This window comes from Gorilla gorilla, chromosome 11 (assembly GCF_029281585.2).
Source record: "Gorilla gorilla gorilla isolate KB3781 chromosome 11, NHGRI_mGorGor1-v2.1_pri, whole genome shotgun sequence".
Taxonomy (NCBI): domain Eukaryota; kingdom Metazoa; phylum Chordata; class Mammalia; order Primates; family Hominidae; genus Gorilla; species Gorilla gorilla.
The window spans coordinates 63,054,466-63,198,644 of NC_073235.2; the positions used below are offsets into that span (position 1 = coordinate 63,054,466).

The window sequence follows — 144,179 nt, forward strand, 5'->3', positions numbered from 1 at the left end:
ATTCTAAGTTACCCAGTCTAAGGTATTTTTGTTATAGAAGCACAAATGGACTAAGACAATGGCTTTATCTCATTTATATATGTTAATATACAGCTATGTTTGTTCTCAGTTCTCTTTTGTGATTTCTGCCATTACTGCTTTATTTTCTATTTTGCTAAATAATATATATTTTATTGTATGTGTGTTTTCTTATAGTTCAGAAGATTTATAATGTGCTTTTTGGCCTCTTATTGCTTATTTTATAACTTTAAATGATATATTTAAGCTTACATATTTTGATTTATCAACTATTGAGAGTACCTATTGACTCTACTATGAATAAGAAAATTTATCTTCATTTCCACACACTTCTCATTCAACTTCTAATTTTAATTATTTTAATTCTTCTTTTTTATAATTTACATGATTATATACATTTCTTTTTTATGAGAATTGCCACCTTAAAATTTATTTCATAGTTGTGGCTGATTATTTTTAAAGCTTAGTGGTTTTTTTCTTTTTTCTTTTCTTTTTTTTTTTTTTTTAACAGTTTTAGATTCACAGCAAAATTGACAGGAAGGTACAGAGACATTCCATGTATCCTGTGTCCCCACACATGCATCATCTCCCCCATTATCAATTTCCCCCCCAGAGTGGTGGTACATTTGTTACAATTGATGGGCCCACATTGACACTTCATTACAGCCAAAGTCCATAGTTTACATTACGGTTCACTTTTGGTATTACATGTTCTATAGGTTTGGACAAAATTATAATGACATATATCACCATTATAGTATCATACAAAGTATTTTTTCTGCCCTAAACATCCTCTGTGCTCTTGCTGTTTAGTCCTTCTTTATCTCTTAACCCCTCGCAACCACTGATCTTTTTACTCTTTCCATAATTTTGCCTTTTCCAGGATGTCATATAATTGGAATCATAACAGTATGTAGCCTTTTCAGATTGGCTTCTTTCACTTAGTATTATGTAGTTTAATGTTTTCTCCATGTCTTTTCATGGCTTAATAGCTTATTTCTTTTAAGTACTGAATAATATTTCATTGTCTGAATGTACTATAGTTTATTAATTCACCTACTGAAGGACATCTTGATTGCTTCCAAGTTTTTGCAGTTATCAATAAAGCTGCTAATAAACATTCATATGCAGTTTTTTGTATGGAAGGAAGTTTTCAGATCTTTTGGTTAAATACCAAGGAGTGCAACTACGAGATCATATGGCAAAAGTATGTTTAGTTTTGTAAGGAACCACTAAACTGACTTCCAAAGTGGCTGTACCATTTTGTATTTTTACCAGCAATGAGAGTTCCAGATCCTGCAACTTGTTGCTTCACATCTTCACCAGTGTTTGGGATTGTCAGTGTTCCGGATTTTGGCAGTTCTAATAGATGTATAGAGGTACCTCATTTGTTTGTTTGAGACAGTCTTGCTCTGTCGCCCAGGCTGGAGTGGAGTGGTGTGATCTCAGTTCACCACAACCTCTGCCTCCCGGGTTCGAGTGATTCTCCTGCCTCAGCCTCCCCAGTAGCTGGGATTATAAGTGTGCGCCACCAAGCCCAGCTAATTTTTTTTTTTGTATTTTCAGTAGAGACAGGGTTTTTCCATGTTGGCCAGGCTGGTCTTGAACTCCTGACCTCAGATATTCTGCCCGCCTCAGCCTCCCAGAGTGGTGGGATTATAGGCCTGAGCCACTGTGCCAGGCCCTCAGTGTTGTTTAAATTTGCATTTCCCTGATGACACATGATGTGGAGGATCTTTTCATATGCTTATTTGCCATCTGTAAACCTCCATTGATGAGGTGTGTGTTAAGGTCTTCGGCCTATTTTTAAATGAGGTGTTTGGTTTCTTCTTATTGAGTTTTAACAGATCTTTGTATGTTTTAGATAACAGTCTTTGCCAGATACATCTTTTGCAAATATTTTCTCCTAGTGTGTGGCTTGTCTTTTCCTTCTCTTGAATTTGATTTCCTTTTAAGAGTCAGATGTACTGAGGTTTAATTTACATACAGCAAAATTTATCCTTTTTGGGTATACCGTTCTATGAGTTTTGACAAGGGTATACAGTAGTATCAACACTACCACAATCAATACATAGTAGAATAATTCCATGACTGCAAAAATGCTTTCTGTAGGCCTTTGTAATAATCTCCTACTCCACCCTCGGCCTCTGACAACCACTGATCCTAATTGCCATTCTTTAAAAAAAAAAGTCATTATAAATGGAGTAAAGACTACATACTATAGTCTTTATTGTGTGCTTTCTTTCATTTAGCATAATGGTTTTATGATTTATCAACACTGTTCCAAGTTTCAGTAGTTTTTTTCTGTTCTGAATGTAGATTTCATTTTATGAATATATCACAATTTGTTTATTCCCAGGTCAATAGACATCTGAATTATTTATAGTTTGTAGGGCTTATGAATAAAACTCCTTTGAACACTTTAATACAGATGTTCGGGTGGATATGTTTTCATTTTTTTTTGATAAATACCTAGTAGTGGATTGCTTATTGTATGTTTAACCTCATAGGAAACTGTCAAACTCTTTTTCAAAGCAGCTATAATACATATACATTTTCAACAGAAATAATATAAAAGATGCAGTTGCTTTGCTTTGTCAACACTTGGTATTATCAACTTTTAACATTTTAGCCACTCTAATTGGTACATTATAGTCTATTATTGAGGCTCTAATTTCAATTTCCCTAATAATAATAATTAACATATTATTATGTTTGTTTGCCATTTGAACCTTTTATTTGGCAAAGTATCTGTTCAAACTTCCTACTTATTTTTTTTTAATTGGGCTGTTTTCTTACTGCATTTTGAGAGTGCTATATATTTTCTGAGTAGCAGTTTATCATTTTTAAATTTTGTTGTTTTGTGTCCTAAGAAATTTTGCTAGCTCAGTGTTACAAAAATTTTATTTAGATCAAAGATTCATTTCAAGCTAATTTTTTTTTTTTTTTTGATACGGAGTCTTGCTCTGTCACCCAGGCTGGAGTGCAGTGGCGCGATCTCCGCTCACTGCAAGCTCTGCCTCTTGGGTTCACGCCATTCTCCTGCCTCAGTCTCCCGAGTAGCTGGGACTACAGGCACCCGCCACCGTGCCCAGCTAATTTTTTGTATTTTTAGTAGAGGTGGGGTTTCACTGTGTTAGCCAGGATGTTCTCGATCTGCTGACCTCATAATCTGCCTGCCTCGGCCTCCCAAAGTGCTGGGATTAAAGGCGTGAGCCACTATGCCTGGCCACATCAATCTTTTTTCTTTTATGGTTTGTGCCTTTGAGTGCTAAGAAATACTTGTTAGCCTAATGTTCCGAAGATTTTGTCTTTCTTCTAGAAGTTTTAGAGTTTCAAGTTTTACATTTGGGTCTATGATTCATTTTGAATATATATTTTTTTACTTTTTGTTTTTTAATTAAAAATTTTTCTATTTAGAGACAGGGTCTCACTCTTGCTCAGGCTGGCATGCAGTAGTGTGATCATTAGCTCACTGCAGCCTCAAACTCCTGGGTTGAAGCAATTTTCCTGCCTTAGCTTCCTGAGTAGCTGGGACTACAGGAGCAAGCCACCATGCCTGGCTTTTTAAAAATCCTTTTTGGAGATGAGGGTCTCACTATATTGCCCAGGTTGGTCTCAAACTCCTGTGCTCAAATGAACCTCCCACCTCAGCCTCCCAAAGTGCTGGAATTACAGGCATAAGCCACTGTACTCAGTCTCATTTTGATTTTTTAAAAATACATAATTGGAGGTTTGAGTCAAGGATCAATTTTTTTTTAACATATAAATGCTTAATTGTTCCAGTCCCATTTATGGAAAAGACCATCCTTTCTTTATTGAATTACCTGTGTACTTTATCAATACCAAATAGACCAATACATGAGTCTATTTCTGGGCTTCTGTTTTGTATCTTTTTCTATCTTTTTGCCAAGACCACACTTCCTGCATTATGATAGCTTTATAAATCTTGAAATCAGATAGTGTAAGTCCCTCAACTTTTTCTTTTTCAAAATCATTTTGGCAATTCTGGGACTTGATTTTTCATATAAATTTTAGACTCAACTTGTCAATTTTTATAAAAATAACTTCCGGAATTTTCATTTGGAATTACATTGAATCTACAGAGGAATTTTGGGAGAATTGACATCTTCTGATTCATGAACATGGTATGTCTTACCATTTTTCTGCTCTTTGATTTATTTCATCAAGATTTTATAGTTTTTAGCTTTTTGCTGATTATGGAAGATTATATAGACTTGAAGTAAAAACATTTGTTTCTTCCTTTCCAATCTGTATGCTTTATATTTCTTCCCCCTGCTTTATTGCTCTGGCTAGAATCCTCAACACCATATTCTGCAGTAGTGATGAAAATGGACTTCCTTGATTCATTCCTGATCTTTGGGAAAAACATCCAGACTTTCATCACTAAGTATGATACTTGTAGACTTCACTGAGATATATATATATATATATATATATATATATATATATATTTTTTAAATTAAACAAGTTTCTGGGTACATGTGATAACTTAATACATTTTATAATTTGTAAAGATCAAATCAGTGTACTTGGGATATCCATCACCACGTACTCTCTTTTTATAATGGTAGAAGTATCCAAATTCTTCTAGCTATTGACTGAATTGATTTTAAAATAATATTAATTGACCATGTCCTTTTTTATGAAACATGATCCCATCTCTACCCATCAACTTCTAGATTTTTTTAAGTAACATTTTTATATTGCTTTGGTTTATAATGTTTACATTTTATTTTGTAATTCATTCTTGTTTAATCTTAATTCTACATTTGAGTCAATTTAAAGATCATTGCCAGTACTTTAGCCACATTTTCTCCACTCGTCTCTTGGCCAGTGAAGTTCTTCTTCAAAGTTATTTCAGAGGATGTGGGTAAACTATATTCCTAAATTTTTGCATGTTTAAAAATAGCGATTCTTATATTTGAATGTTTAGCTGGATTTTTCCCTATAATCTTGTATGCATTTCTCCATTATTTTCTAGAGTTGAGTACTGCTGTGGAGAAATCCAAAGCAAAGCTAGCTTATTTTTTAATCCTTTAGTTGACATTCTTATTCTTAGGCCTGGGTTCTCACAAGATTATCTTTTTGATCATTTAAGTTTAAATAGTTAACTTAGAATAGTGCCTAGGATTTAATTATCACACAGTAAATATTAGCTATGCACCTTGACTTTATTTTCTTTTAAAAATTTTAAATTATAAGTGCATAATAGTTGTACATATTTATGGGGTACATGTGATATTTTGATAGAAGCATACAATGTGTAATGATATCAGGATAATTGGGCTATTCATAGCCTCAAGCATTTATTATTTCTGTTAGTAACATCCTAATTCAATTCTCTTAGTTATTTTGAAGTATACAATAAATTATTGTTCACTATAGTCACCCTACTGGAGGCTGAGAAGGGGAGTGGGGGGGGGGGGGTATAAGGAAGGATGGTTAATAGGTACAAAACATAGATAGAAGAAACACTTCAACTTTTTGTTGTATAAAGAGTCTTGTTTTAAGTTCTCTTATTTAATAAAGAACTTCTTGTTTCATGGTAAAGAAAAAACATTGTGCATGTGTATGCATGTGTTCCTCATTTGTTTTCTGTCAGCTCTTTTTCTTGAAGTATTGTGTAGATTCTAAGCTGATCCTGTTTGTGAAAACTACTGATTTCTAAATGAGGGAAATTCTTCCTGGACTGGCTATTTTAAGCTAAATGTGGGAGAAGAGCCAGGGGACTGAGCTAAGGTAGCAGTAGTTTGAGAAATCTTAGTCTTCCGATCCTCTCTCCTTAGCACACTGGCTTATGAACTTGGACTGTCTCTGGGATGGTGTGATTTCTCCCCAGCTTACAGTGAAGTCTTGTACCATATAGGACATGTAGTGTGTGTGTGTGTGTGTGTGTGCACGCATGCGTGTGTGATTTAGATTTCCATTTCCTCCATATTCTTGACTCTCTAAGCACTGTTAAGTCTCCTTTTTCCTGTTTATTTACTGTTTTCTTTTTCACCTGCTCACTTTGCATGTCTTTCCATAGTGTAATTGCTTTTCTTTGTTTGCTTTTTTCCTTTTCATTGGCTGCAGAATTCCATTTCTTATTACCATTCATCTTCGAATGAAAACGATCTGCTCATAACTAGCTATGACCTCAAGAATTTGGAGGAAAGGAACCTAGAGGGTGAGCTGAGGTATCAGACAGTTTCAACTCAGAGGATTAAGTTGAAATAACAGAAGTTTGAGAAATCTTAGAGTTTATGGAAACTCTGAAAGTCTCAGAATGTCTCTTCCCCATGTTTTCAGTGTTCTCTTGTACCCTCCTTGGGTGAGCAAATGGCTTGCATTTTAATAATGGTTTTTGCATGTGATGTTTCCTTTCTTTATTTCTTCCTTTGTTTTTTAAAAATTCATTCATATTTCTCTTTGAAGAGGCACTATAACTTAGTGGTTATGAACACAAACTTTGGAGGCACTTTGTCTAGGTATGAATTTAGGTTCTGTCATTCACAAGCTGTGGCCTTGGGCAAGTCACTTAACCCCTCAATGCCTCAGTTTCCTCACCAGCAACATGGGGATGGTGATAATAATAGTACCTACCTCCTAAGGATATCAGGATCAAGTGAGTTAAAATGTGTAAGGAATTTTGAATAGTCCTGGCAAAGAGCAAACACTAGATGTTTCTAAAAATAAAGCCGTCTATGATCACCTGCTATAAAATCTGATTGCTTCTTTTTATCTCTTTTCCATGAAATCACACTGGCAGACTTCTTGTACAAATGTCATGCCGTGTCGTTTCTCATCCAGCACCACATCCCCTGTGGCTAGCAGGTTGAAGCAGGCTTCCTGAATATTTCTGAGCAAACTCTATGAATTTGCTGTTCCAACTGAAGGATCACTGATTGAGCTCTTCAGAACCATATGCTGATTTTGGGGAACTTGTTGTACTGCATACAATCTGTCATGTGGTGTCTCTCCTCCCAACCTCTTTCAATTCGGTTCAGAATCTTCTGTATTTGGCAGCCGTTTTTCATAGTTTTTGGTTTGGGTTTGGGATTGGGATTATTTTCCAGTTTCATTGCAGGTGAAGTTTTTGTCTGTTTTTATCATTCTGCTTATTGTTTAGGTTGGTTTCAGGGAGGGGAGTAGATCTTTACTAAGTCAAGTGGAACTAGAAGTTGAGTCAATTTGACTCAAGTCAATTTTATTAAATCAGATTTTAAATTGCTATTCAGAAAGTATAAAACCAGCATTTATTTTCTATAAATTAATCACTTGTTCTTTACAACTCAGAGACATGTTTCATTCTGTCTCTACATTTTAAAACAGTAACTGAAACTCTTTTATTAAAAAATACATTCATCTAGTTACAAATCAAATACAGTCAGTCCTCTGTATTGGTGGATTCTGCATCTTCTGTGGAGTCAACCAACCATGGGTGAAAAATATTAGGAAAAAAACAGATGGTTGCATATGTACTAAACATGTACAGAGTTTTTTCTTGGCATTCTCTCAACATACAGTATACCACTATTTACACGGCATTTACATTTTACTAAGTATTGTAAGTTATCTAGAGATTTATTTAGAGATGATTTAGAGTATACACGAGGATGTGCATAGGTTATGGGCAAATACTATGCCATTTGATATCATGGACTTAAGTGTCTATGGATTTTGGTAGCCAAGGAGGGTCCTGGAACCAGTTCTCCATGAATACTAAGGGGCGACTAAGACAGAAAAGCCTAAACAGCTCTCTGCCCTTCCCCTGTTTTCCGTTTCTTCAGTCCCGCTTCTCAAGAGCAATTATTTTTCACCTGTTTCTCTTTCGAGTTCTGGCAGCTAGCTTGATATATTTAAATCACCAAAAATATATATAAACATCTTTTTTATGTCGTTTAATTTTGTAACACATCAAAAAACAACAAATTGGCGTGTTGGGACATGCTCCTTGTGTACTGTCATGATTCCCTTGATAGAGTTGCACTATCTGAATTTTGTATGCAACTTCATTAACCTAGTCTCAACAAGGACTCTTCATGGTTTGCTGTTAGATTTTTCTATTTACCATCACAGAACCAATTCACTGAATCTCAGGTAAATGGGGGCAGTTTTTCCTGAAGACTGCCAGAGTAGTCTGCAAAAGCTTTGTTTCTGTTGTCATTCCCCTTATGTTTAAGTTAGACATTGCTTCCCTGCCCAGATTTGCTCAGTGTTTTCTTGAAAACACTTTAATTCAATCTTAGATTTTTTTTTAACCAAGTCCTTTAATTAGTCATTTGGTAGCTTTTCATAATACAGGTTCAAGATGTTTTACCCACAATTTCAAAATTAAAGAGTTTTGTTTTTTGGTAACTCATTTGGTGGCAAAACCTGGCCTGAACTGATTTGAGGGAATATTTATCCCCGTAAGTGTCTAATTATGAGCTACTGACCCACATCCCATTGGAACTATTACATAATTTAATATGCATACATGCTCTATTGCCTTTCTAAAATCTGAAGAGTTCTGAAACATTTCTGGCCCTGAAAACTTTGAATTCAGGGATTGTTGATCTGTATCGTGAGAGTAGAATGTTACTAGTACTGTAATTAGATAGGTGAACCCTGTTCTCTAAATACTATCTTAAGCCAACTGTGCTGTTTGTATTTGTGTCCACTACTGTCCAGTCATAAATAATTCTAGTTATTTAAAAAGATAATTTAAGACCTTGGCTAAATGTTTTCTTGAGAATAAAAAGGCAAAGGACATTGCACTTTTATAGAAGTAGTAATGGCAAGAAGAGCTACCACTCCGGGGCTGGAAGAACAAAGGGAAGAGTTTGGAATTATTAGAACCCAGCAAAATGGAGACTCTGAAGGGCTGGGATTGAGCTTCCGAGGAGGTGGCTCTGCCTGGCTGGAGCTGGTGTGTCTGAGGTGGTACAATGAGGTTGTTGGGGCCCTGCCGACAGGAAGAAAACAGTCCTTCTTCCTCCTCTAGCCTGCCAGTCTTGCTCTAGTGCCCTCCATTAACACAGGCTATCAAAGAGCTGGTTGCCAAAGGAGGAATAGTTGACAGATTTTTAGTGCCAGGATTCCAAGGCAGAGTATAGAAGGATGGGTGTAGAGCTGAGAGGCAATAGCTAAAAAAATGGGCACAGACCAGGCCGGGTGCAGTTGCTCATGCCTGTAATCCTAGCACTTTGGGAGGCCGAGGCTGGCAGATCACTTATGGTCAGGAGTTCGAGACCAGCCTGGCCAACACAGTAAAGCCTGTCTCTACTAAAAAATACAAAAATCATCTGGGTGTGGTGGCAGGCACCTGTAATTCCAGCTACTTGGGAGGCTGAGGCACGAAAATCACTTGAACCTGGGAGGCAGGGGTTGCGGTGAGCTGAGATCACGCCACTGTACTCCAGCCTGGGTGACAGAGTCAGACTTGGTCTCAAAAGAAAGAAAAGGGCACAGTCCAAATTTTAGGCTATTCAGTATCCATATACATCTGTCTAAACATGTGAATTTTCTGACAGCAGCAATAACAAATATATCCAAGTATCCCTCATATAAAAGGTGTTTTCATTCTCTCTACAAAAGGGGACATAAAAATTCACTATAGTCAAATTAAATCATATCTTAACATATTTAATATTTAATATGGGTGACAATCATGGTATGTACCTCTTGGTGATATTAGTTACTCCTTAAATTCATTTCCATTCCTTTACAAATATTTTATAATTTAATGACTAAATTATAAATTTAATCACTACCAATATATTTTTCACAATAATTAGGGAAAAAGAGAGGGAAAGAAAAAAATTTGTTTATATATATTATATATATAAATTTTGTTAATATATGCAAATATATATTTATATTAATATATAAATATGAAGTATATAAATATATATTTATATTAATATTATGTAAATATAAAGTATATAAATATAAAGTATATACATATATTTTTGTATACATATAAATATAAAATATATATTTATATTAACATAACAATTATATAATTTATAATATAAAACACTATATTGCCTATAATACATATCATAGAAGATAAAAATATAACCTATATAATAATATAACATCAGGCAGTATATCATATTGTATTTATATAACAAGGAGGAAAATATGCATTGTTGTTGTAGTCCTAGTTTTATAAGGGTGTAGTGATATTTATAACTTCTTTCTTCTACTAAACATCTTGTGTTTTCATTGCCCCCAGCCAGCATTTCAACTGGTCTAAACCCTTTACCTGGTGGGGTGATGCAAATTTTCATTATTAAAGTGTATTTTTTGTGGTCATGCCTTCCTTCACTTGTTATACTTTTCCAATAACTTTTGCTATTGTAATGGAAGTACTAAGAGGCACCTGAAAGAATACTCTGGGTTCCATGTATATTTTGCTTTCTGCTTTCATTTTATAGCCACAACTTTGTGTTGGTACTCAGGATCAATTGCTCCAGTCAATAGTGTGGCCCCGTTCTTTGGCTTCTGATATGGTGGCACAAGGAGCTCAAAATGACCAGGTAACATTTCCAACTTCCAATTCAGTGGCATCATTGCTGTGTCTTTTGGGTGGAAGTATTCCTCTAAGACCTCCAAACCTGCAAAGTTCAAAATTGGGGGGAACAGGCATCAAATAATCTGAGTGGGTACGATATTGAAAGAAGTTAATTCTACTTCTTACCCTTTGATGATTTCTGGACCCATCTATTCTGGCTTGTGAGAAATGACACCATACTGGTCACTGATTCATGGCTTATGGTAGCCTGTAAGGGAGAAACCAAACATTTCACGATATTGTCTCATAACTGGTATTGTAACAGAATCTTCAGTAAGTCATTCACTGTTCTATCAGACTGGTCATTTCTGAGCATTACATTGCATCAGAAACACAAAATTAGGTTTATTAGGTTGTTGCAGCAAGAGAGAATGCACATATTGGGGAACCAAGGGATGTCTCACAATGGGTGAATTAGAGAAGGCATTTATGGGGTTTAGGGAGCTGGAGTTAGTCACAGGATGATGTATCAGTCCGTTCTTATACTGCTAATAAAGACATACCTGAGATTGGGTAATTTATAAAGGAAGGAGGCTTAATTGACTCACAGTTCCACACGGCTGGGGAGGCCTCGTGATCATTGCTGAAGGTAAATGAGCAAAGTCATGTCTTACATGATGGCAGGAAAAAGAGCTTGTGTAGGGAAACTCCCCTTTATATAATCATCAGATCTCTTAAGACTTACTCACTTTCACTAGAATAGCACGGGAAAGACCAGCCTCCATGATCAATTACTTCCCACCCAGTTCCTCGCACAACATGTGGGAATTATGGGAGTTAAAATTCAAGATGAGATGTGGGTGGGGACACAGCCAAATCATATCAAATGGTCTTGTCAGGGATTAGTCAGAATCTATAGACCAGACAAGTTGCTGGCACAGTCACTGGTCTTGTCTCTAACATATGAGTTCAGGCAGAGTTGCCATTTGATCAGTTGGTCAGTGGTCTGTCCTTGGAACACATAAGTCTAAATGAGCTGTGTTAACAGTATGAATTTATATTGCTTGTCTTGCATGTCACAGTTTAGGACAGTTAATCTGTTTTGTGAGTCCTAGTACAGTTTTACAAATTGTGATCTTTGCCTCTATTCTCAGATACCCCTTCACAGCTACCAACAGGGTATATTTTTCTACTTAATCAGAATCCCTTTCTGATGGACCATTCAGGATGTGATCAATCCAGATCTCTACCACTCTTTGAGGGGTCATAACTGGGTGTTGAGTTTTCAATGGTAGTTGTTTTTATCTCTTTAATCATCAGGACTTCTTGTTCTCTTTGTTGGATGATAACTTGTTGAATTATGTGGCATGACAGCAGCTGTGTAGTAACAAGACTCTGGAGATCACACAGTTGGCTTCGGCAACCCAGACAGATACTAAGACAAGGATTATTAAACTTTGCAAGGTACTTCAAAATACTAGGTAAACTTCCAAATCTGGGCCATGAAGACATGTCTCATAATCTATTTGGATCTTCCTCAATCAAGTGGCTTTTCCCATTAATTTGGATATGGATTACTCCAACAGTATCTGAATAATTAGTCCCATATCTAGTTACTGTCATGGATAAGGATCTTAAGAGTACTGTGATTGAAGGCTAGGAGTGCTTATGAACAATTAAGAACCTTAAACCAGCAAAGAGGGAAGGAAATAACCAAGAAGTAAAACTCCCGATATATACAAAGAAGTGAGAGTAAGCAAAGGTTTTTGGCATCTGGGGTTCTTGTTGTAACAGTCTTGGGTGAAGCCAGTCTACTTCAAGAACCATTGGATCTATTGAGCCATAAAATTGAAGAGGCAGAGCAGCTTGCACTGTAGACTGGACTTGCTGCAGAACCTTCTCTTACTGAGTATGCTAAAATTTACAGCCTTATAAGTTATTTGATCAGAGAAGCACACACAAATGTGATATATATTTTCCCCAAATCCAGAGAGGCCCAGAGGTTTGGCATTGAGAAAGAAAAGTTTAAAAAATCAACATAGTATTTAGTTTTCTTGAATCTTAATACTTTCAGAGAGAGATAAGAGCTAGACTCCAAAGATATACTAGGATGCTTAAGTCTGTTGTCTTTCAGTTCTATTATAATAGCATGCTAAACAAATGGAAAAACATCTCATGCTCATAGATAAGAAGAATCAATATCATTAAAATGGCTATCTTGCCCAAAGCAATTTACAGATTCAATGCTATTTCTATCAAACTACCGAGGACATTTTTCACAGAACTAGAAAAAGTTATTTTAAAATTTATATGGAACCAAAAAAGAGCCTGAGTAGCCAAGGCATTCCTAAGCAAAAAGAACAAAGCTGGAGGAATCACATTACCCAACTTGAAACTATACAACAAGGCTACAGTGAACAAAACAGCGTGGTGCTGGTACAAAAACAGACACATAGACCAATGGAACAGAACAGAGAGCCCATAAATAAGGCTGCACATCTATGACCATCTGATCTTTGACAAAGCTGACAAAAACAAGCAATGGGGAAAAGACTCCCTATTCAATAAATGGTGCTGGGATAACTCTGTTACCATATGCAGAAGATTGAAGCTGGACCCCCTCCTTACGCCATATACAAAAATCAAAATTAATGACATAAATGTAAAACCCAAAACTATAAAAATGCTGGAAGACAACCTATGCAACACCATCCTGGACATAGGAACAGTCAAAGATCTCTTGACAAATCACAACAAAAGCAAAAATTGACAAATGGGATGTAATGACATTTAAGAGCTTTTGCACAGCAAAATAAACTCTCGTCAGAGTAAACAGACAACTTACAGATTGGGAGAAAATATTTGCAAACTATGTATCTGACAAAGGTCAAATATCCAGCATCTATAAGGAACTTAAACAAATTTACAAGAGAAAAACAGCCCCATTAAAATGTGGGCAAAGGACATGAACAGACACATCTCAAAAGAAGACACACATGTGGCCAACAAGCATATGAAAAACTCAATATCACTGATCTTTAGAGAAATGCAAATCAAAACCACAGTGATATGCCATCTCACACCAGTCAGAATGGCTATGATTAAATTGTCAAAAGATAACAGATGCTGGTGAGGTTGCAGAGAAAAGGGAACCCTTATACACTGTTGGTGGGGGTATAGATTAGTTCAACCATTGTGGAAAGCAGTATGGCAATTCCTCAAAGAGCTAAAGGCAGAACTACCATTAGACCCAGCAATTCCATTACTGGGTATATACCCAGAGGAATATAAAGCATTCTACCATAAAGACGTATGTACGTGAATGTTCATTGCAGCACAGTTCACAAAGACATGGAATCACCCTAAATGCCCGTCAATTACAGACTAGATAAAGGAGATGTGGTACATGTACACCATGGAATACTATGTAGCCAAAAAGAGAACAAGATCAGGTCTTTTTTGGGAACGTGGATAGAGCTGAAGGCTGTCAACCTTAGCAAACTAATGAACAGAAAACCAAATACAGTATGTTCTCACTTGTAAGTGAGAGCTTGATGAAGAGAACTTATGAACAAAAAGATGGAAACAATAGACACTGGGGTCTACTTAACGTGGGAGGGCAAGAGGAGGGAGAGCAGCAGAAAATATAACTATTGGGTAATGATTTTCATCCTGGGTGATGTAATAACATGTACCACAAACCCCCATGACATGTGTTTATGTAACAAACCTTCACATGTACCCCCAAACCTAAAAAATTAAAAAAATTGTTTTCAGCACATTAAAACTGTACAAAGCCCTTTGAATGCATTATCTCATTTAATCCTGACCACATTTTATTGAAGTTAACTGCGCAGAATTTTCAGGTTTATCTTTAGGAATCCTTGACTGCCTCTGGAGACACAGATCCACAATTTACAAAATCAAGCTGATGGTCAATGAGAACATCAAAATTTCCTCAAGGCTGGCCTGAGACTACTTATATCAGAATTGCCTCCAGAGCTTAGGGAAAACTTCGACTCCTGGGTTTCATGCCAAAACTTCCAAATTGGTATTTCTGAGGGTAGGGTCCAGGAATCTTCAACTCATTAATCTTCCCACCTTTCAAGGTGATTCTTATGCACCTTGAAATTGGAGGGCCACTGTTCTACCTATATTCATTAATTTCAGATTTCTATTAGATACATTAACTTTTATTAAGAGACAAGTTCTCACTCTGTCCCCCAGGCTGGAGTGCAGTGGCATGATCATAGCTCCCTGCATCCTGGAACCCCTGAGTTCAAGGGATCCTCCCACCTCAGGCTCCCAAGTACTGAGACTACAGGCAAATACCATGCTGGGCTAATTTTTAAAATATTTTCTGTAGAAATGGGATCTCATTATGTTGACCAGGCTGGTCTCAAACACCAGGTCTTGGGTGATTCTCCTGCCTTGGCTTCCCAAAGATTTGGGATTACAGGTATGAGCCACTGCACCCAACCAGATATGTTAATTTTTTAAGAAGAAATTTACTAAATAATCTAATGTGGTGCCTAAGGCACTCTACGATATTAAGTTCATAATAAAGTATTTGGCCTGTTGCACTTATTAATAGCATCTTAATAAAACATCTATACGAGTAAATATTTAAGATACTATGTGATAGTCCTGATATGTGAGGCTTAGGTTCCTAAAAACACCATGGACACTTTGGGAGGCCGAGGCGGGTGGATCATTTGAGGTCAGGAGTTCGAGACCAGCCTGACCAACATGGTGAAATCCTGTCTCTACTAAAAATACAAAAATTAGCTGGGCGTGGTGGCGTATGCCTGTAGTCCCTGCTACTCGGGAGGCTGAGACAGGAGAATCGCTTGAACCCGGGAGGCAGAAGTTTCAGTGAGCTGAGATCATGCCATGGCACTCCAGTCTGGGTGACAGAGCTAGACTCCGTCTCCCCCCCCCCCCCCCCAAAAAAAAACTCCGCCACGGAAGGAGAATTCACAGGCAAGAAATTTTAGAATTTACGGGAATAGAGAGGTTGAGGGATTAAAATCCTAAGTAAAGCTATTCTTTTATATATTTATTTGTGTGAACACAAAATTAAAATATTAAAGATACCTGTCTAAACGGACTATCATTGGGCCTTTTGCATGCCTTATATTAGTGTATTATTCCAGATTGTCTGTTGTAAGCGGCAGAAAGCCCAATCAAACTAACTTAAAAACATCTTTTCCCCTTGGCCCATATAACCGGAAAGGCAAGTTGGTAGTCTCGGCAGGATACAGGTGCACTTGGAGACCCCCAGGAATTTGTGTCTCTCCCATATGCCCTATATTGTCCACATTTGAGACAGGTTTCACCCAGTGGTGCAAAAAGATGACCATCACTAAGTCCAGGACTAGAGCACACCGGTTTGACATTTCCTGGGAAAAATCCTTCTCTTTGTTAATTCCATTGAAAATCTCATGGCTGATCATCAGAGTTCTATGCACATTGATCAGAGTGATGCAGAACTTTTAATGTTCAGGCTGAAAGTGAAGTCAGCCTCACTAGAATTTGCTCTGAGAGCGGGGAAGGATGAATTCTTAAAGGAAAACCAGGAGGCTCTTTTTAGAAGAGAAGTATGGACCATGCAAGGTGAATACCACAGCTACAGTGGGTGAACGGAGAGGCATGCAGTTGGTTTTCATTTATTCTCTTTAAGATTTTTTTATTTTTTGAGACGGAGTCTTGCTCTGTTGCCCAGGCTGGAGTGCAGTGGTGCTATCTCAGTTCACTGCAACCTCCGCCTCCCGGGTTCAAGCAATTCTTGTCTCTCAGCCTCCCAAGTAACTGGGACTACAGGCGCCCGCCATCACACCAGGCTAATTTTTTGTAGTTTTAGTAGAGACGGGGTTTCACCGCGTTAGCTAGGATGGTCTCGATCTCCTGACCTCGTGATCCGCCTGCCTCAGCCTTCCAAAGTGCTGGGATTACAGGCGTGAGCCACCGCGCCCGGCCCTCTTTAAGATCTTTTAAGTAAATCTTTAGAATATTCCTTCTTTAGAGTTTCAATGGGATGTTTTTGGATTGCTGCAGACAACCTTCACAAAAGAGGCTTCTGTAGCCCCCCTACCCCCTGCATCGACCTCATTCCTTTTTAATTTTTTTTTTTTTTTTTTTTTTTTTTTGAGACGGAGTTTCACTCTTGTTGCACAGGCTGGAGTGCAATAGCGCAATCTCGGCTCACTGCAACTTCCACCTTCCAGGTTCAAGTGATTTTCTTGCCTCAGCATCCCGAGTAGCTGGGGTTACAGACATGCGTCACCACGCCTGCCTAATTTTTGTATTTTTAGTAGAGGTGAGTTTTCACCATGTTGGCCAGGCTGGTCTTGAACTCCTGATCTCAAGTGATGTGCCCACCTCAGCTTCCCAAAGTGCTGGGATTACAGGCGTGAGCCACCACGCCCGGCCTATCTTTCTAATTTTTAACTCAGTTTTGATTTTCTTCTTTCTGGGCCCAATAATGAATAACTAGAACTCTTGGGATGTAAAACCTTTGTTTAGCTTTTTTTAAAACCTTGTTGGCATAGCCAACTAAGCATATCTCATACCTGGCCATAGTACAGAGGATTATATAGATTTAGTCATGAGGAATGTGTCATCAGGTTTAAGTCTGGAGTCAGACTTGCCTGAGTTCAAATCCTGATTTTATCATTTGCTAGCTGTGACCTGGGGCACATTTTAAACCTTTCTATGACTCAGTATCTTTGTCTACAGAGTCAGTCCAATAGTGCCCTCCCAACACGTTGCTATGAGGATGGATTAAATGATCGGATCTATGTAGTACATTGTAAAGGCTCAATGAGCATTGACAAGAGTCTTTATGCCAAAGCTTGTGAAGTCTGCTGGTTACCTTTTTACTAGTATCTCATGCCTGTCTTCCTTACAAACATAAGTGTGTAGCTTTAAGCTTGGGATTTACTATCTCTCGACATTCTTTTCTTCTTTGCAAAAATCTTCATTACAAAACTCTCTACTCCAGTTCCACCACATACTTTACCTTCCTCTCCTATTTCCATTTCTCATGTTCCCCTCTTCTCATTACTGCCAAGAGGACTGACTCAGCACTGTCTTATATGGAACTGAAATTCTTGAAGTTGCTAAAAAAGCAGCGTAAAAGAAATTCTCATGAACAAAATTTTGGTGAGGTCAACTCAAGATGGGAGAATTTGTTCTATTATATATTTAGTTCTTATGTTTCACAAACAGATCTTGACTGCTTTACATGTGTGTCGATAAGACAGTTTGAAAGATTCGTTGGGAGATAGAAAGCTAAATGATGCATTGCGTGTGCCCTTAAGGAGAGGAAAATTTTGAATCTGTTTTCCATTTTTATGCACTTGACTTTAAGATGAATTAAAACTGTTATAAAATGATCTGATTTTGAAAATCTTTTAAAAGTAATTTGTTGTTACTTTCTCTGCATCTAATGAATCCACTGAAGAAGATGTAAAGGATGAAGATCACAATTTTAACTGATAATTATTGTGTGCTTACTGTATGTCAAGTCCTGTTCTAAGTGCTTTATTAACACTAAATCATTTAAACTTTACTTATCATTCCCATGTTGCAGATGAAGAAATCGAGTCTCAGCTTAAGTCTCATGTCTAAGGTCGTGCAATTTATACATCTGGATTTTTTGAAATGCACAGGTATTTGCTTGTTAGGCATATACTTAAACGAAAATCAGAAAATGTAGTAAATAATGATGTGGGGTTATGATAGCTCTTTGACTTTATGAATCATTAGAGTCATCCTAAAAGATTCTTCAGTTTGAAAATTCAGTTACTTTTTATCATCTCATAATGTATTTCTATTTTGCTTCTGTCTATCCTCTTATTCATTTGTTTATTTGCTGACTTATTCAATAAATATTTAAGTGTCTACTCTGTTGCAAATCACATAAGACTCAGGTAAATAAAAGACTCGTAGTTTCTCCAGAAGAGCATGTTTCAATCTAGGAGTGGTCACCTTTGGGAATTGAAAGTCATCCTCTATTAAATATTTTTTTTAAATTCCATTTTTGGGTGCTATTGACAGGGAAATCTTGGGTAAGTTAAGAAGGAGCCAAAATTTTCACTAGCGATATACTAGCAAAGTTTTCTGGGGAGAAGAAAATGTCCTTTTTTGGAGCTTTTGCTTCTTTCTCCCCACACTTTGCCCACATGCTTTAGCTATAATTTCCTGTCAAACTAACTGATGTACTAATAAATAATGAAAAGGCTGATGCTGTTAGCCATTTCAGAATTACAAAAGCTTCTTTTTCTCAATACTATTGCCAATATTTATTTCTTAGGATTGTATACTACATTCAGAAAAACAAATATCCAAAAATGTAGATCTACTTGATAATGTAAACTGTCTTATTTTTATCAATACTGTTGTATTCCTGGTTTTGACTGTTTCCATCTCACTGCTGATGGAATTCCTAGTAAAACAAAAGAAAAAGCCTTATGTCCTTAATATAATAGTAGAGGGAGCATTTCATAATTCTTTAGAAAGGCCCACAGACCTAAAAGTGAGGATGCTTTCTAATGAGGAATCTGCATCACCTGGCTGAAGATCTGGTGAACTAAAGAGTTTGGGATCTAGATAGAAGTGAAAAATGTGAACTCCAGAAAAGAAAGACTCTTAAATTCTCATGATAGAACATCAGATTTTCAACTACTGCAAGACAAATTTTTACTTATTACTGGTTTCTGGAAGCTATGTTAAATTAGTTTGTGTTCTAAAATTTGAAAAGAATAGTCTGATAAAATTTCAAGATTACAAAATCCTCCCCAATGATATATTAAAATATGTATTTGATGTAAAATATAAATCTTTAAAATATATATTTGATTTTTTTCCCCATAGGTAAAACACAAAAACCTAAGATGGAGAAAGGTATAATATATTCAACCTCAGTTTCATGCTTCCATCTTCTTCTTTGACTGGAGGCCAGAGATTCTGAACATACTTTTTGGTTATTTCATAAGACTCACAAACCTAGTTGCAGGTGATGAAAAACTTACACTGTTTGGCATAAGCCACTCAACTGCCTTGGGAGAGTTGGAAATTTTCCCTTTCCCAAAGCAGCAGAGCTAGTCGTTGAGAAGGAAATGAAGCACTGCTGCATATAATGTGTAAATTCTACTTCTTAGGCTTAAAAAGAATGCTTACCAATTGAAAACAGAGGCCACGTGGGGTATGACCAATGACCTTGTTCACATAAAGGTGTCAGAACTAGCAAGATTTTTCTGGCTTTTCCCCCTCTCTATATGTTCATGGAGGTATGTGTGGTCAGTGATTTGGGCATCTTCAGAATTCAGGTTTCTGAGTTTCCATAGACAACCTAGTAGAGAAAATTTTGGTTCTTGATCCAGGTGTTGTTGACTTTTAGTCTAAGATATTTATGTCTCAAATAAGTAGAGCATTTTAAAGATTTCTTCAAGGTTTTGAGAACAGGAAAGACAGAGTGCTTTTTAGCATTGAAAGATATCTTTAATTTTCTCATTTCCTGTGTCTGGTGTATTCACCTTCAATATTTCTTTCCTATCAACAAATTTCTAAACAGCTCTCCAATAGCATTCCATTTGAAATGAAATTGATTTTGTCTTGATGTAGCTAACATTAGGAGCTAAGTGCATATTTCCTGTTTAATCATTTCAACTTCATTTCCTAAAAAATGAACATACTGAGTATTTAACCTATTTGGTGGTAGGAAAATAAAAGTGCAGTCTTGTTGGCCCAGAGCCTAAAAACACCCAATAAGAGCTTTAAAGGCAGCAGTGTAGGAAGCAGTTAAGTATGTAATTAGAAACAAATCTAGAATCCTAAGATTTTCATTGGATAAAAACTCAGAATTTCTGGGAGTCAATCTTAAAAGGCACCTAATCCAATCACACATCTGGAGTTTAAGTCCCATCACACCCTTGCCAAGCAGTCACCCTAATATATAATGTCTTATCATGGCAGGGACGGGGAACTTAGCACACCCCAAAACAGCTCTTCCAATCATAAGGAAGGTTTTCATTATGTGGACTCAGCATCTATGTCATGGTAATTTTTACTCATTGGCTCTGGAGAAATCAATGGGGGGCACACAAAACAACATCAACATTCTATTCCACAGCTCATTAAAATTTTAGACAGTCTGACACCTCCAATTCTGTCAACAGTACCTGCATTTCAGCTCTGTACTGCACAGACTCTGATTTGTTTATGAGAGTTTGCTACTATGACACCTGATCTCAAGCCCTTGTTCAAGTTGTAGCCCGAGCAGGGCAGAGTAAATCATGACTTTCATCAGTCTTATTCACAGCAGTGAGATTCTATTAAAGTCTCAACAACAACAAAACAACCTGATTCAAAAAGTGCCAAGACATTTATCCAAAGAAGATATACAAATGGCTAAAAAGCCATGAAAAAATGCTCAAAATCATTGGGGAAATGCAAATCAAAACTATAATGAGAAACCATCTCATACCCATTAGGATGGCTACTATCAGAAAACCCCCCAGAAAAATACCAAGTGTTGAAGATGTGGAATGATTGGAACCCCTTTGCACTGCTGATGGGAATGCAAAATGGAATAGTCACTGTGGAAACAATACAGTAGTTCCTCAAAAAATCAAATAGAATTACCATATGATTCAGCATTTCTATTTTGGGGTATATACTCAAAAGAATTAAAAGCAGGATTTCAAAGATATTTGTACATCTATATTCATAATAGCTAAAATATGGAACCAGCCCAGGTGCTCGATAAATGAGTGGATAAGCAAAATGTGTATTTATATCTGAAATATCATTCAGCTTCAAAAAGGAAAAAAATTCAATATTTGCTATAACACGGATGAATCTTGAGGACATTACGCTTAGTGAAATAAGCCAGTCACAAAAAATATACTTTATGATTTCATTTCTATGAGATACTTATAGTAGTCAAAATCAGAGGTACAGAAAGTAAAATGATGGTTATCAGAGGCTAGGGGGAGTAGAAATGGGGGTTCTTTAATGGATATAGAGTTTAACTTTTTCAAAATGAAGAGAACTCCAGAGATGGAGGATGGTAATGTAACACAATGTGAATGTACTTAGTGCTACTGAAGTGTATGCTTAAAAGTGGTTAAGATGGTAAATTTTGTTATGTGCATTTTACCACAATAAAAAATTGAGCAAAACAGTCTTGTGTCATAGACTACTAACTCTGTCCCACAACTGAAATCTATTGAATGTATTATCAATCTTTTTTATCCTATCTAGTAGATACTATAGCCATCAGCCCTCTTCTACACACATCACTAATTAGAAGCAACATTTCTTTTTATCTGGGCCAGGGACTACTCAACTGCTTTAATGTATATGAACTCTCTTAAGCTACTGTGGAGTAGATATTACTATTGTTTCTGTTTACCAGTGTGAAAATGGAGGCACTTAATGAGAGATAAAGTTACCTTGCTGAAGTTTATACAGGTCATTAGTGGAAGAACTAGAGAATGAACTAAAGCTGTCTAGTTCTATGTACCAGACATGTTATGCTTAGTTGGTTTTTCTGGATCCAGATGAAAGACTGGTCACATATTTCTATTAGAAACCGATTTATATTTGTTCATCACTCTGATCCAAATCTTTATGGATCCTGAGCTGGCATTCACTCTCACTCTAGGTTTCATGCTATTAGCAATTATGATCTTGTTTTCTAAATCTCATCCAAGACATTGATAAATGTGTAAAACTGACAGGGCCAAACTAAAAAACACCCTCTGGTGCATTATAAGAAGCCTCCCTCCAGGCTGACATCTTTGCATTAGTCAACTACTTTGGGTAGTAGTTGGGTAGTATGAAACCATGTGTGTGGCTTTATAATTATACTATTTTTCTAGCTGAAGGTTTCTCAACTTTAATGTCACAACACACTGGTGTTTTGCAATTGACTGTGAGGTATTTCATAACTAGTTTCTTTAAAAAATAGAACAGACTAAAGATTACCACCAAGTTAGAGCCATTCTCATTCACTTCCATTTTATCAAACTTTTTTGCATGTGGTATACAGGGTTAGGTGTTATAGCTGGCATGGGAATAATAGTGGGTATGTCCCTGGGAGAGTGAAATAAAAAAAATCAACTATCAAAAGTGTAGTGGTAGAAAAAAATGATAAATGCTGCCCTGGCTCACATTTTTTTTCCATCTTGGTTATAAGAATTTAATAAGAAACTTTGTCAAATTCAATTTTAGTATTTCCTCTATTTTCATGGCCATGACCTCGTATCAGGTTCCTAACTTCTCTTTTATAGAGTATCAGAATGGATTTTTCACCTACTTTTTATTGTGAAAAACTTCAAACATATAGAAAAACTGAAATATAGCAAACATCTATATGCCCACCTAGATTCCACATTTTACCAAACTTCTTTTATCTGTATGTATATGTATGTACATATTTTGTTTCCTGGACCATTCGAAAATAGGTTGCAAGTACGACAATTTTTCTGGGGCCAGTAATTTGCCTTTGATCCATTCCCTGCTCTTCACCCTACACTGTGAAGGTACCTCTGGGAGCCATTTACTGCAAACTGCATTTCCCAGACTCCCTTGCAACTGGGTTTTGTAGGTTTTGGCCAATGTAAAGCATGGGCTGGAGATTGGATGAGAAGAGAAGACAGGGTGTTTCTACCACTCTCTGTGTTTTGGGAAATGACTTCGTTTACTTCTGTCAGCCCCTTTTTCCACAATCCAGGCTTCCACTGGGGAGTCCTGGCTAGTTCCCACTGGACAGCCTTGGCTCCTGGACTCTGGTAATACAACCTCCTTCCATTGTCTCTCTTCAATCCCAGGGTGGTAGTGGTTTCCTGCTTTAGCTAATCTCTGGGTTGCCTTTTTGTCCCTTTAGCCCTTTCACTTCTGACACTTTTTAGGCCAGTTCCCTGTATTGAATCCCATCTTTTGAACACCCTTTTGTGTGTGTGTGTGAGTTCTGTTTTCCTGATTCTGATTAACACAGTCTTTAAATTCTTCCCATTTCTCCTAAAAATAAGAACATTCTTTTATTAACCTCGATACCATTATCACTTAAGAAAATTAAGAATACCTCCCTAATACCATATAACACTCCAGCCCATATTAACATTTCTCAACTTGCTCCCCAAATGCAGTTTATAGTGACTGTTTCAAACTAAATCCAAAGTTTATTCATTGCATTTGATTGTTAAGTCTTTTCAGTCTCTTAATCTAGAACAATTTCACTAATTCCTTCGCCTGCCCCCTGACCCATGCCCCACCATGATATTGACTTCTTAAAGAGACTAGATCAGTGGTCTTCTAGAACATCCCTGAATTTTTCTGACTTTTCTTCTTGGTGCTATGGGACTTGTTCCTAACTCTAGTTTCTATAACCCAGAAGTTAGGTTATACAGGCTTGATTAAAGTCAAGATAAATATTTTTGGCAAGAATACTTAATAGATGCTGCTGTTGATTTCATATTGCATCACACTAGGAAATATACCACATCAGGATGTCCAGCTTCCAGTGATAATACATTTGATCATTTAGATAAGGCCATGGCTACTAGATGTCCCTGAATATAAATACATTTTTTACTTTTGCATTTTGTTTTTGGCATTCTTATAGCCCTGTATGATAACTAATTGAATGTTAGTATTTGTTACATATAGTTTAGTTATCTTTACAGTTTCTATAGAATACTACCTTGGGGATTGTACATGTTCTGTAAATATTTAGGAAATGAATGACCTGCCATGAATTTTATAGCAGCATGATTGCTTGCTCATATATCCTAGTTCCGTTTTCACTCATCTCTTTTTTTGTTCATCTCCTTTACTCTTAGTTTTTACATCCACTAAAGAATGAATGAAATATAAATGGATTGGCACTAAAATCAACTTGCTTTCTGTCCATTCAAATCAGCCAACTCAACATGTCTGAAAACTCATCAACCTTCCTACCAAACTTGCTCTTCTCCCTGCATTGCTTAACTCAGTGTGTCACTCAGTAGCACCAGCCACCCACTAGACTGGAGGTTCATCTCTGATCCCTGACTGTCAATCACACCACTCATTCAGTTATTTCCCAAGCTATGTCCATTCTGCCTCCCTGTACGTCAAATCACTCAAATCTTATTACCATTACTCAAGGTTAGTTTTTCACTAATTTTCAGGTAGACTACTACAAAGACTCACTTTCTCACTTCCAGATGACCTCCCTCAAATCTCTCCTCCCTGGTTCATACTGATGCGCAGATTTCCTCATCTCAACCTCCTACTTAAACTCTTGTCAATCAACCTCCATTGTTAGCAGGATTCAAGGCTCGCTCTATCAAGGGCTGCTTGCTCTTCAGTCTTGCATCTTGATGCTGTGCCTTCTGCACCCACTACACGAGCCCCCATGTGTTACAGTCACAACAGACTGTACTCTCACATTTACACACTGTGCCCCTGCTGCTGCTCCTTGCTGTGGCACTCCACATTGTATTCCCCTGGTTATCCTTTACTCATGCCTCAAGTCTTAGCTGAACAGGCATCTCTATGTGAATCCTTCCCTGATTCTCTCAGTGTATCCTTGCATCCAAGCACCTAGCACAGTGCTGACACAAGTAGGTGACCAATACATGTCTACCCACCCCACTGAAGGGGGTATCCAGCCATACTTCTCTCTGCAACCCTGAAAAGGCTTTCCCTGGTTCTTCCTTCCATCTGAATCAAACCCGAGCCCCGTTAGTCTCTCTTAGCAAAAATTTCCTCTATTGCCTAGACTTATGGCTAGATATAAATAAGATATCAAAAATATAAAAATGTAGGAAAAAAGGAAAGAGTCAAGGCTGGAGGCAGAGTTTCCCAGAGCAGCAGCAGGGCCACTCTGTAGGTCTGTAGAGAAAGCCTGGGGACAAGAAGTCTAGTGAGGTACAGCTAACATCAGGCTGGATTATGTTATTGCCAGGAGTAAAGGGCCAACTCCAAATCAGAATGTGGGAATCACAGCAGGGCCAAAGCGTGAAAGTCACAGCCAGAAGAATTCCGTGGTGCCCCTTCTTTCCATCTCATCACTGCGGTTGTGCAGACCAATGATGAATCTAGAAGTTCATGGTTTGCACCAGCCCTGTGAAATCACAAAACAGGGCTGATAATAGTTTCAGAAGAAAGACCAGGGATTGGTCCTAAATTGCAGTATTTTAAATAACCATTTCTTTTTCCTCAATGAATCCCCCTATGTTTTTCTACCTCTTTTGGAGAATAGCAAATGATAAACAGGGACCTAGGAAGGAATAAAAATAAACCAATGATGAATTTTAACAAGGCCAATTCAAAAGAATGCAAATACTACTGCATGAATCTGAATAGAAGGAGGAAAAATGTTCAAAGAAAAATGATTATACAAAGAATGATAAAAATAGGAGGTTGATGTATGGAAAAATGTAACACATGAAAAATAAGAAACCAGTTTCTAACTTCCTCATTTGCTTAGTGTTTGGTAACCATGTCATTCTTCCTAGAATCCTCCCAGTCCCTTAGCGTGGCCTGCAAAGCCTGGGATCTGGCCTCTGCCTAGATTTCCGGCTGCATCTCACAGCTCTCTTCTTCTGTGCACTAGGTCCAACCACATGACTGTCCTTCTGTTTTTCAAATACACCAAGCTCCTTCTTGCCCCAGGGCCTTTGCAGATATTTCCCCCTCTTCCTGGAACAGTCCCCCCACCACCCCTGCTGCACTGTTGATCCTTGTGCCAGCCTCCCCAGCCATGCTTCCCCCACAACCCTTAACAGGTTCTCCTTGATCCCTCCTTCCGTCTGAATTAGCTCTGTCATTTTTTTTTTTTTTTTTGAGACAGAGTTTCACTCTTGTTGCCCAGGCTGGAGTGCAATGGCGCAATCTCGGCTCACTGTAACCTCCGCCTCCCAGGTTCAAGCAATTCTCCTGTCTTAGTCTACCGAGTAGCTGGGATTACAGGCATGCACCACCACGCCCGGCTAATTTTGTATTTTTAGTAGAGACCAGGTTTCTCCATGTTGATGCTGGTCTCAGACTCCTGACCTCAGGTGATCCACCCGCCTTGGCCTCCCAAAGTGCTGGGATTATAGGCGTGAGCCACCACGCCTGGCCGTGAAATTTTTCTTTATTGTGCTAATCAGAATTTACAATCATGTATTCATCTGGGTGGTTATTTGTTTAAGGATTGGAGGTTTCATAAATGCAGGGAACATGCCTGTCTTGTTTTCTTCTAGACAGTAGGAACTCAATAGACAAGTTTTGATTGAGTGAAGACTGAAAAGGAGGATGAAGCAATGGACTGCCGTGTTCATCTTTGCAGCAGAGACTGTTTATACCTCAGTCTCCCTCAGCATTATCTCTTCTTCATTAGTACTATAATAGAGCCTCAATATTGACCTGAATATATGCCTCCCCAGAAAAAGGCTACATTTTCTCAGACTCCCTTGCAGCAGAGTATAGCTGTATGACTAAGTTCTGGTTAATGGGATGTAAGTGGAAATATTTGCAACTAATCAAAAAGGTATTTCAAGGGGAGGAGTTGTATGCTGGTCTTTGACTATTCATCCTTCCTATGTGCTGGGTTAAAGGTATGATGGTTGGAATTTAAGCAGCCAAATTGGATATGATATGGCAATCAAAGAGTTACATTGTGCAAAGTAGAAGGACACTGGATCCCTGATGATTTTGGGAAGCAGAGCTGCCACACTAGGTCAAGATCTGGAACCACTACAGCTCTACGTAATCCTAAATGGCAAGCACAGATAAGGTGCTGTGAGACAGGCACAAGGCATGGGGCTTAAGGACATCTGAGCCCAGTCTTGAGAACATGGAAGATAAATGGGGAAAGACACTTCAGGGAATGCAAACCCCATTAATAAATATACTAAGTAATGAAGTAGCATAGTGTATTTAGGTAATGACAATTAAATTCTTAGTATTATTGATACACAAAAGGTAGAGCAAAAGCAGGTTACAAATAACACATAGACAATTGAGATTGTGGCAGGGATTGCTTCTTATCAAAACATCTATTCTCCCCTTCCTCCTCTACTGTGATAAGTCATCACTCATATTCTCTAAACATTTCTGTTTCTCCCCCTTTTGATAAATGGTAGAATTATACTTCCTGACCCCTTGCAGTTAGATGTAGCCAGGTGACTTGCTTTGGCTAATACACTGAACTTTAAAGAATAGAGTAGGAATTATCATGTTCTTTGGCCGCGTTCCTGATCATGGTTCTGGGTTTCAGAGTGAAGACACGCAGAGCCAAGCCCTAACTAATCCAGGATGGTCATGTAACAAAAGAGGAAAATAAGACTTTGTTGTGGTTAAGCCTCTGAGACTTGAGGGTTTTTTGTTACTGCAGCATAATCTAGTTTATTCAGATAGATGGGACCCTGGTTTTATTCAGGGTGGCCATGCACCCAGATGAGATATTTTTCAGACTCCCTTGCAGCTAGGTATTGTCAGGTAACTAAGTGCTAGCTTTAAGACATAAGCTAAAGTGTTGTCTGAAACTCCTGGGATATCTGCATAAAGAGAAGTTACTTAATTGGAGATGTACTGTTTTACCCTTTTACTTCTTTCTGTCATCTGAAATTCAGGTAATTATGGTTCACTCAAAGAACTGTCTTGGACCATGAGGCAATACAGTCTCTTATAAAACTGAACATGCAACTATTAATACCATACAACCTAGAAACTACTTGTGATGGTTAATATTGAGTGTCAACTTGATTGAATTGAAGTATGCAAAGTATTGTTCCTGGGTGCGTCTGTGAGGGTGTTGCCAAAGGAAATTAACATTTGAGTCAGTAGAATGGGAGGGGCAGATCAACCCTTGATCTGGTGGCCACCATCTAATCAGCTGCCAGCATGGCTAGAATAAAGCAGGCAGAAGTTGGAAGAACATGACTGACTGAGTCTCCTGGCCTTCATCTTTCTCCCATGCTGGATGCTTCCCGTCCTCAAACATCAGACTCCAAGTTCTTCAGCTTTTGGACTCTTGGACCTACACTAGTGATTTGCCATGGGCTCTTAGGCCTTTGGCCACAGGCTGAAGGCTGCACTGCTGGCTTCCCTACTTTTGAGGTTTTGGAACTCAGACTGACTTCCTTGTTCCTCACCTTGCAGATGGCCTATTGTGGGACTTTACCTTGTGATCGTGTGAGTCAATACTCCTTAATAAACTCCTCTTCATATATACGTCTATCCTATTAGTTCTGTCCCTCTAGAGAACCCTGACTAATACAGTACTCTTGGGCATTTTATCCTAGAAGAATGAAAACTTATATTCACCCAAACATCTGTACCCAAATGTTCATAATAGTTTAATTCATAAGTCAAAAACTGTAAACAACCTAGAAGTCCTTCAACAGGCAAATGGCTAAACAAATTATGGTACATCATACCGTGGAATACTACTCAGGAATAAAAAGGAGCAAAATCTTGGTGCATTATAAACACAATAACATGGAAGAATCTCTACAGAATCATACTGAGTGATAAAATCCAAAATATTACATGCTGTATAATGCCATTTATGTAACATTATTAAATTGGAAAAATTATGGAATAGATTAGTGGCTGCAACTTGTGTTGATAAAAAGGGTAATTTGTATTGATAAAAATATTCTGCATCTTGACTGTATCATTGTCAATATCTTACTTGTGACATTGTACTAAACTTTTGCAAGATGTTACCATTGGGGAAAACTGGGTAAAGTGTCTCTGGAATTGCTCTGTATTATTTCCTACAATTGCATGTGAATGTACAATTATATACAACAAATGAATGAAAAAAGCCATAAAGTTATAAAAGGGAAAAAAAATCACAAAAATCTGAGATATACCATAGACCAATTGAACAAAAGCTTCCTGGAGCTTGGATCTAAGGGCATTGGTATTTTTAATTAAGGTTTCCCAAGTGAATCTAATTTTCAGCTAGACTCGAACTCAAAAGACAGCTGCTAAAAAATGATGCTACACACTGCTCCAGGGCTTATTACAAGGCCTCGAAAGAGCCTTATCCTCAGCTCCAAGTCAGGCGACATATGCATGATACCGTAGAGGAGAGGAGAAAATGAAAGTAGGACTGCAGTGTTCATCGTCATAGCTTATCCCCACTGCCCAACCAAAAGGTGGACATTGTTGGTGTTTCCTACCCAAATTTTGCCAAGCTAAGTGGGTAGTCAGGACTTTAATATGAGTGTAGAAATCAGAATGTTTTAGGGAGAGCCCAGCTGGATATTGGGCTTAGGCAGAGGACTTGTTGGTTTATCCGTCCTTTGCGTGAGCAGGACAAAAGAGGATGAGAAAGGGATAGCATGGAAAAGAGAGAAGGTGAAATGGAGAAACCCATGTGTCCACCGTTTGTCTTGAATTTCCTCTGTGCCAAGGAATATCACTGTGTCATCTGGCTAGAGTCTTCAGGCTATTGCTCTACCCACAAGAGAGGACCCCTGGTTGTGGGAATCTTAATAGTAAGAGGTATGAAATACTGGTCATGAGAACTGAGGAGGGTCAGCTGGGAGTGGCTCCTCATAGCAGAACTAAGAGCCTTCTGAAGAGTTCACAGCGTACCCTACAAAGAAGTCAGAGGATTTTGAGGTCAGTTCAGCATTGGTCAAAAAAGGAATGAAAGCCAGCAGAGAGCAGACCACAAGAGCAACTAGTTATGCAAGATGCCGCTATCCCTTGTCAATTCCTTCTTCCTGCCTCAGCACAGCAGAATAGCAGGTGCAATGGTTCTCAATCCTGGCTGCATGTTAGCATCACCTGAAGTTTTTAAAAGTACTGCTACCCAGACTGCACTCCTAGACACTAGGATTTAATTGATCACATCCAGTACTCCCAATTCCATTCATGCCAACTGCCTCAAATACCACCTCCCTCTGGATGACTCACCATCTTCTGAGATTGAGACTGACATCCTCAGCCTCCTACCCAACATGTTCATGAGAATGACTCAAAGGCACCTCAAACTCATGCCATTATCTTCCTAAACAGTTTCTTTCCAAAGTTCCCTCTCTCAAGTAGTGGCTTCTTAATCTACTTGCCTGTGCAAGCCTAGATCCTTGAAGTTATTCTTGAAATTTCCCTCTTCCTTATTATTTGTCAATGTCTCTTGATTTTACTTCTTTCCATCATCAAAACCAACAGCCTAAGCTACCATTATCCCTTATCTCTTCTACTGCAATAACCTGCTAAAAGGCCTTCCATGTTAATTTTAATACTCATCTTCAGTTAATTTTTTACATTGCTCCTGAAATAACTGACTTTTGAAATAAAAATATGATTCCATCATCCCCACCTTCCCACTATCTCCAGTTGAAAATATTTGAGTGCTTTTCCACGGCACTTGGGTTTAAGAGCCAAATTACAGACATCCCATACAGGCTTACTGGGCCTGACACCTGCTCATCTCTTATTTTTCAGTCACTCCACTTTCTGTACCAGCTACTCTGTTCTTCTTTCTGATATTCTTAATGAGCAAAGTTCCCTCTAACCACAGGCCTTTTGCATGTGCTGTCCTCTATGTTTGAAATTCTCTCTGTTGGGCCTACTTCCTCACCCCTTTACTTTCAGATCTCAGATTGGGCCTCACTTCCTTCAGGAAGCCTTCTCTAATATGTCCGAACTAGGGAGCAACTTATACTAGTCATGGTTTTAAACTTACCTATTACCATGTGCTAAGGACTATGCTAAGGGCACATGCATCATTTCATTTAATCCATACAACCACCTAATGATGTTAGTACTATTGTCAATTACATTTTACAAATGAGGAAACTGAAAGAATGAAAGTAGCTTGTCTTTGGCCACAAAACTGATAATGACCTCAGGTCTGTCTGGTTCTAAAACCCATGTTACATGCGCTGCATTATACCACTCTCCAAAGACATGGTGCAGGGCATCTCCCTTATGGAGCCCCTTTCCCATCTGATATACCAGTCACCCATTAAAGGTAGACCAGAACTCAAGGCCTGCCCTCTAGACCAAGCCACCATCCACTAGCTTCTGTGGCTTCTCTGTGCTGGGTACAAACATATGACAGCACAGGCAGAGGCAAGCTGGAGAGATGACAAAGTAAATTCATGACAGTATAAGGAAAACATGATAAATGAAAGTCATGCAGTGGGAGGATGGGAGGATCACTGAGAGGCTTGTAGGGCTTATTTTGCATGTGTACAAGGAATGAGTGACTAGTGATAGCAACAATAGGGCTTTCTCAGAGATGGAAGAGCCATTTTACTAAAGGAGAAAGTAAACATTACTTAGGACAAATCTCATATCATACTTTAGTGTTTACAAAGGAGACAGAGGGAGACAGGCCAGGAAAGAACAGATTTCCCAGGGGAGGAAATTGCAATGAGAATAAGTAATCTGGATCAAGTCAGAGCATGTTTGAACAAAAAGAATACCCAAGGACAGAGGAAACTCTAAGGATAAGATAGGATTTTATTCAGCAGGAACCCCTACTAACTTTATTTTAGACTGTTTTTAAAATGGTGAGTAGTCAAATGCAAGGGAAGAAGCTCTATGAACTAACACCATTTCCTATAGGTTTTGATGCTTGAAAGTTTCCCCCAAGTTCAGAATACGTATTTTAAAATTTAGAACGGCTTTAACATCTAACAATAGGAAAATGTTTAAGTAAATCACAGCCCATGCCATGAGATGGAATAATATGCACCCCTTAAAATGATGCAGATGACAAAATGCAATGACTCAGGATAACATTTGTTATGTTAAAAGTCTGGCTCTCTTCCTGGCCCCCTTCCTTACACTATATACAAAAATTAATTCAAGATGGATTAAAGAATTAAATGTAAAACCCCAAACTATAAAAACCTTGGACATAGGAAAAGGGAAAGATTTCATGACAGAGATGCCAAAAGCAATTTCAGCAATAGCAAAAATTGTCAAATGGGATCTCTTTAAACTGAAGAGCTTCTGCACAGCAAAAGAAACTATCAACAGAGTAAACAGACAACCTATAGAATGGGGGAAAACATTGCAGACTATTCATCTGACAAAGGCCTAATATCCAGCATCTCTAAGGAACTTAAATTTACAAGAAAACAAACTCATTAAAAAGTGGGCAAAAGACATGACATACTTTTCAAAAGAAGACGTGTGGCCAATAAGCATACCAAAAAAAGCCCAACATCACTGATCATTAGAGAAATGCAAATTGAAACCACAATGAGATAACATCTCACACCAGTCAGAATGGCTATTATTAAGTCACAAAATAACAGATGCTGGTGAGGTTACGGAGAAAAAGGAATGTTTTTACACTGTTGGTGGGAGTGTGAATTAGTTCAACCATTGTGGAAAAACAGTGTGGTGATTCCTCTAAGACCTAAAAACAGAAATACCATTCAACCCAGCAATCTCATTACTGAGTACATATCCAAAGGCATATAAATCATTCTGTCACAAAGACACAGATATGTTTAGTGCAGCACTATTCACATTAGCAAAGTTATGGAATAAATCTACATGTCCATCAGTGGCAGACTGGATAAAGAAAATGTGGTACGTATACACCATGGAGTACTGTGCAGTCATAAAAAAGAATGAGATCATGTCCTTTACAGGGACATGGATGGAGCTGGAGGCTATTAATCTTAGCACACTAATGCAGGAACAGAAAACCAAATACCACATGTTCTCACTTATAAGTAGGAGCTAAATTATGATGAGACATGGACGCATGTGGGGGAATAACACACAGTGGGGAGGGTCGGGGAGAGGAGGCACAAGATCAGGAAAAACAATTAATGGCTACTAGGCTCAATACCTGGGTGATGAAATAATCTGTACAACAAATCCCCATGACCCAAATTTACCTTTATAACAAACCTGCACATGTACTGCTGAACTTAAAAAAAAAAAAAGCAAAATACAAAATATACAAAATACATGGGATTACAACAACATCAAAATATTTTCTTTTTATATCTTAATTTTTAAACTTCAATAAGTGTGTATTTTAGGAATTGGAATAAAACACAAATGTTATTTATAATGTTGTAGCCCTCTTTCATGTCTTATATTCGTTTTTTCTCCATGTGTGCACAGAAGGTATTTTCAACACCTCCATTAGGTCTGTGGCCACTCGTTTTTTTCCTGGGCTATAAACACTGCTGTTAGTTCCTTGGGCTTCCTGCTCTCATGGATGACTTTACGAGGGTTTTAATTTTGCTTTTCTGAGTAGTGGCTTTTTTTCTGAGATACACATATTAACTTCAAGAAAGTCTCCTAGGATACCCTGACTACTAGCTGGGCATTCTCTAATATTGAGCACATACTGTCTTCTGTAGAGATTATATTCATTTTCTATTAGTAAACAATAAATTATCACAACTTGGTGGCATAAAATGACATCCATTTATTAGCTCACAATTTCTGTGGGTCAGGAGTCCTAGTAACTAGGTCCTCTGCTCAGGAGTCCCCCAAGGCTGAAATTCAAGTGTTGGCCAGAGCTTTGATCTCATCTGAGGCTCAGGATTCTTTCCCAGCTCAAGGATTTTTGCCAGAATTCAGTCCTTTGTGGTTGTAGGACTGAGGTCGCCATTTCTTGTTGTCTTTTGGCTGGAAGTGCTCCTTGCTTCCCTAGGGGCTTCCCTTAGGTCCTAGCCATGTAGTCCTCTCACAGCCTGGCAGCTTTCTTCTTCAAGGATAGTGGAGACTATCCACTGTTGCTTTGAGTCTCTTTTTGGTGCTCACCTAATTAGGTCAGGCCCACCCAAGGAAACCTCTTTTTGAGTACGGTTGATTGAATAGGGTCATGATTTGCATCTGCAAAATCGCTTCATCTTTGCCACATAACAGCCTACTGATGAGAGTGATATCCCATCATATTCACATATGATGTGGTCCTGCCCACACTCAAGGGGAGGCGATTACAAATAGAGTGTATATATCAGGGGTTGCAAACCTTGGGGACTATCTTAGAATTTTGCCAACCACAAGGTTACAGGCTATAAATTAAGGGTGTTGAAATATTGGGTTAGAATTTAGCTAAAGTATACTTTAATTAGATTAAAATTTATATTTAAAAATACACATTTTTAACTATATTATATACCAGTTTTGCCAGAGTTTGTTGCCATCTTTATTTACTTGAAGTTTCCCAAGAATGCAAGGTAAGATGTTAAATTAAAAAAAGTACTGTTTGCAATTGTTATCTCTGAGAATCTGGATTTTCTTGGTACTATAAAACCAATGAATGAATGAAATAATCAAAACCAACCAACCAAACACAGTTTGGAAATAAATGGGGTGCTGAGGAGAATAAAAGAATGCTTATTGTTTTTTACATTGGGGAGATGACATTTCAGATTTTCTTTCAAACAAAAACGTTGCACTGTTGAAAAGTATAAAATTGTTTGCAGAAATAACCATTGAAGGGGATGGGAGAGTATGATATGTATTGAGACAGGAGGAGTGAGGCAATGAAAGGATGTGCCTGATATTCCCTGGATCTGTCCAGGGTTAAGCTGCTCTCTGAACACATCATGCCACAAGAAGCTGCTCTTCTGGGAAAGAATTTTAAAATCTGTCCTGCTGTCCTACCTCATAGCCACGTAGCAGTCAATTATTTCCAACTCAGCTGGGATTGTAACAATACTTGCCGGAACTTTTATGGCACTTACCTAGCACTTACCATATATCAGGTATTGTTCAAATCTCTTTATGCATAGTAACTCATTTAGTCCTTACAATAGCTCTCTCTGTAAGGTATGCATACTATTGCTCTCCCCATTTTACAGGTGAGGATGCTGAGACACAAAGAGGCCATACAACCTGCTCAAGATTGTATCAGTGGGAGGCAGAGCCCAGGTTTGGATTTGGGCTGCCTGCCCTCAGAGGCTGTGTCCTTCTCCAGTTAGCTGTCTGCCTTGCAGGGAGGTGTTTAAAGGCATTATCTTGAGGTCAGTGAACACCATCAGGGACAACCCTACCATTCCCTCTCCCTCTAAGTGAGTTCCTTATCTACATAGTCCTCCCATCAGCATCTAAGCTCCTTCAAATAGAATTAACTATATTTTGATTATCTTTGTTTGCTGCAAGCCAAGAATGTTTCCTTGCTCCACTAATAATTTTTTTTACATTAAGAAACATTTCCAAAATGAAATGGCCAACATAAAGCCAAAGATTGGGGGCCTCCAAATGTCTGGTTTAATTGTGGGAGTACCTGGGAGGAGAGTGGCTGAGGTGATCTGATCGGCGGGCTGTTAGACACAGTCTGCACCTCATGGTCCCCCTGGAACAGCCTACAGGACCGAGGTCCTGGAGCCACGTTGTGGTTGGCCTGGCTCTGGCCATGGTGGTATTGCCTTGGAATGTAAGCATGTCATCCCCCTATTTTCCCTTTAAAACCTATATTTGAAAACACATTTCTGGATGTAATTTGGTCAGACGTATTTGCAATGAGGTGACATTTCTTGTCTTCTGTGGTTAAACCTATAGCTGTTTTTTATCTTCATCTTTTCTACTTGGCTGCTCTCTCTGTTTTTGTTTTTCAATACTGTAGCTCCTGCCTCTTATTCCTTTTTTGCATCAGCCATTTTATGCTATCACTGATCTTGTGGCTCACTTCCTTACCTGGAAGCTTTCTAATACTTTTGCCATAGACCTTCCCGCGATGTCTACTAGTACTCACCCTGTTCTGTGCCCACCCTAATTAGGCAAGGACTGGCATTATCTTATGTTTCTTGGAATTTCCTTGGAACAATGCAGTCTCTAGTACATTTCCATCATTCCCAAGGGAAGAGGTTTTAGACAAAGTGTTTTTGGTTGCAATGACTGAAACCCAAGATGAATGATCTTAAGCATAGAATAATGAATTAGCTCTGATTTTAAGATACTGAAGACTCACAGAAGTGAGCTCACAGAAAATGCTCAAGAAGATATAGTGGCTCACAGAAGAGCTTTAAGTGCTGGAGCCTTAGGGATAAGAACTGTGGACTCATTTCTTGTCTCTTGCCTCTGCTGAGCCTCATTTTGCAGCGTGGCCCTCTCTATCCTCTCCATGTGGCAGAGAAGATGGCCATCATTAGCTCCAGAGCTGCACCAACCCATTGTATCCAAACCTACATCTAGCATCTGAGTATCATTCTCAGGGAAAGATTCTGACTGACATGGCTTGGGGGGAGATGACGTCTTGTGACTGGCCTGACCCGGCCCATGTGAGCCTCCCCCTGTGCTTTAGTGGTAAAGCTCTGTCTCTAGCTTCACAGGGGCAAGCATAGGAGCTCCTCAAAGGAAAGAGGGCTGTGTTTCAAAGGGGATGGAAAATCATGCTATGTGACAAAATCCCTAGCTGCCACAGCCTGATGTAGTAGGGAGATCCTCCAATATAACAGCCTCCAACGGAGTGTCTAAATAATTCCCTCTGACTATTCAGTTTCCATTTATGTGATATGATTTAAGGGTATCATTGAGGTTGAATGTGAGCTGTGGAATACAAGTCAGTAAGAAAATCATAGCCCAAGCCATGTGGGACATCATGACCATGTAAACCAACAAGTTAAAAATCACTGGTAGTGGGAGCTAGGGCAAGAATGAGCCAGAGGAGGGCCCTGGTGAGCCCCAAGTAAGATTACTATTCAGGATGACACAGACAGCTCATATAGAGAACGATTGCCTTGAGTGTGCACCAGGGCTCAACGGAAAACCTCAGAAAGCCACTTGAATAGAAAACCGAAGGGGTCCCAATATGTGGACAGGAGTACTTTTCATCCTGCTGAGGAATCAGCAAAAAGAGCCAGTCAATTCTTTGCTCCAATACTGATTTTTTTAAAAAGTTTAAAAAATGGAAAAATAATAATGGGAGATATTCATGGGATACACAGTGACGTTTCAATACACAGAATGTATAGTGATCAGATCAGAATAATTACCACATCCATCATCCCAAATGTTTACCATTTATTTGTGTTGGGAACATCTAATATCCTGCTTCTAGCTATTTGAGAGTATATAATATATTAATGTTAACTATAGTCATCCTACAGTGGTATAGAACACTAGAAATTATTCCTCATCCAGCTCCAAGACTAGTTTTTGCTACAAGGGTCTGGAGATAATTTAAGAAGGGGAGTGGAGTGGGGAAGGGGAAGGGAAAAGATGCATTTATGAAATACTTCACTAATCTAAGTTTGTGGAGAGAGTTCTGGGATTTTCTCATAGGACCAGAACTCAAAAGCCTCCATCTGGGTAAAATCAAGATAAAATGTTTGCTGACTCCTTATACCCTAAGGGGTGAGATGCTCTTACTAAGAGCTTCTGAAAGCTTCTTTTCAAGCAAGCCCCTGTCATAAGAAAGACAATAGGATGTTTACAGTTTTCTTTCTTTTTTTTTTTTTTTTGATAAATTCTGGCTGATGGTAATTCAGAACCATGCTTAACAATGTTTAGTTTTCTATGCAGACAGTGCAGTGCTTGGACATGTCATGAACTTTGCAAAGAAAAAGAATATGCCTCGTAAAAAATTTAGTACCCAAATTTTGGGACCCAGAAAATTGAAATCTGTGAAGAATGCACATCTAAATCTTTAACATAGTGCCTCGGGGTTGGGGATGGGGGGGTAGCAGGAGGGAGGGGGATGTAATTCAAATACCAGCCTGGAGGAATCATTTCCATTACACTGTAAGAAATGTAAGAAGTTATTATAATGAGGTCAGTTCTGGTCCTTATGTTATTAGCCGACCAGTGAGGACAGAGACAAGGTAGAACAGAAATTAATTAGTATTATGGGGGCTTTATAATCCAAGGTATTCAGAAATTTAGCAAAACTAGGTCTGTGTTCTTAAAAAAAAAAAAAGGATTATAGAGAGACCTTATTAAAGCACAGAAGGCTCAGCTATTTAAGATGGTGACATACATAGAGGCAGGAATGTGCAGGGAGAAGCTGAAAGGCAGCCAGGCCCTGAAGGAATTTCAGTGGAATTTCTTCACCGGAGGAGTAGTTAATAAATAGAGCAGATTTCTAAGGGCAGAAACTAGAGCAGTTACTACAAATAGTTTTTTTTTTTCCTCCTTCTTCTTCTTCTTCTTTAAAGAAGGGAGTGATAGGAAGTTGGAGAGGAAAATGTTGAAACAAAGAAAAACAAGCTTCTTACTAGCTCTCTAGGCCATCTCCCATGCAAAAATGTCTATTCCCAGACATTCAGAATGTTGTATCATTTAGTAATCATAAAACATACTGTAGAGTTGACCTTGGGTGTTAGTTTTAGATTAATACTAGATATCATTAGGAACTGCATGTAATATAATACTTTTCAAGAGTCTGAAATACCATTTGTTTTGTCTTGCTGCCAACATTTCTGCTATTTTCCATTGCACAGGACAGAAATGAGGGCTTGAAAATCCTTTTGTGCTCTGCAGTCGTCCCCTCCTCCTGCCTTTGATGCAGGTCTTCCTCACAGTCTGATACACAAAGCCTTTTCTGGGACAGTGTTAATATACTAGATGTTTACAGATCTGAGGTTCTGAGTTATTTCTGCTTCCCCTTGATCAGGTAGGTTGGCTAACTCATTGTGCACATGCGTTTTTATTCTTCGGACTGTAAAATGATGACATAAAGAGAATGGGTGTAAATGTGTGTGTCTTTCCACCAACATATCTACAGTTTTATCAATATGCAGATTTTCTCTCACCTTGCCAGTCAAAAAAAATTTGACCATTAATCAGCTTGGCAAAAACTGTTAACTTTGAAATTTGCCAGTTGATTCCTGGGGCTGGAACTATTATCTGTTGTTCCTGTTACTATTTCTCTATTTGTGTCTCTCTCTGTCACTACCCATGAAAGTAAAAAGAATATTTACCCAAAGCCTTGCGATCTCACAAAAGAAGGGTTCGGTCAGGGCAACAGCGCAGGCAGCCCCAGAGAATAGCTGAGCTGACAGGCGTGTGGCGTGACTGGAGTCACTGCACAGCAGCATTTCTCAGACCGTGGGCTGTGTGGTCACCTGGAGTGTTTGTAGAGATGCAGATTCCTAGGCTCCACACCAGACCTACTGAAACAGCATTCCTGGGCTTGGGGCCTGTGAATGTGCATTTAATTATGTCGCTCACATGACTCTGAGATACATGAGCCTAGAGGAATGGAATGTGTACTTTGAAGGGGAAGACATGATGGGGGCTAAGAAGGCAACTGTGATGGATATTTGCTTTCATTTCAGCCCAAACCTCACAGGGAAGAGCAATAGCACAGGTTACAGTGTGCCCCAAGCAGCAGCCATTTGGAGGTGCCAGGCAAGCAGGGCACATGTGGTACTGCAGGGTCTGTGTAGGAGTGAACTGGGGCCAAGTGATCAGCAAGCATTCAGGGAGTGTATTAGAAAGTATCAAGCAGTGAGCAGAACGCTTTGATAACCTGTGTGTGTTAGATATCATTGATTGCAAATCTAGTGGGCTCAAGCACAAAGCATTTCACTAAAAGGCTAGGGAGGCCTTTGAAGATTAAGGAAGGCTGAAAGGTGAGCTAGCAAAACAGGATAGTAGATGGCATGGAGGGCATGGCACCTTGATCAACAACCCCCTAGTCTGTATCTAATGAGAGAGAGAGATTCCCTTAAAGGAACTCATGGTGCATTTTCTCAAAGTAAGGACATGGAATGGAGTGGATGTGAAACAGTCAAAACAATTGGCACCTCGACCAAAAAACAAGCAAACCAGTGAAAGCCAATCCCACTATGCAAAAAGCCATCTATCAGCTATCAGCGATGTCCAATAAGCAGAATGAGATGGTCAAAGGGCCAGAGAAGAATCAGGAATTTCACAGGAAGAGAGACAGGGACAGAGTTAGCAGGAAGGCAGGTACTCAGCAAGGGCAGGCCTGCAATAATGCTGTTTTGCTTATGAATGATCAGAGGGCTGGCCTCTGCTTCTTTGCCCCTGGACTCCTCCCAGTCCAGTCTGTGATAATCTCTACTTTGCAAACCCTCTCCAGGCAGGGTGCCCTCTGCTCTGCATCTTGAGTGCTTCATCTCTCCTTGGATGACCTATGGGATACTGCTCAATCTCTTCCTTGCCTTTTTTCCCACTGGAATTTCCCTCATTCTATGTTTCCATGGGAATTGTTAAGTTGCCAGGGGCCTCTACTCTCTCGCCTATTTCCCTCCATGTCACTCTCACTTAGGGGACCCTGTGGCTTAGAACAGCCATGCCAGCACCATGGTTGGTTAAATAGGCCTTTGTGGTTTGGCCTGGGAACCATACCACTATTTATCATGATTTTTTTCTATGAGGAAATTCTTTGAGTTCCAAACACCCCATTGACTGATGACCTTTCTGAACACAACTGTCCCATCTGGGATCAGCAATGGGGTGAGATCACTAGGAATTGTCAGAGCCAAGCTGGGAACAGCAAAACCAAGGCCAGGGCAGGCTAGGGTCAGAAGCAAGGCATAGGGAGGCATTTGTGAAGGGAATAGCAGGATCGGGGCAGTCAGGGGTTAGTTAGGGAGTTCATAGCAGGAAGGGGTCCAACTCAAGCACAGATGTGAACGTGTAGGTATATGGATGAATCTAGAATCAAACTTGCTGGGAGAGGGATTGGGAGAGGAGAGAGTAAATGACATGACAAGCAGACAATGGATCCAGGGTAGGTAAAATGTGGAACTGTCAAAGGGCAGAAGACCTACTGGGGCAGTGCCTTTATTATCACTCCCCTTTTGGGCCTGACTGCCTAGAGCTGAGGAACTTGGCCACTAGTGTTTATATCTGTTCTCCCACTAAGGGAAGCACAGTACCCAGGGTCATGGGGACACCGCAGCCTTGCTAGGAGCCAGTCTTGAGTTGCTGGTCCCATTCCTCGCAGAGGCATTGTTCCCACCCAGATCCCTCAGGCCCACTGCATGGATGCCTGGTTGCTACTTCTCTTCCCTTTTCTGGCTGCTCTTCCTCTCTCACCACTTTTCTTTGCAAGCTCCATGGAAGGAAGTCCTGGGTCATGACCTTCATTTCCTGCCTCATGTGGCCATAAACTTGAAGGAGATAGAGTGAAGAAGGAGAGATGAGGTAAAACTGGAGAGGGGCTAGTGAGAATGGTGATGCTGAAAAGGTATTTGCAAGAGAATTGGAGTTCTTCTTAAGAATTCTAGGGCTCCAGAAGCTTCCTTTCAAAAAGCGTTGGTCACAGAAGCATTATTCATAAGAGTGAAAAAGAACAATCCAATGTCTATCAAGTGATGAATGGATAAATGGGTAAGCAAAATGTCATATAATCATATAATGGAATATTAGTCGTAAAAAATGAAGTACTGATACATGCTACAACATGAATGAACCTTGAAAACACTATGGTAAAGAAAGAAGCCAGGCACAAACGACTATATATTCTGTGATTTTGCTTATATGAAATGACCAGAATGATCAAATTCATAGACACAGAAAATAGATTAGTAGTTGCCAGGTGTTGGGGGAAGTGAGGAATGGGGAATGTCTTCTGATGGGCATAGGATTTCTTTCTTTCTGGAGTCATGTTCTAGAATTAGTGGTGGTGATCACAATCTTGTGAACATACTAAAACTCGCTGAATTGTACACTTTAAGATGGTGACTTTTATGGTATGTGAATTGTGTCTCAATTTTAAAAAGGGATTGGCAATGGCTTGCTGAGGAGGAGTTAATTTTCACCTGCACTTGCTGTTTGCAGAGCCTGGGTCCCCTGCTGTTCTTTCCAGGCTGCTTCTAGTGCATGGAGCTTGTAGACCTCAGTCAGAGAATCTGGTGTAACCATCACTGAGTTAAGCATTTCATAGTTGAGAAATGCATTCAAGTGGTGACAGAGAGATGGGGTGAGTCTTTGGCCCTCAACAATCTCTATCAGCTCTCCCAAAGCTACTCCAAATAACAAGAATAACAAAAGTCAAATACAAATACATCGTACTATAGAAACACTCAAATAAAAAGTACTACTAAGCATTCATAGAAACTTGCCACTTTAATTGATCTATTTCATACAATGTAGGTAAAAAAACAAAAACAAAAACAAAAAACCACACAGACACACATGGATTTTCTGACCAAATACAGCTTCACCTGAAAGTCATCTTTTCACCTGCTGACTACCCTGAAGCCCCTGTTGCATGGGATTCCTGACATGGCCATTTGTGCTGTGATCCTCTTTGTGTATTCACCAGCGCTTTGAATGCTTGATCTGGAGCTGATCTGTCTAAGACCCTGTTTCAAAGTCTTTTATTTATTTATTTATTTATTTATTTATTATTTTTTTGGAGACAGAGTCTCACTCTGTCACCCAGGCTGGAGTGCAGTGGCACTATCTCGGTTCACTGCAACCTCCCCCTCTTGGGTTCAAGCAATTCTTCTGCCTCAGCCTCCTGAGTAGTTGGGACTACAGGCACACGCCACCATGCCTGGCTAATTTTTTTTTTTTTTGTATTTTAGTAGAGACAGGATTTCACAATGTAGCCCAGGCTGGTCTTGAACTCCTGAGCTCAGGCAATCTGCCAGCCTCAGCCTCCCAAAGTGCTAGTATTACAGGTGCGAGCCACTGAATCCGGCCTCAGAGTCTTCCAAATGATACAGTATGCCTAAGTAGGCATTGGTCCTTGTTGGTCCATCATTAGCAAAGATATTGGTTGGTTAACAAGGCTCACATTGTGAACCAAATGCCTTGTTTAAGCAGAGTGCAAGAGGACAGAAGTGCTGGATTTCTGCTTGCTGTTTGATCAGCTAGCATTTGGAGGTCAGGCTTCAACCTCTAGCTCATAACCCCCTCTTCTAGTTCTGGCTGATAGGAGATTTTTGACTGAAGTTTTAAGAATATATAAGAAGAAATGCAGAAGAGAACAGACTGGGAAGTAGAAAGGGAGAGAGAAAATGAGTCCTATAATACAGTAAAGTAAGATCAGAAGCATGAGGAGTGAAAGATGGACTATGTTGACATTTGCAGCTATGGTTCTCTAGTTGAAAGCCTAGTTTCTAGTTGAAAGTCTTCTGAAACTTCTTTTAATGTTTTTAAGTTGGTACCTAATTATCATACATACTTATGGGGCATGTGTGATATTTTGATACATGCATACACTGTGTAATGATCAAATCAGTAATTAGGATATATATCACTTCAAACATCTATCATGTCTTTGTGTTGGGAACATTTCAAATCTACCCTTCCAGCTATTTTAAAATATTCAGTAAATTATTTTTAACTATAGTCACTTTGTGGTGCTATCAAACATTAGAACTTATTCCTTCTATTAATATCTAATTGTACATTTATATGCATTAATCAACCCCTCTTTATCCTCTTTTCCCCCCAGTCCTTCCCAACCTCTGGTATTTATCATTCTACTCTCTACCTCCATGAGATCCACTATTTTAGCTTCCACATATGAGTCAGAATATATGATATTTGTTTTCCTGTACCTGGCTTATTTCACTTAACATAATGACCTCCAGTTCCGTCCATGTTGCTGCCAGTGACAGGATTACATTCTCTTTTATGGTTAAATAATATTTCATTGTGTATGCACACCACATTTTCTTTAACCATTCATCTTGATTGACACTTAGGTTGATTTCATATCTTGGTTATTGTGAACTATGATACAAAAAACGGGCATGCAGATATCTCTTCAATAAACCAATTTTCTTTCTCTTGGATATATACCAAGCAGATTGCTGGGTCATATGTAGGTCTATTTTTAGTTGGTTGAGGAAACTTCATACTGGTTTCCATAGTGGCTGCACGAATTTACATTACCACCAGAAGTTTACTAGCATTTCCCGTTCTCCACATTCTTATTTTTTGTCTTTGATATTAGCCACTTTAGCTGGAGTGAGATGATATCTCATTAATTTGATCTGCATTCCCCTGGTGATTAGTGATATTGAGCAGTTTTTCAAATGTTGGCCATTTGTGGGTCTTTGAAAAATGTATATTCAGGTCTTTTGACCATTTAAAAATCAGGTCATTTGTTTTCTTGCTATTGAGTTGTTTGAGTTCCTTATGTATCCTAATTATTAATCCCTTGTCATATGGATAGTTTGCAAATATTTTCTTGTATTCTGTAGGCTGTCTCTTCACTGCGTTGACTGTATCCTTTGTTGTGCAGCAGTTTTTTTAGCTCGATATAATCCTATTTGTATATTTTTGCTTTTGTCATCTGTGCTTTTGAGGTCTTACCCCCCAAAATGTATGTCATGTCATTTGGGTTAAAGCACAGAACTATCTTTGGTATGCTTTGGTATGCTTTGAAAAATATAGATGGTATTAAATGACTAGTATTTTCTTCTCATGAATAAAAACATTTTTAAGGATATCCAACAGTTGTACCTGGGATGCAAAAATACTGAGATGTATGAAGATAGCATCTATTGTATCATAACCTCCCCCATCATGGAGAACCAGACATTGGCTGCATATGGAGTCTCATAATTCCAATGTTTACTTCCACCTGTTCATTTTTTCCCCCTCTCTTTCTTTTTAAAGTTTCTTTCTTTTCTTTTTCTTTCTTTTTTTTTTTGTTGAGACGGAGTCTTGCTCTGTTGCCTAGGTTGGAGTGCAGTGGCGTGATCTCGGCTCACTGCAAGCTCTGCCTCCTGGGTTCATGCCATTCTGTTGCCTCAGCCTCCCCAGTAGCTGGGACTACAGGTGCCCGCCACCACACCTGGCTCATTTTTCTATTTTGTATTTTTAGTAGAGACAGGGTTTCACCATGTTAGCCAGGATGGTCTCGATCTCCTGACATTGCGATCTGCCCACCTCAGCCTCCCAAAGTGCTGGGATTACAGGCGCGAGCCACCATGCCTGGCCCTAAAGTTTCTTTGGTTAACTAATTGAACATAGATTAAGTAAGAAATTTAGTGATACGAGTGAATGGGCCTGTATCCGTGTATTTCCAGTAATGGGCTTCATTTATTTTCAACCTCTTCTCTGACTACTCCCTTTACGTTCTTGCTTTAATATATGAATTCTCAATGTGGGCAAAAATTAGTTCTTGTTGGGCAGGGGCAGTGAAAAAATCATACTCTTTACGTACAAAACATAGATCTTTCACAATTTCACAGGGGACAATCGAGTAATACCTAAAAAGGCTCCTTAGCGGGGGTAATAATAAAGAACAAGTTAGGAAATACTCCTGTGACTGAAACCTGGCTGTCCTTGAGGTCTTTGTGTTTCTTGCACCTGTTTTCTCATTTAGGAACTGGAGGTGGGCAAGTCATCCTCTTAGTTCCTCTTTGTCATTTGCAAACCAATCATTTTTTTAATAAAATTTCTTTCTAAAATTCCTAAAATAATTCTTTGCAAAGTGTCTCACCTCCCTTAAAGTGTCTTTAAAGCACACACTAATCTTCCTGGTTCAGATAACTATTGATTTTAGGTCACTGTCCTTCATTCTCTGAAGAATTTAGCACCTGACTCACTGTCTCTCCATCACTACATGGTGATTCCATATTGACATAAGCGATCAATCTAACAATCTGGACTCTTGGTTCCTCTGCTGCTCCTCAGCTACCCACATCCATGCTCATAACTGAGATATGATCATTGTCAAAAACTGCTCCCCTTTCCTGACCTCATTTTTAAACAACCCTCTCTCTGACCACAGTCCCCTCTCCCTCCCTCCCCCTCCCCTCCCCCTCCCTCTCCCCCTCCCCTCCCCCTCCCTCTCCCCCTCCCCTCCCCCTCCCTCTCCCCCTCCCCTCCCCCTCCCTCTCCCCCTCCCCTCCTCCTCCCCTCCCCCTCCCTCTCCCCCTTCCCCATTCCCTCCCCTCCCCATTCCCTCCCCTCTCCTTTCCCTCCTTCCTTTTCCCTCCTCCCCCTCCCCTCCCCCTCCCCTCCCCCTCCCCCTCCCCTCCCCCTCCCCCTCCCCTCCCCCTCCCCCTCCCCCTCCCCCTCCCCCTTCCCCTCCTCCCTTCCCCTTCCCCTCCTTTCCATTAAAGCAAACTAAATATGGCCTGAGAAGGACTCTGTACTTCTCTATTTGAGTCCTTTGTGGACAAATTACAACATAAGTTAATAGGTAGACAAGATTGAGAACCTAACTTGGAAGTGTGTGCCTATAATAGTGGCTGGGTCCTGACCATTCCCAGCAGCCATATGTCAACCACTCATTTACCGTCAAGTGTTCAAACTGTGTTCAAGTAAGGCAAATGCTGAACTGTAACCAATCCAGTTGTTTCTGTACCTCACTTCTGATTTCTGTATGTCACTTTCCTTTTTTTGTTTATAAATCTTCTTCCACCCCATGACTGCACTGGAGTTTCTCTGAATCTGTGATTCTGGGTGCTGCCTGATTTGCAAATCGTTCATTGCTCAATTAAACTCCTTTAAATTTAATTCAGCTGAAGTTTTTCTTTTAACACTGTCTTCTTTCCTTCTTTTCCTCCTTCCTCCCTGGGTCCTTCCTATTTTCCTCCCTCTCCTTCCCTCCAGTATCTTCCCTTTGACAAATCTCTCACCATTCCAGGACCTCTAATCCACTGGCTTAACTTTTTACTGTTTGTTACCCAGCCCACCAAGTATTCACCGATCACACCCTTGTAAAATTCAACCTTCCTTCCTACTCTTGGCACACCCCTAAGCCTCTGAAAGATAAATATATTCAGCTGTGCTGAGTGGTCTCACTTTAAACATGTAAGCACAAACTGTTAGGCTCTGAATGCTACCTGACAGTAATAGTATATTTCTGCACTTTATTCACTTTATGACTCTCTTATTCTTCTAAATGACTATTCTATACTTTCTTCTCTTCAAAACATCAACTCCCCCCTTTCCCTTTTCACAAAGAATTTCTCATGCCTACGGCACAAATCTGCCAACATTTCTGCATCTGTAACTGTACTTTCTGCCAGCCCTACTGCAATGGATGAGTTGAACTGCAAGTTATGGGGTTTGACTTAAGGCTACCTCCTCTACTTTGCAATAGCTCTCATCACTTCCTGCCTAATTGCAAGTGTGCTTTCTCTCTCTTTCATCATCATCCTTTAGAACATTAACTAAAATACGAACATATGTAATATCTTTCATTTAGAAACTAGTCATTCCTTGACCCCACATTTCTCTCAGGCTGCTGTCCCATTTCTCTGTCCCAATTAGAGCAAACTCGTTGAAAGAACTATTCTTCTCAATGTCCTAATTCTCTCGTTCTCTCTTTTTAGTTATAGCTTTATTGAAATATAATTCACATGACATTATAATTAATCCACTTAAATCGTATAATTCAATATTTTTTGGTATATTCATGGACTTGCACAACCATTACCACAATCTTAGACCATTTTTATCACCTCAAAAAAAAAAAAAATCTTACACCCATTAACGGTTACTCTTATTTGTCCCCAACCCTCACCCTTAGCTCTAGGCAACCACTAATCTACTTTCTGTCTCTATAGATTTGCCTATTGTGGACATGTCATATAAATAGAATGATACAATATGTGGTCTTTTGTAACTGGCTGTTTTTCACTTAGCATGATACTTTCAGGATTCATCCATTTTGAATCAGGTATCAGTATGTCATTTCTTTTTATTGCTGAATAATATTCCATTACATGGATATACCATATTTATCCATCATCAGCTAATGAACATGGTGTTTTTTTCTGCTTTTTGGCTACTATGATTATTGTTGCAATGAACATTCATGTACAAGATTTTGTGCAGGCATAAATTTTTATTTTTCATTTCTCAAGTTTTTTGTGTGAATAAATGATTTGCGTATCTAGCAGTGGAAATGCTGAATCATACAGTAAATCTGTGTTTAACATTTTGAAGTATTGCCAGGCTGTTTTCAAAGTTTGCAACATTTTACATTCCCATCAGCAATGTTTGAGAGTTTCAATTTCTTCACATCTTAGTCAACATTGTTTTTGTCTTTTTATTGTATTCATCCTAGTGGGTATTAAATGGTATCTCATTATGGGTTAGATTTACATTTCCTTGATGGCTAATGACGTTGAACATCTTTTTATATGTGTATTGGTTGTATATCTTCTTTGCAGAAACAGCTATTCATATAGTCTGCCCAGTTTTCAACTTGGTTATTTTCTTTTTATGTTTGAGTTGTAAAAGTTTATAAATATACATTCTAGATACAAATCCGTTATATATATATATGACTCGCAATTATTTGCTCCCATACTGTGGCTTGCCTTTTCACGTATTTTATGGTGTTATTTGAAGCACAAAAGTTTTTAATTTTGATGAAGTCCAGATTACGTATTTTTTCTTTTGTTGTTTATGCTTTTGGTGTCATCTTAAAGGAACCATTGCTTAATCTAATCCAATATACCTCCTGTTTTTCTTCTAAAGCTTTTATGGTTTTGATCCATTTTTTGTTAATTTTTATGGAGTGAGGTAAGGATCCAAATTCATTATTTATTTATTTATTTATTTATTTATTTTTTGCATGTAGATTTCCAGTTTTCCCACCACCATTTGTTGAAAAGATTTGTCTGGAACTCTAGTCAAAACTCAATTGGTCATTGATGTATGAATTATTTTTGGAGTCTCAATTCTATTCCATTTACCTACTTGTCCTCATGCAAATACCACACTGTCTTATAAGTTTTGAAATTGAGATGTGAAATTCCTGCAACTTTGTTATTTTTTCAAGATTGATAGGTCCCTTGAATTGTCATATGAATTTTGGTATCAGGTTACCAATTTCTCAAAAGATGTCAGCTGAGATTATAATAGAAAGCACACTGAAACTGTGGATCAATTTGGAGAGTATTGCCATCATAATATTAAGTTTTCTAGTCCATGAACATGAGATATCTCTCAATTTATTTATTTCTTTTCTAATATCTTTCAACATTGTTTTGTAGTTTTCAAAGTGTAAGTTTTATACTTCTTTTGTTAGATTTATTTCTAAATTTTTTGGTGATATTGTAGGTGAAATTCTTTTTGGAATTTCACTTTTGGATTATTCAATGCTAGTGTATAGAAATACAATTGACTTTTGTATATTGATGTTGTATCCTGCAACCTTGCTAGACTTATTAGTTCTAATAGCTTTTTAGTGAATTTGTATAATTTTCTACATACAAGATCCTTAAGGTCTATATGCAAGATTATGTTATGTGCAAATATAGATAATTTTATTTCTCCCTTTCCAATCAGAATGACTTTTACTTAATTTTACCTTAAAATTACCTGACTGGCCTGGCTAGAATCTCTAGTATAGTGTTGAATAGAAGTGGTAAGACTATACATCCTTGTTTTGTTCCTAATCTTGGGGGAAAAGTTTTCAGTCTTTCAAGCATAAGTTATTAATTGTAATGTTAGTTGTGGGTTTTTGTAAATGCCCTTTATCAGGTTGAGGAATTTTTCTTCTGTTCCTAGTTTGTTGTATGTTTTTATCATGAAGTAGTGTTGCATGTTGTCAAATGCCTTTTCTGAATCTATTTAGATGATCACATGGCTTTTGTTTTTCATTCTATTGGTATGGTGTAATGTATATATTAATTGATTTTTCATATGTTAAACTAAACTTACATTTCTGGAATAAACCCCGCTTGGTTATGGTGTACAATACTTTTAATATGTTATTAGTTTGCTAGTATGTTTTCTTATATTCATAAGAGATATTGCTCTGCAGTTTTCTTGTGATGCCTTTGTCTGGTTTTGGTATCACAGTAATACAGGCCTCATGTAATGAGTTAGGAATAGTTGTTCTACAATTTCTTAGAAAAGTTTGTGAAGGCTTGATACTAATTCTTTAAACATTTGGTAGAGTTACCAATGAATACATCTGGGCCTGCATTTTCCTTTGTGTTTTTTGATTACTGATTCAATCTTCTTACTTATTATAGGTCTATTTAGATTATCTATTTTTTTGAGTCAATTTCTGTAGTTTATGTCTCTTTAGTAATTTGCTTGTTTCATCTAAGTTATCTAATTTATTGGCATATAGTTGTTCACAGGATTTCCTGTGGTCCTTTTAATTTCTGTAAGATTTGTAGTAATGTCTTATTTTTGTTCTTGATTATAGTAATTTGAATTGTCTTTTTGCTTCATCAGTCTTGATAAAGATCTGACAATTTTCTTGATCTTTTTGAAGAACCTACTTTTGTTTTTGTTGCTTGTCTCTATTTTCTATTATTTATGTCACTAACACCTGCTCTAATTGTTATTATTTCTTTCCTTCTGCTTGCTTTTACTATCCCCCCACCCCAGTATTTTAAAGTTATAAGGCTAAATTATTGATTCGAGATCTTCTTTTATAATGTAAACAATGGGATATATATAATGTACAAATTTATGGGATGCAGATAAATCACTGCTGAGAGGGAAATTTTTACTTGTAAATTTCCCTCTAAGCACTGATTTATCTACAGCCCATCTGTTTTAGTACATAGTGTCCCAATTTTTTATTCATCTCAAGGTATTTTCTATGATTTCTTATGAAATTTCCTTTGTGATTTCTTCTTTGACATATTGGTTATTTAGAACTATGTTGTTTAATTTCCACATTTGTGAATTTTCCCAATTTTTCATTATTAATTCCTCTAATTTTTTCCATAGTGGTTGGAGAACATAGTGGTTTGCATGATTTCAGCCCTTTTAAATATGTTGATGCTTATTTATAGCTTAATATATGGTCTATCTTGGAGAAAGTTTCATATATGTTGGAGAGGAATGTGTATACTGCTCTTGTTGGGTGGAGTATTCTATAGTATCTACTGGGTTAAGTTGGCTTATAACATTATTTAAGTCTTCTATTGTTTTGTTGATCTTCTGTCTGATGGTTCTATACGTTATTGAAAACGGAGTATTGAAGTCTTCAGTTATTGTTGATTTGTCTATTTCTCTCTCCAATTCTGTCAGTTCTTGCCACATATATTTTGTGTTTGTATATATAGAATGGGATCTGGAAGAATCTGGTCTAAGTTGTTTTAGTGGTGATCTCTTAAGTAGTGGGAATGTGATACTCTTTTTTTTTTTTTGAGATGGAGTCTCGCGCTGTCACCCAGGCTGGAGTGCAGTGGCGTGATCTCAGCTCACTGCAAGCTCCGCCTCCCAGGTTCATGCCGTTCTCCTGCCTCAGCCTCCTGAGTAGCTGGGGACTACAGGTGCCTGCCACCACCCCCGGCTAATTTTTTTTGTATTTTTAGTAGAGACGGGGTTTCACCATGTTTGCCAGGATGGTCTCGATCTTCTGACCTTGTGATCCGCCTGCCTCGGCCTCCCAAAGTGCTGGGATTATAGGCATGAGCCACCGCACCCGGCCACTGTAATTTTTCTTATGTATGTGTGTCTGTATTTTTTTTTTAATTTCATGCATGTGCTACTTATGTTTTCATAAAATATTGTGGGTTTTGTGTTTGTTTGTTTTTTAAACACTAGATTTAGAATGTCTTGTTTTCAGTCCACAGTTCTGGTCCTGGCTTAATAATGTGAACTTGGGCAAGTTATTGACTTCTATAAACCTTGCAAAAAATTCAACTCTGAAACAGCACTGGTAACAGCACATCTCTATACAGTTATGTGAAGATTAGAGAGATAATACAAACTGCTTAGTGCTTAGCAAAAGTCTGTTGTGTAGTCTTAGCTTTATAAATGTTAACTATTATTACTGTGCTTCAGTGTTACCAGCAAACATTTGAACATAGCTTTCATCTGAAAAACTGAGCCAATGCTTTGCTTAAAATCATGGCTTTGGGTCAAATGGAAGCATATTATGTAGTGGGAAGTTCATGAATAAGATTTCTTTGATTCATAAGCTAAGGGCCATTCATTATGGTTTAAATGTAAACCAAGTAAAGGCCTTGAACCAAAGCTCACTCTGTTCCTAATGATCTGTGGGATCCAAACACATGCCAATGCATGCAAGGCATCTGATGAACTTGGGGCTTTATCCAAAGCATGCTTTCCTCTAGTACCCTTAATCATCATTCAGAGGTTTAAATTTCACAAAAGGAATCTTACCACTACAAGGGCACTACTATTTACTACTCACACTACAGAGCTGCACCATCTGTCTCAAAACCACAATTTTATAAATTGCTTTTGATGATATATTGTAGGATTGCCCTGTATATGAAGTTCATGATGAAACCCTCCAGTGAGGCCTCTTCGGTTGAATCAAAATCAACATGTTAATGACTCCCACCTACCCCTAAAAAAGAAAAGAAAATGCTAACATCCACATTCTGCTTGATGAATCAAAGATGCAGGGTGCAGATTCCATAAGATGAATGTTTCTTTCTGCTAGATTGATATCCAGAAACTGTTAGTATTCCAGATCACCTTGAATTAAGTAATCTTAATTATCCACATGTCAGTGGAAGCCCGCAAGACTTGAATCAAGTTCAGAAGAATCATTGGCTCCGCATCCCACCATTTACCCACCCTCCTTCCCCTAAGATGTCCCGGGAAACATCAAGAAAATATAATGCAGGGATATGTAGAAAAAATATAAAGAGGGCCCATTAAAGGTGAAGAATTGATAGTAAAGAAACCTGGTCGATCAATCAATCAAAAAATATCAATACCGTAAGAGAGACAATAGAGGCAATTTAATACTCCAACCTCAAAGAGAAAATGGAACGGTGCTCTTCTCTATTTGTTTAATTAACACCAGTTGCTGTAACAGATACACCCAGAAATCTCTGTAGTTTAACCCAATAAAAATGTAGTTTTTGCTTCTGTCACAGTCTGTTGAAAGATTTCTTGGTCAGTAGCCTTCTGTGGGAATTTTCAGGGACCCAGGTTCCTTCCACATTGTATGGTCCTCACGAGCACTTATTAAGCACTTTGGTTTGGAAGAGGCTTCCATCACCATGGCTCACGTTCTGTGGGGAAGAAGTATACATTAACCCTACCTATATGTAAGCAGCTGGGAAATATGGTTCCTGTCTGGGAAGGCATTTACCAGCTACATCTCTATGCTAGAGAAGGAGAGCACAAATGTTGGGTGGTTGGCTAAACATCACTGCATCCCTTTCCTTCTTTTGTCACCTTTTTGGAGTAGACACTCCAAGTATGTGGGTGGTAGTGATGGTAAAATCTTTTGTGACATATCAATAATATAACTTCACAAGGCCCCATTGGTGGCATGGTTATTGACATCACCAAGAAGTACCCAATTTAATAAACATTTGTTAACACTCTAGTGTGTGCCAGGTTCTACTCACTGCTAAGGAAAAGATGAATGGATGTGGTCTGAAGGAAAAGTGGTGAGACAGACATATATGCATAATTAACATTAATTGAAGGTGAGATAAAAGTGCCAAAATTGAAGTATAAATAAAAAAGGCCTTAGTGGACTGCCAAGCAGGAGGGTATTAAATCTTGTACAGTGAGCAGAGAAACCTGATCTCTAGGCAAGGTTCTTTGTTTTCCAGAAGGGACCTACTCATGCTAACTCAAGTAAAGGAGGGATTGTTGAAAGAATATGAAGATCGCAGAAAATCAAAATGCATCCAGGCCTCATGAGAAAGGGGGCCTGAGGCAGATAAACTGCTGCAGAAGCAATCTCTGGTCCCTCTTTGTACCCTCTCTGTTTCCTCTCCTCTCACTCAGCCCTACATGTTGCCCATCCTAGTTTGACAGGACCTTTTGAGTCTCGTATTCAGCCCCACTTGGCTTCTCTTTCTCCTTTAGACATAAAGTTAGCAATCTAATTGGTTGCTAACTAGCTGATGGACAGGCTGGCCTTGGGTCAGCTGTTGCTGAGGGGCATCAGTGTGAAAATGAAGGCGCCACATGGCCTATCAGGCTGCCCCTTGCAGGGGTTTTGATAGGGGCAGGTAAGTTAACTGTCTAATATAGGGGGGCAACTTTTAATTGGCTGTTAAAAGAGGTCCTGGATTTCAACTGGGGTTAAAGGCTAGAGAACAGTTCTGACTTAGATAGAGCATGAGCAAAGACAAGAAATAAGGAAAGTTCAAGTATATTTGGGGAATGACTAGGCACCTAGAGTGACTGGAGTATAAGATCCACAGGACTGGTGGAGTTTAGAGTGGATTATTAAGTTATGAGGCCAGAGCTAGGGAGTTTAGAGTCTGTAGACAATGGGAAGAGCTTGAAGATGCTTACCAGGGAGATATACAAAAGACAAAAACCTCAATGCACACACAGTAGATGTTGGGAGTGTTCAGCATGGTTTCTTCATGGATAGCCTTTCATCCAGCATCTTAATGGTGACAAAAATCCTCTTATTAAGGAACCGGTCACTTAACAAGAGGAAACATGTATGGTAACAAGAAGGGGATCTCAAGCTTTGGAATCAGGCAGATGTGCAAATCTCAACTCTTCCACTTTCTAGCAGTATATCTTGGACAGGTTACTCAGCCTCTTTAAGCCTCAGTTTTCTCACCTGCAAAATGTGATTAATCTTCAGCCAGTTATATACTGGTATGGCATAATAACTGGAGGGGTTATGGATAAGTTAAGTGTCCATTAAATTGGCTGGGCATGGTGGTTCACGCTTGTAATCCCAGCACTTTGGGAGGCCAAGATGGGTGGATCACCTGAGGTCAGGAGTTCAAGACCAGCCTGACCAACATGGTGAAACCCTGTCTCTTCTAGAAATACAAAAATTAGCTGGGTGCAGTAGCACATGCCTGTGATCCCAGCTACTTGGGAAGCTGAGGCAGGAGAATCACTTGAACCTGGGAGGCGGAGGTTGCAGTGAGCCAAGATTGCACCACTGCACTCCAGCCTGGGTGACAGAGCAAAACTCCATCTGAAAAAAAAAAAAAAAGTGTCCATTAAATTAATTGGTCAGGGCCAGTGTTGTATTTGCTGTAGAGTATAATATTTTGCATGTCATTCCACTTTTTAGGTTTGTATTAAGTTTAATTGGCATAAAGTTCATAAAATGCTTAGCAAGTGCCTGGCACATGGCAAATAGTCATTCTACACATTTTGTTTTTTCTTATCTATTTTTCCTTGAAAATTTCAAATCTCTAATATGAAGAGAGTTTGAGTCAAGGAGCCCTTGAACTGTTTAGTCATACAATGACTTTCTAAGGCACCTAAGCAGCCCCAGGCTGGCCTTGGGTCAGCCTTTTCAGCAGACAGGGAAGGAAGCTCCTCACTGTGCTTTTAGGGATGTAAGTCTTTTCAGTAATGGCTCTTGATCAAAATGGTTCATGTTAATGCTGTAGATGCCCAGTCATCACTCCTGCATCCTCTGATGCCTGAACCAGATACTGCCTTCTAAAACTTGGACGTGTTCCGCATTTAGATTCCTTAGTTTTGCAGTTGACAGAGGGCAAACTCGTGGTTAGGTTTTATATAGGCGCTCATCATTACGATAATTAGCTGCCAAAGAAAGATCAGGAACATCCAGTGTCTCCTTTGTAAAGTACTTAGTATTAATTCCAGCCAAGAAAGAGAAAATGTAATAATCTGTGATAGGCCCAGGCTGCAAATAAAACAAAAATGTGGTCCTTCTAGAGCTACTCAACTTTACAGATTGAAAGGAATCCAATAACTTTGGATTTCCAAGCATGAGGATCTTTCTAGAATATTAAATCCATTGGCTTTTGAATCCATGGTATCGTAACCGTGACAGTTTTGGGTGAGAAATGACCTACTGGGAACACCTGAAGCCAGTTTTTATGGAGGGATGTTTATTATTAATAGTATTACTTAGAAAGTATTGTGGTGTCCTTTTTTTTTTTTTTTTTTTTAACCCGAAGGGGTTTGGATATTCCCATTGCTACAGCTTAAAGAATGCTGCCTGTGATGGTTAATATTGAATGTCAACTTGATTGAAGTATGCGAAGTATTGTTCCTGGGTGTGTCTGTGAGGGTGTTGCCAAAGGAGATTAACATTTGAGTCAGCGGACTGGGAGAGGCAGACCCACCCTCAGTCTGGGTGGGCACCATCTAATCAGCTACCAGAGTGGCTAGAAGAAAGCAGGCAGGACAAAATCCTGCTGTGCTGGTTGCTTCCTGCCCTTGAGCATCAGACTCCAAGTTCTTCAGCTTTGGACTCTTGGACTTACACCAGTGGTTTGCCAGGGGCTCTCAGGCCTTTGGCCACAGACTGAAGGCTGCACTGTCAGCTTCCCTACTTTTAAGGTTTTGGGACTCAGACTGATCCACCACTGGCTTCCCTGCTCCTCAACTTGCAGACAGCCCATCATGGGATTTTACCTTGTGATTGTGTGAGTCAATTCTCCTTTATAAACTCCATCTCATATATCCATATATCCTGTTACTTCTGTCCCTCTACAGAACCCTGATTAATACACTGCCCTTGTGTGTGGCGAGCAAGATAAAAAATTTGAAAGATACTGCAAAAATATAAGCTGCCTTTCTTGTCACCTGTGACTTTTCCTACTGCTCTAAGGGCAGAGATGAATTGAGTGAGAGAACAAAGTTCAAGGTCAGAGAGATGCAGACCTGAGGACTCCTGGTGTCCCATGCAGACCCATCATCTTCCCTTTTTTCCTCTTTGCTTCATCTATGTTTATTCTAAGTAAGAATTCTTTTTCTACTCCTTATCCCAAGCACAGAGCTCTCAGGGTCCCAAAGGTCTGTAGCATGACTTTGTTTTTCTTAAGAATTGACTCGACTGTCCCAGCACATATGAGAAAATGTAAGACAAGGGACATGCAAAGCTCTAAAGAGGATCCAGACTGGACCAGACTGTTCCTTTATCACTCCAGTTAAAGGTTATCAGTTCCATGGTGAGGGAACTGGAGAATCATTTTCTTTTTTACATTGTAGTTTATTGTGTACACATGTGTAAAGTAAATGGAATCAAATTCTCATTACTGAATGTAGTTTAGTCATTCTTAGTAAGTCCTCTGTCTTCTTCATACTATCTCAAGTTGAGAAACCATTCAAGGATTGTTATTTGTGATTCCTGAGTCATTTACCTACCTAAGTAATTCAATGTTTTGGTGTCAAGAGTGAGAAAACCAGGCAAGACTGGTTGACAGGCTGATTGATTTGCTGGGTATATTTTGACATGAGTTTATGATTAGTACATTGAGATGACCAAAACCCACCATTTCTTGTTTCTGATTCTTCACCTCAGTGTTGGGGTTGGGTATAGTCAAGTGCAAATGCAAGGAACATGGAAGCACTAATTCCTAATATTCAAGAACAGTGTCATCTGTAATGCAGAACTATGCCGAAATGGATTACAAAGCCCTTGCTCTTGAGGAGTTCCACAATGACCATTAAAGGTGCCTCTAAAATTTGTGCTGTCTCCTTTAGCTTCTCTTCTAGAAAGAAACTAAACTTTTTAATTGTGGCCTTCTAAAAAGTTTGGAATCTTTTGTCCAATCTCTACTACTATAGTCTTGTCTGTAAATCTGGAAGAACATCATCAAATGTCCTCTGTTTTTGCCTTTAGCTCTTTTTCCCTACAGATTCCAGATTATGTTGTTCCACTTCCACTGCAAATGTTAGTATTAAAATGCTTCCTTATTCCACCTGCTAAAGCTGATTAAACTCTGTGATTGATTAACTGTGTGAAGTCCCACATAGTAAACTTTTTTTTTTTTTTTAAGACAAGGCCTCACCCAGATTGGAGTGCAGTGGCATCATCATGGCTCACTGCAACCTTGAACTCCTGGACTGAAGTGATCCTCCCCCTCAGCCTTCCAAGTACTGGGACTATCGGTGTGCACCATCTTGCTTGACTAATCTTTTTTTTTTTTTTTTTTTTTAATTTTTAGTAGAGACGAGGTCTCACTATGTTGCCCAGAGTTGTCTCAAATCCTCATGCTCAAGCAAACCTCCCGCCTCACAAATTTTAAGATAGATGTGGAGGAGGTACTATCCTGAGGAATTTAAGTCAGTCAACATGATTTGCCGATCATAAAGAATCCTTTTTCTGGTAACAATAGTTATTCTGGAAAGCAATCATTTCATATATATGTGTTTGTGTGTGTGTGTGTGTGTGTGTGTATATATATATATATTTTTTTTTTTTGTACAAGCCACACTCCTCCCAATATATTCAGGAATTATTTGTGTGGAGACAGAAATGTTAGCTCTTGACAATGAATTTTGATTCTTACAGAATGGTAAGGAAGATTGTATGTAACACATCCTGAATTGGTTGGCAAAATATGCCAAAGACATTGGCTTTTCCATAAAAAAAAAGTGGGAATAAAGTCCTAATATTCTATTGATTATTGGTTGTCGCATAGTTTTTCCAATGGCAGAATTTCTTGGTTATGTTATTCTGTGTTTGGAAACAAGCAGCATGTTTAAATTATATAATCCCAGGCCTCTCCATAACAATTGAGTATTATTTGCCACACACAGATTGCAAAACCTTATGCTATCTGGAAAGGGTCTGTACTTACCCCATCAGCCCTATCGGGTGATATTGTATCATTCCTACAAGGGTTTCAGTGGTCATTGGTGGGGACTACAGGGAAGGACAGCTCCGTTCTTTCTGGAGCATCATTGTTTGACAGAGAGTGGAGGGCCAGGTGTGTAAGATCACCAAGTAGTAGAAGGAGCAGCAGGCATGGGAATCACCTTAAGGGACATAAAGGGACAGGCTCTTTCCCTGTGTTGAGACATTACATAAGTGTCTGGATTCTGTAATGCCTAAAGGAGAGGCTCCTAAAATATGACACACCACACCATGAGAGGGGGAGCTGGTGCCAGAATTAATTTAAAGATCAGCAAATTATTGGGATACTTCTTATTCCCAAGTATTACTGAGCAAATTCATACTTACTATACAAATTAAACTTTCTTTTTTAGAGAAGCTATACAACCTCTTGTTAGGCTAAATATCACTGGGCATTCTCTTCCTTTTAGTTGTAAGTTTGTGCTGAAGAGTTCTTTATAAAAGATTCATTATTTCATTGTCTGTTTTTATAATTCATGAACACACTTCCATTAATTCTTATTGTAGTTTTCCAACTTTGTTAGTTCTCTTTGGACTTCCCTTTTAAAGTCGGCTTTAACAGCCCAAATTTTTATGTTAATCTTTGTCTGTTGTTCAATAACTGGGGTCATTAATTCACTAATAGCATTGGAGAGGTGCTAAAGTTTTTCAAAACTGCAGATTGACCTAATTAATGTCTTTTCTGAATTGTGCTAATTCCCCCATTAACCACTCTGGGGCCTCTTAAAACTCCCCAGTCTCTGCCTGACAGACATCTATTCACAAGTGTTACATGCTTCGAACAGGTTGTGATTGCCTTGATTATGAGTAAAGTAGCAGTGTTTTTAAAATGTTTGCAGAAGCATTTTTTTTGTCATTTCCTTTTCGGATTAATCATTTATAACTCTTTAACACTTTGCCAACTTTTGATTGTCTTCCACTCTGATTTCCTGTACTTCCCAAGGCTTGCCCTACTACCACCACCCAATGGCTTCTATTTGTTGGTGACTGACAGAAAAGAGGAGTAAGCATAGACCTAGATCAGAACTATTTATCCTCTTAACCACACAAATTAAAGATAGTAATTGTTTTACAATGAGGAAAGTCTAAAGATTGGCCCCAGATTCACTGTATAGACTTTATTGTTCATTATTTAGAACCATGTATAGTAAACTCTATATAACAATGAATTGTGCTGTCATCTCCATTCTATATCTCCATACAGCTATAGTTACATCCGGGTCCTGGAGTGGCGGTACTGACCTGACCATGAGATTATCATTGGAGTGTGCAGAATGTAAGCATCACATAAGCAGCTGTTCTGGAAGAATGATGACTTAGGCTTATTTCTGGCTAGGTGGCTTCCAAGCTACTCAAGTACATAGACACAAATGCAAACCACCATTTCTTATTTTTTAGTATTGAGCATAGTCACAAAATGTGAATTAGTTTTTATATATGACATGTTTCCCCCTACATGGGATAGTCAATTCTGCACTGACAGCTAAGGACTAAAATTAAAATGTAAAAGAAAACGTATAAATCTAGTTCAACAAAAGTCAGATGCCCATTTGGTGATCTATTTGGTAAATCTTCTAAATTGGATGATGATCAGTAACTCCTTAGTCCCTGTTCCTTGCCCTCTTTTTCAGACCACTGTATTAATCACGAGTTTCTGGTCCTTTGACATCTGAAGCCTTCCTGACCCTGAAGAGTGATCCTTTCAGAGCTAGCCAGTTCCTAGAACTAGTAAATGACTGGCTTGTGAGCATGTCTTTTGAATGCAAACAAACCAATCCAGAGCCCAAATGTCCAACCACTTCCTATATGGAGCTCTCACATTCCAGGCCACTTTTCCCCTTCCTACATTCATCCCAAGGCCAGGTACCTACACCCCAGGGCCTGCTGAAATTATTCAAACTCACCAATCCTAAACCTGCTTACCTTGCCTTATCCATTGCTTCCTGTAGATGCCACAGTAAAGGCTCTTGTCTGTACTTTTGTCTTGCTCCTGCCTCCTGATCCACTCTGGTGCTTCCCCTTGTGGCGCCTGTGGCCCTGTGTGTCTTGTGTTGTTGAAAACCATGGAAGAAGCAAACAAAATGGTCTGAGGGGTGCCTTCTATCCAATTTCAGTTCAAGTACAGTAGTCGCCCTTGCCTGTGACTGCTTATGCATTATAAGCCTAAATTGGGACCTGTGAATATAACAGTTGTCTTTACAATGGCATTTGTCTCCTGATCTATTTGCCTCACCATATTTGAGTAATAATAAAACCTACATTTTAAAATAAGCATTTATTACCTTTAAAAACAATATATAAGTGATTTATCATGTTAATTTTCACTGTCCAACTTCCTCCCTCTCTGCCCTACATCTGCTAGAATAAGTGCTTGGAGGGCAGGCATTTTTTCTCTTTTGTTTACTGGAAAATTCTAAGGGCCTAGAATGGTGTCTGGCACATAGTATGTGCTCAGTAAATATGTGTTGAATTGAATTAATTACTTACTTGATTTACTTTGCTATCTCTTTTCCAAAGCCACTCTGTAGAGACTGGCTGAGTAATGTCACTGTGAAGCCAGAATCAGAGCAAAAAAATGTGTAACTCGTGTTATTGACACACATGGAAGAAGCAAACAGAATGGTCTGAAGGGCGTCTTCTGTTTAATTTCAGTTTACAGTACAGTAGTCACCCTTGCCTGTGACTGCTTATCTGTTATAAGCCCAAATTCTGGCTCTGACAACAGGCTAGGTAGGAATTGTGAACAAGACATGTCACTTCTGTCTCTTGGTTTGTTCATTTGTAAACTGAGGGGATAGACTAGATCAGCAAACATTTACTGTGCTAAATAATTTTCATGAATGTTTCCATTCAGTAATACAAAGCCGATAATCACTATTATCTTCATTTTAAAAATGAAGAAACTGAGGCTCAGATAAATTACATAAATTGCCAAAGTCACAGTTTGCAAGTGAGAAATTAAGATTTCAACACTTGAAATCTTGTATATATCCCCAAAGCTATGTTCTTTTTCTCTCTTAACTATTCTTTAAAGAATAATATGTTCAGAAAAGTGCACAGATTATAAATGCATGCTGCAGTAAACTATCACAAAATGATTCCATGTGTGAAAACACCACTTTTATCAAGAAATTTAAAAATCACAGAAGCACTGTCTCTTGAATGCTGTCTCAATCACTCTCCCTTCCGTCTTCCCCAAAGGTAACCACTAGCTTAAATTCTGAAATCAGTTTAGTTTTGCCTACTTTTGAAATTCATAAAATGTATTCCTACAGTTATATTCTTTTGTGTCTGGTTCTTTTGCTTTTTTTTTTTTTGGTTTGTTTGTGAAATTCACTAGTTTTGTTGCCTGTAAATGTAGTTTGTCATTTGATTTCCCATTGTGTGACTATATTACAATATCTTTATACATTCTTCTATTGTTGAATGTCTGAGATGTTTCTAGTCTGGGTCTATTATGACTAATGCTACTGTGAGCATTCTTTTGTACATGTGCATGTTCACTTGGGTATATACCTAGGAATGAAATTGCTGGGTCCAACAGTAGCTTCAACTTTAGTCTCCTACCAGCTGTGTATGAAAGTCCCAGTTGTTTCACATGTTTATTCCAGTTGGTATTGTCAACCATTTTCCCTTTTGTGTCTTCTACTGGATAGTGGTATTTGCTTAGATTTGAATTTGCATTTTCCTAATGACTAATGAGATAGAGCATTTTTTTTTATATTCATTAGCCATTAGAGATTCTCTTTTTCAAAGTGTATCTTCAAGTTCCTTCACCATTTTTCTACTGAATTGGCTGTATTTTTCCTACTGACTTGTAGACATCTTTGTAAATCCTGGATAGAGTTGGTTGTATGTATTATAAATATCTTTTCCCACTGCAGTACTGTTACCTTGTCACTTGGCTAGTGATGTCAATACTGAAACTAATTTTAGTGCCCCAATGTTGGGCAGACATCAGCTGACTTAATATTTACTATTTTGTATTTTTCTGGTATATAATTACTAGGTATATCAAACTTCTCAAAGTAATTCTGAGTTGATTTCCTCAAGGTTCTTTTTTTTGGGGGGTGGGGGGAGGTGTAAAGCTTTCTTAATATGCATATGGGCTTTACAGGGACTAAAAAACACTCCTTGGGATTCAAGTTTTGCTAAATGTAGTGAAAGAAAAGCATGTGAATTCAGTGCCTTTTAAATAGAAAGTCCTTAGCTACTAATACCAATGCTATTGCTGACCCCCATTTTACCTCTGATCTTCATCCTCATCCCGATCCTCTCTCTGTCTCTACCTCCTCAGATCCTCAAATTGTATTTAAATTATATTTAAGGATAAATCGAAGGTAGGGATTATAGTATCAAGGATGACATGAGTGCTTTAATGAAGGAGGGTTTTAAATATATTGCATGGTACTTTTAAAAACTAAAAGAGCAGTTTGTTTAGGTGTAATGTCAAATGATTTGCTTTTATGTTTCAAAATGGTAGCAAGAACTCCACAGCTTAGACAAGATGTGGAGATGGAAAGCTGTGCACTGTAACACTGCTGCTAGACCCAGAGGCTCTGTGGCGTCACTCCAGAGTGACATCATGCCATAGGGCTTATTGAAGGCAATCTGCTTGCACTTGCAGCGTTTGAAATTTTGGTCTATTCATACATATGTCCCTTATTTTACGGTGGTACAGACTGGTATGTGATATACCAGAATATGTGTTACTTAAAGCAAAGTCTCTTCCTGCCCATGCTGTGTAGAGGCAGCTGACACGAAGAAAGGGGTACACAGTTATCTTGGTCAGTCAAGAATAGACCTGGGAGGCTGAGGAGGGAGGATCACTTGAGCCTGGGAGGTAGAGGTTGCAGTGAGCTGAGTTTGAGCCACTGCACTCCAACCTGGCGATAGAGCCAGACCCTGTCACACACACACACTCACTCACTCACACACATTAGACCTGTCAATGCAACTAATGTCTGTAATTTATTATCTCCATGCAGAAGCTGGTCGAGAAACCAAAATCACAGAAAGTTTTGAAGCTCAAATTACTTTAGATGATCTGCTTCAGGGATTTTAAACCTAGGATTCTTCAATAGGCTTCTGTTGATTTACTCCTGAAATTGATTCCCACAGGTCTTGTGTATGTGTGTACATGTATCTTTCTGAGGAGGGGGTCCATAGCTTTCAGAAGATTCCCAACATTTGTGATGAACTGATCAAGTTTAACACCTCCTCTTGTGCAGATGAGAAAGCTGACTGACTTAAGGTGCCACATTTAATGACTGGCAGAATCAGAACCAGATGCCATTGTTCCTGACTCCTGGACAAGCACTTCAGCCAGAACTAAAGATTACAAGGTTAAAAGTGGGAAATTGGATAGGGAGCTATCTGGCAGTCTCTATTAATGGGATTAGACTTTTTTCTATTAAAACTCACTTTCAATTATAATAAGAGGATTCAGTGGAAATATGGGATTCAATATACAAAACATTGCTTTATTTCCAAGGCATCCATTTATTTTGTAACTTGGGGGCAGTCTATAATTAGAGTTAACGGTAGTTCTGATTAATAAATTCTATCTGCTCTCATACTGTGCTAGAGTTCCTTCTGAGTGCTGGGACATGTTTTATTAACATGGAAAGGCTGTTGCAGCTCACCTCTTGTCACTTGAATCAGTTGCCTGCTGGCCTGGCACTCAGTTTTGTGTGGCAGAACCTTACTGAGCCTGAATGATAATGGACCTTTTAAATCCTAAACAATAAACATTCATTTTACCACTCCACCCAGCACAGAAATGCTCTCTAACCTCAAATCAGCCACAAATAAGACTTGGAAATCAATTCATTGTGCATAGGCTTCCTGCCTGCTTCATGTTTTGCAGCAAATAATTTTAGCAAAGTGTCTGCTGAGCATGTGTGTTTTGAGTATGCAAAAGTTGAGATATTATGTATAATGGGGTATTCAACCCTTTTGTGACATTTCTGTTTTTATCCATAGAACACATTCTATTGAGCAAAGCTAATTTTTATGTGTTGGTAACTAGAATGAGAAAGGCTCTAAGTGGGTTTCGGGGGAGGAAAAATCCCTCAAATTCCCACTTTAGTGATTCTCCCTAAGTTTTGGGGGGAATTCTCAGCATCCCAAAGTCCTCTGGTTATTTCAAAAATTACATTTCATAGAAAATCAATTTATTATATTTGTGCTTGTCACATTCATTAGAATATTCTCATGCATAAGATATCAGTTGCTGGAAGAGCCTGTAGGAGTGCATTTAGCCCTGAAGAGGAATATCTTGTTAGGTTGAGACAGAAGATCAAATGGATATGTCTCAAATTCCCTTCTGCTGGGGTTTGAAGTTTGAGGCAGACTTTCTTCCTCATATCTCGTAGGTCAGAGTTCCTCTAGAGTTCCTCCAGAGTTCCATTATTTCATCATGCTCTGGTGCTCCTGGGAGCTTCCAATTTCTCAAAATTCATGAGAACTCAAGGCCAGAAGGAGCAAGTCACAAATGTTTTCAGTTAGAGGACCACTCAGGGAGGCAAAGAACCCTGTCCCAACTAATGCTATTGGAATCACTCCCCCTCTCCCTCCACCACCCCAAAAGTACCGCAATTAGTGGCAAAACTGATGCCGCTTTTGGGAATTTCAAGGAGCTGATGTGTGTTTTTCATTAACATAAGAAAATTAGTAACTGATGCCAGAAACTGAAGCACTGGCTCTCTTAAACTACAATATAAACCTGAATGTGCAGAAGACCAACCCAAGACAACATGAGGGTCCTCTTGGGCCACAGTCAGGTGGATGTCTTGAAGTAGGGATGTGTGGGGCAGCCACAGAAGATCAGCTAAACTCTTCAATGATATTCATCTATTCTCTCTCTCTTTCTCTCCACACATTTGCTTTCCAATAAGGTTTTCCCCTCATTTTAATCATACATTCTGATTAAAAATGGGGACCTCTCCAACTTCATTGTATGCCTTTTATTTTATGTTTCAAGCACTCATCTTGAAAAAAGAGAGAGCATGTGCCAAGGCTATTGTAAGGTACTGATTCTATTTTAAAATCACTGCAGTGTATTTGAGATAGAGGCATGATACGATGATCTCCCTTATTGCAGTCATGATTAAACATAATGAGTAGGATCAGCCTGCAAGCTTATCACTATTCTATGTTGTAAAATTGCCCAAGAGTAAAATGCAAATACAAACAAGGAGTTTTAATGAGCCAATGTAATAAAAGATCCAGGCAACAGGAAACTGGTGGCTGTGCTTTGTTTGGCCCCTTCCCAATGGGTGGCTTGAATCAGCCTCCTTTAGAGCAAGTCTGAGTTGGGTCAAGTCAGTTTCCAAATATAAAATTTAACATATTGCAGGTTAGCTCTAAACAGTATTATTCATTTACAAAGAACATTTTCTCATTTTCATTCATGTGAGAGAGATAACACTGAACTCTCCTGCAAGATACAAAAAGAAGCAAGGACAATTTCCTCAAAATACCTTTTCTTAGGTGAGTTAGTGTAAATATTTTGGCCATTTTAATTGACTATACCTGATAGTGCTGGGTTAAGAAAAAGGTCATTAGGGATCATTAGAACTAGAATTCTCTACCATTCTATAATCATGCTCTAAATAAGATATATACTAAGTCATCATCACAAACTAAAGTTTATGTTTTAACAATAGAAATAATCTAATGGTCAGATTGGAATTCATTTCAACTGTATCTGTGCAGCACAGCAAAGGCCCTTTGGCTTTCTTCTCCTTGAATCTACATATTTCTGCCTGCATATAAATATTCTAAAAGTACCAAAGATAGACCCCCATAAATAAAGCATTTAGGTTAATTCTAGCACACGATGAGTTTTCCTTTTTGATTTTTTGCACAAGAACTGGTTGTTAATTTTAGACTTTGGCAAGATGGAAGGTGGGGGTGATGTGAGTCTATTTCACCTTAAGTTATATCACCGAGGCACTATGCTGCTGATTAAGGTTCTGTGATGGGTAAGGATGAGTATTCACTTTTGCTGACAAGGGGATGTTCTGTGTGTAACGTGTTTGTAAGGGTTTTGCAGTGCAGCACTGGATGTCCTCAATAGTGGGAAACCCTTGTATGGCCTTTTCTGGTGAGCTTGTCAAAGGATGCACACATATTAGACATTCAGATTCCAGTGGGAAATAGGGAAGCCAGGATAGAAACTGTCTTGCCTTACTGTGACATTTTAACTTTTGGAAAAAGAAGTTGCTTTCTAGTGTTGTTCATGATTTTTTGTTTGTTTGTTTAACTTGGGTGCACATCTTGAAATTTTTGGATTTTTACCACATCCTCTCTTGTGTCTACACTTTCTTCAGACAGAAACATATGATTCAGTGAGGATGCATTTATCTTTGTGATTGCAGAGCCTCTGTCCAGGTTGACCAGAGCTCTTACCAAAAATAGATTCCAACATGTGAGAGCAGTAAAGTAAGTCACCATTTTTGTAGGTATCACTCATCTCACTACCACACTTGGGGAACAAATATGTAATTTAGAAGGATTTTCTTCTTGTTATGAAGCCAATAATATAATTACCACTTGATAATTTAAGGAGTGCCAACTCTTTAATGGCATTTAGTAAGCACTCAATTGCTTTAGAGGGCATAGACATTGTGTCACCTGCAATTCATTAGAAGGTCACAAGCTATTGTCAAAATCTGGGCCTGTCTGAGCTCCCAGCATGTGATTTGATAACATTGTGTTCTGTCTGTGGAGGTTCCAGGGTTTGAGGGTTTTCTGGAATCCCCACTTCCTGGGAACAGGATGCTGAAGATTGACTATGAATTGGGAAATTTGAATGGAATAAAAAAGCGGCTTTTATTTTAAAGAGATGCCCTTTGAAGCTCTGGAGGGCCCAAACCGACTGGCTTTCAAAACATGTTGACTTGGCCTCCCTGTTCAAATTTGATAAATGATCTTCTGTTTCTAATTCTTGATTTAAAAAATTTTTGTTGTTCAATGATCTTTCAATCTTATGAATGTGCCAGAAAGTTAAAAAATGTTAAAGGACTATTTTACCTGCTGAAAAGGTACATATTTTGAAGGGGAGGATGGTTAAAGGATATACAATACACATGAAGGAAGAAAAACATCTTTGTAATACTGAAAACAACTAAGAATCTGCAAAAATCCCACCGTTATCAAATTTAGATTAGATTAGATTTTCACAGGGCTTAGGTGGAGATGTAAAGGTCTTGTCAGAGAAAATGTGACACACCCATAAGAGTGACAGCTATTACCTTTTAGCTTATTTCACCTTCTCTCTCAGTTCCCTCAAAATGCACCACTGAAAGTTGTAAGGCACACACACAGATAGCATATATAAAGAGTCACACATGTCCTAAAATGTTGACAGGTGTCTGCAATACTCATCATTGGAGATAGCTTACTGCTGAAGTTAAAGTACAATATTGAGATTGATAAAGACAGAGATGGGGGAGACTGAGCTAGTTCATGTAACAGCTGCAATCATTCCCAAATGTTTTTCTGCATAATCATGCAAGAAATTCATCATGCATTTCCTATTAAATATTCATGCAACTTGCTCCATAGGAGGGCTGTGGTATTTATTAATTCCCTGGTGTTGGTAGGTTTTGGTACATCTACTGCCAGAAATAAATGTGTCATGCCTAGCAAATTCAGTTCTTGGCAGAAAATATTAGAATATAGTACTTGCTTACAGGATATTGCAAGCTTTAATTATGTCTAAATGATTTTCAAGACTACCTTGGAATAAGTAATTGGTTCCTTTTGTTTTTAGATGAGAGCACGGGTCTGGTGGAGAGAGGTGGAGATTGAATGGGTACATAGAAGCATTTCACTTTAAGTACCCTGTCTTTAAGAGAGGTGATCCACTTCTACCACATATTAGTAATTACCAAAAAAACAAGTTGGGTCTAATGATCATCAGCAAGTGAAGTCAACTACTGTTTCATGCTGTTGAAATTTCTTTACCCTAAGACTTTATTAGTTTAAAGGATGAAAGAGAAAATAAAAACTAATTATCAAAATTGGTCCTCTAAATTTGTCAGCACGTAACATTACAAATCCCAAAGCTGTTGTTTACCAACATAGATTGACAGAAATCCAAATGAGGCTTTTCTTAGTCCATTTGGGCTGCTATAACACAATATCATAAGCTTGGTAGCTTATAAACAACAGAAATTTGTTTTTTGTCCTTCTAGAGGCTGGGAAGTCTGTTGAGTGCCTGCTTTCTGGTTGATAGTTGATGTCTTCTTGTTGTGTCTTCACAAGGTGGAAGTGGTGGGCTCGCTTTCTGGGTCTCATTTTTATAAGGGTGCTAATCCCAATCATAAGGTCTCTGTCCTCAAGTCCTAATCACTTTCCAAAGGCCTCACCTCTCACTACCATCACTTTGGGGCTTGAGATTTCCATGCATAAATTTTAAAGGGACAGAAACATTCACACCACAGCAAGGCTGATAGCTTGCCTTCCAGAATACTTTAATATGGACAGACATGGGGGAAGGTGGCTTTTTAAAAGTAAAACACTTAAATGATGACTATTTTGTGAGTCACGCAAAGCTTGAAACCACAGGAAATAAGATGGAAGTAGAGGACACAGGCCCTCTCTTAAAGTGCTTACAATCTAACTGGGGGAGAAAGACATTCATCCAATGAACAGCTAGAGAAACAAACATTTGATATTGTAGGACCGACTGTATACATAACACATGTCATGTTTACCTTTCCAAAACTCTTAAATAAATATTTATTTTTCATGACAGTTCTGTCAAGAAGGGAAGATAATGTCCTCACTTTTTAAGCAGAAAAAGTTCAATGGCTGGCCTATGTTTTTCAGCACTTAAATGAAGAGTCATGGTTACAACCAACTATACTGCCTCTTGTACACACTGAGGTAAAACATGACCCAGGAAACCCTCCAAAGGATGTATGTTCCAGCAGTCCTTTTTTTGTTCCTTAACAAGGGCTCCCCAGAACTCATTAAAAAAATGATGGATTTTTGCTTCTGGTTATGTTGAAGTAGTAGCAACAAACCACTCTTTAGCCCAAAACAACTAGAAAAGCTAGATGAAACAAAACAATTAATTTCATGGCATTGGAGTGCTACTGAAGCAACCAAGGCTGAGGGGAGGAGGAATATTCAAAAAAGGAGCAACCTCAGAGATTGCAGCCAATAGTCTGCATCTGTTTATTTTACCCCGGAGAATGGGGCAGAGGCTGAAAATCTGAAATTTGCCTCCAAGAGGGAAGGCCACTGCTAGGGGGACAGAAAAACCAGCAGAGAATTTTGCAGTGGTGAGAGGGAAAGTGGGGTGGCTAAGAAAGCATGGGGCAGAACACTGAGATGGACACATAGTCAATACATAGAGCTCAATGCATTTGCTAAAAATTTAAAGCTGTGGTTCAGAAGGGTAAGAAGCTAAGCAGAAAGCCTACAAAAAAACATAAAAGATTTCAGCAGTCCTGCCATGCTGAAACACAAGGATAAGAGTTCAGGACCTATCCAGGAGTGAAGTAAACCAGAGGCAGACTTAGTCATACAAAATTGCAGTCAGCCTTGAGTCATTTCACTCCTTGATCAAATTAGGTTGATCAGTTTCTAACCTTTCCAGCACAGGAAAGACAAACTTTTTCTAGATGAAGTTAACATTATATGGTGCTTCCATTTTGTGTGTGTGTGTGTGTACACCTGTATACACACATATATTGTCTAGTGTTCACTAAAGAAATTACTAGGTATGCCAAGAGATAGGATCATATGACCAACAATAAGAGAAAAAAATAGAGAATGTAAATACACCTATGGTTGATTCAGATATTGACATTAACACACAAGGATCTTAACTATCATTAGGATGCTAAAGAAAGTAGAGACAGGGTAAGGAAAATAGGAATCAAGATGGAAAATTTTACCAAAGAATTAGAATTTACTAAAAAAGAATTAAATGGAAATTTTAGAAATAAAAAATAAGACACAATAGATGAGTTTCACAGCTGAATAGATTGAGCAGAAGACATGATTAGTGCACTGGAAGACAAGTCAATAGAAAAATAAATTGCAGCACAGAGAAAAAAAGAATTGGCCAGGTGTGGTGGCTTACACCTGTAATCTCAGCACTTTGGGAGGCTGAGTGAATTGCTTGAGTCCAGAAGTTTGAGACAAGCCTGGGCAATATAAGGAGACCCTGTCTCCACAAAAAAAATACAAAAATTAGCCTGGCATGGTAGTGTGTGCCTGTAGTCCCAGCTACTAAGAAGGCTGAGGTGGGAGGATCATCTGATCCTGTGGAGGTCGAGGCTGCAGTGAGCTGTGGTGATGCCATTGTATCCCAGCTTGGGTGACAGAGTGAGACCTTGTCTTAAAAAAAAAAAAGTATAGAAAAGAACATTAGAGATACATGGAAAACAGTTAACATTTTATATCACATATGTCAATTGAGTACATAAAAAAGGTGAGTGCACAAGCAACATTAGAAGATAATTAGTAAAAATTTTTCCTAAACTGATGAACCAAAAGGTTTAGGAAGTGCCTCAAATACAAACAGGATAAATAAAAGAAAAATAACCAAGTCATATCACATTAAAAGCTGTTGAAAACCAAAGACAATGAGATTAATTTTAAAGCACCAAAAATAAGTTAATTGTCTTCAAAGGAACAACAAAAAGAATTTGAACCTGATTTATCACAGAAATGATGAAAGCCATGAGACAATAGAATGGCATCTTAAAGTGATGGAAAAAAGTATCTGCTGTGAAAGGAAAATACAATCTTGGGACCCCAAATGCACTATGTAAACGGGAAAAAGTTAAGTTTGGGAACTGAGTCATGCAAACAAAACAAAAACAAAAAAACCCAACAAAAAACTGCCTGCTTTTGTTCCCAAACAGACAGCTGTAATTTCACATGCTTACTTGACCTTATGTAAAGTGTAGAGTTACTAAGCATGAGACAATGCATAATTGAATTTCCCCCCACTCCCGTATTTTCACATGTGAAATACAGATTCAGTTAGCACCAAAGCCTCACAAAAATGTAACCACTTGGGTCTTTGCCTACCCTCCCCTCTTTTTTTCTTTCCTCTGTCTCCTCTTGCCCACTCTTTCCCCTTTAAATACTGAAGTCCTCAAAACCATCTTGGAAAAAAGTCACAGATTATAGATATTGCATTTCTAAAGTAACTTGGCGTTTCTAAAGTAACTGGCATTTCTTTTTCCCAGGTACATCCTCCACCTTGGCAAAATAAACCTCTAAATCGATTGAGATATGTCTCACTTTTTGGTTTATATTGCCAACATAGAATTCTATGCCCAGCAAAAACATTCTTCAAAAACAAATTGAAATAAAGATATATTTAGAGGAACACAAACTAAGAGAATTTTTTGCTAGAAGACCTTCACTAAAAATAATCTAAGGGAAGTACTTTAATCCAAAGAAAAATCACTGCAGATAGAAAAACAGAAACTCAAGAGGGAATGAAGAACATCAGAAGAGGTAAATATGCAAGTAAATCTAAACAAGTCTTGATTGTTAAAAACCATTAACATTAATATCTATTGGGCTTATAATATACAGAGAAATTTTAAAAAATCATGTAAAAGGTGGGAGGGGCTAAGTAGAGTTAGAGTGACCTAAAGTCTAGTGTTCTCTGGGAAGTGGTGAAAGAAATAATTTGATCTTATTATAGTAAGCCAAGGACGCATTCTGTAATCTCTAGGATAATCCTGAAAAAATATTAGAAGAAAGTATAAATACAAGGTAATAGGGAGGAGAATGAAATAACAACAAAAATATTTGATTAATAAAAGAACAAGAATGAAGGAAAAAGTATAAAATAGGTCATATAGAAAACAAACAGAAAAATGGTAACTATAAAGCCCAATTTATCACAATTATATTAGATAAAAATGGATTAAGAATTACCATTGAACATTTAAGAATTTGTGACTTGATTAAAAAAACCTCAATGTTCTAATTAAAAATGGTATGCCTAAAATGTAAGGACACAGAAAGTTTAAAAAGAATGATAAAAGGTATACCATGTAAATACTAACCAGAGAAAAGGTACACGTTTCAGACACTTACCTGAAGGTAAGAAGTGTTAAAATCGATGGAAAGATATTTTGTAATGATAAAGGAGTAGGTACACCAGGAAAATATTATAATTCTAAATCTATAGCCACCCAATAATATAGTTTCAAAGTGTATAAAGCAAAAGATAATGGAAGTAAAAGAGGAATCAAATCCACAATCATACTTGGGGACTTTACTCACCTTTCTTAATAGGTGATGGGTTAGACAAAAGAATCAGGTTACAGAAGATCTGAAAAATAAAATTAACCTACTCTAGTTAATGTTTATGTATAAAACAATGCACCCAGCAATGTCAGAATACTAATTTTTTCAAGTACTAATGGAACATTTGCCAAAATTGTCCATATGCTAGGTCATAAAGCAAGCCTCAATGGATTTTTAAAATTCAGTCATTCAGAATATGTTCCCTGACCATGGTGGAATTGCACTAGAAACCAATTAACTAGAAAATTCCCAACTTTTTGAAAATTGAACAACGTACTTCTAAGTCACATGCAGAAATTAGAAAATACTGTATACTGGATGATGAAGTAGATACAATTTGTTAAAACTGATGTGATACAACTAAAGTGCTTAAAGGCATGTAGTAGGAAAGAAGACAGAAAAGGAATAAGCTAAGCTTTCATTTCAAGAAACTAGAAAAAGAACAGCAATCACAAATAAAACAGAAGAAAAATTACAAAGATAAAACAAGTAGTCAACAAAATAGAAAACAGTTACAATAGAAAAAAATTTCAACAAAGCTAAAATTTGAAAAGATTAATAAAATTGATAAAACTCTAGCAAGACCATTCATGAAAAAGGAAAGATACAAATTAATATCAAGAATGAAAAGTGGGCACTGCTACAGGTCATTATAGATATTAAAGAAAACTGGATTATTATAGACAACTTTATGCCAATGAATTTGGCAACTTAGAGGAAATCGACAAATTTCTAAAAAACCTTTAATTCACTTTGTTATTAAGGATCTTTTTATTTTATCAAAGAAATCAGATCCATTATTAAAAACCTTTTCACAAAGAAAACCCTAGGGTCATGTTACTTCACTGATGAATTATTCTAAACATTTTAGGAATAAATAATACCCACCTTACATAAACCATTTTAGAGTGCAGAAAAAGAGATACTTTTCAACTTGTTTGATGGGGTCAGTGTAAACCTGCTACTAAAGCCTAAAAAGGAGTTTACAAGACAAATTACAAGCCAATCTCTTTAATGAATTTAGAAGCAAAAATCCTAAACAAAACTGTAAATCAAATCCAGTAATATATAAAATGAATAGTCAATAGAAGCAAGTAGAGTTTATCCCAAGAATTTCGGAGTTTATTTGAGAAAAATGCAGACAGCCCAATAGAAAATGGAGATTTACATAGACACTTCATAAAGGTAGATACCTGAATTATCCTAAAGATATAGAAAGGTGCTTAACTTCATTGAACTTCAGGGAAATGCAAATGAATTAAAACCATAATAATATATAGTATGCACCCAGATTTGAAGTAATTGTTGTGTGAGTGTAAATTGGTATAATTATCTTGGAAAATTATTTGGCAATATCTGCTAAAGATAATCCAGCAGTTCTAGTCCTGGCTCTATATATAACAGAAGTGCAATTACATGTTCACCAAAAAATATATATGAGATTGTTCATAGCCCACAGTTTATCATAGCACCAAATGAGAAATAAACCAAATATCCATCAAAAGTAGACTAGATAAATTATGGTGTATTTGTAAAATGGCATGGCATATAGCAATGAAAATGAATAAACTCCTGCCACAGCAACACGAATGAATCTCATAAACAAAATGTTGAACTAAAGAAGAGAGTCAAAGAAGAGTACATAATACATGAATTCATTTACATGAATTTCAAAAACAAGCAAAACTAATATATGGTATTAGAAGTAATAAGAGTGGTTTTCCGTTAGAGTTAGTGACTAAAAGTGGACATGAGGTGTTTCCAGGGTGGTGGTAATTTTCTGTTTCTTGATGTAGTGCTGAATATATGGGTGTCTTCACCCTTCATGCTTGAGATTTGTGCGCTGTTTTGTATTACATTTGTTATACTTTATCACAAAGTTTACTTTAAAAGAGTATAAGGAACCTCTTAGGTAAATTATTGAATGTGCTTCAACCAAGGTACTGAAGAGCAATTCCTTCATCTGACTTAGGAGAGTCTTTGCCAATAAGGACAACAAGGGAAGATGGGCGGCAAACATTCTTTTTCTCTACACAGATCTCCTGTGCATCCACAGGCATATGAAAAGGAGGGAGTGTGAAGCAGGTGAGAAAGAAAATTCCAGATAAATGGAAGATTGGTGTTATTGGGAAGAAAAGGTTTAAAATAGAGGCCTTCTGGATGAGGTTAGGGCTCTGCTCAAAGAGGTAGTAAGAATTTATCCTGTTTGCTGTTAGAGCTTGTGACAGATAGAGATGCCCCTGAGGTGTGGGGGATGGGAACATTTCTTCAAAGCTGTCATGGGAGTTGGTTGAAATCACCCACCACATGGTGGATGGGAGATGGGCAGATAATCTTCACTCATATCTAAACATGGATTATTTGTGCATCTCCTATCCACCTTCCACTAGGGAGATTGTGTCTTCCCTAGGAGATAGAGAGCTAATTTAGTTGTTCTGCTATTTCGGCTTTCCAAGTACTCTTGTTTTTTAGGCCTGGCAGGAAGTGCTCATCAGATTCTAAACGAAAGCCCAAATTCCACCTTGAAGAATAACAAACTTTTGTAACATTTAAGCATCAGGTGAATTTTCACTGTTTACTTATGTTTTTCTCTAATTAGAATTCTGATGTTTTTTGGATGTGTGTGATTTTGGAGTGCGCGTGTGTGTGTGTGTTCATATATACTCTGCTAACAAGATACTAATTTTCTAGTCCTTTGATCATAAAAAGTTCTTAATGTATATAAGGTACAAAGTCTGAGTTTCCTTGATTTTTAAATCAATTTGTTTATTTATTTAGTGAGACGGAGTCTTGCTCTGTCACCAGGCTGGAGTGCAGTGGCGCCATCTCAGCTCACTGCAACCTCTGCCTCCTGGGTTCAAACAATTCTCCTGCCTCAGCCTCCTGAGTAGCTGGGATTACAGGCATGGACCACCACACCCAGCTAATTTTTGTATTTTTAGTAGAGATGGGGTTTCACCATGTTGGCCAGGACTGTCTCCATCTACTGACCTTGTGATCTGCCCACCTCGGCCTCCCAAAATGCTGGAATTACAGATGTGAGCCACCGTGCCCGGCCTTTTTTGTCAATTTAAATCTCGTTTCTACTTATGTAAGTCTAATGAAAGTCATTGTTAGCCTCCTATAGAAACAAAGAATGAAATGAATAAGCATGTTTTCCTGTAGCAAACAAATATAAGCTTATCTAGGTCTGATACTGATGGTTATATGTTGTTAATACACACTTAAATGACCTGCATCACTGTATTAGAAAAATCAATTAAAAAATATAACCAAAGATGAAAGGCAAACCGCTCAAGACAGTTTATGGTTTAGCTCTCAGAAAACTGTCAATGCTTGGCTGCATTAGATTAGAAAAATCTCTTTTGTAATGTTAGCTGAAAAAATAATGCATTGTAACAATGTATACAGCAATTTACCACTCAGAGGTCTTGTGTAAGTAAAACAATAAATTGGAGCTCAACAATATTCAACCTAAAATCCTTTCAGAAAGGTCCTCTGCAATAACAGTACATTATTTTCAGGAGCATTAAGTGCTGTACCAGTAACGGTTTCTTAATGTACGTAGCCTCTTAAAAGGAAATAAGTGACTAATGAAATCCTCATGGATACTCATGAACTCTTTGTGACCAGGATCAGCAGCAGCTCAATCCAGGCTTCTGGGGCCCCTCCTTGGAATACCGAGTGGTGGATGGTTAGAGCTGGATGAGACCTTCAAGGAAAGTCTCTCAAAGTGCAGTCTACTACTGCACTGGCATCACCTGGGCTGTTGTTAAAATAAACACACGCTAACAACAACAGACTTGGATTTGACTCAGAATCTGGATGTGGAGTCTGGAAATCTACATTTGTTTGTTCTTTTTTTTTTTTTCTTTTAACCAAGTTTCTCCCTGTAACACTGATGCTCACTGAAGTTTGAGACCTGTACCCTTAGAGGCCATCTAGTCAAACCCTTCATTTTCAGATGAGGAAGTTGAGGCTTAGAGTCACCGAGCCATTTAATGGCAATGCTGAAATAGACACAGATCTTCTTACTACCCCCAGGCCAAGATCCTTTCTACCACATATAGTTGCTTCTGAAGTTCATTGAACGGTATGAGCATCCTAAGAACCAATGCTATATAGTCACAAATATGACTCCAGATAATTGTGAATTTCTCTAAACCCACATTTTATTTGACTTTCAAAAATACACTTAAAGGAAAGTCCAAAGAATATGGAGGATTGAAAACTAACTCCTTCCAGCTGTTTAGAAAGTGGTAAGGCTAAGAGACCAGGAAATACTCCTTTCACCACTCATGGAAGTGTGGTTGAGATGCAAATACAGTCATATGCCGAATAACATTTTGGTCAGTGACAGGCTGCTTATACCATAGTGGTCCCATAACATTACACTACCATATTTTTTTTACTATACATTTTCTATGTTTAGATACACAGATACTTACCACTGTGTGACAGTTGCCTAGATTTTCAGTACAGTAATATGCTGTAAATGTTTGTACCCTAGGAGCAATAAGCTTACACTGTGTAGCCTCGGAGTGTAGTAGGCTGTACCATAAGTTTATATAAGTACGCTCCATGATGTTTGCACAGTGATGAAATTGCCTAATGACAACATTTCTCAGAATGTATCTCTGTGGTTAAGTGATGCATGCCTGTAATTTCTATTTTGTGAAAACAGATAATTCCAAAGGTTACAGTTTATTAACCTGTAGGACATTAACCAGTTTTGTATATAACCTAGCAGTCTTATCCTAACCTTACTTTATTAAGTTGTCTACAAACACTTCTTCCTCAAATTCTCATTTGAACCAGGTTTAACATCTCACTGGTTTCTTCATTAATTAGTGAGTTGAATACAGTCTTTGATATGTAGTTATTAGATAGTCGAATGAGTATTATTGTCTAAACTTTTAAAAATTATACTTTAGTAATACACTGGAATAATTATACTGGAATGAGTAATAATATATACTACTATTTAATGCATACATGATCTTACTATTATGGAAACATAAGCACCTCTCTCTCTCTCTATATATATACACACACACGTGTATATATACATATGGATACGTGTATGGATACGTATGTATGTGTATGTATACATCTATATATGTGTATGTATACATATATGTATGCATATGTATATGTATATATACACGTATATACATGTACATGTATATACATGTACATATACGTATATGTATGTATATGTGTATATATACATATTTATGTGTGTATACGTATATATACATATACGTGTATATATGCGTATATACACACACATACATATATATATGCATATATATGCACATATACATACATATATGTACGTATACAATGAGAACACAGGGACACAGGGAGAGGAACATCACACACTAGGGCCTGTTGGGGGTGGGGGGCTAGGGGATGGATAACATTAGGAGAAATACCTAATGTGGGTGACAGGTTGATGGGTGCGGCAAACAAACATGGCACGTGTATACTTATATAACAAAACTGCACGTTCTGCACATGTAACCCAGAACTTAAAGTCTAATAAAAAAAGTATGTAAACATTTCATTATATATTAATGTTTTTAATATATTTTTTAAAAAATATATAATTTTGTCAAGAAGATTCCCTCTCTCAGCTTCAGTTTGTGCCACTGGAAAATGAGGATAAGACTTATTCAGCTTCTAGAGTATTGTGAGGTATAACCTCACACTGTCTTCCACAAAGGTTGAACTAATTTACACTCTCACAGCAGTGTAAAAGTGTTTCTATTTTTCCACATCCTCTCCAGCATCTGTTGTTTCCTGACTTTTTAATGATCGCCATTCTAACTGTCATGAGATGGTATCTCATTGTGGTTTTGATTTGCATTTCTCTAATGACCAGTGATGATGAGTTTTTTTTTTTTCATATGTTTGTTGGCTGCATAAATGTCTTCTTTTGAGAAGTGTCTGTTCATATCCTTTGCCCACATTCTGATGGGGTTGTTTTTTTTCTTGTAAATTTAAGTTCTTTGTAGATTCTGGATATTAGCCCTTTGTCAGATGGATAGATTGCAAAACTTTTCTCCCATTCTGTAGGTTGCCTGTTCACTCTGATGATAGTTTCTTTTGCCGTGCAGAAGCTCTTTAGTTTAATTAGATCCCATTTGCCAATTTTGGCTTTTGTTGCCATTGCTTTTGGTGTTTTAGACATGAAGTCTTTGCCCATGCCTATGTCCTGAATGCTATTGCCCAGGTTTTCTTCTAGGCTTTTTATGGTTTTAGGTCTTACGTTCAAGTCTTTAATCCATCTTGAGTTGATTTTTGTATAAGGTGTAAAGAAGGGGTCCAATTTCAGGTTTCTGCATATGGCTAGCCAGTTTTCCCAACACCATTTATTAAATAGGGAATCTTCTCCCCATTGCTTGTGTGTGTCAGGTTTGTCAAAGATCAGATGGTGGTAGATGAGTGGTGTTATTTCTGAGGCCTCTGTTCTGTTCCATTGGCCTATATATCTGTTTTGGTACCAGTACCATGCTGTTTTAGTTACTGTAGCCTTGTAGTACAGTTTGAAGTCATGTAGCGTGATGCCTCCAGCTTTGTTCTTCTTGCCCAGGATTCTCTTGGCAATGCAGGCTCTTTTTTGGTTCCAGATGAAGTTTAAAGTAGTTTTTTCCAATTCCATGAAGAAAGTCAGTGGTAGCTTGATGGAGATAGAATTGAACCTATAAATTACTTTAGGCAGTAGGCCATTTTCACGATATTGATTCTTCCTACCCATGAGTGTGGAATGTTTTTCCATTTGTTTGTGTCCTCCCTTATTTCCCTGAGCAGTGGTTTGTAGTTCTCCTTGAAGAGGTCCTTTACATCCCTTGTAAGTTTGGTTCCTAGGTATTTTATTCTCTTAGTAGCAATTGTAAATGGGAGTTCACTCATGATTTGGCTCTCTGTTTGTCTGTTATTGGTGTATAGGAATGCTTGTGATTTTTGCACATTGATTTTGTATCCTGAGACTTTGCTGAACTTGCTTATCAGCTTAAGATTTTGGGCTGAGATGATGGCGTTTTCTAAATATACAATCATGTCATCTGCAAACAGAGACAATTTGACTTCCTCTCTTCCTATTTGAATACCTTTTATGTTTTTCTCCTGCCTGATTGCCCTGGCCAATACTATGTTGAATAGGAGTGGTGAGAGGGCATCCTTGTCTTGTGCCAGTTTTCAAAGGGAATGCTTCCAGTTTTTGCCCATTCAGTATGATATTGGCTCTGGGTTTGTCATAAATAGCTCTTATTATTTTGAGATACATTCCATTAATACCTAGTTTATTGAGAATTTTTAGCATGAAAGGCTGTTGAATTTTATTGAAGGCCTATTCTGCATCTATTGAGATAACCATGTGGTTTTCGTCGTTGGTTCTCTTTATGTGATGGATTACGTTTATTGATTTGTGTATGTTGAACCAGCCTTGCATCCCAGGGATGAAGCCCACTTGATTGTGGTGGATAAGCTTTTTGATGTGTTGCTGAATTCAGTTTGCCAGTATTTTACTGAGGATTTTCACATTGATGTTCATCAGGAATATTGGCCTAAAATTCTCTTTGTTTTTGTTGTGTTTGCCAGGCTTTGGTATCAGGATGATGCTGGCCTCATAAAATGAGTTAGGGAGGATTCCTTCTTTTTCTTTTTCTTTTGATCAGAAAAGTTTCAGAAGGAATGGTACCAGCTCCTCCTTGTACCTCTGGTAGAATTCGGCTGTGAATCCGTCTGGTACTTTTTTTGGCCGATAGGCTATTATTGCCTCAATTTCAGAACCTGTTATTGGTCTATTCAGAGATTCAACTTCTTCCTGGTTTAGTCTTGGGAGGGTGTATGTGTCCAGGAATTTATCCATTTCTTCTAGATTTCCTAGTTTATTTGCGTAGAGGTGTTTATAGTATTCTCTGATGGTAGTTTGTATTTCTGTGGGATTGGTGGTGATATCCCCTTTATCATTTTTATTGCATCTATTTGATTCTTCTCTCTTTTCTTCTTTATTAGTCTTCCTGGCAGTCTATCAATTTTGTTGATCTTTTCAAAAAACCATCTCATGGATTCATTGATTTTTTGAAGGATTTTTTATGTCTCTATCTCCTTCAGTTTTGCTCTGAGCTTAGTTATTTCTTGCCTTCTGCTAGCTTTTGAATTTGTTTGCTCTTGATTCTCTAGTTCTTTTAATTGTGATGTTAGGGTGTTGATTTTAGATCTCTCCTACTTTCTCTTGTGGGCATTTAGTGCTGTAAATTTCCCTCTACACACTGCTTTAAATGTGTCACAGAGAGTCTGGTACGTTGTGTCTTGTGTTCTCATTGGTTTCAAAGAATTCTTTATTTCTGCCTTCACTTCGTTACGTACCCAGTAGTCATTCAGGAGCAGGTTGTTCAGTTTCCATGTAGTTGTGCAGTTTCAAGTGAGTTTCTTAATCCTGAGTTCTAATTTGATTGAACTGTGGTCTGAGGGACAGTTTGTTGTGATTTCTATTCTTTTACATTTGCTGAGTGTTTTACTGCCAATTATGTGGTCAATTTTAGAATAAGTGTGATGTGGTGCTGAGAAGAATGTATATTCTGTTGATTTGGGGTGGAGAGTTCTGTAGATGCCTATTAGGTCCACTTGGTCCAGAGCTGAATTCAAGTTCTGGATATCCTTGTTAATTTTCTGTTTCGTTGATCTGTCTAATATTGACAGTGGGGTGTTAAAGTCTTTCATTATTGTGTGGGAGTATAAGTATCTTTGTAGGTCTCTAAGAAGTTTATGAATCTGGGTTCTCCTGTATTGGGTGTATATATATTTAGGATAGTTAGCTCTTCTTGTTTAATTCATCCCTTTACCATTATATAATGGCCTTCTTTATCTCTTTTGATCTTTGTTGGTTTAAAATCTGTTTTATGAGAGATCACAATTGCAACCCTGCTTTTTTTTTGTTTTCCACTTTGCTTGGTAGATCTTCCTCCATCCCTTTATTTTGAGCCTATGTATGTCTTTGTCCGTGAGATGGATCTCCTGAATATAGCACACCAATGGGTCTTGACTCTTTATCCAATTTGCCAGTCTGTGTCTTTTAATTGGGGCATTTAGCCCATTTACATTTAAGGCTAATATTGTTATGTATGAATTTGATCCTGTCATTATGATACTAGCTGGTTATTTCGCCTGGTAATTGATGCAGTTTCTTCATAGCATTGATGGTCTTTACAATTTGGCATGTTTTTGCAGTGGCTGTTACCAGTTGTTCCTTTCCATGTTTAGTGCTTCCTTCAGGAGCTCTTGTAAGGCAGGCCTGGCGGTGAGAAAATCTCTCAGCATTTGCTTGTCTGTAAAGGATTTTATTTCTCCTTCACTTATGAATCTTAGTATGGATGGATATGATATTCTGGGTTGAAAATCCTTTTCTTTAAGACTTTTGAATATTAGTCCCCACTCTCTTCTGGCTTGTAGGTTTTCTGCTAAGAAATCCACTGTTAGTCTGATGGGCTTCCCTTTGTGGGTAACCTGACCTTTCTCTCTGGGTGCCCTTAACATTTTTTCCTTCATTTCAACCTTGATGAATCTGACAATTATGTGTCTTGGAGTTACTCTTCTTGAGGAATATCTTTGTGGTGTCCTCTGTATTTCCTGAATTTGAATGTTGGCCTGCCTTGCTAAGTTGGGGAAGTTCTTCTGGATAATACCCTGAAGAGTGTTTTCTAACTTGCTTCCATTCTCCCCATCACTTTCAGGTACACCAAACAAATGTAGATTTGGTCTTTTCACATAGTCCCATATTTCTTGGAGGCTTTGTTTGTTTCTCTTCACTCTTTTATATCTAATCTTGTCTTCTCACTTTATTTCATTAATTTGATCTTCAATCACTGATATCCTTTCTTCCGCTTGATCGAATCATCTACTGAAGCTTGTGTATGCTTCACAAAGTTCTCGTACTGTGGTTTTCAGCTTCATCAGGTCATTTAAGCTCTTCTCTACACTGGTTATTCTAGTTAGCCATTCGTCTAACCTTTTTTCAAGGTTTTTAGCTTCCTTGCAATGGGTTAGAACATGCTCCTTTAGCTTGGAGAAGTTTGTTATTACCCACCTTCTGAAGCCTACTTCTGTCAACTCGTCAAACTCATTCTCCATCCAGTTTTGTTCCCTTGCTGGCGAGGAGTTGTGTTCCTTTAGAGTAGAAGAGGTGTTCTGGTTTTTGGAATTTTCGGCCTTCGTGCTCTGGTTTCTCCCCATCTTTGTGGTTTTATCTATGTTTGGTCTTTGACGTTGGTGGCCTCCGGATGCGTTTTTGGTGTGGATGTCCTTTTTATTGATGTTGATGCTATTCCTTTCTGTTTGTTAGTTTTCCTTCTAACAGACCCCTCAGCTGCAGGTCTGTTGGAAGTCTACTCTAGACCCTGTTTGCCTGGCTATCACCAGTGGAGGCTGCAGAACAGCAAATATTGCTGCCTGATCCTTCCCCTGGAAGCTTTTTCCCAGAGGGGCACCCACCTGTATGAGGTGTCTGTTGGCCCCTGCTGGCAGGTATCTCCCAGTCAGGCTACAATGGGGTCAGGGACCCACTTGAGGAGGCAGTCTGTCCGTTATCGGAGCTCGAACACCATGCTGGGAGAACCACTGCTGTCTTCAGAGCTGTCAGGCAAGGACGTTTAAGTTTGGAGAAGCTGTCTGCTGCCTTTTGTTCAGATATGCCCTGCCCCAGAGGTGGCATCTAGAGAGGCAGTAGGCCTTGCTGAGCTCTGTTGGACTCTGCCCAGTTCGAGCTTCCCTGCTGCTTTGTTTACACTGTGAGTATAGAACCCCCTCAAGCCTCAGCAATGGCAGACACCCCTTCCCCCGCCAAAATTCAGCATCCCAGGTTGATCTCAGACTGCTGCGCTAGCAGCGAGCAAGGCTCCATGGGCATGGGACCCACTGAGCCAGGCATGGGAGGGAATCTCCTGGTCTGCCAGTTGTGAAGACCATGGGAAAAGCATGGTATTTGGACGGAGTGTACTGCTCCTCCAGGTACAGTCACTCATGGCTTCCCTTGGCTAGGAAAGGGAAATCCCCCAACTCCTTGTACTTCCCGGGTGAGGTGACACCCCGCCCTGCTTCAGTTCGCCCTCTGTGGGCTGCGCCCACTGACCAACCAGTCCCAATGAGATTAACCAAGTACCTCAGTTGGAAATGCAGAAATCGCCCATCTTCTGTGTCAGTCTCGCTGGGAGCTGTAGACTGGAGCTGTTCTTATTCGGCCATCTTGGAAGCGACCTCAACAAAATTATATTTCTAATAAGAAGTAGACAGAGGATTTGAGCTTGGATTTCTCTGATTCCAAAACTGAGGAGTGAATCCAGATTCAGTTACTTGCTGGCCTGAGCCTAGGGCAAGTTACCTAACCTCCCTGAGTTTCCGTTTCTTTATGATACCTGCGTTGCAGGGTTATTGTGAAATCAGAAACAATGCATGGAAAGTAGTACGGTAGTGCCTGTCACACTGTCAGTGTTTCATTAAAGCTAACTATAACCACAATTACCACTGTTACCCTTTTGGCACCTATGCTTGCCTGTTCCACATGCCTAACGTCCCTCTCACCTCAGCTGAGACTGCTCCCAGGTAGCTGTCAGGGCTCCAAGCATGACACTCTGGCAGGGTTTATTCCTTGGAATTACTGCCTCCTGCCTTTGTGCAGTGCTTCTCAAGTTTTAACCTGTGCAGGAATCACCTGAGGGTCTTGTTAAAATACATACCTTGATTCAGTGGGTCTGGGGAGAAGCCCAAGACTCTGCATTTCTGACAAGCTCCCAGGCAGTGCCTGCACCATTCTGGGGTTCTCTTTCCCTAGCACCTTCTCTTGCTGCTTGCCTTGCTCTCCCTCAACCCAGTCTCACTAACTGAAGGGCTTGTTTTCTGCTATGTGATAACAGAACACTGGATATTAGTGATTTTCCCAGGCAACAAATTTGCTTTTTAACCATTGTTTTCTTGTTGTTTTTTTTCTTTCTTTCTTTTTTTCTTTTCTTTTCTTTTTTTTTTTTTTGAGACACAGTCTTGCTCTGTCACCTAGGCTGGAGTACAGTGGTGCCATCTTGGCTCACTGCAGCCTCTACCTCCTGGGCTCAGGTGATCCTTCTGCTTCAGCCTCCTGAGTAGCTGGGACTACAGGCATGTACCATCACACCCAGCTAATTTTTGTAATTTTAGTAGACATGAGACCTTTTTATATTGCCCAGGCTTGTCTCAAATGCCTGAGCTCAAAGGATCCTCCCACCTTGACCTCCCAAAGTGCTGGGAGTACAGGCAGAAGCCACCATGCCTGTCCTTTAACCATTGTTTTCTGCAGCTTCTAGTTCCCTTTCCTGTACTGCCTCCATGCACATAGGGAAGAGTTCACTGATCATTTGAAACAGCTGTGAAGAGAGGGTACTGTTTGTGAGTAAGGACAGATGGGGGTGAGGTTGAGGGTGGGGAGGAAGTTTTTTGATATTGTCAAGTGACATGTCTCAATGGCCATTTATTTGTGTGGGCCTATTTATCAAGTACATAAAACAATTCACAGTAGATTCAAAATTTCTAAAAAGAGCCTAATGAATTCTCCCCTCTTATGAACCTATGTTTCATCTTAAAAGTAGGTTATGAAAGCTAGCACAGTATTTCTGTAGCAAATGTTGATTAACTTTTTTGTGCAATTGAGCTGTTAATAGGCAGTACTGTAGCTTTGGGAAATCAAACAAATATTGACAGAACCTAGTGAAATGGTGTGGTGATTATTGTACCCTTTCTGCCACAGACCAACTGGGGCCCTCCCATGATAACCATCAGGCAAACTCTGCCCTTGGGGAAAGATGCAATAATTGACATCCTTATTTATACAAGTTTTTAAAAAATGTCAGAAAAATTCATTTTGTTAACAGTAAGTATATATATACAGCCCTCTCTACAATGTTATTCATGCTATACCCATTTTTACGTATGAGGATATTGTGCTATAGGGTTTAACTATCTAGATAAGGTCTTGAAGAATTGTTATCTAAGAAAAAATCAATCATGCGGAAATTTCCAGTTTTATTGATCATTACTTGGAAAAAATATTTTGCAAATGCCAATATTTTATGCATCTGTCCTCATTATCACCTAGAAGAGAGATATGCCCTTTCATTTATTAAGTGTGCAAAGCTAGCAATGCATGCTGGTAAGGAATGTTACATGGAGTTATAAAGGAGCACACTTTAAAAGTTTATGCTTAAAAAGGGCTGCCGTTAAAGCTGTTAACTTTCTGTAAGTGACACTGTTGATCGCCTACCCAATTACACCCTGCAGCTGCTCCTGTTCTGTGCCCAGCTACCACCTTGATCTTGCTGTCAGACTTTGACAGGCAAGAATGCAAGATAAGAAAATGCCCAATATTGCTTTCCTCCTGTACAGCCAGAGCTTAAGTTTGTACCCAGTCTGGTCTTAAGGGACCTGAAAGGCAGCTGGCTGGGGCTGCTGGGAAGGCTCTTCCTCCCAGATAAAGAGACACATGTAGAATGTGTCTTTCTTCTGCATTTCAGAGTGATTGTGTGAAGATACAATACCCTGGAACTGAGTCAGCCATTTTGTAATCACTAGAGCAAAATGCTGAGAACAAAAACAAAATTCTGAGTAGAGGAGACTGGAAAAAGGAAAGGAGCCCTGGTCCTTAGTGTCACTGTGAAGCTCTTGCTTCTGTTGTAGAACTGCCCTTGCTTCCAGACTTGTTGCTCTGTGAAATAAATGCCCTTTTTGCCCCAGTCACTCTCTGTTGGCCCTTCTGTTACGTCCTACCTTGTGTTCCAACCCTTGAGAAGGTGGCCCCTGGGATTGTGACTGAGTGCTTTCATGACAGAGTAAGCTCTACTCTCCGAACTTTCCCTGATGTGGCAGAGAGCACAGCTGTGGTCAGCTGCACTTGGAAATTGGCTCTATCTGATGGAAGCTGGACGAATTCGCCCTGCCAGCCCTGATCAGCAGCCTGACCCTGCTTCCTCCCTGTGCCAAATTCCTGTGTCATTTGTAACAAAATCTCAGGTTTGGGGTCAACAGTGGTTTTTAAGCTTTTAGCTTTAGAGATAGACAGATGTTTAGGACAAGTTTATTTCTCTGAATATGGCCTATAAATTATAGTCTCTTCAGTCATGTGAGTGGCATAGAATTTAAAGGCAGATTTTTAACAGACAGAGCTATTTATGTCCTTTGAAAATGGTGCCATATATAAAAAGGTCTTTTACTTAAAAAGGAAAACTGTTTTCACTGCTACAATCATTATCAGAAATTGAGCCCAGACCTTCAGACTGCACTATGATGGGAGGGATATGTATTTAGAAAAAAAGTGGTAACTATGAACTTATACAATACTATTTTTGGAAACTTGTAGGAGCCACTTGTAAAAAATAAATTAGAAGGTATATTGATCTTACCTGTCTACTTTCCTTTTGGTTTTTATAACACCAAAAGTTGCTTTTCAATTTAGACTGATACTCCTTCACAGAGATAACTTTTCACTTTCTATAATCATATATTATTGTAGTTACTGTTTGTGTATATGAACACTGAACATTAAAAAATGGAAAATTTTAGAATTAGAAATTTCTTTCCATTTTTGAATTAAAGCCTCATTGGCTCAAAGTTTTAAATGTTGAGATAAAAATTATAGCTAACCTCCTTGTTATCTTTTATTTCATCGTCATATTTTTCAAAACCTATTTTTATGTGCCTGTGAGATTTAACAAGCAAAATGCATTTTCTTCCACGTGCATATGAAAAAAATAATAAATTTGGCACAGAAAAACTGTACTTGGAGATACTCATTAAATTTAGAAAATATAAGATCTAGGCCATTAAACAAGCAAGAAATATAAACAAAACCACTGAAAAAAGAAGGCAGTGTCACAGAGGACACTGTATGACAAAAGCTACAAAGATGTCATTCACGTCTGCTCTGGCTGCTTGGTTCTGTGTTCACTCTTCCAAAGATGGAGTGAGAAAAGAGATTCTAAGAGATGGAAGATCAGAGGATGATCAGGCCTCATCAGTCTGTGGTTTCAGCTCTGCCTAACCATTCTTCTCTCCACCTTTCACCTGTCACCTCTGTTGTCAATGCCGCCCTGTGTCCTGTGAATTTTTGTATTGTTTTCATAATGTGAGACAAGTAAATATTTAATGTAGTCCTTCAAATGTGCAAACAAAATGCAAATAAGATCTGTGCAAACAAAATGCAAATAAGAAGGTCAATTCTCCCAAGATAGGGATCTTTTCAAGCCATTGAAAGGATTTCCCCCCCCACCCAGGGGAGTAGCATGTTCGAAATTGTGCTTTAGGGAGATTTATCATGAAACTATGTGTAGGAAGGAAGGAAGTGAAGGAGTCTAATTGGGGAAACTGGTTAAAGAATCATGGCAGTAGTTTAGATAAGCTTAAGAGATTTTGCTGGTATGGATTGGAGTAGTGTTCAGGAGAAGGGAGATGAGACGGGTACAAAAACATTAAGCCTGATATATGTTAAATATATCTTGCATTCCTCTCCACCTCACTCAAATTTGATCTGCAAGCCCAGCTATGCTTGAATATCCAGGGCAACTTCCAGCCAGAGACTGGAGATGCTTACCCACTAATGATACCATCTGATGGCTGTACCCTCAGCCATTCTCACTGCTAGTGCTATGGGTGTGAACACTTGGAGTTCTCTAGACAGCCCATCTGCAGCATTTTGCTATGCCCTCCATCTGAAGTTCTTTCCCCTCATTGCTGGGGCTTACTCATAATTCCAGAACATGGTTAAACATTGTCTCCTCTTTGCAGTCTCACATAATACCTCCATGTCGCAGAGCTTGACTATCTCCTCTTTTGGGTGCATCTGAATCTTATCTGGATTTGGCACTTATCACACGGAATTGCACTTATATTTAAACTCTCCACTGTGAGGACCCATAGTGGGTAGTTGGTAAATATTCCTTAAACGGTTAAATTCGGATCACTAAAGATTCATTCTTTTTTTTTTTTTTTTTTTTTTTTTTTTTTTTTTTTTTGAGACGGAGTCTTGCTCTTTAGCCCAGGCTGGAGTGCAGTGGCGCCCCTCTCGGCACACTGCAAGCTCCGCCTCCCGGGTTCACGCCATTCTCCTGCCTCAGCCTCCCGTGTAGCTGGGACTACAGGTGCCCGCCACCACCCCCGGCTAATTTTTTATGTTTTTAGTAGAGATGGGGTTTCACCGTGTTAGCCAGGATGGTCTCAATCTCCTGACCTTGTGATCTACCTGCCTCGGCCTCCCAAAGTGCTGGGATTACAGGTGTGAGCCACTGCGCCTGGCCAGATTCATTCTTATTCTTGGACTCTAACTTCCCTGCCTTATAACATGGTTCTTAAAACTGACCTGCCTTCACCCCTATTCCTGAGTTTCTCTTGTGCTAATTGCTGAGTAACACAATCATATCCAAAGGCTGTTGGTCTGCGCTGTCTTACTGCACCCTTCCCTTATGATTGTCGGGACCCTGGCTGAACTCTGCTGGTGTCAGCCCTGCCACTTGTCCACAGACCAACCATGAACCATGTGACCAACCATGTGACAACTCTCAAGTTTTGCCTGCTCTAGATAACTGATGGCTCAACTCCTAGTCCCTCCCTGCCAACCCACTCACTACCTGGTTTATAGCTGGAGTACCCTGCACCCCTTGATCTCATGCTTGTTCAGCGGGCTGAACTTCTGCCACCAGCAGCTAGACCTCTTCTTGCCTTTGTTTCTCTCTCCAACCCTGCCTCTCTAGTATATTACTGATGGTGCCCTGCAGCATGTCAATATAGGCTTGATGGATTCCAATGGCTTTGGGAACAGCTTGGATTTTAAAGGAAGGCAGGCAATTGTGGGACCAGAGTCAAAAGCTAACTGAGGCTAACTGGGTGATCAAGAACATGGAGATGGCATAGAGGAAAGAAAGCACTAAGAGGAAATATTTTTAGGAAAGAAGAAAATAAATTCAGCTTTTAAGTGTGGATGATGAGTAGTTTGGGATATACCCAGGGGTGTTATTAAAATATTGAATGAGGTATAAGATGGCATCAACCAATCAACACAGATGCCAGTGTTAGCTTATATAGGTACTTGTCAGTTCAGGATATATGATGTGGGCTGGAGGGAGCTGGCAGAACAAAGTACTGGAAGGTCACAGTGTTCTTTAGCCTGGGCCAGAGTCAATAAATGCCAGGTAAACTTCCCATCTGAACGTCAATCGTCTTTTTCCTTGCCCCTCCCTCCAATGGTCAGACTGTGTCTATATATGCCGGTGGGTGGTAGTGTTAACCTTTTTTCACTCCCTCATTAACCTGTAGATAGTTTATCTTAAGATTACCTCCAGACTCCTAGTTAAAGCACTCTGTTAAACTCATCCTTGTACCACTTTTTATCACTTTGTAAGAGCATGGCCAGCCCTCTTCCCTTTAGCACAGAAAGCCCTCTTTTATCCTCACAAACAAGAGAGGGCTGACTGCTATGGATTTATGCAAATTCCGTTTTTAACCTGCCAGCCAAAGAATAGGAGACAGATTAATTCTTAAGATGTTTTTTAGCTTTTGAATTTTGCGTTCCGGGGAGGATGTTTTTGATTTTTTCTTTTTGGCACATTTGAGTTAGAAATAAAGATAGAAAGTTAATTGTTAGCTCTGGGCATTCAAAGAAGATGAGGATTTTTGCCCACCCTGCTTAGAAAAGACAAACTTATTGCCTAAGGATTTAACACTAGATTAGTAGGTTCTGATTCAAATTGAAAATATAATAAATGTCAAATAACCAAATTGGTTGCATTAGGGGTCACTCATTAGAGAGAGCAGAGAATTCGCACAGTTAATGGGAAAATCTCTTCTAGCAGGGCAAGAAAAAATGCTGGATTCTAGTTTCACTTCTGCTAGAGTCATACTGGGAACTTTGGAGTATGAAACTTTGATTTTCCCAGATTCTTTCACTTCTAGCATTGATCAAGGAGATATGCCAATTTGCTTCCTCTTTTACCCCCACAGGTGTGCAGGAGGTTTGTATAGTGGGAAAGCACTAGCTTGTGTAGCTATAAGCCTCTGTCCTTTTAGCTGGTTTAATGGGTATAAGAAGCATTGATAGTGGGGCTGTTTCTCATGCAAGGCAGTCTCTTGCTTATTCGGTTGAGACAGACTGCCACCTCAGAATCTCTGGGTCTTGACTCTGCCGTGAGATTTGCCAAGTGGTGACATAAACACCCACTCAAATGTCTGTGAAATGTCTGCCTCTGAGTGTTCCCTTTGATTCATCTCCCACCCCATTCCCTGACACTCATTTCCTGACTGACCTTGCTCCAATCCCAGGAGCAAGCTTTCTAGCCTTGATCCTGGGCTGGTAGAATCAGCCACCTCCTCTGAATGTCCAAAATGCTCCACTTGGCCAGCCTCTCACTCCTAGAGTGGCAGCAAGGAGTTGGAGGTGTATCACCTCTTAGTGATCTTCCTAAGAATGCACTTTACCTGGCATTAGACCCAGGGTTATCTGGAAGGAATGATATGTTGGCTAGTTACTGCATTTATATAGATAAGTTTAGTGTTTCTCAGTGTTTTGAGATATATTCTTTATGTTTAAAATTGACTTTCATGAGAAAAACCTACCCATTCTCTGCCTTTAATGATGCCTAGGTTTTTCCCTACCTTGGAATATAAATCTTTGCTTCACCTCATTGCCTTTTCAAGCCACTGCATTAATGCAGTCACCTTTCACTGCCAAATTCCTGAACAGGTGAAATGTCCTGGTTATGTTAATTTCTTCATCACCAATTCTCATATTAAGCCTTTGCAGTCTGGTTTGCACTCCCACCAGACAACTGAAATGACTTTTTTTCCTGGCCTTTATGCCAGTCCCGTGTCATTTTCTCAGTTATTACCCCATCAAATCTCTCGGAAGTACTTGATACTGTTGATTTTCTTTTTCTCCTTAAAAATTTGTCCAAGGCTCTGTCTCTATAATACTGAATTTTTGCTTCACCTCTTTAACTCTTCCTTCACTCTGCGGTGACACTGCTTTTCTCCTGTTGACCATCAACTCATGGCTTTTTCCTTTATTTTTCATTTATTTTTAATTTTTGTGGGTACATAATAGGTGTATCTATTTATAGGTTACATGATATGTTTTGATACAGGAATGCAATGCATAATAATCATGCCATGGAGAATGGAGTGTCCATCCCTTAAGCATGTATTCTTTGTGTTACAAGCAATCCGATTACACTCTTTTAGTTATTTTTAAATGTACAATTAAGTAATTTTTGACTACAGTCACCTAGTTGTGCTATCAAATACTAGGTCTTATTCATTCTTTCTAACTATTTTTTGTACCCATTAACCCTACTTGTCACAACCTCCCACTACCCTTCCCAGCCCCTGCTAACCATCCTTCTACTCTCTATCTCCATGAGTTCAATTATTTTGATTTTTGAGCTTTCACAAATAAGTGAGAACATGTGAAGTTTGTCTTTCTGACTTACTTAACATCATGACCTCCAGGTTCATCCATGTTGTTGCAAATGACAGGATCTCATTCTTTTTTATGGCTGAATAGTACTCCATGTATATATGTACCACATTTTCTTTATTCATTCATATGTTAATGGACACTTAGGTTGCTTCCAAATCTTGGCTACTGTGAACAGTGCTGCAACAAACATGGGAGGGCAGATATCTCTTTAGTATACTGATTTCCTTTCTTTTGGGTATATATTCAACACTGGGATCACTGGATCATATGGTAGTTCTATTTTTAGTTTTTTGAAGAACCTCCAAACTGTTCTTCATAGTGGTTGTGCTAATTTATATTTCTACCAATAGTGTATGAGGGTTCCCTTTTCTCCGGTCCTTGCCAGCATCTGTTATTGCCTCTCTTTTGGATAAAAGCCATTTTAACTGGGGTGAGATATAGTTTTGATTTACATTTCTCTGATGATCAGTGATGTTGAGCACCTTCTCATATGCCTGTTACCAAGGCTTTATTCTTGACCCTGTGCCCATCCATTCTCAAAATTAAAGTCGTATCAAAATGGTGGTAACTCCCTATAAATGCTTTAAACTCTGACCTCTCACATAAAACCTTATTCCTTATAACGAGCTACCTACTAGTCATTTCCACTTGGATATCCAGTCTCCTTCCCAGGTTCTCTATTGCAGGAAACAAACTGACTGGGTTTAAATCTGGGATTTAATCAATCACTTATTGGTTGTGAGACTCTGGGGAAAGTGACTTTATATTGCCTCAGTTTCCTCAACTTGAGAATAGGATGGTGATGGTGATAATAGAGTCTACCTAAGTGGATTTAATAAATAATATATGGAAAGTTGGTTTCGCACAACACCTGGGTGCCATATTAAGTATTAAAAAAATTATCATCTACAATTCTGCTTTCTTTTTAATTCTTACGTCTAGTAATTCACCAAGTCATTTTTCTTTCTTCTTAGTAGTCGCTCTAGTTTCCATCTCTGCTTCATTTCTATTACCTTTTGAATCAATCTTTACAGGGCCTTAGTGCTACAATACCAGAACCTCTCTGCTGTGTGTTGTATCACTTATTAGGCTGCTTCACAGTTCAAAAAGTTTACCCACTATCAATGAATCACATTAGAATTCTTCAACTAGATATCTAAGGCTAAGCATCAATTGTTTTTGCTTTGGGGCTCACCTTGAACTCTTGCTACTTAATATATACTTCAGCTACTTAGTATGTAAACTTCTGCTCCATCAAGTCAATCAACTTTCCTGTCCTTGGAAATTCCATGCCATTTCCACTACCTGAGTATGCCATTTAAATGGCAATACTTGCCTAAGTAAGGGAGGTAGGGGAGAGGTGACATAAGCCCTGTGTATTTGCCATCCTTGATACTTCTTGCAAGAAAATCTTAAATTCATTGATTTTGAAGAAAGAAAAGGAACCTTTTGAAAGTCTTGGAAAGAGAAAACAAAGCTCAAGAGGGCATAAAATGTATAAAAACAAGAAGTACCCTGTTCATATTATGATTCATTACACTTGCTAATGGAAGATATTGTTTAATTAACTGACCACCTACAGTGTGCCAGATATTATACAGTGAATACAACTAGCCTGTTTTCCTCCAGATGCCATCCAACCACTCTTTTCAATATCAAGACAAAGGACTGCATAGCACACTATGACTTCTAGGTCCTCTTTAGTAGGAAAAAATTAGTTCCCAGATTATATACCATAAGATTCATTGCCAAACCCACTGAGCTAACATTTGGGTGGTAATTATTAAACACCATATGCTTATTGAGCTCCTAATATATTAAAAGCACTGTTTTAGTTCTGCGGGAAACCCCAAAGAAGAATAAAACATGTCACTGAACTCTATGTGTTCTTGACTTGGCAGTATTTTCAGTGCTGTATATATTTTTTTAAAAAATTAATTTTTATGAAATACATCTACAAAGTTAAAAATGTCGAATACTGTTATAAGATAAAATAAAAATGGCATTTTCTTTCTTCATACCTCCCTGAGTTTCCTTACCCAAGGGCAACCACATTCAGGTCTTGTAGGTTTTTGTTGAGCTACTTAAGTCAATATTTTTAAATAACATTTCTTGACTTTTTGATTCTTGAAAAATGAAAATTTAGCCCTCTCTTATTACCCCCAAACTCTGCTACTTCCCACCTTCCTTTTTATAAGAAATTATATTGTAATTTTTGGTACAATTGTCAGAGTTTATATTACTGTACTTATATAAACATTGTTTGCCTTTCACTAAATAGTATATTAAGATTACAATTCCTTATACAACTTTCATTTTTTAAATAGTTAATAATTACCTCATTTGGTCATTTAGAAAATTGTCTACACTTCTAATTTTAAAAACTATAAAATCTTAATGCTGTTGAACATATTAAATAATCTATGTAGTTTTGTCCCTGATCACACCTCTACCCTTGGGAACTCTCTCTTGTACTTTTTGATTCTTGTGGTTCCAGTCTGGACTGGCAGCTCTCTAAGTTTCCTGAAGAGCTGCCATCTTTGAAAATCCCTTTATCTTTCTCTTGAGTTAGGTCCCATGTTTACATCTTTCTTGATTTACTCAATTGTTTTGGTTTGTTTATTTTTGCTTGTTTCTTTGAGGACATTCCTTATTACCTTCCTGGGAAGGGCTTCATGAGAATACATTTTTGAGATGTCTTTTTTTTGTAGCTTCAAACTTGAGTGGTAGCTTGGCTGGGTATAAAACTTTAATTAGAAATCATTGTTTTTATAAAACTTTGAAAGCATTGCTCCATTGTCCTTCATCTTTCAATGTTGCTGATAATAATTCCAAAAATGTGTTGACAGCATTTCTCCATTGTTATTACTTCTTGCTTTTTCTTTAACTTTGTGACTTTTTGTTAACTTTGAAAAACATATTTAACTTTAGTTTTGGGGATGGTTGGAGATAATTGCATACATTCAAGATTGCATTTTTACCCAGGTGTCTTCAGTGTCATATTAATTTAGAAACACTGAACTATATCATTGTGTAGAGTTCATTTTTGAGTAAATCACAGAGAAATGCTCTGAGATGACCATGTACTGATTATTTAGGGACTATTAATGTCACATGCTTCCTCTTCCTGCCTTGTATTTGAAATTAATTGTCCCTTTCTCAGTGCATTCTATGCCTTTTTCGTTACTTTTTTTTTTTTTTTTAATACAGGATCTCACTTTGTCATTCAGGTTGGAGTGTGGTGGCATGATCATGGCTCATCACTGCAACCTCTGCTTCCCAAGCTCAAAAGATCCTCACACCTCAGCCTCCTGAGTAGCTGAGACTACAGGCACACACCATCACACCTGGCTAATTTTTGTATTTTTTGTAGCAATGGAGTCTTGCTTTGTTACCCAGGCTGGTCTTGAATTCCTGGACTCAAGTAATCTGCTGGTCTCGGTCTCCCAAAGTGCTGGGATTACAGGCATGCGCCACCAAGCCCAGTCTCCTTTTTCATCACTTTCAGCATAAAGCTAATCATGCCATTTATGACATTTTAAGAATGTATCTGTATCTACTAATATTTTTAAGCATCTTTATTGAGATATAATTTAAATACCATATTTATCTAAATGTACAGTTACATTTTGAAAAATATGTCCACAGAAGTGGGCAACCATCGCCACAATCTGTTTTATTATCCTCAAACAAAACCATGTATTTGTTAGCAGAAAGTTCCCATTTTCCCTTCCCTCTTACTCCTATATCCATTAATCTGCTTTCAGTCACTATAGATTTGCCTATTCTGGAAATTTCACATAAATAAAACATATGATCTGTGGTCTTATGTGACTGGTTTCTTTTACTTTATATAGTGGTTTTCAAGGTCTATCTGTGTTGTAGTAGTTACCAGTACTTCATTCTTTTTTATTGCTAAATTGCACTACATTTTAAGCTCTCTAACGATAGGTCTCTTTTCATGTTTAAATGTCTAACACCTAGCATAATAACTAGGAGCTATATTGTCTTACATGTTTGTTTATTAAATAGATAGATGGCTAATTCTATTTTCAAATCTGCCCTCATGGTCCTACTTCCAAAAATTTTATTTGACCATGACCACATATTTTCTTAAAGTTTCATATTTCAAAAAAGTTTAATTAAGATTTGGACAGAAAAGGAAAGTATTCTAAATATAGATAATCCTTAATTCACAGTGGAATAACATACTAGCCACAACTACCTTCTTTATACCTTATACCTTCATTAGTGATTTCCAGTCTCTAAATCAGTCATTTAATGAAGTTCACAGTCACTGACCAGGATAAGATTGGAGCAAATAACTGTTTTTTTTTTTTTTTTTAGCCTGGTTCTAGAATAAAGGAGATGCCCTTGGTCACCTAAACTAATGTGATAATTTAGTTCTTGTGGAACTCTACTCCGATTCAGCCCCGTCATGTTTTTCCCTGAGAGCACTAAGTATTTCTCCTTTCAATCCTTTGGTTACTCTGAAACCAAACAGAATTTGGTCAAGGCTGGGACATAGGCATTTTTTCCAGTGTTCTGCCAAAAATAGGGTCAAATGTTTGTGGGCTCCTCTAATTCTATCTCATTGTCCAGTCAACATTTGAAAGGCAGAGAATTGTGCTGAGACTCGTAAACTGTGCTTTTCCGGTTCCCCCCAAGCCTTGCACACTCAAAAGAAAATACCCACACACAATGGTTTGGGAAACCCTCCAACTTCAATATCTAAGAATGATTTAAGAGTTCAGGTTGAAGAAGGAGGGATAGAATGCCTCAAACTTATCTTTCTGTGATTCTACTCTTTTTTTTTCTGAGGCAGAGTTTCACTCTTGTTGTCCAGGCTGGAATGCAGTGGCGTGATCTCGGCTCACCACACCCTCCACCTCCTGGGTTCAAGCAATTCTCCTTCCTCAGCCTCCCGAGTAGCTGGGATTACAGTCATGTGCCACCATGCCCAGCTAATTTTTGTATTTTTTTTTATTATTATACTTTAAGTTTTAGGGTACATGTGCACAACGTGCAGGTTTAATTTTTGTATTTTTAATAGAGACGGGGTTTCTCCATGTTGGTTAGGCTGGTCTCAAACTCAGGTGATCCACCCACCTCGGTCTCCCAAAGTGCTGGGATTACAGGCGTGAGCCACCGTGCCCGGCCCTGTGATTCTAGTCTTACAAGTCCTAACATATAACACTAAAACATGCGGAAAGAAGTGGTAGGATGGATATGAATTGAGCAGATACTAAAAATTAAACTCATATCTATTTATGGGTTATAGCTTCTATCTTTGACTTATATATTTATGATTTCAGAAACAAGAATTTAATTTTTAAAACTAGTTTCATGAGCTCGAATTGTTTTTGAACAGCTGGACATCTTTTATAGTAGCACCAAAGATGATGTTTCTCCTTCACAGACAGAGACTGGGGGTTTGTGTCTTTCAGATTGATGTTAACTCGAACATTTTTTTCTGAACACATACATACATATATGCACACACATGCATGCATGCACACAGTATTTTTATTTTTATTTATTTATTATACTTTAAGTTCTAGGGTACATGTGCACAACATGCAGGTTTGTTACATAGGTATATATGTGCCATGTTGGTTTGCTGCACCCATCAAATCATCATTTACATTAGGTATTTCTCCTAATGCCATCCCTTCCCCTGCCCCCCACTCCACGACAGGCCTGGGGATGTGATGTACCCCACCCTGTGTCCAAGTGTTGTCATTGTTAAATTCCCACCTATGAGTGAGAACATGCGGTGTTTGGTTTTCTGTCCTTGTGATAGTTTGCTCAGAATGATGGTTCCCAGCTGCATCCATGTCCCTGCAAAAGGACATGAATTCATCCTTTTTTATGGCCATGCAGTAGTCCATGGTGTATATGTGTCACATTTTCTTAATCCAGTCTATCACTGATGGACATTTGGGTTGGTTCCAAGTCATTATTATTGTGAATAGTGCCACAGTAAATATACGCATGCATGTGTCTTTATAGTAGCATGATTTATAATCCTTTGGGTATATACCCAGTAATGGGATTGCTGGGTCAAATGGTATTTCTAGTTCTAGATCCTTGAGGAATCACCACTCTGTCTTCCATTATGGTTGAACTAGTTTGCACTCCCACCAACAGTGTAAAAGCGTTCCTACCCACCAACAGTGTAAAAGCATTCCTATTTCTCCACATCCTCTCCAGCATCTGTTGTCTCCTGACTTTTTAATGGTCGCCATTCTAACTGGTGCACACAGTATTTTTTTTAAAGCTAAATCTTTTTTTCTGAATTCAAGAGCTGTGAAAAAGCTGTAACTGCCCCCTGTAGGGAAGCTCAAACCCAACAATGCAAACATCTGACTTTATCCTTATGTTTCTTCCTCAAAAAGATGAGAACACAGGGGAAAGTTTACCTATTTTTATCCATGAAACAAGGTCACTAAATATGTTATGTCAGTCAAATCAAAGCCCCATCTTTAAAAATGTTTCTGTGTAATCTATAACGTCCTTTTGCTAGAACTTAAGAGTGACATGAGTTCTGTAACTTATTTCCCTAGTTGGTGATAAGGGTCTGAATTTTTGGTTGACATTTCTGAAATACAGCTGCTGGAGCACTAGCATTCTGATTCAGAAATCTGACTACATTAGAAGAAAATTAACCTTTCAAAAAGCCACTGTTCTAAGGAATGATTTTAATCAAATGAGTTTTAAATGTTGTACCTGCATTTAGAATTTTTGGAGAGATTGCAACTCCCCAGTGATCTATCTACTTTTTGAAGATGAAGAAAAAAAACAAATTTATGATAAAAATAACTATGAAAGTTGTAAAGAGCATCATAAATGAAACTAGGTTGCTTTAACTGAAATGGTTTTTATAGTAGCACCAGATTCAGAAATGAAAGAAACTGACTTTATTTTAAATAGTTTGATACCTTCAAAGAAAAATAGCAGGTTGTATTAATATCTTGTCAATTGTATGTTTTCTGTTGAAATATCTCATGAAACACTTACTTATTGATTTATTTGCTATTTGACAGGTACTTCCACTGTGCTAAACATAAACATGGAGGGTGGGGATAGGGAGCTGTTGCAGGAAGTATCAGATCTATTGCACACAATAGATTGTTAAAATATTAAGTACCTCTGGCTGGGCGCACTGGCTCATGCCTGTAATCCCAGCAGTTTGGGAGGCCAAGGCAGGTTGATCACTTGAGGTCAGGTGTTCGAGACCAACCTGATTAACATGGTGAAACCCCATCTCTACTAAAAATACAAAAATTAGCTGGGTGTGGTAGCATGCTCCTTTAGTCCCAGCTACTCGAGAGGCTGAGGCAGGAGAATCGCTTGAACCTGGGAGGTGGAGGTTGCAGTGAGCCTAGATTGTGCCACTGCACTCCAGCCTGGGTGACAGAGCAAGACTCCATCTCAAAAAAAAAAAAAAAAATTAAGCACCTCATAGACTATTAAATATTCAAATGAACATTATAGTGCACTTTCAGTCTACAAACTCAAGTATGCAAGATATATTTTTTTACTCCCCCTTTTACTTTCTCTCATTTAACTTAATATGATATCCAAGTCTTGATCTTACCAATCTGTGGGAAATTTCACCTCAGGAATTCTTGGCGATCCTTCTCGTTCTGGGGTCGGGTTGAGATTTAAGGGCTTGTTATGGGTTGAATTATCTCCCCCATGAAGATATGTTGAAGTCCTCACCTGCAGTACCTTACAATGTGACCTTACTTGGAAATAGGGTCATTACAGACATAAGTATTTAAGATAAGATTATAATGGAGTAGTGTGGGCCTTTAATCCATATGACTGGTGTCCTTACAAGAGGAGGAATGGGACGTAGAGAAGACAGCCTTATGACAATGGGGACAGAGATTGCTGTGATGCATCTACAAACCAAGGAATACCAAGAATTGCCAGCATCACCAGAAGCTAGGAAGAGGCAAGGAAGGATCCTCCTTGTAGGTTTCAGAGGGAACATGGCCCTGCCAACCTGCTGATCTCAGACTGCTGGCTTCCAGAACTGTGATACAATAATTGTCTGTCATAAGCCAGCCAGTTTGTGGTACTTTGTAATGGCAGCCATAGCAAACTAATTCAGAGCCTTACACCATGTAAGAAACAAGGGGTGGGGGTGGCAGTGTGTCTGAGCTGTCATCTTCTGGCCACATAGATAATGCTAAACAGGCCATTGTCCCTGTTCACAGGCTTGGGACTCAGGTAGTTTTTAGAAGCAAGAACATCCAGAACCTCTGATCTTTTTGCCTGGAATATCAAGTGGCCAGCTTCAGGCTCTTACACATCCTGGAGTACTGGCTTATGCCTTCCTTACTTCCTTTCCTAGCCCAGGGAGGATTTTTAATATTTGGGGAATGGGGGTAGCCCCTTTCTTCTGCCTGCTTTTGTAGATTACTCATTTTTTTTTTCCTTTTAAAATTTATGTCCCTTCTTAACTTTGGCTCTCTAGTCTTATACATTCTCCTGAGGGATTAGGCTTTTGAAAAACAGCAGGAGGAAGCCTTTCTCTGTTTTCTATCCCTGAGACAATGAAGCTACAAACAAGGGAGGAAAGCCTGATACAGACAGACTGGAGAAGGAGGAAGTGGAAACACAAGGAGGAAAAGCCTTGGAGCAATTATCAAACTAATATCCAGCCACAAAATTATTGTTTTTATTATTTTTTAGAGACAGGGTATCACCATGTTGCCCAGGCTGGTCTTGAACTCCTGAGCTCAAGCAATCGCCCACCTCAGCCTCCTGAAGTGCTGGGATTGCAGGTGTGAGCCCCCACACCTGGCCTCAGACACAAAATTATTAACAGGACTACATTAAATTTTCCAATGGCTTTTTAAACTATTGACCCAGCTTTCTTACGTCCTGACAATAAATTAAATTTATCAGATTGGGGATGATCAAGAGAGTGGTCTTTAATGCAGTTTCAGGGATGAGGAAATATTGATGGATCTCTCCAAGATTCTATTTTAGGAAAAATTTTTGCATGAATATTGACTGACTCAACTATATATATTACTGATGACCAGATGATGCATCTGTTGATTTCTAAGACAAGCAATGTAACCAGATCCAACAAATGAAGAGCCAATTATCTTGGCCTTCTAAGTCAGTAATCCAAACCTAGCTCAGAATCATTAAGGCTCTTTTAAAAAATAAAAACCCAGACTCACTCCTGGACATTGCCATCTGGAGGAACGCCAGGCAATCTGTAGTTTTTAAAAGTTCCTGGGTGACTTTGGCCAATCTGGAGAAGCACCAATCTAAAAGATGAAATTTATTTAATAATCTGAGCCATGATTGCTATATATGTATGGTTCAGGCGAATATGAATATTTAGTGCTGTTTGGATACTGTCTACTATCATCTGCATAACAGCTGCCTTAGCAGAATTAGTTCAATAGGTTATACTTCTGTACCTTTGATTTTAAAATACATAATTGTATTTAAAAGAAATTTATTAGCCTCTTGTATATAAACCTTTACTACTGTCCAATCAGTCTGGTAGGAAGATTTCTTGCCATTTGATAAAAGGAAAAACTGACACTGTTTCTAAGAAACACCAAAAGTTAGTCAATTATGAGGACATTCCCAGATATTTTTTAGCAGAATAAACTTAGATGTACCCTTCCATATTACCTCAGGTCTTTGAGTGTCTATTTAGTCGTCAATTGGCAGTATCTAGTCCTCTTAATTTAACACAATTAGCATTTCTGAAATTAATCACCAAAGCATTCTAAATTACGCTGTTTGCTAATAGGAAGGACTCATTTTCCATGGAGGGCTATTTTTAAAATACCTGCTTCAGTGCAAGAATCTCATCTGCTTCGGCAAGTATTGTGGGTGTGCCTATGATTGTGTGTGTGCTGTAGTAAGCTATACCTATCACTGCCTTTTTGCATTCTTGGCCAAGATACCTTGCCAATCAGGCACAATCATGCACAATACAATAACAAAACTCAGACAAGACTGGGTGAATTGCTTAACCGCATGTGTCTGGTACATTTAGAACAGACAATTGATCTGGTAGATTCAGGAGACATAGAACAGTCTTTCCAGGTGCTAAAATTCACTGGATATTTCAGTTAAGACAATAATATACATATTAAAAAGCACCTAATAAAAAGACACTGTCTAGTTAATTGTATAACAAAAGAAAGTCTTTGTTAAGGTACTTAATGCAGAGCCCAGCCCAGAAAGCCCAAAAGCTGGTGGAAAAGGATTTCAGGAAAGAAAGGAGAGGAATGTTAACCAAGCTAACCAGCTGAAGCTTATCACTTCCCCAGAAGTTGCGGTCTTTAGACCTGTTTGTGTAAGAGGTAATAAAACCTGGCAGGCTGGTACCTGTTAAGATGCCAACATAGGTGGTTTGTTCATGCAACCTGAAAGTCGGCTCTGCGCTCCTCCATGTGGGGGCTGGAGTAGCTACCTGGCCCTTGTCCTGGCCCTGGGACTAGAGTCAGGGAGGCAGGGAGCAAAGTAAAGTTTGAGTAAAAAAAAATCAACTTTGGCCCCAGTGCCACCCTCTTTTCTCTCAGTCTCTGCTTGGGGTGTTGCAACTGTGTTTGGGGGCGTATGCTAACTTTGGGAAGACGTTGGCAGAGTGCTTTGAATGGCTATGTCATTTTTCATACAGCTGTTTTCTACCCAAGTTTTCTGGTTAAGTAGCATTTTTTGCTTTGGTTTGCTTCCCCATTTTGACATCAATCTGGGTCCAGTGTTCTTCAGTGGTTCTCAGAGACTTGGCATCTGGCTACACTGATGTGATTCAGGTGCAAACACAGACGGTTGGAGAGAAAGTGCCTCTACTGGAAAATGCTTCTAGAAAGCACTTCTGAGAAGCTTGCTCTTTGCCACAAATACTGCTTTGCTCCATTCTAGCTTGGTTTGTCATATCCATAAATGTCTCCATACAGTTTATTAGGTTTTTGGTAGTAAGCTTATTCTAAAATAATTGGCTAAATGAAATGAAAACAGTCACAACTTGTTCCATAAAGAGATGATCTAATTTCAGCAAATCAGTGCCACTCATTCTGGATTTTATCTTATAGTTTGTAAACATGGAGCAGGTAAAAAGTATGAGGCAGGTTGACAGCATTGTCTAGGTTGTGCACTGAACATCCTGGGGTACACCATTTAAATAGGCTTCTTTGAGTACTGACAAAATGACTCACCTTGCTGATGGCAGCGGCAGGCCATCCGGAGGGGCCGCTGCTATCATGTGGGCTGCAGTGGGGAGGCGCAAGAGGTGGCAGCAGGAGCAGCTGTGAGAGCAGCAGTGGTGGCGGTGGGTCCCCTGTACCCCGCGTCCCCGAGGCAGCCGACTGCACCACCCCCACCCTCGCATGGCCGGGCAGCACCTGCTCTCGTGCCCAGCCTCCACCGCGGCCTCAACCTCACTTCCCACTGCATGCTGGGGGAGGTAAATACCTGGCCGACAGCGCAGCTGGAACACGCAGGGCCGGCCCTAGGAGCGTCAGGTTCATTTGTGCCAGGTTGGCCCGAGTGCTGCGCCACCTGCACCTCACCCACTGCCCTGGGAGCTGAGCCAGTCTCCCACCGGTGGGGGAGCAGCGCGGTCAGGCACAGAGGGGCGGGCAGAGAGAGGCCCCAAGGTGGAGCTGGGTCTGGGGCAGTGCCACATTCCACAGAGCTGGCAGTAGCAGGCAGGATCCCTGCCCTCCCAGGCGTGGCTGCAGCTGCCCAAGTTGCTGCTGGGGACCCAGGCAAAACTGTACTTTCCCGGGAAGGGAAAGCTTTCCCTTCCCCCTACAGGCTCGGAGGTGTCTGCTCCCACTGCCTGGCTTCTCCCCTCTGTTAGCGCCTGCTCTGATCACAGAGAAAAGTTGAAGACAAGCCCAGGTGCTGTCACAACCTGGCTAGGTGTGCTCACGCTCAGGGCAATGCTAACAAGCCAGCCCCCTGCCACCTAGGCCCCCTCTGGACTTTGGATGCCAACAAGCTTGGGAGGGAGACTGAGGGGGCACTGAGGGCAGCTTGGCACTGGTCTGCAGGCGCCCCTTGGCACAAACAGCCTGGGCGCCATGAACAGTGGCAAGAAGCAGACAGACTACTGTGTGGAAGGGGACAGGTCCCCCGTGAAGCCAGGGAGGTCCTGAAGCCTGGGGGCCAGGCTTCCAGTCCTGCGGACAAGAGTGGGAACTTGTGGTGCCTTTTTCCAGGCCTTCCCATGGCCATGGACCAATCAGCGTACACTTCCTCCCCTCCGAGGCCCGTGAAAGCCCGGACCCAGCCAGACTAGAGGAGACAATGGGAAGACTTAGCTGCAGAGAGAAGCTGCCCACGCCAGAGTCTCCTCTCTGCTAAGAGCTGGGGAGACAATGGGACGACCCTCTCTGCTGAGAGCTAAAGAAATGATAGGACGACCAGCTGTAGAGAAGAGCTACCCTGTGCTGAGAGCTGAACACTCGTCGGGACACTGGCTACGGAGAGGAGCTGCCCATTGCGGGTCTCCTCTGAGCTCTTCTATTGCTCAAAAAAGCTCCTCTTCATCTTCCTTACCCTGGTCCACTTGTCTGCGTACCTAATTCTTCCTGGAGGCAGGATAAGAACTCAGGACCCACTGAATGGCAGGGCTGAAGGAGCAGTAGCACAAACAGGGCTGAAACACGACCTTTGCCCACCATGCTGCGGGCAACAAGAAGGAGAGAAGGAGAAAAGAGCTGCAGCCCTTTGGGGACCCCAGACCTAGGAGATCCCTGAGCCAGGGCTGTGATACCCTCTTTAGGGCTCTGTGGTTCTGGGCATCTCCAAGGTTCTGGGTGCCACACTATGTTCCCCAGTGTCAGCCGTGGAAGCTGCTTATGGTACGCCTCGTCAAGCCACAGCCTCGCAGGGAGCTAGCGCCCATGCTGGTGCCTAGAGGTGCCTGTCCTGCTGCAGCTGGTATGCCTGGCTGTGCACAGTGGCCGGATCCCACGCTCGCTCACACACCCCTCACCTCTCCACACCTGGCTCGCCCTTGGCAGGCATGGGATCCAAGCTGGTAGAGGGAGGAGCCAAGCGCAGCCTGACAGGCCAAGTGGGCGAAATGAGTTCAGTGGGCCACAGCAAAACTCGGGCAGAGGCGCCACTGGCCACAGAGGTTTCTGGCTGGTGAAGCAACACTGCAAGGGTCCTGTAACATTGCTATTCAAGAAATTTAATCTTACAGGAATGGTTTTACAAAATTAGATTCAAAGATGGGGAAAAATATCCTATGAAAATCAGAGAATCTGGTCACCATTAAACTATAGTTCTGGGAAGTTATTTTTTTGCATTAGAGCTGAATGTTTCATTTGACTCTCAACTTTATACTCCAAATTGCATATTTCACATAAATAACAAAGAGTTACCTCTTCTCCAACCTCCATTCTCAGTCTCTAGGAATAACCACTTTCAACTCTTGAGAGTTACTCTTTAGGTATTTCCTCTATATTTCAAAATCCCATATTTAAACTGCTTTTACTTGATTTTCCTGTTTTAGATATTATCTTTGGACTTCCTGTATACCATGGAAGATGAGAATTTAGCTTTCTTAAATACCTGCCTTCTTCAGTTCCACCCTAACTTTCTACAGAACTATATAATTTCAAGGTAGATCACAATTCAGTGTTTGTATTGTTCTGAATATGATTTTTAGTCACAGCTGAGTCATGTGGTATAGTATTATTATATTTCCTTTCTTGTTGACCTTCTTGTTTTTCCTGTTAATAATTGTTTGTTCTTTTGTTAGCTTGGTTATCTATACACACTCACTAATTCATTCCTAACTCTCCATGTTCATGTTCCAACGCAGTCTGATTATTCTCAAGGCCTGCTACCTATTCCAGGTTGGAAATCATTTTTGCTCCACATTTTGAAGTAATTGCCCCATTGTTTTCTAGCTTCCACTGCTGGAGTTGAATAATCCAATGGCATTCTGATTCTGGATCTTTTGTCTGTGACACTTCTCCTTTTTCATTTCATGAGTCCCTTTGAGGACCCATGTGACTAGGGGCGGATTTCTTCCTATTCTCTGCATTGGTCTTGTTCCCTGCGAGTTCCTTTTTTTTTTTTTTTTTTTGCTGTTTTTAAATTTTGTTTTCCTACTCCTCTGTTAGAGACTTTCCTCACCTGTCTAGTGATCTCTGGCTTTCCATTCACATTTAAACAAGCTATGAGAAGCTTTCTATATGGAGGAAGGGTTTTGTCAACTGCTAGACTCCATCCTGGGGCTGGAGTTGGTAAACTGAGGCTCATAGGCCAAACCAGTGGGTCAAAAATGACCCACTGCTCATTTTTATATGGCTCTAAGTGTGGTTTTTATATTGTTAAATGTTGAAGAAAATAATGAGAATAATATTTTCTGACACATGAAACTTCTTTATATTTTTATTCCAGTTAATTTTCTGTAAAGAACAGGGTGAATGAATCCTAGTAGCTGGAATTCCAGTGGGAAGAGAACTATCTGGCATTCCTCACCCCCAAGAACCTGTATTCCTCATTAAAATGTTTCTGACCTTTTCATAGTTCTGATCCCAACTAGTAGACAGCTTTGCTATTGATAGAACCCGGAAAATTCAGTCATCATCCCCCTCAAGCCTGCTTCCATCTGACTGCTTGACAGACAATGGTGGTGATAGAGCTGCTCTGGAAAAAGTAACACTATGCCCACACTGTAATTGTGCCATATCAAGCTTGCAAGTCCCAGATGGGAGTCGTGGGATGTTCTGCTTAACAGTTTAGTATGTGACTAATAGAGGATGTGCTCTTTGGGGCTGGATATTTCAGCAGAACCAGACAAATGATCCTGTATGAGGAGTTTAGGGCCATAATTGTAAGAGTTTCCAGGGAAGTGGCTAAGGTAGGAGGGCTTTGGACATTGAATTACAAGTTTCTTACAACCTACACAGAATCTTTTTAAAAGACTTTTTTCTTTTTCTTGATAGGGCAGTCTGGACCCCTGGCCGATGTAGTGAACTTAGTTCTGCCTTCCTGACTAGTGTCAGGAATCATCTCTCAGAGATGTGGTCTTGCTACACAGAGACTGTCAGAGGTTATCTTTCTCTCACTACAACCAGTCATTTCCAAAGATAAGGGCACACTCAGGAGCATTTTCCTTGGGCTCTGAGAAGAAGCCTTGAACCCTGGCTCTGCAGGGCTGCTGTGATAGCACCAGAGGGGCAGGATGGGAGGCAGAACGACACAGAGATTCACAGGAACAAGTGTGTGCTCAGCAACTGAGGTTACTTGTATTTTCAATAGGAACATAATCTTTTAAAAATGCTGATCAGTTCACATCACTATATTATGCAAAATATTCTCGTGGTTTCTCATCACATTTGTCACTAACTCCAAGTTCCTGGCTGTGGTGGCCTAGAAGGCCCTGCATGCTCTGGCCTCTTCCATCTCTCTGATCTCCTTTCCTGCTGTTTTATCCTTTGCTCATTCTGCGCCACCCACATCCACCTCCTGTCTGCTCCTTGAACGTGCCAAGCTAGTTCCTTTCTCAGAGTCTGCATTGGCTCCTCCCTCTGCCCAGTGTGGTTTCCTCACATCTTTAGATGACTTACTCTCTTAATTCATTCAGGTGTCTGCTCAAATGTCAGCTCCTCACAGATCTTTCCTAACCATCCTCTCTAAAATAGTCCCCTCCCATCATCTGTCACCACTGGCAATCCCTCTATCAGCAAACTGGGATTTTGTCTGTCTCATCTCAGACCCATGCCCCACCTTCCTCCACTTTCTCTCTACTGCGGAGGCTGATCTCTGCAAATCACATCTCCTAGCCTCCTTTGCCAATTGGCTTCAAGTTAACTTTGGTTGTTACTCTTTTGGGGGAAAGGAGAAAGAAGGAAGTGGAAACGCCCAGGAGATTTCTCACCTTTTCTCTCCTTTGGGTGGCATCTCCAGATACGGCTGCATCTCCCCCATGATTCTAGCATCTGCGAAGTGGCCTTGGCCTCTGGGCTTCAATAATACCACTTCTTTCCTTTATTATCCAGCCCAATAGGCAATTGCAAATTCCCAGTTTGCCTTATTGTCATGTTTACTCTTTAAGCATTTCTGACACTGTTCTAATTTCCCATATTAAATCCTGGAATACTCTTTATTGGACTGTTTTCCTGGCTGGATCCTGATTGGTCTATCCTGCTGTATGTTTTTCATAGCACTTGTCACTACCTGTTATTATATTATTATTGGTTTACTTGTTTATTTTCTGTCTCCTGCATTAGCATGTAATTTCCATGAGGCCTACATGCTTGGGAACTCTGGGCAGACATTGGAACCTGAAATTAGAGGGCTGTGCATTTCTACTTCCTGACCATTTCTCAGAGAGCTGGAAAGAAGGCCCTCCTGTGTTTCTCTCGGGAAGGCAACAAGCACAGTTAGAAAGGAGGAGCTGGGCCAAGTGCTACGTGGGAAGCTCTAGCTGCTCTAAGAAGTTCTCTGGTGTATTTCCAGCTTCAGGGAGACATGTCCAAATTCCAGCTCCAGGAATTGGGAGTAATGGGAACTGGCCCTATAGGGAGAAAAAGGCACCATGGGAGACTTTGGAGCACATTAGGGGAGGAACCTACAGGTTGGTTGGGGCTGGGGAGGGAGGACTTTCTACTCAGCTGAGGAGATAGGGACTGAGGTATGAACACAATAACTAATGTTGCATGTGGGACACACTGCTGTGCCCTGCCCTAAGTGTTTCACATTATTAACTTCAATGCATAAAACTATATTAAACTACATATTTGAAAATACCAAAACTAACCACATGCTTTATTTGATTTTAAGAAGTTGACAGTTTAATTTGTTCTTGAATTACTGGTTTATTTTTAACAGAACAAATCAGTGATATAAATAAATAAACAAGTAAATATCAATCCCAGACAGATACCAGGAGATAAGATGAATAGGTGTAGCTGCTTGCTAAAGATAAAAATGACCGATGAGAATGAAGGATGACTTCTTATCTCTCAGGGAGGGCTGTGTACATGCAAGGTGTGGGTCTCTTCTACTGCATACCATTTTTAGCAACCACTTTTGTTTTCAAGGATTATTTAGGAGTATGGGTCTTAATTTCCAAGTAGGTGCAATTGTTTGGGTATTTTTATGATTTATTCTAATATGATTGGATTATGATTACAGAATATGGCCTGTAAAAGTCTCTGTTTTAAAACTTTTGCTAAGGGCAATTGTTTTCTGGCCAGTGCAAAATTGATTTTGTAAATGTGCTATGTGCATGTAGGAAGAAAAAGGATATTGTCTAGTTAAAGAATCTCTACTTATATTATTATGAGCTCATTCAGTGTACTGTTTAATTCCTTTTTCTTATTCTTTTTTTTTTTTTGAGATGGAGTTTCACTCTTGTTACCCAGGCTGGAGTGCAATGGCATGATCTCGGCTCACCACAACCTCTGCCTCCTGGGTTCATGCAATTCTCCTGCCTCCGCCTCCTGAGTAGCTGGGATTATAGGCATGCAACACCACGCCCAGCAAATTTTGTATTTTTAGTAGAGACAGGGTTTATCCATGTTGGCCAGGCTGGTCTTGAACTCCCGAATTCAGTTGATCCACCCACCTTGGCCTCCCAAAGTGCTGGGATTACAGGTGTGAGCCACCACGTCCGGCCTATTCTTATTCTTATTCTTACTAATCAAACCACTCAGAAAGAGGGATTTTAAAGTCTCCTGCTGTAATTGCACTTTTAAATATTTTTCTGTTTGCATTTCTAAAGATTTTCCTTGTTCATATGCTGTTTTGTGCATATAGATCTATATGTTATCTTCTTTGGAAGATGTGACTTTTTAAAGAATTAATTATTTATTAAGCCTATAGCACCCAGTATTCCCAGGCAGGCTCCCACATATGACTTATATAACTTTTGTGACTTTTGTCATCATATTCTGTCTTTATCCTGCTTAGTGCTTTGAATCATAAATTTAACTTTTATGAAATTAATATTTCTCCTGCTGTTTATTTTATTTATTTATTTTATTTTATTGAGACAGAATCTGACTTTGTCACTCAGGCTGGAGTACAGTGGCACTATCTTGGCTCACTGCAACCTCTGCTGCCAGGGATCAAGCAATTCTCCTGCCTCAGCTTCCCGAATAGCTGGGATTAAAGGCATGCACCACCACACCTGGCTAATTTTTGTGTTTTTGGTAGAGACGGGGTTTCACCATGTTGGCCAGGTTGGTCTTGAACTCCTGATCTCAAGTGATCCACCTGCCCCGGCCTCCCAAAGTGCTGGAATTACAGGCATGAGCCGCGGCACCTGGCCTATGCTGTTTATTTTTGTTTGTGATTGCCTAATATTATTTTGCCCTCCATTTTGTTTTCAGTTCGTTAAAAAATTATTATTACTGAAAATGTGTTTCTGACAAACAACATATAGCTCAGACTTCTATTTTTAAATACCAAAGTAAAAATATCTGTCTTTAAATAGGAAAACCTGGTCACATTCCGTGTTACAATTGGTATACTTGATCTTATTCCATCCATAGGAAGTAATTTGTTGTGCTCTTATTTCTTCTTATTTTTGTAAGTTTGATCAACTTTTCATTCTTTAATTGCCTTGTCAATTTACAAGTTTTCTTGTATATTTCTATTCTACCATTGGTATTTCCCATTCTTCACCCTTTTGATCAAACACACATTTATCTATCTATTGCATCAACCCCCTATTTTGAAGTATTGAAAACCTCAGGGCTTTAGTCAATTCATTAGTGACTGATGAGCCTCAGGAGGTGATATTATTTTCATTCCTACTAATAAGATTTTAGGGGCTTGAGCCACTAATGGAAAAAAGTGGATTCATAAAGAAATTAGGATCAGGAAAACACAAATGAGAGATAATGCCCATTGTTGTGTAGTCACAGAGAGCTTACAAGGCAAGCCACAGAGGTCAGAAAATGGGGTTAAGAGGCTTCTGCTACCAATGCAGTGAAGGATCAGCATGCAAGCATTTAGTCTGGTTTGACATGAACCTCCTTTCCAGGAGGTCTTCCAGGGTCTGCCTTAGGAGACAGTATCTGGTTGCATGTGGCCAGGAGGTCAGAGGAATGCTGATAAGTAAGGGGTGGGAAATGGAGATTGGTCAATCCCTCTTTGGGTGGGGAGCCTAGAGATCACTAGTAAGAAGGACCAGAATTTTATACAAATGTAGAATTGCAATTAAATCTGTTACTGTATCCTCATGCTCCCTATGTTAAACATGACTGCAATGAACTCACCAATAGAACCCTATAATGTATCAATATCCATAAAAATATTAATACATTGTTAAATGAGGGAATCTAGTCCTTAACTATTTCAGAGGCAGTGCTGTGTTTTCTTAGATCTCTGAGATCAGCTTTTCTAGGCTTCTGTGAACTCGGACTTCTGTTTCTCAGAACTCTTCCTTTCTTTTAATGGACAGGATATAAGCGGGGTCTGAGAGGAGACTGCCACCCCACAGAGCCTCCCTGACTTATTTCCCCCTCATTCCACTTCTCTTTCCTTTTCTCATTTTTCAGTTGACCCTGGAAAGCCTACCTCATCGAGAATATTTAGATTTTATCACTTTGCTCAAAGTTTTTCTCAAGATTCATCTATTCCAAGAATAATTTTATGACTTTCTTAGCTCATTTTATAATTTTGGCTTTGTCTCCCTCCCCCGACCCCCAACTTAAAAGATATACATACGTATATTTTTCTCTCCACATCTATATCATAAATCTTTAAGATCATAAAACATGTCTTTTGCTTGATTTGTTCTTTCTTTGCTTTAGAATAGTTACATGCGAGCCTTAGATACTTAAGAAATGCTTGTTTAACTGATGTTTACACTGAAGTATAAAAATATGCAGATGTACAAATGGGATAAAGAATCTTTAAGACACAAGTAGAACAGCATTGAAAATTATTTTAGGAAAAGCTATTGAAATATCAGTGGATAATAAAAACTATTTTTGGAACCATAAAGAATCAGTGAAGCTAAATGATGCTGTTGAAACTGATGAAAGAACCAAAACACAATAAAAATGGATGAAGGATGTGAACACATTCACAGAGAAAGGCAGAAATATTAAAACCTCTTAAACACATGAAGAGATACTCAACCTCATTTATCATAAAAGAAATTCATATTAAAACTCATAGGAATTTCTGATTCTGGCCAAGACTGAGTAAGAGAGACCAGCTTCAGTCTTTTGCCTTAACAGAGTAGGAAACTAGACACAATCTGAGACAATAGTTTTCCATCTTTGGACAACAAGCAGTCCAGGTCTGGGAACCCTGAGAAAAATGAAAAAAGCAAACAACAATAATGAAAGAAAGAATAATAGAAAGAAAAATAAAGACCTGAATAATTGCACTAGCTGCTTGTGCCTAGAGAATTTCCAGGTTTCAGTGAAGAAAGAGGAAACCCAACACAGCTAGGTTGGCTTACAGTGAGGAGGAGACAGATTGGAGTTCAGGGAGGACAAGGGCTAGTTATTGTGGAGTACACTGGAGCGGAGGGATCGGCTCCAGGAAAAGTCTCTAGGGGATGCAGAAGAATCCTCTGAGTCTTTCACTGATTGCTAATCTACAGATGAATGAGAGAAAACTGCTTCAGGCTAGGTTAAAAACCACTGGAAATCAGTGGACAGACAGATTCCAGGATCTCACACAGGGCTGGTAATAGTTTGTGTTCACATCAGCCCAAGTGGAAAGACCTAATACATGGGCATTAAGTAGAATCCTAAGTAGTAGGGCAAAGTTGATCCTAGACTCACGTCCACCTGGACCTATCCTAACCCAGTTTAAAAGCAAGCCTTGAAATGATCCAAATGATTTCAAATTACTGAATTGTACATAAAAACAAAATTCAACATTATTTTAAGGAATACCAGAAATCCAGCAACAAACAACATATCATAATCCTCCCCAAAACTATCAGACATGCAAAAATGCAAAACTTACGATCCATAACCAGGAAAAAAAATCAATCTGTACAAACACACAGAAATGATATTAAAAGGACCATTACAAATATGCTTCACATGTTTAAGAAAACATAGTGATTACAAGGAGAGAAATGGGAGACATTAAAAAAATAGTACTTGGGTAAAGTTTTCAAATAAATAGAAATTCAGTGTCTGAAATGAAAAATGTACTGGATGGGGTTAATAGCAAATTAGCATCTGTAGAATAAATGATTAGTAAATTTGAAGATACAGCAACATAATCTGTGAAGCACATAGAGAAAAAAAATACTAAAAAAATCCAGAGCAGCAGTGACCTATAGGAAACTATCAAGTGATCTAATATGCATTTAATTGGAGTCCAAAAATGGGGGTAGGGATAGAAAAATTATTGAAGAAATACTGTTCAAAAATTTTCCAAACTTGATGAAAACCATAAATCCAAGGAGCTCAATGAATTGAACAGATTAGACATAAAGAAAACCAGAACAAAGCACATCATAATCAAATTGTTGAAAACCACTAAAAAAGAAAAAAAATCTTAAAAGACCAGGAATATAGATACATTATATACAGAGAAACGAGGTTAGAAATGATAGGAGAATTTTTATTAGATACTCTACAGCCAGAAGACAGAAGAGAGATATCTTTAAAGTACTAAAAGAAAATAAATCTGTCAACCTAGACTTTTTTAACCAGTCAAAATGAAAAGTAGACAAAGACAGACATACAAAAGCTGAAAGAATTTATCATTAGCAGATCTTGACTTCAAGAAATATTTTAAGTTCATTAGGGAAGAGAGAAATTTGGGTCTATGCAAATGAATGAAGAACCCCAGAAATTGAAAGTATATGGATAATATAACAGGCATAGTTTTACTTTTAAAATCTCTTTAAACGCTAATTATCTATTTAAAGCAAAACTAACAATGTATTGTGGAGGGTATAGCACATATGGTAGTAAAATCAAAGCACAACAAAAGTAGTACAAAGGACAGGAGAGAGGAAATAGGAATCTATTTGAAAGTAGACTGTGATAAGCTAAAGATGTAAATTGCAAGCCCTGAGGCAATCACTGAAAGAATGAAATGGAGATATGGCCAATGTGAATAGTTAACAAAAAATGGGATAATAAAACCTCAACCTAAAGTAAGTTAAGAAAAGGGAAAAAAGGAACAAAGAGTGAATGGGACAAAAAGTTACAAGTAGAAATATGGTAGATTTAAACTCAACTAAGTTGTTAATCACATTAAATAGTCTAAATGCCTCAATTAAAATGCAGATTGTCAGACTGTATAAAAATGCAGAATCCCATGATACTGTCTACAAGAAACCAATACAAAATGTAAAGACATAGGTTTAAGTAGAAAAAGGAAAAACTTATACCATGCAAACACATTAAATAAAAAAGCTAGAGTGGCTCTATTAATATCAAACAGAATAGATTTCAGAACAAGAAATAACAAGGAAAGAGGAGCATTTCTTTAAAAAGGTCATTTCGTCAAGAGGACATAACAATTTTAAATGTGCATGCACCTTATAACAGAGCTTCAAAATACAGAAAACAAAAACTGATAGAACTTAAAGGAGAAATAAAGATAAACCTGCAATTATAGGCAAAGATTCAACATTGCTCTTTCAGTTTTCAGTAATTGATAGAATGAGTAGACAGAAAATCAGAAATGATAGACTACTCAAACAATATCAGCCAACTTGACCTAATTGACATTTATAGAACACTGCATCCAGCAACAGCAAAATACGAATTCTTTTCAAATAAATACAGATAGAACACTTATCAAGATAGACCCCATATTCTGGATTGAAAAGCAAGTCTCAATAAATATAAAAGGATTAAAATCCTAAAATCTACTTTATCTACATAAAGCAAGATTAAGTTAGAAACTGGTAGCAGATCTCTGGAAAGTCTAAATATTTAAAAATTAGTCAACATACTTCTAAATAATTCATAGTTCAAATAAGAAATCACAATGAAGTTAGAAAATATTTTAAGCTGAGTGAAAGTAGAAACACAACAAAACAAAATCTGTAAGATGCAGTTTATAAGAAGAAAATGTATATCAGTAAGTGCTTATTTAAAAAAAAGGACAAAAGTCTTAAATCAATGATCCTAGTGTATATCTTAAGAAACTAGAGAAAGAACAGTAAATTAAACCTAACATAAGCAGAAGGAATAAAATGATATAGACAAACCCACAATCAGTGTAATAGAAAACAAACAAAAAAGAAAGACAATTTTTCAAAAAAGCAATAATATTGGTAAACTTATAGTCAGATTGTTCAGAAAAAAAGTAAAACACAAGCAGTTTTAGGAATGGAATGAGTGAAATTACAACAGATTCTACAGGCATTAAAAGGACAACAAGAAACATGTGTAATGGCATTAAATTTTATGTAAAGATAAAAGGAACAAATCCCCTAAAAGATGCAAGGTAAGTGCACATAAGGAGAAATAGGTAACATAGTCCCAAATCTATTGAAGATACTGAATTAGCGGTTAAAAGCTTTTCCAGAAAGAAAATGCTAGGTTCCAAAAGCTTCACTAGTAAATTAACCAAATAGTTAATAAAAATAATAATATCATTTCTATACAGTTTCTTACAGAAAACAAGTTAGGAAGGAATACTTCCCCAAAATGAGGTCAGAGTTATACCAATACCAACCAGTAAAACTCAAACCCATAAACGACAAGGAAATTAAACTACTGATCAGTAATCTTCAGGCATAGAAGCAATAATCTTTCACCAAATTTTGGTGAATCACCTCTAGCAATAAAAAGGATAATACATCGTGACCAGGTACAGTTTATCACAGGAACATAAAGTTGTTTTAACATTTGAAAATCAATCATTGCAATTCACTGTATCAATAGACTATAAAAGAAAAAATGCATAATCATCTCAGTAGATCCACAAAAAACAGGAAATATTCAACGTTCATTCATGAAAAAAACTCTCTGCAAACTAAGGAGGGAACTTTCTCAATATAATAAAGGGTTTCCACAAAAACCCTGCATTTTAAATCACAATGATGAAATACCAAAGCTTTCCCTCTCAGATCGGAAGAGGGCAAAGGAACTCGTCATTTTTTTCCAGTAATGTACTGAAGCTATTAGCTAGGGCAATATGATAGAACAAAGACAAAGAAAGAGGGAGAGAGAGAGAGAAAATTAAAATTCTATTTCCAGATAACATGATCATGTATGTAGAAAAATAATCAATTTATCAAAGATTCAGGATATAAGGTCATATACAAAAATCCAATGTATTCCTAGGCTATCAACAAATATTTGGAAATAGAAATAGAAATATAATTTATAAGAACATCTGAAATATTTGGGATTAAGTTTTTTAAAATACTCAATATTCGTACAGTGAAATGTCTAAAACATTGCCAAGAGAAATGAAAGCAGGCCTAAATAAATGAAGAGAAAGGTCATGTTTACAGATTAGAAGACTTAATATTAAAATGTCAGTTTTTCTCTAATTGATCTATGATTTCATCATGATACCAATCAATATTTCAGCACTATTCGTGAAATTGGCAAGTTGATTCTAAAATGTGCATGGAAATAAAAAAGACCCAGAATAACCAATATGATTTTGAAAAATAACAAAATTATACGACTTCTACAATCTGAGTTAAGACTAATTATAAAGTCACTAGTGCAATGCAATATTGATGTCAAGGTAGACATATAGATTAACACAATAGAAAGCTCAGAAATAGACGTAGACACATATTATATGATTATGTGATTTTTGACAAAGGTTTCAAAGTAATTCAATTGGGTAAGTATGGTCTTGTCAACAAATAGGCATCCATAAGTCCTTACCTCACATCATGCTTAAAAATTAACTCAAAATGGATTATAGAATTATAAAAGTGAAACTATTAAACTTTTAGAAGAAAGTATGTGAAGAAATCTTTGTGACCTTGGTTAGCAAAGATTTGCTAGATAGAAAACCAAAAACACAAACTATAAACTAATAAGTTGTTATGCTGGATTTCATTAAAATACAAAATTAGAATCTTTTGCTTTTCAAAAGACTCTTTTATGAAAATGGAAGGCAAGCCATAGTCTGAAAGAAAATATTTGTAAAATATAGTTCTAAAATAGACCTTAACTGGAAGATATAAGAACACTTAAACTCAATAATTAAAAAAACTAATAAATATTTGAATAGCTTCACCAAAGAAGATATATAAATGGCAAGTAAGCACATGAAAGGATGCTCAACATCATTAGTCTGAAGAAAAAGCAAATTAAAACCTCAATTACCATTACATACCCACTAAAGTGACTACAGTTGAAAACCGACAATACTTTGTATTGGCAAAGGTATGATGCAAATGCAACTCTCGTATATTGCTGATGGAAATAGAAGAAAATGTCACAGCAATTTTGGAAAGCAATTTGGAAGTTTCTCATAATGTTAAAAATACAAATCATACAACTCAGCAATACCATTTATAGTGATTCATCCAAGAGAAATAAAACATATTTTCTTTTTTTAATTTTTTTTTTTTTTGAGACAAGGTCTTGCTCTGTTTCCCAGGCTGGAGTGCAGTGGCACTATCATGGCACATGGCAGCCTTGACCTCCTGGGCTCAAGCGATCCCCCACCTCAGCCTCCCAAGTAGCTGGGATTACAGGTGGGTGCTATAATGACCAGCTAATTTTTGTATTTTTTGTGGAGACAGGGTTTAGCCATGTTGCCCAGGCTGGTCTTGAACTCTTGGATTTAAACGATCGGCCCATCTCGGCCTCCCAAAGTGTTAGGATTACAGGTGTGAGCCACTGCACCTGGCCTGCTTTTTTCTTTTTTTTTTTAAATTAAAAAATTTGTTTTTGAAAACATATTTTCACACAAATACTTATTATAGAAAAACAACCTGTCGTATGGCAAGAGTGACACCATCTTGAAGCAATGATGACTTCTGCATACCAAGGTGTTTGGCAGCAAGGTCGTACAACAATACCTGTAGGATAAATAAGCCCTCGTAAAGATGCTTAGCCAACCTCTCCAGTAGTCATGAGTTTTGGCAAGAAAATCCGAGATGTGACCAGCTGCACATGTTTTGCCCTAAAAGCTTGCTATAGAAAAGATATTTTCCAAAGGGCAGGTGTGGGTATCCACTGTCTCACAGCCACCTGAGACATCGTTTCTGCTTATAAGTCCCTATTAAATATTTATTTTTAAGAAACTGGATTTGTTAGCCTCTTTATTTGGCCTCTCAGCATCCTTAGGCTTTAGGGGGCAGGTTTGCATAGAACTGTCCATGTGGAATGCTTATACTCAATTATTCATGATGGTTTTATTCATAATAGGCCCAAACTGAAAATAACCAATATGTCTATTAACTGGTAAGTGGATAAACAAATTTTAATTTATCCCTACAATGCAGTACTATGCTACAACAGAGAAGAATGAAAGATTGGTACACACATCAGCACAGATGATGCTCAAAAACATTTTATTAATAGGAGGAGCCATACAGAAAAGAGTGCCTACTGTATGATTCCTCATGAAGTACTATAAAAGGCAAAACCATGGTGGCTAAAAGCAAATTAGTGTTTGTCAGAGGCTTGGGATGGGGTTAGGGAATTTGCTGAAAAGGGGCATGAAGGATTTTGGGTGTGATGTTCTATACATGTTCTATATAATGTTTGTGGTTGTGATTACATTAATACCGTCATATATGTTTGTCAAAACTCAAAACATTATATACTTAAATTTTATTATATAAATTATACTGCAACAAAGGAAATTGTTAAAAACTACCCTTAATCGATTTTTCACCTATTAAACTGACAAAACCTCAAAAGTTTGAATAATGCACTGTGTTAGTCCCACTTTGGAGAAATGGGCACTCTTAGACATCATCTTTGTGGGAGGAAAATAGTTCATTCTATTATAAATAGCTATTTGATAGTATCTGTCAAAATTACAAAATCATATACTCTTAGACCCAGCAATTCTATTATTGGAGAGTATCCTAGTCAATTGAAAAATGGGAGACTATATACATTCTACATTATGAGTTAAAATTCTAAAAACTGAATAACAGGTTTTAAAAAATGAGAATTGATAAAGTATATATGATATAAATACAATTGCAGGAAGAAATATCTCTGAGAAGAAGAAAATGTTTCTAAGGAGAAAAGAAAGAACATGGATGCTAAATAAGGATTTGGATAGAAGTTAATTATGATACAAATTGATTAGACATTTAATTAATGTTCTTAAATCTTTCAGACATGCATGAAAGATGAACAAATGTCTGTAAAAAGTTATGAAAATCTTGAAAACACACGATTAAGATGTATATTCCACTCTGTACAACTTAGTAGCTATAGATGTCAGTATTAAGATAATTACCATCTTTATTCAAGAAATAATTATAGAAAAGCTATTGCAACTACATAATTGTGACTACAGTATACATGAACAAGACTTCTTCTGTTTAGAGGGCTAAGAATTCTTGAAGAGCACAAGACCCAAACTCATGAAGTCTTTGATAAACTCAAGCTGAAATATGGCAGAAAGTGCCTATATGATCAGGAAAGGCTTCTGGGAAGAGGTGGTCAGTGAGGTGAGCCAAGAAAGCGGGTAAGGGTAAAATGGGAAGGGTCATTTTTTCTAGAAGGGGGGTGCATCATTTGGGTGGTGGGAAGGCTCAAGGACAAGGAGTGAAACAGTGCAGAAAGAGAAGGACTTCAGGTGGGAGATGAGGAAAATAAGAATATAAGAGGAGGTACCCTCCTGGAGAACCTGAACACTACACTGCCACGTCTGCACTTACAGGCACAGGATGCCACTGGAAGCTTTGAGCAGGGGTCAGCCATGACAGTGGAGTTTAAAATACAGCATATTTGGCTGCAGTGAGCAGGATGGGTTGCAGCACTGAGAGATTGCAGGCAGAGACTGATTAGGGAAGTGTTGGAATACATTAGGCATTAAGTGATAATAACTAAGGTTCTGGTCAAGGGTGTGGCTATGAGATCAGAAAAGAAGGCTTGGATATAGAATAGATTACTTTACAAGAGCCAACAAGCTTGGCGACTAATCCTGTGTGTAGGAGAAAGAAAGGAAAGGGAAGAATCAAAGACAGCTTCTTGGTTTGAGACTGTCTTGTGGAGAGAATGATTGTACCATTGACAAAGATAAAGAAGTCAGGAAGAGATGCTGGTTTAGAGGAGGAAAATGGGGAGTGTGATTTTTAAAACATTATGTTGGAGTGGAATATTGGATATCAGTAAAAATATTCAGAAGGTAATTAGGGAGAGAGGTCAGACTTGGATAATTTAAATATGGAAGTCAACAGAGGACTGAAGGATAAAGAGAATTAACATAGTTTGGTTAAGGGGGAAACTGATGAAGGAGAGTATTACAAACAAGGAGTGTCCCCAGTAAGGACTAACAGAGTTAGGGAGGCCTAAGGGAATCAGGGCTGGAAAGTCCACTAGGGCGGGCGGTTAAGAGGTCAACAGTTCCAGTAAAGTGGGCAGTTGAGAATAGGTTTCTGGGGTGTGGGAGAAGAGGCTGTAACCCATTAGAGGTAGATGGTAATGACTATTTGCTTAAAGAGGTATCAAGAAGAACAGGGAGAAAAAATATAGCCAGAGTAGTACCAAATGGCCATATGTTTTGGGATGTAAAAGCAAAGAAACTGGAGGAGAGCTACACACACACACACACACATATACACATATATATGTATGTATGTATATATTAAGTATCAGGATTCTTAATATAGGCATCTATATCAATAATAATTTTAAAAGTTTGAATGAATATTGACATTTTTATCTGTGGATATATTTAAAAGAAAGCCAGTCTTCAAATAAAAATGAAGAAGCATGTGTTTCTTGCCACTCTAGAACAGGGGTCCCGATCTAGTACCCTATAGGATGAATCTGGCCCACAGATAAAATATTAAATACATTATGCAAAGCACAGCATTTTAAACTTTTTGACTGAATGCCATAGTCCCCATCACTCCCTGTTGTCCCATAGTCAGCCTGCATCACTAGTTTGTCACCAGCCAAGCTCAGACGGCTTCTGTGTGTGTAGCCCCTGCTGTAAGTCTTTCTAATGGTAAATTAAAAAAAAAAAAGGAAAACGCGAAAATAACTCAATAATTCCAGGCAAAATATCCTGAGTTTGTCTGAGTATATTATACTTTTTTCTTAGCAAATTGGGTCCAGTGAATGTTATTTGTAGTTGTTGTTGTCTTCTGAATTATCTCAATGGGTATTGCTCCCCCTCCCCAGGCCCTCTTGGAGGACTGATTGTGGTTTGAGTGCTCTCACCCTTGCATTTGCTATGTGCTCCTGTTTGCTTGAGTGTTTCTTTTATCCAGTTCTGTTTAATTACCATGCAAAACCCTCTGTTGAGCTTTTAATTAGCAAGTTATCTCCGTCTGAAGACTGGAAACCCTGGGCTCTTTCAGCATATATTAGACAGCTAAAATATGAAATTAAAGAAAACAGAGTTTTAGCCAACAGAAACAAGTGACTCATTTCCTTGTGAAAACACACAAGGTTTATGTTACTCTGGCAACGATATTCCAGAATAGCATCTCTCCCCTCCCCTGTCAGAGCTTTTATGTGTTTCTGTTACAGTCTGTGTTCCACAGTGACCTAATGTTGAACCAAGTCACTTAGTGATTCATGAGACACAAGAGAACTGTGCTTTCATTTAGATAGCTCGTCCTATGTCCTTTTGACCAAAGGAAGAAAAGTTTACTTTGTATGAAGAGAGGAACTGTAAAAGAGATATAAAGAACTCTTGACTGAGTGCTGTCTTAGGATGTAAGTGTGGTCCTGCTGTTACTTTAAAAACACCACAACTGGTTCCAGTGTGTTAGAATTCTAAGAGCCTATTTTTCTAGACAGCTGATTAAATCATAATGTGCAACCTGTATGTGTACCGTGTAGGGAAATGAAAATTCAGAGACCCATTGCAGAAGACTCCAGATGTTTCTTGGGACTCACATCGTGGGAGGGAATATCACAGTGCTTAGGGTCAAAATTTTAACCCAAACCACTACAACTCTCCAAAGCAAAAATGTGTAGAGCAAAAACAGTTGAACTAACTCTCTCTTCTAGGTTTTAAATTCTCTGAGGTACTTAAAACGAAGTGAGGAGAACCTTCAATTTATTAAGCTCTTGCTGCTGATGTTATTTAAAAATTATGGTCTGAATGGAATGATGGTTTCAGGATTTTAAGTTTAGATACTCTCTGTGAACAGCTTTATACTTTCGTTGAAAGGGCAGTAAATTTTGTAGCCATTAGAATGCAACGAACTAAAAATTACGGGTGTATGAAGATTTTTAGTTTCTCTCTCATACTTACCACCTGTCTGCAAAAGAGAATTTCAGGTTTGTTCAGTCATTGTTTTTTCTCTTTCAAAAAGTGTCTTTCCATTTCTCCTGACTTTGAAGAGAAAGAATAGAATAACAGGCAGAGAGATTCATTGGAATAGTAGGAGGATGAGGGAGAATGATTTAGTGTCAATATATATTTTATTTCCCATTTATATATAATGTCAATTTGTATAATGAGGGGCTAGAAGAACAAAAGTAAGTGGAAAAATAATAGAAAAAGTCATGTAGGTTGAAGGTAGAGGAGATTTTTTGGAGATTTGAGAAAGGTCCAGGAACAGACATTATATATGATAGTGTTGGGTGGAGGGGAGAAAAAGAGGATTTTAAGAATTGCTGAAACTCATGTGTCTTCATCATAGTGTTCAGTACATACAAGAAAAGGGCTTCATTTATTTTGAAATTAAATTTGTTTGCAAGGACTGTATACTTTTAGCCATAATACTGCTCTGAGACTGAACCATGTGGATTATGGTATTATAAACCACAAAAAGTATTATTATTTGAAAATTGCTTGATAAAATTCTGAAATTATTCCTAATAGAAAAATAATCTCAAATTGGGAAATGTTGAGTGGAAATTCCTTTTTTTGTTTTTCTTCTTAATTTTTCTGTGTGTGATACCCAAGTATTAAGATAGAAAGCAAAAGTAACTACAAATCACTTACTAAGCACTGTCATCATGAAGGTATCTCTGATATGAGTAGCCTTCCTTTTCAACATAAATAAACAAAAAGCATTAAGGAACAATTTAAATTCTAAAATTAGTTCTCATTATAATTTCTTCTTCTTTTTTTTTTTTTTTTGAGATGGAGTCTCACTCTATTGCCAGGCTGGAGTGAGTTGGTGTGATCTTGGCTTACTGCAACCTCCACCTCCCTGGTTTAAATGATTTTCCTGCCTCAGCCTCCTGAGTAACTGGGTCTACAGGCATGCACCACCATGTCTAGCTAATTTTTGTATTTTTAGTAGAGATGGGGTTTCACCATGTTGGCCATGATGGTCTCAATCTATTGACCTCATGATCTGCCTGCCTCCCAAAGTGCTGGGATTACAAGCATGAGCCACCACGCCTGGCCTCGTTATAGTTTCTTACATGATTTTTTTTCATTTTAATAAAAAACTATTTACTATTTTTTAACTACGATTTTTCTCTTTGTTTTCAAACTTCAACCCTGCTTTTGGGTATCTTTAAAAAAAAACAGTCCATCCGTTGGGCATGTGGCTTCTGAAATTACAATTACAAATCCCTCATAGAAATACTGATAGAATTTTTTTTTGAAATTAATAACCGAAGTAATTGCAAAATATTTTCAACTCGTTCAGCAATGTAAAATGAGAAAACTGAACTATTTGCCACACAGGGCAAATAAAGCAGGTTTTATAGTTTTGTAAATTGTAATCCTCTACCATAAACATCAATGAAATCACATCTAGAAATATAACTGTATGAGAATCAGATAGTTTGTATGTATTTCAAACTTGAAATATAAAATGTGAATGAATTATAATAGATCACAAGATTTGAACTTTGATAGAAATAAACACTGACCAAGACCTTGATCATCAGCCTTAAAAAAGATGTTACATGCCACCATATATTGGTTATAGAATGCATTATTAATGAACCAATGAGATAAGTGTCTGATTCCCAAACTGTTTATTGGCCTAAACATTGTTAAATTTCATGAGCCATTTTGCTTCTGCAAATCTAGAAGGAAATCTGGTGATTTTATTGGATAATAAATATTAGCTATGCCTATATGATAAGAGAATGACTAAGAGTAGGGTGAACTCTGGAATCATTGAGATCAAAAACATCTTGATTAATTAAAAAAACATTTAGTTGTGGTAAAATATACACAACATAAAATTTACCATTTTAAGCATACAGTTTAGTAGTGTTAGTACACAAAGTGCTGTGCCACCAATCTACAGAACTCTTTTTATCTCATAAAACTGTGAAACTCTATATCCATTAAACAACTACTCCTTATTCCCCCTGCCCTCAGCTCCTGGCAACCATTTTTCTACTTTCTATCATGATGAGTTGAGTACTCTAGATACTTGATATAAATAAAATCATATAGTATTTGTCTTTTTGTGACCAGTTTATTTCATTTAGCATAATGTCCTCAGGGTTTACCTGTGTTGTAGCATGTGACAGCATTTCCTTCCTTTTTAAGACTGAATAATATTCCATTGTGTGTATGTTCCACATTTTGCTTATCCATTCATCTGTTGATGGACACTTGGGTTGCTTTCAACTTTTGGCGATTGTGAATAATGCTGCTATGAACATGGATATCTGTTAGAGACTCTGCTTTCAATTCTTTTGGGTATATACCCAGAAGTGGGATTGCCAGATCATATGGTAATTCTATCTTTTAGTTTTTGAGCAACCACCATACTGTTTTCCACAGCAGTTAAACCTTGTCCACCAACAATGCACAAGGGTATCAATTCCTTCACATTCTGGTTGACATTTATTATTTCCTGTTTTTCTTAATAGTAGTCATCTTAATGGTTGTGAGGTAGTACTTAATTTTTTTTTTTTTTTTTGAGATGGAGTCTTGCTCTGTTGCCCAGGCTGGAGTGCAGTGGCATGCTCCTGGTTCACCTCAACCTCTGCCTCCCGGGTTCAGGAATTCTCCTGCCCTAACCTCCTGAGTAACTGGGATTACAGGCACACACCACCATGCTCGGATAATCTGTTGTATTTTTAGTAGAGACGGGGTTTCACCATGTTGGCCAGGCTGGTTTTGAACTCCTGACCTCAAGTGATTTGTCCACCTCAGCCTCCCAAAGTGTTGAGATTACAGGCATGAGCCACTGTGCCCAGACTTAATTATTAATTTTAACTACATTCAAACATTAAAATTATTAAATAGAATTATGCCTCCTGTACATGTAGAAAAAGCCATAATTGAGTTTTTGCTTAAGTTGCCTGTCCCTTTTTGAAGTTCATTTTAAAAACATGAGGCATGTGTTACATAATAACACTTTTTAAAATAAAATTATTTTACACTTAAGATTCAATTTATCTATTGCTGAATAGTAGATAAATGGCATCCCAAACTTAGTGGCTTAAAACAACCATCAGTTATTTAACTCATGATCCAGTGATTTGTGCAGGGTTAGAGGGGACTGTACATCTCTGTTCCATGTGATATAAACCAGGGTTGGATGTGTGGAGGCCAGGATATTGGGAAGCCTTGTTTACTCACATGTATGGTAGGTGCTGTTGGCTAAGACTTCAGCTAAAAATGTGGGCAGGAATGCCTGCGCCTTGTCTCTCCATGTAAGTTCTTGGCTTCCTCATAGCATGGTGACTGGGTTCGAAAAGCAAGTGACCTGAAAGGGAACTAGGAGGAAGTTGTATTGTCTTTTATAACTTATGTTGGAAAATTACATGGTGATGCTTTTGCTGTGAACCGTTAATTGAGGAAACCACAAAAGCTGACGAGGGTTCAAGAAAGGAGATATAGAAGGCTCTGGAAGAACATACGGGATGAAAAGAATTGTTGTGGCCATTTTTGGAAACCACAATCTGCCACACTTAGTAACTTACTAAATCAGGTAACTATATGTGAAAGCATCTTTCTCCAACACTCAAAATAGTCACATTTATTTTATGTTTCAAGGTATACTGTAGATCTACTTAACTATACTATGTTACATAGAAGTACTAATGATGTTTTCTTTTTTTAAAAATTCTCTTTCATATAGATACATATAAAGTCTGTCTGTCCTGCCCTTATTTTATGAGCTTTGCAGGCCTGGAGCAAGAGTGCAGCTGGAGAACCACATATCGTATATTTAAATATTTAATAGTTTCAAATCAAATTAGCAACATAAGTGAAGTCATTTCTATTCCTTTTACCTTGCCAAATATTCGTTTATAATAACCTGAGAGGTCAGATTTCAATTTAGAATTTGGAATTATAGAAGTTCTATGCCAAATGTGATGGGAGAGGCTGCTCCTGACTGCCGCCTCCTGTCTCCCTTTCTCTTCCCCTCCCCAGATCCATCCAATATTGAAGGGCTTTATTTACACACATGTGAACAACCCACTCCTTATCCAAATTCCAGCTGTAAGACAATGCCGTACTAGAAGTGACTGTTCTTGGGCCACCCCTCAGGCCTAGAAATACAAACATCAGAGGTGCAGACCACCTTCTGGGAGATGGCGCAGGGAAGAGGCCCATGTAGACCATGGGTGCCTGCATAGCTTCCGGGAGCCATTTGTGTAGGCAGTTACAGGGTCTAAAGTACACAGAATGAGATCTAGAAGTGAGGACGACGACCACATCCACTTGGCCCTGTCTCCTTTAGTCTGGAGCACAGCTAGGGGAGGAGCAGTTCAGGGCTTTGGAATATTCAGAATCCAGAACAGGGAGCTTCTTGCCCGGGTAAGAGTGCAGTACTTGAGGGAAGGTGGGAGAGAGGGCATAGTGCTGCTCCCACGCTCCCATCCTGAGCTTGCCCTGGGCCTACTTTACATGCCAGGTGCATTTGTTTTCTTGCCCTTTCATTCCTCTTCCCTTTTCCTTTCTGTCTTTTCTCTTTCCCTTCTTTCATTTTCCCCTTTTCTTTTTCGATTTATTTTCCAGATCTTTCTGGGCCCTCTTTGTTCATCTTGGTAAGCCCCATCTTGGTAAGAGCAAAAGGTGCCAGGGCTTGAGTGAAGGTCTTCCTTTGGCAATGGTACCATCCACCAGGAATGAGGGCATTGGACCCTGACAGTGATTTCACAGCCTTTCTCTATCTGCCCTCTATCTGCCTCAGTTTTCCAGAATCAGAGTTGGAGTCTGAGCCTGCATTTTGGTGCTGCTTATACCCAGATTTATAGTTCCAGGCTTTAGAAACAAAGCTTTATAATAGAGGAGCTGTTTTTATTTCAAGGTAGCCAGCAAATGATTTGCCCTATTGACCTCCAACCAGGCAGGAACAAAGAACTTTTATGAGAATTGGTGTTACTTGGAAAGGATATTTGGAACGAGTGAATCAAAACTGTTTTTATCTTGTGAAAAACATTATTTTCCCCTGGATTTTGGTTCATTTTTAATTCAAGTGCCTTACCAGATGCTTTGGGTCCAGTCCCAACTGCTCTCCAAAACCAGTATGACAGAATTGAATAGCCCAACATGCACCTCCTTTGTCTTCTATCCTGTTTCATGTTCTCCTTCAAACCACTTTGACTTAAAAATTTTTGCATTGGTTTATTTCCTGTACCTCAACTAAAGATCATTTTAGTTCCTACAGGATTTATACAACCTCCATGTCCAGATGGGTGATGTTAAGAGGTAACTAAACTATTCTCCAATCAATTACCTTTATATCATTATCTCTGCTGGCTCTTGTCTCTGGCAAAATTTTAAGGCTTAAATACTAACATATATCTTTCTTTACAAAAATAAACAACAAAGAAATAAGAAAATTACATCATGACAAAAATCTCTTCATATAATTAAAAGTATTAATTACATAGAGAACAAAAAGTGTGTTAGTTTCAGCTTTTTTTATATTTAGACTTTAAACAGGGTAGAAGCTTCTGGACATTGTATGTCAAGAGCTCTAAGTATACATTACATACACAGGTTTTAAGACACTAAAAGCTAGAACTAAAATGGATGTAAAAATGGATCTGTCAACCTTTAATATTCAAAGGTATAATATGAGATTTGAGAAGTTAAGCATGGAAGGCATGGGCCATTACAAAACATTTCAATTTTTCTAACATGACCTGCCTGATGAATTTTTACTTTCTGATTATTTTTGAGAGCTGTAAGTTTTCTTTTTAAATAATTCTCAGTTTTCAGTATAGAAAATCTGAAAGACCACAAAAGAAAAATATCATTAATAATTTCCTAAACAAAAGATACCTTTTATTTCCATACACATCCTTTTTTAAAATTAAAAAAGTATTTCCCATATAACAAAAAACTTTTTCTACAGCAATATTTACAAATATTTGATAACAATATTTCAAACCATATGAGAGTTCAAAATATAAAATGATATTTGTCTCTGGAAAATATGACATGTATTTTTATGTCATTAAGTCTGTGTCATCCAAAGAAAATATTACTAAAACAAATTAGGAGAAAGAGGGAAAGGGATAGTTTAATTTTCATTCTCTTCATCTCTCTCATTAGAGCATGATTATATATTTTTTACAAAGATAATTTAGATATTTAATCATATATTATGAATATTTTTCCCCTTGAAGATATTCTTGTTGGAGGCTGTGACTATTATAAGTTTTAGCTGTTGTTGTATAGACTTGCTGACTGCTGTCCACTTGAGATTGTATTGCATCTTTGGGTTTGTATTACTGTTTCTTGTATTTCATATCTTTTTGAAATTAGCTTTTCAGTTTGCTGTATTATATCCTGAAGTATTTTCAGAGATAGTCTGTGGGTTGTGATAAACTTTCTGATTATTTTCATGCCCAAAACTATATCTTTTCTGCACTCATATCTGGTTGATGTTTTGCCCAGGTATAGAATTATATATTCAAAATAGTTTTTTTTTTCTCAGTAGTATAAAGGCATTGCTCAACTGAAATATAGTATCTAATGCCCCTTATAAAAAGTCTGATACCATTCTGATTCTCAGTCTTTTATACATAACTATTCTTTCTGGAACCTTGTAGAATCTTATCTTTATCATCAGAGTTCTGAAAAAATGCTGGATATGTTCAAGTAAGGGCCTTAAAAAAATATTAACAGCATTATATCATGCCACCCAAAAAGTTAATGCTTTAAAACAATAGGAAGTTACTATTTCTTATTATTCTATTGGCCAGGAAATAGTGCTGAACTTGGCTGAGCAATTGCTTTGCTACATTGGGGTTAACTGGGATCACTCACTTAGCTATGTTCAGCTGACTGCTGGGGTGGGCTGGAAGGACCAAGAAAGCTTCATTCATATCTTTGTTGCCTTGGTGCTCTTCCACATGGCCGCTTTCTCCAGATGGTGTTCTTTATTTGACTTTCTAACCTGAGCTTTCTTGCAGCATGACAGCTGGCTTCCCCAAAGAAGGCTAAGCAGAAGGTACAATGGTTCATCCTGCCTAGTCTCAGGAGCTACCCAGTGCCGCTGCTGCCACATTCTGTTGGTAAAAGCAAGTCTCAGGAGAAGTGCAAGTTTAAGGGTAGGGGAAGTACAGTTTGATGAAAAGAGTGACAAAATCTCAGTGCAACAGTCATGTGGGATAAGAGATACTGTAACCATCTTTAGAAACACTCTACCACATTTATTTAGTAAGAATTTTCAGTTCAAAAACATTATTCTTAGTTTTAGAAAATTCCCTTTTATTACCTTTTCTCCCTCTCTGTTATATTCTTTGTTTTATCATTTAGGAACTCCTGTTAGATGAGATCTAACTAACAGGGACATGATCTTCTATGTCTTGACTTTTCTTCCTAGCTCTATTTTTTATCTTTTAGAGGATTTATTTAATTTTTTTCCTCAAAGTCTATTGAATTTCTTGTATTTTCAAAGACATTTTAAAATTTCCATGAACTCTTTGGTATTCTTTGATTGCATATTCTTCTTAGCAGTGTGTTCTTGTTTTCTATAGGCAACTTGTTCTCTAATATTTTTAAAGTTGAAAGTTATTTTGTATTCCCTCAATTATCACTGTTTCTTTCGAGGTCATTGTTTTATTTCCTCATTATATTTATGAACAATGGACAAAAAGACAAGCTGTTTAACAGGGAGCATGTTTGAGTTTCCTCACAAGTGTCTAGTCTTGTTGAACCAACAAGTTTCTCCCATTCATTGAAAGCTGAGTGTGAATATGGTCACTAAAAAGCTTTACTTAAGGGAGTAAGATCTGAAAGCAAGCAGGCAAATAGACCAACTCTATCCTGTTTTATACCAATAAGGACAGCTTTGCTCTGAAGTGCTTCTGGCATACTGGTCAGTTTCTTTAGATATTAGTTCTTTGGTTTTATTGTGGAGGCAAACATTGTGGCCATCTTAGAGAGGGTGGGATGGGGTTGGGAAGGGGCCAAGTAGTACAATTGCTGTGTAAATAATCCCTGACTAAATCGTCTTGATTTCTGTCCCTCTTTTTAGCCCAGCTCACTCCAAGCTTAGAGCCTCTCTTTTACTTTGTTGCTGAGAAAATGGCTCCTACCCCTCTTGCAGCCTTTTCAGTATCCATTCTACATTCTCTCTTCCAGAGATTTATCAAAAGCCCTGGTTACCTGATACTTTCTCCTCTCCTTCACAATACTGTTATCCACTTATTTTTTTTCAGCTTAAAGTAATAAAAATTTGTTGTGAATTCCTAGGTTAGTGGTTATCTCCTCTCAGCCTCAAGGGAGGGAACAGCACTGCAAAAAATCACTGAGAAAGCTCACACTGTTCCAACAGCCCTGGCCAACACAGGAAGGAGGAAGGTAATTCCCCAGAAAAAGGGTTGGTCTTGTCTTTCTTAATCCAACAGGGGTTAGGAGGACAGGTGCAGGGGACCATTACACTTATCTTTTTGTACTTCTTTACTGTTCTTACTTTGAGATGTTTTCAGTTGGCCACACTGAAATGGAAGATTACAACATGATATTAACGGTTACTTGGTATTCCACTATATAAATGGACTACAACTGCTTAGATGAGCAGTTAGATTATTTTCATTGTTTGGTTACTATTCTTGTAAATGTGTAAAAAGAAAAAATATGTTTTTCTTTTTTTTGAGACAGGGTCTCACTCTGTCACCCAGGCTCAAATGCAGTGGCGCCATCATAGCTCATCATAACCTCAAACTCCTGGGCTTAAGCCATCTTCCCACGTAGCTGGGACTACAGGTGTGTGCCACCGTGCCTAGTTAATTTTTAATTTTTTTTTTTTTTTTGTGGAGATGGGGTCTCCCTATATTTCCCAGGCTGATCTTGAACTCATGGCCTCAAGCGATCCTCCCTCTTTGGCCTCCCAAAGTGTTGGGATTACAGACATGAGCCAGTAAGCCCAGCCAAATATGTTATTTTAAAGAGAGTTAAGTCTTTATGGGCATAGCTGGAATAGGCTGGATGAGTTGATGAAACAGTTAAAATGTTCCTCATAAGAAATAAGATTTTTTTAAAGGGAGTAAATGGGTTTGGGAAAACAAGGTTAAAAGATCAAGGAGAATCAGCAATATAGCAATAAATTGAAGCCCAGGTAGAAGAGAAAGCCAGAAATAAGGGGGACTTTGTGAGGAGATGGGTGTCTATGATCAGTGTTAAGTTGTTGCCGGTGCTTTGCTCCCCTGTAACATCCGCTGTAGCCTCACATCTGCAGTAGAGTCTGCTACACACAGTCTTTGGGGAGAGAAGGGATTGGGCAGTGCTCAGAAACAAAAAGAAGATGCAGAAAAAAGACATTGGGGATGATAAATGCAGCAGTAATACATACTTGAACCCAGAAGGTACTAGCAGAATATAAACAAGGCCCACCCTGCCTACCCATATACATATAGTGTTTTATTTTATTTTTTGATACATATTCTCACTGGGTTGCCCAGGCTGGTCTCAAATTCATGGGCTCAAGTGATCCTCCTGCTTCAGCCTTCCAAAGTGCTAGGATTACAGGCCTGAGCCACTGCACACAGCCTGGAACTCATTTTGGAACCCATTTTACATGAAACTTGAATGCTAATTCTTTATATCAAGTCTCTTCCATTCCATCTCAGTCTCTTTTTACCTAGGCTACACAGTGTCAGGTGAAGTCCCCTTCCTTTTAATCAGAAGTAGTTTCCAGAAGGCCTTAGGGGAGTGAGGATGGATTGCTTGAACTTACCCCCATTCTACTGTGTAAGGGCTAGGCATGGCCAAGTTGTCTTGAAGGAGCGGCTAGGCATGGCCAAGTTGTCTTGAAGGGCTAGCTTGCCTCTCTCACAGTATCCTCTGTATCACTTAAGAGACCTTACTGTTGTGAAAGAAAGCCTAACTCACACTACCTTATAAATAAGAGAAGGAAATGATTCACTGACTTAAAGTCCTAGAGTAGGGTAGGCTTTAAGTTTGGCTTAGTCCTGTCTCCCTCTTTTATTGCTGTTACTCTTCAAGTGGCCAGAAAATGGCTACAGATTTTTTCCTGGCTTCCCATGCATACAAAAACAGGACCCAGAGCAGGGAGAAAGGATGTCTTCCAGGGATTTCTCTTAAGAGGACATTTTTCCCAGGGGCCCTCAGCAAACCTTCCCTCACTTCTCACTGGTAACATGTCCATTCTTTAACCAATCCCAGTTCTCAATGGATCCTGAACCAGTTAAGAGAGATGAGATCACGACAATTAAATAAAACTGGGAGAGGAGGAAGTTAGACAGCTTTAATGTCCAGTGTGTGCTCTTCATAGTCAGGGGTCTCCTCCTCCATCTGTGATGCCCATATGAAAGAATCTCACCAATTAAACACAATTTTCTTCATGTCCTCTCTCTGATTCCAGGCCTCTGCTAAGGAGAGGTGGCATTTAATCTTGGTTTCCCATTACTCTCCAAGCCCATGACTATTTTCTGATCTGTCCCAATAAGCTTTAGCTTTTGCCTCTCCTTAGTTGGATTTTCAGCATCCAAGTGGTTGTTAAGAAATTCCCATTTTCTCTACACCCTACCAAATATTTTACTCCATGACTACTACCCTTCTACCCTTTGTACAAATCTTGGTGTCCTCAGCTGTCTCTGGAATATTGCCATGACAATCCTTTGCCTCCTCCTGTATCTGCTTCATGAAGTTTGTAGTTTGCTAGACACTAGAGGATATACTCATTTCAAATGTTGTTAAATATTTTCAATTGCTTTTCAAAGAGATGGCACCAAATTATACTCTGAATAAGAAATGAGTACCTATGTCCCATTACATGCTTGCCAACACTGTGTGCCATCAAGCTTTTTGATCATTGCTCATTTTATAGGTTAAAAGCTGGAATTGTTAATCTCATTAATTTCTTTGTCAGCTGGAGTACATCTTCAAGTAATTATTTTTTCTTGAAAACGAAGAGGCACTCGGGTGTGGTGGCTTACACCTGCAATCCTAGCACTTTGAAAGGCCAGGGTGGGTGCATCACTTGAGCCCAGGAGTTTGAGATCAACATGGGCAACATGGCAAAACCCTCATCTCTACAAAAAATGCAAAACTTAGCCGGGCATGGTGGTGCATACCTGTAGTCCCAGCTACTCAGGAAGCTGAGGTGGGAGGATCTCTTGAGCCTGGGAGGTGGAGGTTGTAGTGAGCTGTGATTGCCCACTACACGCCAGCCTGGGTGACAGAGTGATACCCTGTCTCAAACAAACACACAAAAAAAAGCAAGAAAAAGAGAGAGAAAGAGAAAGAAAGAAAAAGAAAAGAAAGAAAAGGAAAGGAAAGAAAGAAAAATAGAAAAGGAAAGAATTCCTGCATGAAATATTTTCTGAGCCCTCATGTGCAACTATCTATTGCCTACCCACACGAATGACACATCTGAGAGTTCTAGGGTCACAGTACAATCATATCCTGGTTGTTGAACAGTTATGTGGCTAGTCTGATAATTTGCTCTTGTTTTGCATTCTTGAAAATTATGTTTCTTCTTTTTGTCATGTAGATATTTTTTCCAGGATTTATTTAGTTATAAGTTTAGTTTTGATTTTTTTTGTGCGTGTGAACATATCAGTTTCTCTCAGAAACATTTTCTTATAGTTTTACAATTGTCATTATTCATTAGTTATAGTTTCTTTTTCAGGAAACCCAATTTTTTAAAATTTAATTTTATTATTTTTTTGAGACAAAGTCTCGCTCTGTCACCCAGGCTGGAGTGCAGTGGCGTGATCTTGGCTCACTACAACCTCCCTGGTTCAAGCAATTCCCCTGCCTCAGACTCCTGAGTAGCTTTTATTTTTTTATTTTAAAAAATTTTAAGTTCTGGGATACATGTACAGAACACGGAGGTTTGGTTTTTTAAATCTTTTAAAATAATTTTTTATTTTATTTTGTTTTAAGTTCCAGGATGCATGTGCAGGATGTGCAGGTTTGTTACATAGGTATATGTGTGCCATGCTGGTTTGCTGCACCTATCAACCCATCATCTAGGTTTTAGGCCCCTGCATGCATTAGCTATTTGTCCTAATGCTCTCCCTCCCCGTGCCCCCCACCCCCCGACAGGCCCCAGTATGTGTGGAAACCCCAGTTTTTAAGATTTTTTTTCTTGGCTCCTTATTTCCTGTGTCTATTTGTCATTTTATATCTGGCCCATTTTTTTCTTCACTAACTCTCCTGGGATAACACACATCTTTCTTGCACATCTTTAAACATCAATAAAACACCAACACATTTTGATTCTTTATTCACATATTTCATTTCTAAGGCATTTAAAAATGTTACTCTTCTTACAAAGATAGGGCTCTTGCAAAATAATTCCATTGTCCATAACCACATGGAATTTGTGGACCACATAAGCAGAATTTGCCAAAGCCCATCCCTGTGACCATCTCAGTTGCATGCACGTTTCTTATATAAACATACCTATGTAAGAAATCAAATGCCAAAATGGGCGACATGTGTTTATCATCATACGCTGCACCAATCACGAACTTTACTTCAGGAAGACTGAGTAATTAAATGTTAGATAACCACATGACTCCTGCAAACAATCATTCTCTATTTCTTATATGCCAGTGTCGACATCTATAAATAAAAAACTGGGCTTTACAAATCACTGTAAATAATTGTAGATGAATTGGCTGGAGCAATTATATGAAAACCACATCCAGTTGAATCTTCATGTGTTTTATAACGAGAACAACATAGAAGATCGCCTAGAAGAGTAGTTCTTCATCTTGATTGCACATTAGAACCATCTGGGGATGCATGGATGAACCCAAGCACACTGAGCTCCCCAGATGTGGTGCCCACTTTATGCATACTGACTACTTCAAGTGCCTTGAACCATCTGGAAATACTGACAATCCTAATACCTACACTGCATATGCCCTTTGATGCAGCTTTTCTGTCTCCAAGAATTCATCTTACAGAAATACTTGCCTATAAGCACCAAGATTCATTTTCAAGATATGTATTCATCCAACAAATATTCATGAAGCCAGCACTCTTTTAAACATAGATCAGTGAAGGAAGATTACAAGAAGATTATAGTCTTGTGGGAAGGGCCAGATAACAAACCCACAAATAGATAAACTAGAAAGGGAACACACAGCTATGAATGTTGTGGAGAGAATTCAAATACAGCACCCAATGAGGCCCTTTGAAACTACAGGTTTCTTTTTGCTTTGATTTTCCCTATATCCACTCTACTGTGGAAGTCTGTGTTAGAGAAGAATCTCTGTGAGTTATCTTCACCCAGTGGGGAGTGGAACCACATTCTGACAAGTAAAGCTCAAATCTTTTCTTTTCCAAGATGCCACCAACCTTATCTATGATTTCTTTCTCTTTTTAAATTTGTTTTTTTTTATTGTGGTCAAATACACCTAATGTAAAATCTATCATTTTAGCCATTTAAAAATGTATAGATCAGTGGCAGTAGCTCCACCATCTGTCTCCAGAACTTTTTCATTATCCCAAATGGAAACTCTGCTCATTAAACAATAACTCACCATTATTCCCTTCTCCAACCCCTGATAGCCACAATTCTACTTTCTATCGATGAATTTTAGTATTCTAGTACCTCATATAAGTGAAATCATGCAGTATTTGCCCTTCTGTGACTGGCTTATTTTTCTTAGCATAATGTCCTCAAGGTTCATTCACATTGTAGTATGTGTCAGAATTTCCTTCTTTTTAAAAGCTGAGTAATATTCCATTGTATGGATATACCACACTTTGTTTACCTATTCTTCTGTCAGTGAACATGTGGGTTGCTTCCACCTCTTGACTATTGTGAATAATGTCGCAATGAGCACAGGTGAGCACATGTTTGTTCAAGAACTTGCCTTTAATTCTTTTGAATATATACCCAGAAGTGGAGTTGCTGGATCATACATGAATTATGTTTTTGATTTTTTGAGAAATTGCAATACTATTTTCCACAGTAGCTGCTCCATTGCTCCATTTACCTTCCCACTGGCAATGTACAGGGTTCCAATTTATTCACATCCTTGCCAACACTGGTTATTCTCTCTGTCTCTGTGTGTGTGTGTGTGTGTGGGTGTGTGTGTTTTAACAGCAGTCTTTCTAAAGGGATGAGGTGATAGCTTACTGTGGTTTTAGTTTGTATTTCTCTAATGATTGGTAATGCTGAGAATTTTTTTCACCATTTGTTGGCCATCTTCTTTGGAGAAACGCTCTTTGTCCTTTTTTAAATTAGGTGATTTGTTTGTTGTTGAGTTGGATAAGTTCTTTATTCTGGATATTAACCCCTTATCAGATACATGATTTGCAAATATTCTCTCCCATTCTGTAGGTTGTCTTTTTACTCTGTTGATTGTGTCCTTTGATGCACAATCTAATTGCTATTTTGATTTGTGAGAGAGATACGTTAGAGTCTCCTATGATGATGGAGTATTTACCGGTTTCTCCTTATAATCCTATCCTATTTTGTGTTACATAGTTTTGTTTGCTGTGTGAAGTTTCTTGATTGATTATACCTTTAATCAACAGAAGATATAACTATTTTCCCATTCTAAAAATGTGTTTTTCCTAGAATTCTATTTTGTCTGGTGTTGCCTGGTATTTTAAAATACCACAGTTGCCTTTAAAACATAAGATTTTTAGATTAAAAATATTTTTCCTCTTTAACTTTGATAAATCTCTCCACTATTTTCTTACACTTGGTATTGCCAATAAGAAAACTGCTGCCAATCTGATTGTCTTTTTAATATGATTATATGATTTTTTTCTTCTTGGAAACTTTGAGGATTTTCTCTGCAGCTTTGAGAGTTCACTGTGACATTTCTAAGTGTTATATTTCTGTAATTGAGCTCTTAAATCTGAGAAACCAAGTTTTTCTTCAGCTAAAATTTTATTTGATTGTTTTATTGATCACTTGCTCTACTCCACTCTCCATCCTGTTTGTTCTTTTCCTGGATTTCTTGCTGCATAGAAGTTGGACTCCTGAGTCTATCATTTATGTCTCCTATTTAGCTCTCATGCTTTCCACTGTTTTGTCCTTTTTAGCTGTACTGTGACAGACTCTTTGGAATGATCTTCTAGTTTAGCAAGTTATTTTTTACCTGTAAATGTTCTGTTGTTCAAATTAAGGTTTTATTTTTAATATTATTGACAAAATATTAATTAATGGGAAATTTTTCAGATTTTTTTCACAGGCGCATTATCCTTTCAAATCTCCTTGCAGACATTAATTTTACTTATTTCAAAGTCCTCTCTTGCTGTTTTAATTTCTTTTTCTTGGGGATAAATTCTTCTTTTGTAAATGGAGTTTCAGGCCTTTCTTTCATGGCATTTACTGGCTTCCTACAAATATTTAAAGAATTCTTCTCACGCCTGTAATCCCAGCACTTTGGAAGGCCGAGGCGGGCGGATCACGAGGTCAGGAGATCGAGACCATCCTGGCTAACACGGTGAAACCCCGTCTCTACTAAAAAATACAAAAAATTAGCCGGGCGTGGTGGCGGGCGCCTGTAGTCCCAGCTACTTGGGAGGCTGAGGCAGGAGAATGGTGTGAACCCGGGAGGCGGAGCTTGCAGTGAGCCGAGATGGCACCACTGCACTCCGGTCTGGGCGACAGAGCAAGACTCCGTCTCAAAAAAAAAAAAAAAAAAAAAAGACTTCTTGTTTGTTCACTCATCTTTGTAGTTGTAAATCCTTGTTTACTGCTCTGTGAATATTATCTGTGCTTATTACATATTTCCACTGACAATTGTAGGCAAGGGACAGGACAAGTTGACATCAGGGTGTTCTGGTAGCTTGTCTTCCTTTCAGCCACCTTTCTACTTCCTCCTGGTGCCAAACAGCTATCTTGGGTAGTAAGACTGTGCCCCTTTATTTCCATGCTCTTCCTGGCTGCTTTGACCTGAAATTGTCTACTACTCTTCACTGCTTTAGCACAGGCAGGAGACCAAGGATAGACTGATAGGCAGTAACAAGTCCAGTCCATTAATCGCCCTGATAAATGTGCCATGTACTCTCTCACTCCCTGTTTCCAGTGGTTCTAAATTTGGACTACCCGCCCTGTGCCAGTCCCACCTTCACAACAGTTTTCTCATGCACGTTTTTTAAATGATGGCTTTCTTCAGTTTTGTTTTTCTATAGATCTGATTCCATCTGCTTGCCTTATTTCAAGCATAACTTAAATTTTCTGGTCTGTTGATGGCACATTGTATGTTTAATACTATTTTAAAGTATGTTGCCTGTCATTTCAAGGAATTTGGGGCAGTGTACCAGTCAATGTCTAGTCCCTAAAGCAGAGAGCCTTTTAGGAATTTCGAGGAAGAAAGCACAGGAAATTGGGTGCTTGAAAAGCCATTGGAAGGGCCAGAGAACCAAAGGCCCAGGAAGGTGAGGGAAGGGATTCAGCTTGCCCCAAGGTTCTTCACCAGCTTTGGAGGAATCTGAGGTTCTACTGAACATGGATCAGAGCTACAGAAAACTGTCACTGAGCTCACAGGTTCTGGCACAGTCAGAGCACCAAAGCCGGTGAATCTCTGGAGAAAGCCTGGGACTGCTGCAAATATCACCTCCACTGAGCTTAGGGCTCTTCCCTTCAGCCTTCTGAAGCATGAGATGTAACTCATTAGGAGAAATAACACTTATCAAGACCCCTGGAGGAAAGAGAGTCTGGGACACACAGGAAGGGAGAGAAAATGAGTGCTGGTTGATGTCGAGAGCAATGCCCAGAACTTGCATGAAGGGAAGGAGTCCATGTGCTCAGTCTATGATCTTGATTCTGCTTCTCTCTGCACAATGCCCAAGCTTCTAGTTGTTCATGTGTGACCTTCCTTTTTACCCAAGCCTCTCTTTCATATTCATCTTTATCTTATTTCACCAGTAGAAACCTTGTGGGGCTGGGAGCAGACCAGGCATTGAGCCCAACATTTACCCAGACGTGATCCTTGACCTGCGTCTTCGGGGATTTGTCTTATGCCCACCACTGTGCATGGTACTCAGTGGTCATTTGCTGGATATTTGTGACTAAGTGAATAAAATAGAAACAGACAGCCAAAAGGAAAAAAAAATAGGTTTTAACAGTAAAAAACAGAGCTGCTAAATTAAGGAGTAAGTTAAAATAAAAGGGACCTGAAAGAAATACAAGCCTTTTTAAAAAAATCAGGGACAAAAATGTTGAGAAATATGTTGTTTCTATAACTGACAAAAAGAGAGTAGTAGAAAAAATACACATACAAACCTACACACATACATGCACACATGTGTAACAGCACATGTACATGCACACATTCAAGATGAAGATGAATATAAAAGATAAACTTGGGTAAAAAATAAGGTCACACGTGAACAACTAGAAGCTTAGGCATTGTGCATTCATTTTTTACTTAATCTAGGAGATCAGGATATCAGCAAGGACAAGGAACAGAGAATCTGGAGAATGGATAGGGATGAGGAATTAACTGATGATGAATTTCAAAATAAATTAGATATGATAAATATCCACAGGAATTTGTTGAAATCACTACATATACAGCTGCTATCACTTTTTAGAATTTGAGAGGAGTAAGAGTGTTGGGAAGGTAATACTATATTATTCTAAAAGATAACTCTGAAGAGCATAAAAGAATATGTTTAATTTTCACATCTACAAAATATATTGAGAAGTATTATTTTAAAATTTCATTTTTAAGTTCCTGGAAAAAATATACTGATGAATCACCATCAAAATTTTGGCATGACAAACTTTAGGGTGGGTTAATCTGACAGATTTCTTTTAACAGACACTAATCAAAGTGATATATGGAATACATTAAAGAACTATTACTTTTAGTTCATTGTCTACTTGGAGGAATATATACATGATTTAAAGTTTGAAAGCCAGCTTCCTACATGTCTCATAGATAAAATGCTATGGGGGCAGTTAAGGGCCCCAAGAAGTTGCGGTGATATTGGGAGGATGATGCTTTTGTGAAACTTGTCTCTGCTGAATGACTTAACAAGGAGAGAATAAACTTTATCTGCAGCAGGAGGAATTCAGGTTAAAAATTAGTAAAATCCTTTTTTCTAGGAGTTTCTAGGTATGAAACATTGGGATATGTAACCATCAGAGATCATGGAGGCTTATTCTTTGGAACATTGTCAGGATATGGGGAATTCTCCTTCCTGAATAATTTACCTACATAGGAATGAATTATCTGAAAGACAGTACTACTGATGGTTAAGTTCTAGACTTGGTATTTCACTTTCATTAATAATCTAGCTCACAAAATAGATTTGAAAACACAGATTGTATTCTCAGACTTCTGTACAATTATGGAGGTTGTAAGAGGCAAGTGGTTCCGCAGTCAGAACTTGGGGCCATGTGATGAGTTACCTTGTTTTATATTTAACAGGACAAGTAAGAGTGCCAGGACATTAAAAGACTGAATAGAGTGAGATCACTTACAGAAACATTTTTGCCTGGAAACTCCAACTTCAAAATTGCTTTAGTAAAGTTAACACTAGTCAGAAGCCAATAGAATACAGCTCAATAGAAATAAGTAGAAAGTGATAACAAAAGCTAAACACTTGTATGGCATTCACCAGATACCAGTCAGGTTTCTAGACTCTTTCATATGTTAACACTGGGGGGAAATAAAAAGCACACGTGTAATGCAGGATGTTAAGTTCTCGGCTTATATGGGGGGAAAAACCTAAGATGTCATTTTTAAAAAATATTGTTTTTATTTTTATGCCATTCTACTGATTAACTAGAAGTTGGCAAAATTTTTGTATTTTTAGAGCAATTATAACACCAATAAAGTGATAGGTATGAAGCCTACACAGGAAAAGGAAGCCATTTCCAGAAATCTGCTATGTGTCAAGCATCATGTGATTTATCTCATTTGATCCTCCCAACAATCCCAATAGGTAAATGTTAGTATTACCAATGATAGACGAAGAAACGGAAACTTGGAACAAATAAGTAGTTATCTCTCAGCTGCCTGAGATATCCAGATAGCCAGGACTTTGTGACTCTAAAGCCTGCACTCTTTCCATGTTATTTAAACTGTCCTTTAGATGACAATAAGCATATTGGTGATTAATAAAAGCCTGAGTGGAAAAAAGCCTAAAATCACACATTCTATGAAAAAGCAAATATGTATTTTATTCTAGTTACCTATTGCTAAGTAGCAAACATTTTAGAGGTATGAAACAATAATCACATTAATATGCCCATAGATTTTTTTTTCTGGTCAGGAATTAGGTAGGTGGAAATTTCTTGTCTCTGTGTCACAATGTCTGTGATCTCAGCTGGGAAAACTTGAATGGTTGGAGGTGACTGGATCAGCTTGGTCTAGAATCATCTGGAGGCTTCTCTCCATTTTCTGGCTTCTGGATTGGGAGGACTCAAAGGGGTGGGTTAAGCTAGGACTACTGACTGCAAGCTGTATGCGTGGCCTCACCATGTGGCTTCAGTTTTTCGCAGCATGGTGGCTGTGTTCTAAGAGGGACACCCTAAATGAGGCTTTCTTTAGTCACCAATATGCTGACCCTGTCTGGAGGGTCAACATTTCAAGAGAGCCAGATGGACATTGCATGACCTTTTCTGGTCAACCTGTGGAAGTCATTTGGCATCACTTCTGCCTCATCCTATAGGCCATCAGCTCACCAGGGCCAGTCAGATTCAAGAGAGAGTAATGAGATTTCACTTCTTGATGAGGGAGTGGCAAAGACACTTGCAGAAGAGCACGCAGAATGGGAGATATTTTACAACCACCTTCAGATGGAACCATCTGCCACATATATGGCCAGTGATTGAATGAGAAACACAAAAAAATGTAAACCATTTATTTGTAAGAATTAGAGTCTGCATGTGTGTGCATGCAGGTATGTATTTGTGTATGTGTGTATCTTTCAAAAATTTCTCTTACAAAAACATTTGTAAATGATAAGCATGACCCTTGTAGGTATGAACAGCTGCATTCTGAGCAGAGATGTTGGCTCCACTTTCTGGTCTGCTTACCATGCCCTCCTGATAGGAGTAGAAAGAGTAGGAATTATTTTCTAAGCTAAAGCAAACCTAAGAGGAAAAAGATAAAGGAGGGGTCTGTGTCTCAAAGATTTAGTTTAGATTCAAAGAAGAATCTCTCTAGTAAAGCTTGTTAAAAACTCCAGTGAGTTTTCTGCAGGAAGATTTTGAAACCCCCTCTCTTTCAGCTATCAGCCTCACTTGGAGGTTTGCAGAAGTGTAATTTACACAGGACAAATGATAGCCTATTAGTAGTCAGGCAGGTGTTCCTCCTTGACCTTGAGAGGCCTAATTTTTCAGAGGTGGGAGGTGCATGGGAAGTGTTCTGAATTCACATAGATTGTTTCTCTGTGTGCTTTGAGTTTATAATTTTCCTGAATCTTGTAATAGGCATGGTTAGATTTTGTGGTGTCAGCAAAAGGATTCCCTTTGCCTGTGTTTGGAAAATATCAGCTTACAAACTGAAGCATTTTCGAAGTCTTAGTTGGTAATTTTTGTGTGGATTTCTGTTGTTAAGTTATGGCAAACTAACGTAAATGTGAAATTAAATCCATAGAACGAAATGTGCGTGATGAATAGAACTTTTGTCTGTGTTGAGTAGTCTCAGAGTATTACTGACCTTGAAGTAACATGGAACAGCCATCAATGAAAAAACTCTGTGCTCTGCGGAAACCAGGCTACATAAATATTTTATTTAGCGGAGATAGTGACAGATCCTTAGAATAACTTTTTTTTTTTACTATTGCATCAAATATGATTTGATCCATAAAATCCCAACTGTAAATTTACCTCTAGTGAAGTTAAGCAGCTATTTAGACTAACTGAAAAATTAATATTGCCTGTTTACGACAGTACATGGAATCTAGTTAGGTGGGATCTATAGCACTATTTTTTTGAAAATGACCATTTTGCCAGTGACAGTATGTATAATTTACATGTCATTTTCAAAAAGCATACTTTTAGAGTTGACGCATACAATGTTATTGATTTCTAATATTAAGATAATTAAAAATTAAAATAATTTTTACAAAATCAAGAGAAGCATATGTTGAAGCATATGATGAAAAGGCCCTATGATTTGAGGTTTCTAAGAGTATAAAATATA

General features: G+C 38.5%; 1 long non-coding RNA gene across 1 annotated transcript; it reads right to left on the reverse strand.

The window, feature by feature from the left end:
- Positions 1–53,110: 53,110 nt before the first annotated feature.
- Positions 53,111–104,270, reverse strand: LOC129532039 (uncharacterized). The gene is made up of 3 exons (XR_008677631.1): positions 103,860–104,270; positions 73,140–73,188; positions 53,111–53,319 (listed from the first exon to the last, which is right to left on the reverse strand). It is a non-coding gene; the product is annotated as an uncharacterized lncRNA (long non-coding RNA).
- Between the last annotated feature and the right edge of the window lie 39,909 nt (positions 104,271–144,179).